Source organism: Stegodyphus dumicola, chromosome 5 (assembly GCF_044657685.1).
Source record: "Stegodyphus dumicola isolate Sdum_Otavi_A_Nest chromosome 5, ASM4465768v1".
NCBI lineage: Eukaryota > Metazoa > Arthropoda > Arachnida > Araneae > Eresidae > Stegodyphus > Stegodyphus dumicola.
This window is the reverse complement of record NC_140772.1, coordinates 84,239,133-84,375,714: the sequence shown is the minus strand read 5'-3', so window position 1 is coordinate 84,375,714 and position 136,582 is coordinate 84,239,133. Positions and strand designations below refer to the sequence as shown.

At 32.4% G+C, this 136,582-nt stretch overlaps 1 protein-coding gene and 1 non-coding gene across 2 annotated transcripts; one reads left to right on the top strand and one right to left on the bottom strand.

Moving 5' to 3' along the window:
* Nucleotides 1-15,223: 15,223 nt before the first annotated feature.
* Nucleotides 15,224-122,368, bottom strand: LOC118196367 (uncharacterized). The gene is made up of 3 exons (XM_035367812.2): nucleotides 121,716-122,368; nucleotides 26,896-27,056; nucleotides 15,224-17,624 (listed from the first exon to the last, which is right to left on the bottom strand). The coding sequence occupies exons 1-3, from the start codon at nucleotides 122,326-122,328 to the stop codon at nucleotides 17,271-17,273; spliced, it is 1,128 nt and encodes a 375-aa protein (XP_035223703.2). The 5' UTR covers nucleotides 122,329-122,368; the 3' UTR covers nucleotides 15,224-17,270.
* TRNAT-GGU (transfer RNA threonine (anticodon GGU)) lies at nucleotides 31,907-31,980 on the top strand. Its single transcript has one exon. It is a non-coding gene; the product is annotated as a tRNA-Thr (tRNA).
* Nucleotides 122,369-136,582: the final 14,214 nt, after the last annotated feature.

The following is a 136,582-nucleotide window of genomic DNA, read 5'->3' as shown; positions in this document are numbered from 1 at the left end:
AAGAAAAGACCTGAAAAATAATGTCTCCGCAAGATTGGCAGAGAGGAAAACTGGAGGCAGAAGAGAAGCTTTCAGCTATTTTTCAAAGGCGAAAAAAATACTTTTCAGAAATAAAGAGAAAAAAAAAATCTTTTTGAGAAAGAAATTTGGCAAAGATGGAATACTCAATCAGCGCAGTATTTAAACTATAAGAAATCAATTGACAACATATCTTTTCTGTAAACGGTAATGACTTGCGAATTCAGTTTTTTGCTTATAAATACTTGCCAATGCTTACTTGTGAATTCAATCATGTATTTTATTTAACTTCAAAAATACGATATAACTGAAAACTTTTTAAAATTGGACTAAATGAAGAAGTTTTACAAAGGGCTATCAAAACCTTATCGTAAAGCGTCAACTGCTATTCTGAAACTCATGCAAAATATGTATATCATTGTGAAATGTATAAAAGTATTTAAAGTCAAATTTATTACAGCGCTAAAGTAGTTACTACTGTGCATAATGAAAGAAAAGACAAACTAGAAATCCAATTACTTCACTGAGAAAATATTTCATGCATTGAATTTGCAAATAGCGTGGATGCTCATTTTCTTCTTTCTCATTTTCACACAATGCTTGCCAGTTGAGACATTGTCTCAGCCATTCGACGATTACTGATCTTGAATTTACAAATATGAAATTATGTAGCTGATATCACTGTAGAAATTTAAATACAATAACACGGCTATGTTGATTGTTGGTACAGACGTAATTAGTCCAATGGTATGTATATGGTTACGAAAAGCCCAGCTGCGGTAAGATAGCTTCCCCGCAAAGCTGAGTTAGGGTTGCCAGAAATTGGCAGGGAAACGCAGGATTGCCAGATTTGGAACGAAATCGCCCATTTGGAAACAGAATTGGTAATATGCCATAGATGGAGCGAGAAGATTCTAGAACGCATTCTTAGCGATCTGCTCGAGAATGTTCTTGAATGCAGGTCAAAAGCTACATACATCCTGCCTGTGCACGGTGTAGGAGAGTATCTTGAGTTCCGTAGTAGCGCCTTGAGTTCAGAGGGTAGCCTGAGAGCGACCGAGCCGAGTCGGGAGCTGTAGTTTAGTGTTTTGCCGTGAAGCTGTCTTCCCCATTGTAGTGTTACAGCCTGATTGTTTCAGCGTGTTTGCCGTAGTTTTTCGAAGATTGTAAAACATTCTTTGGATCTCTCCTATTTAATACTGGCGAATAAATTGTGTTTTGAGTTTTCATCAAGTGTTGTCATCAGACACTCCACATCCACGAACCTGTAGAACAAGTATTTGACTCGCAAGAACAGTATTTAGATTTGCAGAATAATGATAAAAATTTGGCTGCTCTTTTTGTATAATTTTCGCTTTGAAATATTTCGGTGAAAGTCTAGAATAATGCTTCCTAAACCTGAAATGTCATTTTAGTAACGGTAAGTTAAAATTTTAAAGCTATTCCATAGTTACCTTTAATCACATCATACAGACACCAAAATTCTCTTGGAAGGAGTTAAATTTAGAAAATATATTTTATAGGTGTTTAAGCAGGGCTTCAAAGAATACAATTTAATTCTTATTTAATTTGGCTTGTTAAATTTTGTTTCTAAAATGTCATGCCATTAATAATATACTAAGACAGTAAAACTTACTAATATTGAATTAGTTAAGTAAATTTCTCACAAGTGGTACTTGATATCTTGTTAGCTTGCACATTGTGACTGAGATTGATTAATAAATAAAATAGATATCACAATATTTGCAAACATATTCAGATCAGAAAAATAGCAAATCTCTAAAAATGTCTAAGTAATGGAAACCTCTGAAGTTTCATTACGCGACAAATTAAATTTTGATCACGAATCCAAATTTCAGCTAAAATGCTGCCCATCGAAATTTTATTTCAGTTTTAAAGCTGGGTCTAATTAAAATTAATGGGAAAATAACGATTACAAAGCTATAAACAGCAAAACTAAACAAATATTATTTTCTCACTTGTATCAGAACTGCAATTAATCATTTTAGATACTTGTGTTTTCTTTTAGTTAAAAAACTGACAAGTTTCTGTTAATTTATAAGGTAACAAACAGATCAATATCTGCAGTACTAGACAACGTATAATGTTTGTATGAGTACTTTATTTAACATATATATTTAAGAGCTTCTGGGTTGTTGTTTTTTAATCCCAAAAGGGAAATTAGTCTGGAATTGGGATTTTACGTCGAATCATTATAAATGCGTTGTTTTACTTTTCATTCGAGTCTGTTTCCAGTCGCCAAAATGTAAGATATTTATTTTTCAAACTGAATCTGTCTGTTGTGGTTAACAAAATTATTTGAAAGCAATAGATGCAGTTCTTAAGACTGTTCTTTTTTACTTATGAATCGGGTTGGTTTAAATAATAAAAATACATTTAATTCATGTTCTATCTGATTAAAAATATTCAGTATTTTCATAGAATGACGTTATATGTTTTATTTATTAATTATTTTATATTTTGAAAAACTTTAATGAATTTCTGATTAGCAAACTCACCGATTTCAAAGCGAGCAGTTGCAACTCTGCCTGGAATAAAACATTTTAACTTCAAAATTGCGAAACTCGATCGAAACTTCTGAAGCTAAGGTATTTTTAATTATTTTGTAATTTTTTCAGGTGAATGAAATTTTATGAGGCGTAAGTGTGAAAAGAGCGGCATTTAATACATAAAGTTAAAACGAAAACTTTTATAACAAAAAAAAGAAAAAAATCATAAGTTTTCTTATTAAGAAAATTAAACATTGATACGAAAAACCGAGAAAACTGTATGTTAACACTTAACACTGCGTCGGAAATTCTAAACATAAGCTGCTTATAAAATTTGCTGGAGGGGGTTATTCTTGAAATGTATAAGCGTAAAGTGGATTCTAGCATAGCGGAGGGCATGAGACTACACCTATTTAACTGTCCATATGCCGGTAAAGTACTGGTGTCCTCGTCTTTCGTTATTTGTTTAGTTTTATATGGCATAAGTTTGAAGAAAACGGTGCTAATAAATCTAAAAAGAAAAAGAATGAGTTAGCAGGAGTAAGTGCAATTGCAAAGTGATGAACAGTGAGCCCAGCGAGAGAGTAAAAAACCTTAACGAACGCTTTTGAGCGACCGTTCAAAATCTAAAACCTTTCAGTACTTTATTTGGCTTTTCATTTATTTAAATTAATATTACATGGCCGTGTTATTATATTAATTTAAATACAATAACACGGCCACGTTGTTCGACAGTATGGACGTAATTTGTCCAACGGCATGTATAGGCGCAGTAATAGTATTTAGATTTGCATAAGTAATGATAAAAATGTGGCTGCAATTTTTGTATAATTTTCGCTTTGAAATATTTCCATTTATTAGTATTTTCGTTTTTGTAATTTACTTCTCTGTATTTGAAAAAAAAAAAAAAATCTTTAGCTTTCCTTTTTAAAAGTCTTGCTTGGATGCCTTAGCGTTAATCCAGCTGGTAGGCTAATCTCTTAAACAGATGTTAGAGACAAATCGTAATATTCCATTCTGAGAAGCATTTGCTGCAAGAAAGTTTATAAAACTCAGATTTGAAGAGAACAGATATATTAGTATGTTACAGTGTCAAATTTGCACTCGCAAAAGAGAGCAGTTCTGAAAAAATATTGTAAATAATATTGCATAATGTTCGAATAGATAGTAAATAATTCTTAGATATATAATGGCAAAATCGGGATTAGCTTTAAATGAATTAGAAACTTAAATATAAAAGTAAAGAGAAATAAGAGAAAAGTTTTAAGAGGAAAAAAATAGCTTGTTAGTAAATTAAAATTTTTGAATTCGATAGGTTGTGTAAAAACGCATTTCCACGCATGGCAGTTTTCCACGCAAGTGGCATCACATGAGGAAACAGGAAATTTTCTTATTTTTTAACATAACATGTATTACCTGAAAGAAACATGTGCATGTTGGCATATGAACAACAAGTAACCCTTCCGCACCGTCTGCCAAACACAATTAGACAGCCTATCATTATTGACATGAATGATTTTTCTTAAATAATTTCCATTTTCATTTTGATGCTGATTCAGAGCATTTTTCGAGTATTATAATTTTTTTCGTGTTCTTTATAGAGCATTTACGTAAAATGAATTTCATTCTTAATGAAATATCTAAATATGCGAAATCTACACCCACTACCAGTATCGACAAATTTTTATTAATTTACAATGTAGAGATGTATTAAAAGCGATGTAATAAAAGTTTTGTTTACCCCTGTGGAAATCAGCCCTTCAATAACGACGAAAAAAATATCATGATAATTTTTAAAGATGCCAGTATTTTCCTCCCAAATTTCGAAGCGTAGACAAAGTGTGATAGGAAGTTCCAAATATCCTGTTCTACATGGCCGAGTCATTAAAATTAACTTGCGTTTTTCATGTCTCGAAAGCGCCACTTAGGTTGTATATTAGATTTATATAGAAAGCACTCTTCTAACATACGTATTTGAAAAAAAAAAATCGGACTTTTCTGAAATGACAAAGCTATTTTTTTTTTCATTTTTTGATTCTACGCCTTAAATTATGCTTAAATATTAAATTTTGTAAAATTTGGTGGGAGACTTACCGAGAAATTTTAAAATTAGTTTTGGCGCACTTTTTTCAGTTTGCGCCAAGAATAATTCATTTAGAGAAATTCTTAATATATGGTAACCAATTTTACTTTCCCTTTCAGCGGAGTAAAAGGTGCATCGTTCATTTTTTCAAATAATTTTAATAAAGTGCTTCATATTTATTGTTATCGCTTATAAAAGTATGTCAAATTTCAAAACTAGCCAATATATAAATTCATGTTTATCCTCGGAAATTTTGAATAAAAATTGCTAATTATTGCAAGTATGCCTAGAAATACACCTACGTTAAGATGATGACAATAAATTTATAACTTATAATCCAAAGCTTGTTGGCCCACCACCGGCCGAGTGGTAAATTCGCTGAACATTAATAGTTCGGTCCGAGGTTCAAATCCCGCGAACGGGCTGGCGTGGTTTTCGACATGTGTAACGTGTATACGAGCCAGTTTTCCTTAGAAAGTCCTCCACGAAGGCATCCCTCCCCTTAGGCAGATAGCCCTCGTGTGCTTTGCCATAATTAAATACACACACCAAAGTTTGTTTCGAAAATTTTATAAAAATTACTAAAAAATATAAATTTTAAAAACAAATCAGAAAATAGCTGCGACTTTTATTTGGATTGAATTTTTATTTGGATTTTATTTAGAATGGTAAAAGAGTTAATCCAGTAAATTTAATAAATAGAGAGATTAATAAATATACATATTCAATTAAGACTGAGGAGCTAAAATTGTTAGAGCTAATTTTTTTAAAAATCTACTCGTGTGATTTTTACAAAACTTAGCGATTTGCCATAATTTGAGTCGTAGAATGAAAATATGGAAAAAGATAGATATATCTTATCAGAAAAAGTCCGATTTTATGTAAAAATATCTATGTTAGAAAAATGCTATACATAAATATTATATATACCCTAAGTCCCGCTTTCGAAACGTGAAAAATGCAAGTTATATTTGGTCAATCGGCTCAGTAGAACAGAAGATGCAGAACTACCCCCCCTTTTTTGTATGTGTGTTCGTCTGCAAGGTATGCCTTTTATGTATTTGTATTAAGAAACTAATACGCATTCACAGGATTTGAAATTATTATACATTTAAGGTAATACTTTTTTCATAATTATAATTTTCCTGCTTGCGTGGGCGATTTCTTCGATACCATTGATTAGAATTTAAAAAAAAAATGTATGAGCTTTGAATGAATTTTAAATGAGCTACAGTATGTCTCTTGTCTAAAAGTTTTAGAAATAATCTTTGACTGTGTTTAAAAAAATCCATTTTTGAAAGACTGAAAAAAAAAAAGTTATTTTTAAGAAAATATAATATATTTAACATAGGTAATTTTAATTGTATACAATTTTTCTAGTTTGAAAAACAATCAAATAACAATAATGATTTGTTTGTATATAATGATGCGCGCAGTACATATTACGATATTATATGGACGACAAAATCAGTATTTACGGTATTTTATTTAAAATGTTTTAATATTTGTAATATAACATAAAAGTAGCAAATACATTATCAAGGATACCGAAATAAGTACATAAAATTTCAAGCTCATAAATCTGTTAGTTATATAACACGTGTTAGTTGCATAAGTTTAAATTTTAATTAGTCATGTAATTTTAAAATGTTCCATACTTTGAGGATATTTTAACATTTTAAAATTACCTGACTCTTTAAGATATCTATCATTCTTTAAATATTCACACATACATAACATAAAAATTTTATTAAAACTTAAAATTTTGTACGCCGGTAACTTAAGTTTTATAAATAAATACTAACGTACTAATTAATAATCCAAGTCGCTGTTCCAAGTTACCGAAAAATAATCAAAAAGATGTGGTTTGCGCAGGAGTACTACTAACTATTAACCATTCAGTAATGAATCTTTTTTGTAAAGAAGTGAGTGTCCCTGCTTTACGAATTGCTCGCAAGTATTACGTGTGAAAGTGGATCGGAGCTCTACTGCATGTATTGGCTCTAGAATTGCCACAGTTATCCAAGTAGTAAGGTACAATCCAAAGAATCGTAACTGATTTAATGAGCCATTCGTGGTTTTGCCTTAATACGGCATGCACTTAGACATGCATGGCTTATATAATTATACTAGAAACTGACGTACTAATTAACGTTCGAATCGGTGAGTTCTAGGCCTTCACTCTTTAAGACTGCTTGGGGCTTGCTGACAATAAATACGCAATAATACTTTCCAGTGTGTTAACATTCTATTGCGTTTAAATTCAAAGATTTGGCTAGCTTCTTGGATGTCTTTGCTTCTGAGCAATCCTTGTATCATCATTTCTCGATTCTCCAGTTTGTACTGACAATCAATAAAAATAAACCATTTCTGAAAAACTTTATACAGGTATCCAAAATTTCCTTTCGATATCAAGTGCCATTCATTTTGCCTCCTATCAACAGGTATGTATGTACATTTAGCATGATGTTTTCTTATGCTATTATAATTCCACATATGCAATTATTTCACTCCTTATGTAGAGAAGAATTTTAATTCCTGATTTTCATAAGTTAAAACACTTCAAGAGTCAGTCTTTAAATTAAATCTTGGTCTATGGATGAATGGGTTGGCTACATAGAATTTTCACGGTGTCTCTCATGCGAAGCTCAATCACTTAGCTCCTTCAGAAAATCTTTAAAAAGGGCATTCCTCATTCCTAAGCAAATGATGTTAGAGTGTTTTGTGCTAAAAAATAGCCAACCAATACTGACTGATTTTCAATCATAATTGTGTTGAAAGGTTACGTTCATCAGCATTTGTTAATAGCCCATAAACAATATTTTGTCTATAAATAGTATCCTTTACTCAGTTGCAGTTTGAAGTTTTCTTTCCTTCTATGAAACATTTTAAGTTGATATCATTGAATAATAAATTGAAATATAATGCAGAATTCTTTTGTCTAGTCTAATACTAAATTTACTTAGATAAAGTTTAATTAATCTTTATATTCCTTTTAATACATTTTCTTTTACTTAATTTGTAATGTTCATTTTAATTTTATAATCAGATTTCTCTTAATCTCTACTGTGCTCTATCTAACTCTACTGTGTCTGTTCTAACTTCAAAATGTGCAAAATCTTATTCCAGATGGCCATGCATCATCGCATGACGATAACATAGCAGACATGCGTTTTTCAGGCTTTACAAGTTCTAAATGCATATGCGTACAATGATTTGTGAGCCCAAAAAGGAAAGTGGAATATGTTTACTTTAAGAATTCTTAATTTTCAATTATTTAATACATTTTTGCTCAAAAATGGAGAAGGAAACCTGAGCATTTAAAAACTGAAAATGAGTAGAACATTAATGTAACTTATAGCACTTAATAGAAGTTTTAATCTTACGTAGTAAACTAATAGTGTCATAAATAAATTAATCTCTTGTTTTAAAGCTTTACTGATAATGTTTCATGAAAATTATACTCTAAAAAAAAAAATTAAAATCTGAAATATTTCAGATTTTAAATTACGTCCAAAGGGGCGTTTTTTTAACGTTTTGAGTGTTACCTTTATTTATTAAATATCATGTTCTTTGCACTTAAACCATAAAATTCAGTTCAAGAGCAATATCGCAAAATAATGTTAAATTAAGCATATCTTTAGAATTTTCGATATACACAGTCTCGCGAGCTGGAGATAAAAGTATTTTTTTTTTTCTATATAACGTTGCCATTTCTCGCTTTTAAAGCATTGAGTTTGTAAATCAAAAATTCGTTAAAGTTTTACAAAATATAAAATCTATAAATACAAAAATATAAATCAATAAAAACAAATTCCAAATTTGGGATTTCAGATGCCCATATTCGCAGTAGGATTTCGTCATTCAAAATTCGATGGCTCTATGTACCATTGTTTTATCACAATGCGAGAAATAGACAATCATTTATGCAGATTTTTCATTATTTAATTTCTTCAAATATAATGCAGGACTCTAACATTTTGTGGCAACAGTTTGAAAAGTGAACCGACGTTTATGAGTCCGACGCAAAATCGCAAAACGAAAACAATAGTCCTTCAGGGACAAAGCCCCTTTGGACTAAAAATTTAGAAAAAGGAATATTTGTAACTGCATGAGATTACCTCTATACAAATTGCTTAATTAGTTGTCAAATTATTTTCTTTCACGTTTGTTAATCTGATATTATTTTAGTCAAAATGGTTCCGTTTAAGCGCCGTTAAACATTTCCATCTACAGCTTGCAGTCAATTATTTGGATGTCAATTTGTTAAAGTCGGCAACATAATATTTCAGTAGGATATTTGGATTTATTGAATTATACAAAAGTACATTAGGACTATCTGCTTAAAAGAAGAGACGTCTTTATGGAGCAACTTTTCGGTAACTGGTTCATATCTACGTCATACATTAGAAAAATCCTGAGAATCTCATGCAGCCAGCTCGTTCACCGTGTCGAAGTACCAGTGTTCAGCAACTCTACCGCTCGGGCACTGGTGCCAGTTCAGCGAGAGAATATTGACGCAAACTAGTTTTTTTACACCAGTTATTGGAAGATTCAAATTAAAAATTATACCCAGAAAATTTTAACGCAGATTTTTTTTTTTTTTTTTTGAAATAATATATAATGGCAGTGAACCCTCTCAGAAGCACTGATATCTCCTTAAGACGACTAGTGCTTCTGAGAACAGAAATAAATACAGGTTTTAATAATTATGCAAGATGACCACGTCCACGCAAGATTGGAAACGTGAGGTATCTTGAGTGGTCTCTTTAAAGAGGATTCTTTAAACTTTTAGACATTTCTTCTAAGCACTTTAAAATTGTTATTTAATTTTGAGGATATACTGTATTTGAAATATTTTTAGTTATTGACTGAACTTTTATAACATACGTAGAATCATTATTTTAAGATAAACACCTTTATAAATGACCAGGACAGTTTTGAAACTTTGGCATTTAATCTCATCTTTCTAAGATGACCAGCTTCATACAAGAGAAAAATCACTTCAAATCGTAAATGGTCGCCTTAGAGAGGGTTAACTGAACTTAGCTTTCACATTAAATCTATTTATGCCCTTTAGTAAACATTTAATTTTTTGATTATTACAACCGCAGTTTTAATTATTACTGCCGCAGTAAATTATCCAAGTATCGTTGTGCCGTCATAGTGCCTTGAATAAGAACTAGAGGTGACCTGGAATCGTAGGCAGTAGCGCCCCAAACCATCATGCCACGTTGTCGCGCGGTGGGGCGTTCCACAGTTATTGGCGGATTAGATGTGTCTCCACGTCGACGTCACACACGTATTTAGCGACTGTCACTGGATAAACAGAAGCGTGACTCATCCGAGAACACGACGTTTCGCCATTCTGTCATCCACATCACTCCAGTCCGGCACCATTCTAAACGTTGGCGTCTATGCTGTGGGGTCAATGGCAGTCTTTTTAACGGACGCCGTGAGTGCAGGCCACGTTCAACCAATCGACGGGAAATGGTTCCGACCGACACAGGAAACTAAAGCGCCGTTCCCACTGGGGTTTATCTGAGCTAACGGAGTCAGTTCCCTGTGTCGACTAGCTCCGCTGTGCCTGCAGTTCAGATTTTTCAACTTGCTGCTCTATGGGGAAAAACTGGTTTTGGGGATGGGTCGACTACGTTAGTTGTGTTCGTTAGCTCAGATAAACCCCAGTGGGAACGGGCCTTTTAAAGGGTATCTTGCACATGCTGCAGAATCGCGGTACAAGTGACTTGCGGGACCGTCACAGCTTGTCGGCTGATGCGTCGATCCAAGCGTGCTAACGCCACTCTGGCTGCACCTGCACCCCTCCTTCTTCCCACATTTCCTTGTTCCAACCATGTTCGCCATAGCTGATGCACTGTGCTTGCATCCATGTGGGTATCAGCTGCCCTTCTCAGTCCAATCACCATACCCCTCGTAAAATCGTCTATCTGGCTGGAAATGCCTTCGTTGACGGCCGCCTGGCATTCTCTCCTATTACACGTATCCTCCGGGACAAAAAGCAGCTTTCTTCGATAATTCGTCTGGCAGAAATAATAACACGAATATTGTCCATTCTGCACGTTCCGTCCCTTATATCGTACTTCAAGTTCGTCGGAGAGCTGCGCATTTCACATCATTCGCATAATTTAGTGACGTGCGTCTATTCTAAATTTTGCATAAATTCCTGACCACTCCTTCTTGGTGTTGCATTTTCAATGTTGAGCAGCGTATAAATTAAGTCATAATTCGAGTGATGAGAAAGCCACTGTATTCGATCAAGAAGGCGCATCTCATCTATTATATGTACTATAAAAACATCTTAAATTCAAATTTTGTCCCTGAGAATGAAAAGTAAGTTGAATCTGACGAACATGATTTTCCAAAATTAAGTAATTATTTGATTATATAAATTTCGATCTATTTAACAAATTATGCTATGTGCGTTTATTTTCTAAATACTATTTTGGACCATTAAGGCAGGTTTTACAGAAACATGTTTCAATCTGCCAAAATAACTTTAAAAATATAATGTGCAGTCTTTATACACGAAAATTATACAAAATTGCTTTTCGATTTGATGCATTTAAGAAATGAAACTTAATTTTGTATAAATAATGAAATAAGTATATAAATACGAAGAAGTGAAGGAAATACGAAAAAGCTATACAAATAAAATTAAATCGGTTTGACGATTGAAAGTATTGTGCTTTTGACCAATCCCACTTTTTGAAATCTATTTCATTGATTCCCCGTTGCTTCTGATTCTTTGACAAACGCCCTCATAACTGTCTTTCTTTATCTCTGTTCACAATGTTACCTATATATTAATATTTAGCAAAAATGTAAATTTATACAAAATTAAATTTAGAAATGTACACAGCCCCTTAAAGAATAACCGATGATATATCTAACATCCACAGTTTCGAAAACGTTTTTGGAATCAGAAATATATGATTGATTCTTTTACGAGCGTTTAAAATAACAACCGGCAAATCCTCTTTAAAGCGACCACTCAAGATTCTATCGCATTTTAACCTTGCGTGGATCATCTTAGATAAGGAATAAAACGTATGATTACTTCTGTTATCATAAACACTGGTCGTCTTAGGGAGATACCAGTGTTTCTGAGAGAGTTTACCGCGAGAATTAGCTCTGTTTTCGAGATTCCTCTTTTCGCCTTTTTCAAAATTCTTCCTGTTCTCGCGAAATCGGAAAGTACAGTACCCCTCCCACAGCTCCTCAGAAGATGTCCTGATGAGTCATTAAGAAGAGCTGGACAGTTTCTTTGTGAATAAATTAGTCTTCGTGAGGACTTAGAAGAATATTATATTTATCCCTTGTCTTCGTTAGATTGAAGACGTGCCTTAGTTTAGGTTCCTATTGAAAACTTAAGTTTCATTCCATTTGTAATTCTGCTACAATATTAGCTGTTATTTTCACATCTTATATTAATCAATATGAATATTTTAGACATTATTGAAATTAAAAGGAAAAAAACCTTTAGCTCTTTATAAAGGTTATCTGTATCGAATTCAGAATAAAAATAAGGAAAATGTAGTTTATTGGACTTGCATAAATGACAGAATTAAAAGCTACAAAAGCGCAATTAAGACCAAAGAAGTCGTCGGTTTAGAAGAAAGAACGTCGTTTCAGAATGAATATTTACTCTGAAAGATTTTATTATAACTCGCCTGTATGCAGAATTTTGGAAGAATATTGTTTTTACTTCCTTGTACGAAATAAAAAGGAAGTATTGTAATCGCGAAAAGTTTCAGGCAGCATATTTCAACGAATATATCCCATTTTGGTCGCTATGGAATGCAATTTAACGATGTTTTTGCGTGATATCTATACGTAAGGACAGAATAAAAGACTTGTTTCCACCAGAAAAATTATAAAACTGTTTTAAAATTAATTCTGAAGAGAATATTTCGTGGCGTCTGTACGAACGTATGTACGTATCTCGCATAACTCAAAAACGATTAGCCTCAGAACGTTGAAATTTTGTATATAGGACTGCTATAACATGTAGATGTGCACCTCGTATTTGGTTGCAATCACCAAACGTATATAAATATATTTATATATATGCCCACTCTGTTACCCGACTCAGTGATCTCAGTTTCTTTACTCTTATATATTTGTAAATTGTACATTTTTTTGCTTTAAAAATGATTGAATTATATGGTTTTTCTCTTCTGGTTAAGGCTCTTATGCCTTTAGTAAATCTGTATGCAATATTCTTAGAATTATCAACAATTTTAAAGTTGTTTAAGTGCCGCTAAGCATTTTTTTTTTTTATGGCGGCCATTGATTGTTTACATTTGAAACAGCAGACTAGTGGATTTGTTGCCAATCTAGAGAAACTTAGCTTCGCAACAACAAATATAACGCCTTCATTTATTATTGCCAATTAAATCATGCTTAATCCTTTGTAGAATTTTTTCGAGGAAATAAGTGTTTAAGATTTAATTTAATTTAAGTAATTTTTAATATAGATATTTTGAGTTTTTATGTATTTTTGCCTTCTCACGAAGTGAGAACTGAATTAATTGAATGAGAAATACTCAATCGTCTGTGAAAAACTGTTTCTTTTTTGTTTTGTTTGCTTAATTTCTTTTATACATCATTCTAGCTTTATTATAGTATTTGAATAGAACATGTGGCAACGATTAGATAATTCTATTCTTTAAATGATATAAATTTTGTGCATTATGAGTTATAATATGAACGAAATGTAATACTGTTAAGTGAATCTAGCGCCAGAGTGTCGCTATGGTAAACAAATACTAGAGTGAATTTTAAAGAATGCATTTATTCTATTGTGGTTTATGCGCTGTCGGCGAAGTAGATTTAATTCAATCCAATAAGTTTAAATGAAATGCAAGAAAAAATGCGTATAATTTAATATTCCGTACAAGGAAGTCATATGGTGAACACATCAGATTTTTTACTATAGGGATCAATTGGTTCACTGTCAAAATTTATCGCAGAGTTTGAACATCTCTCTGTCTCCTTTTAAATACAGTATTATCTTCATTCATGCAAAGATCTGAGATCGTAAATATTTTTCGATTATTTCTTTTAAAAATTCTTCTTTTTAAATTAAAAAAAAAAAAAATTTGCTTTCCTACTTTTGGGAAGAGGACAAGGTCCCCTCGGCCCCCCACTATGTAACCCCTTTGGGAAGGGGGTAATGAAGATTGATGATTTCGTGGAAACAGGAATGATTTTGACAACCGCGGAAACAGGAAGACATCTACCGCAATTTCCCTGCTGAACTGGCACCAGTGCCAGAGCTTAAGTCGCTGAACACTGGTATTTCGACAGACCCAACGAGCTGGCTACATGAGATTCTCGGGATTTTCCTAATGTATAACGTAGATATGAACCAGTTCTTGAAACGTTACTCCACAAAGGCGTTTCATCCTTTAAGCAGATAGTCCTAATGTGCTTTTGTATAATTCAATATATCCAAATATTCTGCTTTTGTATGAGTCACCGTGGGCAAAGTTCTCGCTGATGAGACGGCTAAATGACAAAAGAGTACTGACTGTTCTTGCCGAGTGAAATAAGTCTCAAGCGACCGGCCATTTGAAACAACAGAAACAACATTGCCTGAGTTGTGTCTTGCGATTCTTTTCAGAATGCTCGCTTCATTAGTGAGTAGGCATTTGTCAAATGCTGAAACTGTATTTCGAGTCCTGTATTATTTGTTATTCTAAATTTCAGTTTTAAGAGCATCTGATTTTGGAAAATTAGAATGCTTCTGTTGTTAAATTGGCCTCCTTGGCTGAGTTTGACATAAAAAATTTCTGTCGCATTTGGACTTTCAACAGAAAGCTTCATGTGACTGTCATTAGTTAAAAACAAAATGAGCCATTCCGAAAATAAAGTGGATTTCTTTTGCGAACTTTTAATTGTAAAATCTCATGACCAGTAGTAACTGTACTTCTGAATATTTTCAGAAGAGGAAATCTCTATTAGATACGAGAAGACACAAACTGATAGACAGATGGAGGTTGGTAGAGGATATTTTCTGAATCTAATTCGCATACGCATTTCAGGCATTTGAATGTTATTTATTTTAAACTTTATTTGCAAGGAGATATTGTAAAGCAATACAAACTAATTTTTTTTCGAAAAAGCCTTCCGACAAAGAAATAAAGCAGACTGGAGGTGTCCGTATATTTTACTCAGTGCAGTGAGTTTACAATGAAATTCATACTGAAGGATTTAAAAACACGTGGAATTACATTTTCTGACGTAGATAAAGATTTATTTCGTTGGCAATCATATTTGTCATCGAGTCACAGGTACATCGGTATATTCCCAAATCAGTGAGGATTGCTACTATCAGTTAATGTAGAATTACAAATTTTACTTTCGAATAATAAAGATTGAAACTTGAAATAAGACTTTTTTGTATTCACCCAGTTGCAAAGTAAATTATAAATTTCTACATTTATGTGCATTTTAAGTAGTTTTAATGTGATGATTATGTGTGGTCTTTGTGAAATGGAATAAGGAATTTCGCTTTTTGATACAAGTGTGAAATCATCAGATGTGAAATCATCAAACATGACAAAATAATAAAAGAAAAGGAGACATATTAAGTACAATTTTTTATATTTAATATTTTTCACACAATGTATACACTATTTACAAGTGAACTTCATGATCGTTTATGAGATATTACTCAAAAACATCTTGCAATGTAATTTATAACTGATATTGCGCGCTTCTCAATATGTAAAATGTACTGCAGCTCTCTTTACACGTATTTATACTTTCAAAAAGATGACTATTTTTTACAGTCTGATCAAATACATATTAAATGTCAACTTCCATTCCTTATTTTGAATCCATATCCAAGAAAGTTTTATTGTTGTCTGAAATTACTATTTCGGATTAAAATAATTATATGTTTTCAGTACATTTTCGGTGATTCCGGCGATTATTTACCCATTTTTAACAATGACACATGCATTTTACCCGTAAATACATTTGGAGTGTTCAACTTACATAGTACATACCAGTACATAGTCAAAACCCAAAGGCTGAAGAGTTTTAAAAAAATTAGCTCTCGAATTCCCCCATTCTGGAAAAAAGGACAGTTTTTTCTTTCATGGTTTACAAACTTCAATTTTTCTCTCAGTGATAAAATTTCTTAATTTAATTCTGTACCTTTCTTATAGCTACTAATCACACATATTTCAAGTCTTAAAACGTAAAGATCTTTGAATGGCAATTATACTCAAAATTATTTTGTAAAATTATTTGGAACATATTTTGCCACTCACCAATGAGATTAGTTTTATCATAAAATCTTTCATTCGAATACTTTAAGAATTAAATGGACTGAAATTTTGGATTATATGAAATCTCAAAACTATTTATAACGAAACTGCAATATTTTTATAGAAAATTTTTAACTTAATTACCTTTCACTGTTCTGCATAACAATTTATGATGTAATTTCAAAAAATATCATGCAGTATGCATTCTTGCTTTCCTTAGGATATTTTAATAGAATTGCATATTAAAGATTCAAGATTTTAAAAAAAAATTGAAACTGTTCTTCAAAACTGAATACTTTTGTCTTGTTATTAAAATTTAAGGAAGTCAACATGATTCATTCCAGTGAAATAAGACTTAATTATTATTACTTTTTCCTTAAACAGAAAGAAATCGGAAAAGTAAATTCCAAGATGAAGTTACGTTAACCTAAACAAGTTTTTGAAAATTAATTTTATAGACATTTATTTTTTCATGTAAAATTTTAATTATAAATATAAGTCTAACATATACGCTTCTTTTGCAATAGACCGTAGTTTAGATTGATAGAAATTAATTACACAACCTTAAAATATGTAAGATTATGTAAATCCTGTATAACAGCATACAACAGAAATATATTTTTATGAAATTAAAACTTCCGTTTTAATTTCAAGTTCCCAAGTTTCATAGAATTATCTGGAATTCAATTTATCTTTCAAAATATATGTAAAAGAAAAGGATAAATATACATATGATGACTAGCGTATAATATACGTATGACTTCTTGATGACCAACTGAATAAATGCGTTCTTTTAGAATTAATGTAATAAAACAAAGAGAATAATATGATGACTAAAACATTTTTGCTTTTTTTTGTCTTCTTTTGCAACCGTAATATTTAATTTAGTTTATTGCTTTCTTCTGGCATTTCATTTCTAAATAACTAGTAGATATACATTTTACATCATTACATTTAAGTTTTTCTAAGTCGAGGTTGTGATACAAGCTCGTTAGAAGGCGTTTTAATAACTTCGAGAATTACTCATATGATACCGCTGTCAGATGAATGTTAGGAAATCATTTTACAAATATTACAGACATTCTAATACAAAACATTTTTGTGAATGAGGATCATAGTAGCATAGTTTCTGATGTTCTTCTGAATAATCCAGAATGACACGTAATTCTCATGAAAATACTAAATCATTTTGGCAGCTTTTTCGATGAGTAACAACTTGCTGCTTTAATTTCACATACTAGAAAACTTTTGTTAATGCTGGAGTCTGTACTCAGACATCAAAAGCCCCCGACAGATGAACTGAATTGCTAGATTGTTTTTTCCCATGTGATTCACCCCATATATTTATCGCGATCAATGCTAGCCGATATACGGCCTATAAATTGTGTCTTTAGGTGAAGGGCAAGGTCCATGAGAACTAGTGTCGCTGCATTCGCCATTGATGTCGATTTGCGCGTGGCAGATTCCTACGGGTAGGTGATCGGAATTCAAAATTCGGTCCGAAGAATCGCAAAATGGCGATGAAGGAACATCGTGCTCTTCTTCTTCGTCGGAAGTGGTCCTCTTTGTGTGTTCCATAACAACAACGCCATCTGGGGGACGGCTAGATGAATTCTTGTTTGTTGTATCAGAATCTGTCCGAGATTTAGATTCTTGCTGTGCTTTTTTGCTTCTTTTCCACTTCATTCTCCTGTTTTGGAACCATATTTTCACCTGCAATATTAAAAACTCATTAATCGCAATTTGGAATGGTTTTCAGAATTCAGATGCATTTTTTTTCATATTTTAAATTAATTATATTTAATAATACTATCCGCCTTTCAAGAATAGATGAATATTTGCTCTGTAATATTCTAAAATTTACCTGTTTGCATAAAACAAGAGAATCATCGTCATCGTCTATGATACACTTTTAATGAAGTTTTATAACAAAAAATCTGCAAAAGAATTATTAAGGAAACACAGAAAATTCATTGTCATAAAATAATAATGTTTTAAGAATGTTCCTCAATGAAAAGTAACAAAAGAAAAATTTTAATATAATAGAAACTGAGCTGAAATATATATCCATCTCCACGTATTATTTTACATACTACTCAAGCTTTTCCACCTTAAAAAGCAGATTCATCTTTCTAACTCCTTTCTCCATCTTTCCTGAACTTGGCTTTTATATTAATTTTTCTCAAAAAGAGTTTTCCCAGTAATCACTAAACAAGTATTCCATTTCAGATATTAAATCTTCTTCGTGGCTAGATATCCTTTTATAAGTTCGTTGCTGAATTTCTACAAGGATATAGTAACAGTAAACTGTAGCTCTAGGTTGCAATGTTCATCTCTTTTATCTATTAACTAAGTGTGGAGGAACCTAGTGAACTACTACTAAGTGAAAAATCGCTTAAGTCCAGAAACAGAAACGAGAACTGAAGAAGGTTAATTACCCTTTATTGCTCAAACTAAAGGTGTACAGACGGTCCCTTTCTCAGGACATACAACAAAGAGCCTCCACTTGGGCTTAAACTCAAAAATATAAGAAATAAGAACTTAAATAATGACTAACTAAAGAGATTTAGCCGAAACTAACACAATTCTAACTAGCTGGCCCCTAATATTAAATTAGGTAGCGAAGCTATCGAGGGCATACGGCGGAGCGTAGTAACAACTTAGAGACATAGCCGAAAAGGCAAGCGTGCGCTATTCAGAAATTCTGATACTCTTGAAGACAGTTCAACTCTCGAAGACAGTTGAACTTCGACTTAAATGCTACTCCTTCTCATTTGCATTTAACACGATTCTAAAAACTCATTCTGATAAGGAATTGTAAGCTGAAATTAGAAGAGACAGAAAAGGTGCATAAACTTAAAAATAACTGTTATAAACTTAGAATAAACGTTACAGGGTAACAAAAACATTCGATATTCTGAATCAATATAAATTTTAGAATAATACAGAAAAAGTAGGAGAGGATGCTAGAAATAAGAAAGATCGTTTAATATGTGCAAGGAAAGCAGTAAGAGATTACCTTTTATCATTAAGAATGTGATTATTTTTTAAAAATAGGAACCGTGAAAAATAGAAACTACATGAACACACGAAAAATTTTCAACATTTATAAATTTTAGTTTTTCATCTAATTTTGCTTGATTCCACCCCTTCATTAAGAATAAGGATCTGAATACAAAGAATTATCTGGTGGATGGTCCCTCTTTTCCGAAGATGGCGTCGATTGGAAAAGAAGAAGAGAAAGGAAAGATGGCGCATAATTAAATGAAGCGGCGCCGTTGGCTCGCTAATTATCATTGCCGAGGCCTTTGTCTGTGCGAAGAAGTGCCTCTGGAGTCTCTGACAATCAATCTCTCTAATTTACTTGTAGTTAGCCTAATCAGAAGTCAGCGAAAGCCGCCGCAATTTTATTCGCCCAAAACGTCCAATTTATTACAATTCCCCTCGTCCGAGAGTTGTTATTGCCTCACCCTGTGGATGATTGCGAAGCTCCTGACTTGCAGCTCTTTTTCTTGGAGAGAGAGGTTGGGGAGAGGGATGTCCTCTCGGGGGAGGAATCGGCCGATTGGAAGAATCGTTTCGGAGACATTGAGACGGTGACCATGGAAAATAGAAAGAAAGCCCTTCCCCTTAATGTAGCTAACTCTTCTCCTTTTTGCGGTATCGTTGGAAATGTTGGAGGAAAAAAAACTTCCACTTTTATCGCCCTTTTTTTCTTGATTTGTTTTTTAAATTACTTTGGGAGCCAAAATTGACGGCGCTTTTTGGGAGCATGGAGAAAATAAATGCGGGATTTTTTGCCATTATCTGCCAACCCCGTTTTTCTCTTTTAGAGACTTGATTTTCGGGTTGAATATTTTGGTTTTGGTTTATTTCTCTCTCTTATTTCCAGCTTTTGTGTTTCTGAACGATTCATGATTCAAGTCATTTTTTTTTCTAAGAATTCGTCAGCGGCTGAACTTGTGTCATTCATTCTCTATACAGGAGACTGAATAAGGGTATTTAAATTTTCAAGTGGTGCACAATTATCTTTGAGATTTTAATCATTAAAAAAGAGGAGTTTTAAAATGCTTGATATTGAACATAAAAGGAATGCTAGTGTTATTAATGTGTTCAGAAATTCAAGGTTTATTTCTGCATAATTTAAATGATTAAATTAAATGGTATGCTACCGTCATATGAAATATTTATGATAATAATGGTATATGTTTAGAAATAGTATGTTATAATTTGTATTTAAATGCTGGTTCGAAGAAATGGGAGTTCAAATTAAATTATGTACTAATAATGCGGCACTTTTAATAAAGAGTTCACATGCTAACTATATTACTTGAGAATAATTAAAGCATAATGCTGTATTTTCACTTGTTCGACTACAAAAATGAGTAGTTTAAATGCATATCATCTATTTAATTTGAAATCTAATTTTGTGCACATGCGTCTCATGTTTTCATCTGTATCTCAGACTTAATTTCATAGAATTTTATTTACTACGTATATTCTTTAAATATAAATACACTGAGTAATATTCTATGAAACTGAGACTAATTAAATAGATTTAATTTCATAGAATATCGTTTAGAATACCGAAATACAAACAATGTAGGAACGAGATTGCTAAGCTGATGTTTTCGATGAGCTTTAAAGGCAAAACCCTAATAAGTTCTAAGCATTATATCTACTGCAGTATAGATGATATAAAGGCTAATAAAATGTTAATTCATTTGATAAAACTATTGGTAACAGAACAACATCGATTAAAATATAGATGTGCTAAGATCCTGGGATTCTGTGAAAACAGGATACTCCTGTTTTTATTGTTTTTCAGTTTTCTCTTCCCATAAGTCTTCCTGAATCAGTAAAATTAACTTAAATTGTTATTCTTATATCATGATGTGCAATAACTTTCTCACGATTTTCTTCCAGTTTGAATAAATTATTTAAATATTGGTATGGTTTCCCTACGATCTACCTGTTTTCCTTTCCTTAAATTTGGCAATCAACATAATATTTGGGAGAGTTCATTTCATAATTGGGAGCCTTGCTTCAACTGAACTGTTGTTAGTTAACAATACTAATGTTAGTTAACAATACTAATGTTGTTAGCTACTATATCTTGTAGTAGCAAAGACTGATTAAAAACGAAGCACAAAACCATCCTTCTTCAGTAAACAGTTTGCACTGGTTATAGGCAGAGAATCAAATGAGAAATTCCCCAACAAATTACAAATAATTAACTCTTTCAAGAGCTTCATATTATTAAGAAAAGTAGGCCAACATAAGTGCCTCCTATTTTCGACTGGCTTTGGTTATTGGTATGGCAACTGATCATGAGTGAGATAGCTCCGACAATTTTCTGAGAAAAAACGCTCTTTGACAACTCTGCAAACCAGATGCAACTCAATATTGACTTTAAGAATATGACTTTGCAAAACGAAAATGTAAATATTCAAAAATGTCAATTTCAGGTAGTTAATTATGAAAATTTCATAAATCAATGTTTTTAATATTGCCCTTTATTTTATTAGTGGTAAAGTACTGGTGAAAGAAGAAGTTTATTCTTGGATTCTCAGATTCCATTTTTACTAAACGAACACTGTTTAAATTTTCTTAGAATGTACTTATTAGAGTTTCTTTTGCCGTAACGAAGCTTCATTCATTTTCTGCTTTTCACAACCAATAAATAAAGAAGGTCAGTAAATAGTAAAACCTATGCATTTGATGACAATGCGAGACAAGTTAGATGTGCCACATTTAGTGAAAGATAATACTTGGACAGTCTTCAACATTTGAACCAGATCAAAAATACTATTAGACATCGTTTTAAAAAATAAACTTCAGATATTTGAAGTCACTGAGAGGGGGAAAGAAGAGAGGTTGGATCATTATCTGAGTAGCAAATTGCCTAAAACTTATTTCATTTTAGATTTCTGATAGTCAAGAGCTTATAAATGATTGTTGCATTCCGTTAGTATTTTCGTGGTGTAAAATTTGTACCTTCAACTAGCGATGGGAAGATCTTTGCTTCGAACCTAAGCCCCCTCCCCGAAGACATAACTAAATCTTTCCTATTCCCTGCTTCTAAGAGGGTAATATCTCTAACTATATTACGTAAGCTACTTTAGAGTGTGTATTCGAGTGTAACACTAGTTACATCATGAGAGCACTCACGAGGGAAGGCAAAATCTTCTTATAAATTAAATAATAAGAACTGTATGAAAAGTTTAAAATATCGGAAGGTATAATAACTGAGAGTAAAACCAAAAGTGGCCAGACTAAAGTTATTTAGGTAAGATTACAGAGAATGTCTTTCACATATTTTATCTTTTGTTAAGGACTAGGGTTACAATATTTGCAATACAAATTATACAAAATGAACTATGAGTGTTGAATAGCATTTAAAAAATTGCTCTGTAAACTAAATTATCATTCTGATTATCATTCTGTAGTATAAACGGTGCTACAGGGTTTTATTTGTATTACTTTAATTAATACAAAATTTAATTTTATTGTAAAAACAGTATATGCACTGCAATACTAGACAGATTATCATTCTGTCGTATAATCGGTGAATTGATAATAAATTATTTTTAACTGTTGAATGAAGTATCTTTCTGAATTAAAATGACATAATATTTAAATTCTTTAAATATTATGTTTTAAATTCTTTTTCTTGTTAGAAAGGTATATTTGCTGCTGAGAAAAACAAATGTCACTTTTATTCCAGTTCGAGTTAACTGTGGTTATGTAAATAAAACTGAGTAAAATTTGATACTTTCGTACAAGATTCCATCATAATTTTACAAATTTACCTTTCAAGTAATTTATTTTTTCATTTGGTGCACAAAAAAATAAATTTCATTCTTACGTTTGCTTTAAAAATATTTATTATATAAAAATGCCGTATTCTCCGACTTTAAATTCACTTTAAATTCAAAAAATAAGTTCGAAATTTACAGATGCGCATTATATGTCGAATATAAAAAGGAAAGATTTAAAAATAAGGAAAAGATGAGCTGAGCACACAGAAATTGGATTTCTACATATATCTAACTTCTGTTTATTAAAAGAAGTGATATACCTTACGAACTTAAAAATTTCCATTATTGCATAAAATGAAAAGTTCGTCATATTCGTCTTCCGCTATATCTTCAGACACATCACAGAATTCTGTTTCATCCTCACTATCACTATTACTCTGATTCATAAATGAATAATCATCTTTGGTTGTATCTAGGCTATAAAACATTTTAAATGACTTCTGAATTATGTCGGGTTTAATTTCATTCCGTCGTTTTATTACCTACTCACGCAATATTTCTAGACTGGCATGAAGCATGAAACCTTCTTTTGTAAATGGTTTTTAACGGTTTGACATGCACATATTCCAATGTCGTCTTAAATTTTCTTTGAATGGTTTATTGATACACAAATCTAAAAGCTGAACTAATGGCGTTAATCCGCTTGGTATACCTACTAAGTTTTATTATATAATTTCAATAATTTCTTCTTATTATCCGTTAGATGGGATCTGAACATGTTCCAAACTAAGCGATTTTATAGACTATTTAAGGCAACAGGACGTTTATGGCAAACATTTCTTATCAACATTTTCACACCGTTTTCGGCCATCCATCCTTTCTTTCCAATATGTGACAGTAAATTTTTTTTGGCCTTCATAGGTCAATAACATACTTCTGGAAATGTTTCAGCTTGTTTTACAAATCTTTCGGAAGCCTTTGCGAAATTTTTGTTTCTTTTCTTGTAGTCACATATTCTACTGTCGTCTTAAATTTTCTTTGAATGATTTATTGATACACGAATATAAAAGCTGAACTAATGGCGTTAATCCACTTGGTATACCTACCATGTTTGTATTATATAATTTCAATAATTTCTTCTTATTAAAAATGTAGAACTAAATTGTTCGGTACCATAAATCGACTACACCAACAAAAGTTGCTTTCAAGTTTATACTTTCACTTGCACTCTTTTTTTCCCACTTTAAGGCAAATACATAAACGCTGTTTCTTATTCCAACTAAACCATTATGTGGTTTTCCAGGAATCAGTCCGCAACGCTTTCTTTTGATATAAACCGTTTCGTTACTACTTTACTAAAAGCATACTTATTCTTTGGCATATTAATTACTGTGATTTTATTTTTCTTCTACTCGTGTATGGAGCTTTCACCAACAATATCCTTGCTGCAGCACGATTTCCATTTTTTTTTTTTTTTTTTCCAAACTGTATAACTTTACGTTTGAAACCTGCAGTGTGTTTGTTTCATTTGACGGGAATCCTGTTTGCTACTGAAGGGGCCATTAGATCAACTAAAGCAATTGCGCTTTACTAGAGCCTTCAACGTTTCCTTCAAAATCACGGCTTTAAATGACCACAGAAAGAGAAAAATAATTCCGCTAATTCATTCGGATTGGAAGTGCATTCTTCACCCAAATTATATCCTTCATTTTTGAAACTCTGGAATAACATTCTTGTGTACAGCCCACCTTCTTTCTTCCAAAGATGTGTCCACCTTCTAAATATGTGTGTGGGTAAAATGCTTGAAAAGTAAAGAATTTTGTATAATTCTTTTCTTCTCAAGCGTTTTCCCCACATACATATTGTTCCCTTTATCGCCTGTCAATTCAGTATACCATTGTTCGAGAGCCTGGGAAAGATCTTCGAATGAATGACTTCAAAAGATAAACGCATCGCACATGCATCTTTCAGGTTTCTTCGTAAAGAAAAGAGTGCGCGATATACGGCAAATATACCTAAAAATAAAAAAGTAGTTTGAAATTATAGGTACCGATGTGCGTTATACACCGGAATTACAGTCATTTAAACAGGTGAAATGTTTATTTGAAAACTCTTTCATCTGTTAAATATTAAATTAAAATGATAGGCTTTTAAAAACTATTGTTTTCAATTTATTTATACTTCATATGCATTTTAATTGTATAGAACGAGACACTATTCTGCTCAAACTTTAGCGACACATAATTAAATGGAACGAGAATATGAAGTAAGAATGCAAAATACTGTGCAAAACCTGTGAAACAGTTTTTCCTGCAGTTATAAAATAAAGGCAGAAAATGCTTTTTATAATAGAATAACTGCTTCAGGTTACTTAAATTTTTTTACTAAAACTCAACAGATTTTTACCTAACGATACGACAGTTTTTAAACAAAAATCACAGCAATGAGTGGGAATTTCCGTAAGATATGAGGTCGATAGCAATGTATTATAAAGAGTAACATTACTCCTGCGTTTAGCATTTACTAAGTTTCCAAAATGGCATTTATTTCAAGATGCAAGCAAGACTTCGTATTACTAAGTTTACTGTCTGAAGAATCAAATAATATAGCAAAAATTATGCTCAAAAACAGTTACTTTTAAACAGGCTAATAAAATAGCTATGGTCGTAATGGTTTCTTCTGGAAGCTGAATTAAAAATCATTATTTAAGTCTTCATCCACCCGCCAAATGAAATTACCAAATACTAGATTTTTTGTTTTTGTTTGCTCTTTTAGAATTATTTTATAGTTAGAGATAGTGACAGTTTTTTCATAAGATTTCTAATATTTCGTCTTCGGCACTCGTATGTCATTTAAATTACTGTAAAATGATTAAGATAGAATTTATAAAAGACTATTGCATTAAAAACATGGTAGAATTACGATCACTTTTGGAATTGTGCTCTTAAAATGCGTTTTAATTTTTCTTTATTTAAAATGAAGCAATTACTATAAGAAATATTGATACAAATCATCTTTTATCTTTCATATTATTTTTAAATCTTGGATTTCCTAAAGCTGTAGCCACTTAGCGGGAGTTACTTGAATTTAAAGTATGTAATGTTCGCGCTCCCAACCTGCACGCAACAATAGTGGTGACTGCTATGAACTGGAAAGTACACAAAGTCTTGAGAAGGGTTTAAATCCCTTTTTATTCAACTTTAGAAATTACAGATGCGTGCTCTTGACGCTCACAAACTACGCCGACCCGGCGGTAAAATAAAAATAAGAAACTAAAAATGAATAATAACAAGTGACTACCTACGAGGCTCTCTAAAACGTAACTAACCTAACCACGTTCTAAGATACCGCTGACAATTCAGCAAACTTCTGAATATTACGTTGAAAGATTTAACTATCTACCGAGGCAAGCACACAGGCCGAAAAGCGTGGTTCTTCAATTTCTACCTAGCCACCTCCACGCTCGTGAAGCAAGAAAGCACACTTTCGAACTCGTTTCCCTTCTATTTAACTCAGATTTCTTCCGCTGACAATTTTGAATACTTTGCGCGTTCTACTAAAATTTACATACTCTGGCATTGGCAATTCCAGGGGAAAGTAAGGCTTGACAGGAAAGATAGTTTAAACTTAAAATAAATGTTAGTTAAAATAAATATAAACCCTACAAGCATTTCACTTGCTTTAAGTATTTTCAATGAATTATGAGTTCTCCTTTTTACTCATTACGTAGTAAATGTAATAAAGTTTGGGTTTTACCAATATATTTACATTTTCTTTATTTTAACTTCAATAAGTGTATTATTATATAAAAATATTATATGTCATTAAAATTAAATCGTTTGCATTTTAATTTTTAGCAATTTTTGATACTTTATTTTGTTAACTCTTAAGTGCGCTTTCGAACGTAAACAAAAGCTAGATAATTTTTAGGTATAGTAGTTTAACTAATTAAAAACACAGTTCTATGTAGGAATAACTGGTATGACACGTGATGACATGCCTTCTATTATTTTCTGCGAAGAGGAAAATCTAGCTGGGATCTCTTTTTCGATCGATTGGTATATTCTACGATGCAAAATGGAGATGCATAAAAAATAAAAGGCATTAAATATGACATTCTAAATATTTGCTTTAATTTAACATTTTAAATATATGAAGGCTTAATTTTAAAGCGAGAGGGAAATGTAGTATTAGAAGAAATATTTATAAACTTTTAAGGCTACCTGGGTTTCAGTGAGCATGAGGTTAGTAGCAACTTCGAACCTTTTGGGCCTGGAAAGGTACTTGTTCATGCGAAATTGGTTCTCCAGTTCCAAAAGTTGCTGGCTGGTAAAAGCGGTCCTAGGGCGACGTGTTTTACCTAATACACTCGGCTGGCCTTGACCTGAAAAAAAAAAAAGAATATCGTAATGGTAAAACTTGGATAATTTCCAAATCCAATTTCAAGGAATCAAAATGTGCAACATAGTTCTGAAATATAAATTTCAAATTTAATTCTTGTTTAGATTTAGTCTAAAATTCAAAACATGATATCTGTAAGTACGTAGTAGACATAATTCGAATTTCTTAATGCTTTTCTCCAAAATATTATATTGAAACTTCACTGAATATATGATCCAGAAAACATTTACTTTTAAATTCGTCCTAAGATATTTCTCTTTAGAATGAATTAATTTGCAAGCTAAAAAAATTAAGAAATAAAGGAGATCTATAAATGCAGGATCTGCTTAAGAAGTCTGAACTCTGAGGCCCTATTCAAAGTAGTTTTTATCAGCCTCTCGTGCTCACATTCTGCGGGAAAGCGATGAGAAGAAAGAGTTTTTAACTAAATTTTCCTTACGATCAATCTCTGCCTTTTTATGGGCTGTTAATTGCACTCCTTTATTACCCTGAATAAATATGCTTCTTTTAAAATGCTTAAGTATATCAAAAGAGAAGAGAAACACGCCAAAGTACAACGTAAAATTAGGCAAAGCAAAATCTTTGTGTTTGGTGCAGATTTTTCCTAAATCAGAAATGTTCTATTCAAAATTCCAAATAGAATAAAAATTCAAAATATTTATAAAGGGCACTAGATTTATGACGTTGTTTTAAAAATAAGAGAAAAATTTGAATTAATTCTAATAACAAAAAATTAATTCTACTAAAAGGAAAGCCATATAATATTCTTAAATTACAAGAACTTGAATAAACAATGAAACTGTTTACTTCTTAACCAACTATGGTTTTAGCTAACAGATTGCTCTGTTAAACAGAATCGACTGCGATAATCCATAACAGGTACAAAAATGTTGCTTCTTGTCAAAATATGAATTTTACTTGCACGATGATACAGTTACACTTAATGACACAAGTGAGTTCGTTTTTGCTCTTTCATCCATGGAAAAATTCATGTTTGAAAACTGTTCTCTTCATTTAAGAAAAAAACTAATTTAAACAGAGCATTTATAATAAAAGGCTTTTTTTCCCAATTATTTTTTAGAATTGTGAGGTATGCAAAACTCATATCTAAACCATCAGTAGTACTTGAAAATTCAGCAAGAAAATTCTTTTCTGGAATGTTTACAAATAAAAGCTTTATTGGAAAAGAATTTATTTTAACATTAAATTCTGGAATACTTAAAATGTTCCGCCTTAAATATAACTTATCTTGTGAAAATTTGCACGTGGTATATTTTTCTCTTGAAGTTACAGTAACACCTTAGGCTTAATCGCAATGTAAATACGGTACAAAATTTAGTTATCGTTTGCAGCCATTTCTTGGTTTCTCTTGTTGCCAAACATACCAGTTAAATATTGAGTTGGAATTCTCTAGAGGTTATAAAGCAATTTGCTTATCGGAAAACCAATATGGCTACCGCTGTTTTCCACTTTTCTGCAGCGAGTAAATAAGTGACGGCTGATGCTATCTCGGACCTGTCAAATGGAGTGACAATTTGAGATTTATGGGGTTCCGTTACTACTCCACAGCAAGTGCTGATATCATTTTCACACCTGCAAAAGACACCTGCGAATTTCAGAAAGAATATCAATTAAGTGGGTATTATGATGCTTAGTAGCCCATTTCTCTTCTTTTGAAGACGATGATTCCGTGTCCGGGATGTATTTGAATCGTTGCTGATAATGCACGAAAAATATTACCTCATGCTATAAAATCGGAATTGTCTTATGTCTTTAAAGAACATCTTTAAATACTTGTCTTACAATTTTTGCTTCATTCCTTGTTATGTTATTTTACACTGCTTCGCATTTCATTCACTAACCTCACAAACTGCGCATTTTTTATCAATTTCTGGGCATAAGATTTTTAATTTCTTTTCTAATTATGTAGCAATACGTAGTGACATATTTGCTAATAAATTTCTAATGAAAAATCTGGTGATAAATTTGCTGAACATTTGAGCAAGTTATGTCCGGGATGTATTTAAATCGTTTATATAATTCACTTTCTTTCAAATAATAGCATAATATAATTCACTTCATATAATTTAACTTTCTTTCAAATTATAGCAATATCCCCCCCCCTTAATACAGTGTTGGTATTGCTCGCTTTAAAATCGTTGAGTTTGTTAATCAAAAATTTGTTAAAGTTTTACAAAATATGAAATCGATAATAAAACAAATTCCAAATTTCAAATTTGGGCTTTCAGATGCCCACATTCGCAGTAGGATTACGTCATGCAAAATTGGATGGCTCTAGGTACCGTTGTTTTATCACAATGCGAGAAACATACATACATTTATGCAGATTCTTCATTATTTAATTTCTTCAAATAAAATGCAGGACTCTAACATTTGATGTCAACAATTTGAAAAGTGAAACGGACATTTATAGTGATTCGACGCAAAATCGCAAAACGAAAACAATAGTCCTTCAGGAACAAAGCCCTTTTGGATAAAAAAACACCAGTGGGACAGTTCTGTATCTCTCGTTCTACTGGACCAACTGACGAAATTCGAATTGCTTTTTTCATGTCTCGAAAGCTCGGCTTAGGATATGTATTAGATTTATATATAGCATTTTTCTAATATAGGCATTTTGACACAAAATCTAAGTTTTTCTGAAATGATATGCAATTTTTTGATTCTATGACTCAAATTATGCCAAACTGACGAGTTTTGTAAGAATCGCACGAGTAGTTTTTAAAAAAGTAGCTATCAAAATTTTAGCTGCACAATGTTAATTGAATTTGATATATATTTATTAATATCTCTTTTTTATTATTAAGCTGACTTGATTCCTTCTACCAGAATTCGAAATTTAGGCTTAATCCAAATACAATTCGCCCATTTTTTATGATTAATTTTTTTAATTCGTAATTTTCAATATTTTTTATAAATTTTTTCGAAAAACATTTTGTATTATAACCTCTAAAATGTTTAACATCTTCTTAAAGTAAATTTATTTCTAGGCACACCTGCAAGAAATTAGTTTTTTATTCAAAATTTTCTAAGATATACATGAACTTACATATTGGAGCGTTTTAAAATTTGGCATATTTTTCTGAGCGATAAAAGTGTCAAATGATAATACGCGCTTTGTTAAAATATTTGAAAGTACGCAAAATATGATTTCTTCCCGCTCATCTACAGTGAAAAAAAAATAAAAAGAAAATAGGTTGCTATAAATTAAGAAGTTCGCCAAGTAAATTATTCTTGGCAAAAACTGAAAAAAATACGCAAAGATAAATGTTTGAATTTCTCCGTAAATTTGGCACTAGATTTTACAAAATTTAATATTAAGGCGTAATTTGAGTCGTAGAATCGAAATATGGAAAAATATTGTCATGCCATTTAAAAAAAGTCCGATTTTGTGCCAAAATACCTATGTTAGAATGATGCTATATATAAATTTAATGTATATCCTAAGTCGCGCTTTCGAGATATGAAACACTTAATTTGAATTTCATCAATTGACCCAGTAGAACGGGAGATGCAAAACTGTCACATTTTTTTGGAGGGGCACAATGTACCATAACTTGAAATATTTCTTACTAATTTCTATAAATACCAGCAATAAAACATTTACATTAGTATTGTAAATTGTATATAATTAAAAATAGCAAAAAAAAAAAAAAAATTCTGAAAGCTTTCAGATTTTACATTATGCCCCAAAGAAGTTTTTTTTTTTTTTTTTTTTTTTTTTTTTTTAACGTTTTGTGTGTTACCTTATTAAATGTCATGTTTTTCGCACTTAAACCATAAAATTCAATTCAACAGCAATATCACAAGATAATTTTAAAGGAGCGCATCTCTAGAATTTTCGATACACAGTCTCGCACGCTGACGGTAAAAATATTTTTTTGTCGTACAGTGTTGCCCTCATTCGCTTTGAAATCGTTGAGTTTCTTAATCAAAAACTTGCAAATGCTTTACTAACTATGAAAGAGATAATAAAGCAAATTCCAAATTTTGAGTTTCAGATTCGGGTGGAGAGGTACGTTATTCAAAATTTGATGGCTCAGGGCTATAATATTTGGTGGCAACAATTTGAAAAGTTAAAGACTGTTTATAGTGAAAAACCACATAATTCCAAAACGAAATTAATAGCCCTTCTGGGCTAACGCCCTTTGGGCTGATAATGTTTATTGTCATTTACACTACTAATGGTTACTAACGGTATCTGATCTACAATATAACTGTTTTCTTATGAATGTAAAAAGGTAGTAATTATATAATTAATTTATGCACTTGGTATATTCATTAGCTTATTGCACCCTTAAAATATTGCTTACCTTTCGTCGCATAAATATTGAGATTAAACCATATTTTCATAACAATTAAATTACTTTTTAGTTAGGATTTAGCTAATAGGTCCATAAGACATTAAGAAAAATTTCATATTTGCAAGTGATTACTTTTTAACTACTATGTGTAGCATTTTAAAGTCAAAAACCTTATTCATGTAATAAAAAATATACTGGAAAGTAAAATTCACCATTATTTGCTTCAAATATTTGACATTTTATGTCATGCAAAGATCTTGGATTTCTTTTGAATTTTTCTTTAAATATTATAGAATTTGAAATATGCATGATTTTATGTATTGCCATTTGCCTTCATAGGAAGTTTGCAAGAAGATGTATAAATAACATTCTGAAGGTTTGTAGGACCTTCATTTGAAGGTATTGTTGGCTTGTATTCAGGCATGAAGTGATAAGGCAAAATGTTGACAGTTATTTTGATTGATGGTTGGTGTCAGGTTATAAGATATTTTTTCCGCCTTCCTAGCGTGCCTTCGTGGTGTAGTGGTTCTGCACGCTGGACTGGTATTCCAGAGGTCCGTGGTTCGATTCCCGGCGAAGGCGGTTGCTCATTTTTCATCTTGCCTGCTTCAAAAAAAAAAAAAAAAAAAAAAAAAAAAAAATACTTAATGTCTCTACAAGGTATGAAGCGATAAAGCTACATATTTATTTCTCCAGTTAATTTGGTTGATGGTTGGTGATTTTATTTGGGTATTTTATTAATACTTTGCAAATGCTTCAGTATTTTAGAGCCGTACAGTTCTTCTAATTTCTAACTAGATGTGTTAATCTGTACACCACAAGAATACCTTAGCGTCCGACCATTTCAATATCAAGGGAGTTTGTACAATTAAAGCTATGGTTCTCAAAGGTTATGCAGCGGCACACAAATTTCCCGAGAAGATTCATAGCTGCAGTGAAAAAGAAGCATAAAAAAAAGCATAAAGCAGTGTAGAAAAAAAACATCTTAATAGAAAATTCAGAAGAAATACAAAATACTGTGTCACGAAAGCAATTAATTTTCAATTAATTTTAATACAACCGGCTACGAGCTGAAAGGTTTTTAGTTTTTGGACGATTCTTGTATCTAATGGGTTTGCATTAGTCACTTACGATACTAGATCGTTCATTGAACAGAAATTAGAACTTAAAATGAATACGTGGACTTCGATTCAAGAACCATGTCATATCCGATTGCGATTTTGAATTGATTATTTGTTGGATTAATAGTTAAATCTAATTATTTGATTTTCAGAAACCACGATTAATTTCTCACTAAGGTATAATTTGAGCAGAGTATAATTTTTAGTTGCTTAAAAAGGATACAAAGCAAGAGAAGTTTATATGACACAAACTAAGAATCTGGCAAAATGCTTCAGAAAACAGTATTTATTGAGCTGATCAAATAACAAATGCATTGTTTTATTTCTCAAAACCAATGGGCGATAAAGTATAGGTGAAAAGAAATGTGCAATTTGAGAAAAAAAATTTTGCCAAAAATTTGTCTCTATTTTGTTCATAATGAGCTTCGTTTGCTTCATTTCATGTTTAAGAGGATTAAATCCTTAAAATTTCGTAATTTATAGAGTTAAAAAGTTAGGTTAAGTTATTTTATTATAGCAAAATACTTGAAGACTTTTTGCATTGCAAGAAAACTTACACGAGTTTTAAAAGAAACTGACATGTTTGAAGACAATTTAAAGAAACTCACATGTGTCTAATTTGGGAGAGTCTCTCTGTTGAATGCGTATTTCCAGCCTGAAAGACGTTTCTTCGCCGACTTCTCAGGCCATTCGAAAATTTAAAAAAGTAGTCCCTACAAAAAATAGCAAAGCACTTAATCGCTGTCATTTAGAAACAGGAGTAATTGCAAGGAAGAACTGCGGGAAATAAGATAACATTTGAGAAAAAAATATTGCAATGCATTATTTTCTAACTTTCGCGTTTGTCTTTTGAGCTGTCCCGAAGGACTCTGACTGATCCAAACATAACAAGGTCCATATAATTCGCACAGTTTGAATTATTTACTATTTTATTTGCTTCTGTGACGATTGGGGCAAGATGGACAACTTGAAATAAATTAAATTATTACGCACATAAATTAATTAAAAAGTTAAATTACTAATTGATAACGATGCTTGTCATTCGACGATTTCTGGTACGAACTACAAATATATTTCTCAAATTGAAACCATTATTTGTTGCAGTTGAATCGCACCTAAGGGGTCAAAGAGCCTCAAGCGGTTCGCGAGCCACAGTTAAGGGGCCTGATATATATTAACACAGTATACTTGCATCACTGACATGAATTTGCAGCCATTATAAACCAGTTATTTCAAAACATTTACATAGACCTAAATTTCAGAATCAATAAACAACTATTACAGTTTCGAACTATTCTAGAAAACAGAGACATAAAGACATAATAATTGCTTCTAAGCCAACAGACGTAGTATATGACATTAAAAATAACTTACGGACAGTTCTACATCTCACGTTCTACTGGGCCGATTGACGAAATTTAAATTGCTTTTTTCATATCTTGAAAGCGCGACGTAGGATATGTATTAGATTTATATATAGCGTTGTTCTAATATAGGTATTTTAACACAAAATCGGATCGGAAATAATGAGCTTCTTTTAGTTGAGCTTTCCACTTTTTCCTATCTCTTTCTGTTCTGAAAACTGATAGTTCAACTGACATATTCTTACTATGAATCTCTTTTTTTTAGAAATCTATATCTTCCATTCCGATATAATTTTTAAGACACTATTGAACTTGCACAAGGGTTAAATAATACCTGCCTCCTCGGCCCCATTAAAAAAGTGCCAAATTTACATGACAACTTCTCAAATTTAAAACTGCAAAATTTTCTTTTCTTCTGCTCTTAATTCTACTATAATTGTTAATGCTCACATTATGCAGAAATTTCTCAAACTTTCTAATAAATCCTAGGCATATAAAAATTTTTGCTACTTTTAGAAATGCACTCAACTTTTAAGTTTTACAAGCTTAACAGAAACTTATTTTTGAATACAATTTTGGCGATAGAGCAATTAATTCATGAAATAGTGCCTGAACAGTTGTAGAGTCATTAGGTTATTTTGAAGCAGGACTATATGAAAAATGAGCGATGCCCTTCCCGGGTCTCGAACCTGGACCTCTCGAATACTCGCCGAGTGTGCTACCGTTACACCAGGAAGGTATGCAGAAAGGAAGGAGAAAATACCTTATACAATATGGATTGATATTTAGACGAAAAATCTTTCTTTTTCGGTATTTTTTAGAAATACAAATCGATTCAAGAATTCATTTCGGGTACTGCGAAAAAAAAAAAAAAAAAAAAAAAAAAACTACTCATTCTGTGCTGACGCTCGAATTCTTGAAAGGTGTGATTATTTTTAAATGTGTCATTTTTGTTGTTTAATGTATTTTAATATAATTATTTATTCTTCATTATTTCATTTTCTTAATTTTTTTCAGCTTTTGATTGATTGTACAAGTACAGGTTACGAGTTGAAAAATTGCCGATATCTGTGCATTCTCGTAGGTATAAATTGGGTATCGCCGAGCTATGGTAACTATTTAGCTTTCGCCCCAATTTTGAGGGAGCCTGTCCTAATCTCTCCCACTCCTCTTTTCTACCACTCTTTTCACCCTATGAAGAGAACTTTCGACTTACCGTGTATTTTGATGCCTTCACATAGACACTACAAAAGTAAAAACATCCATGGATTCGAACCTGGGCCCACAGGTATGGCAGTTAACGTCACTCTGCCGGTTGGGCGGCGGTTGGATGTACAGAAGGATTCTAAATATATAAAAATAGCCAAGCACAAGAGACAAAAATAAGCAGTTTTCATAATAAATGGAATGCGCAAATGTCGCTTTGAGGAAGCAGAGGGCGATGTTGAGATTGGTAGGTGAAAGTTGGTACGGTATCTTTAAACATTTATTTTGCCTTCCGTCTCTAGCAGTATGCCTCTCTATTCGAAAGCGGAGCTCGCCGATATGTATTTTGTTTATGGGGCTGCAGATAAAAAAGCAATTGTTCAATGGATCTGTAGCAAGCGATTCCCGAGTAAACCGTTGCTGAATCACCAAATACTCGAGCTTATTTGTGAAAACAATTCGAGAATTAGCTTCAGAAAGTACCTAGAATCTATTTACAGTCCTCATTATATCGGACGAAGTGCACTTCTTCTTTAACCATCGCAATCAAAAGTGATATTGGATCCGATGAAGATCTAGTGGCCAGATTGTCAGTTGTTCTGGAGATGGCCTTGAAATGCCTGGGAATTTTGCTACCGTACGCCAAGGGTGGCCGCCGCTGTGAATCTTGTAATATTGTTAGCTTTTTACATAATCTGGAATTGTGTTTGTGAATTGTAACAAAGTTGCATGTATAAAATATGTGGTGATATTTTGTATGTATTAATGTAACTAAATCTGCAAACATAGTAAGTGCTACCTATTAACAATGTAAGTAACAGCAATTATTTACATGTAGGTAGGATATGTTTACGCAATTAATATATCAATGTATTTTGATATGTATGTATCTGTAGGTAACACCAATGTATACTAGGGCACTTAGTCACATCGAATAATAGCATAAAGCGTCCTGCATAAAAATCGTGGTGTCTAAAATGCCACGTCACTGCAGTTCAAGTACCACGAAACGTCTTAATATTGACACTAAGCGAGCTGCAGTCACAGTGCATGTAACAGGTCCAGCTGTCGACTACGCTTCAAAGAAAAATGGTTCAATTACGAAACCAGCTATCATACCACACCAAACGGTGACATTAGAAGAATGTAATGGAACTAAGTAGATAATATGAGCAATTTGTACGAAAACGATTTCCGGAGTGCGCACACTTTTGCAAGTGATTTGCTATCTCTAATTTGCGGTTTTCACGGACGGATTTCTTCGTTACACGGATGGCGCATTCGACTTTTATCGCCTTTAAACGGTAGTTTTCTTTAGGTCAATGTTTCTTAACGGTATACAACATGTTAAACCCGTGTAACTAAAAGTTAAGTTAGATTCCGACCCTTGTTTTGAATAACAATATTGCATTCCCTCCCTGGTGGTGAGTTTTTGAACTTCTTATTTTTCGCAGAGAATAAATTCTCATGACTTTCTTTATACGATTACCAAGTTTGATAACATTTGGTCCAGTAGTTTTCCTTTTATGACCATTTCAAAGGGGAACTTTAAGGACCCTGTGTATAAGGTCTGGTGGACTCGTGCATAGGATGACTTTATGTATGATGAGGTAAAACATTTATTCGTATTTTATTAACCCATTTCGCGTCCATCCCTAAGCAAGACAGTGCGTTTACGTACCTTTTTCTGCAAGATGTTTGTAACCACTCGCAATAATCATAATTTTTCAAACTCTTATATCTCGTAATGACTCTTTGATAATCTTAGGCAGAGATCATCATTTCTTTCCTCTATGACTGCACAATATAAAATTTTGGGTCGTGACGCAGATGGAATTCCTCAATGGACTGGCTGAAATTTAATCTCTGATCAAATTTCATTAAACTATTTTTATCAGATTATAAGAAAGAAAGGGCATTAACCTTTATTATCAAATGTTCGTTTTAATAAAGTCGCGTCAAGCGATAAAGAACCTAAAGGATTCAAGCATTTTTTCACATAGCTTTTCTCAAAATACGGAATACTAATGTTAGTGATATCGCTGCAGTTTGACATATTTTTTCTCATGTTGCTCAACGACCGTCTTTCTTTCAGCTGCATACTTAGTCTTCCTGGTCTTAGATCACCTTGCATGTCCTGACACATTCTTCATTAAAAGGGGAGCGCAATATTTTCTCAGTAGCTCAATAGAAGGCTGTAGTACAGTTTATTGCCTTACTGCTATAAACTTCTCGCGGTGCACTATAAAATTCTACTGCTGTTTTGCTGCATAAATTTTCAATTTCGAATTACGGTGTTTGATTTTCTACATCGTTACCCAGATTATAACTTCAAAATTCCGTCCTATAGAGACCTCAGTTGAACACTAGCTTTTTTTCCCACACCTTTAGCTGTAAGTTGCAAATGTATACAACTGGTCCCGTCATAAAAGGTTATCAGGAATTAATGTATAATTTTTATACGGTATGTTGAAGTACACTAAATATGTCTCCAAAATTGATTGGAAAATTTATGGTGGGCCTTCAGATCTGAAACGCAGTTACTCCAAAGCCAGACTTATACAGAAAGATATGCCATAGCGTGTAAAAAATTACGTAAGAGGGAAAAATTGGAAATCTAGAAAAATATTCATTATGCACAAATAACAGAGTTGTTCATTCTTCAACTAATGCCTAACATTAATGACATTTAATTATGCTTTACAATCTTCTTCCTATATAGCCTACACTCTAAAATTTTATGGGATCATTAGTGACAGTTCTTCCGTAACTTTTGAAGTTAAGTGAGGGATTTGAGAATTATGTTAGTAACATCAGCATCTAGTCTACAACAAGAGCATGTACAATATTTTATATTAAATTTCTCACAATATATTGGAAAATACCCATTATTAGTAAAATCTCGATTAATATATCTATCTCAAATGCACCTTCTGTAAGAAATTTTGACAAGAATATTAGTGTTATTACTCCTTTGCATAGCTGATCATCCTGCCTATTCTACTTTCAGTTACACCTAGCTCATAAGCTTCGTTTTATTGTTCTTATTGAAGTTTTCATGATGAAACTGATACTGGGGGGAAGGGATGATTTAATTCTTATTGCATCCCAAAGGTTTCGGTGCTACTACTTTGTGTAATTTCCTTTTACGAGCCTTCCTTTATTGGCATTACGATGATGTATCTCAAATTTTACAAAGAAATAATACAGTTATGTATTATTTTTAATTTGCATTGGAAAAATCTAAAGTCGAATCCTGGATTTCTTCGAATCGGGATCCGAATCTTGAAAGATTTACGAATTTTGCGCATAACATATCTCTAGAGTCTTTCAAATAAAAATCAGAAGGAAATAAAAAAGACACTTTTACTTAATATCAAAAGTTTTTAAATAATTTTAGTGTTAAATCTCTATTTAATGGGTAAAAATATAAGAATGCATTTTTTAAAAATGCAGTTATGTTTATTAAAAAGATGAGGATGAAATTTGGTAAAGGAAATGTATGATTAAACTATTGAATCTTGAGACTCATTTTCAACATATCTTCTCAGCAGATTAGCTCACATTTCAAAATTTAGCGACCAAAGCCTGAACATTAATTCAACAGGAGCGTGGGTCGTGTCAAAGCATTGTTATGCCAAGCAAAAAGTTCTTAGAAACAGCCAGAAGCTGTTTGTTATATACGTTTAGCATTATTGAGACCATGTCACAGTTAGTTTCGGGAAATTTTGAGAAAGCGCAGTGCATCGATTACTTTATCAGGACTGTTATTCCTTCTAATTGCCTTTGGGAACATGTAGTAATCCTGAATGGGAGCAGGGAGCTTACTCAAACTATGCTCGTGTGTGTGCAGGACAAACAACACCACTAAGAAGGGTTAACTGTCCCATTTATTTCTCACAGCGTACAGGCGTTTCCGCACTTCGGGATACAGAAACCAGCACTTATGGTCTAAAGAGTAGAAAATAAGAAATAAACTAACTTAACTAAATAAGAACTAAGCTTAACTAAATAAGAACCAGCACTTATGGTCTAAAGAGTAGAAAATAAGAAATAAACTAACTTAACTAAATAAGAACTAAGCTTAATGCTTTACATAGACTATTAGCGGGAAGATTGGCCTTTTGACACTACGTGTGTAGTGAGCGGAATGCAAAAAACTGCAGTACATCTTCAAATAGCAGCAAGGGCACACTTATTTGTTTGGGGTTTGTTTGGTGCTTTTTACAAGGGTAAAACTGACATAAAACATAAAAGTCAGTTTTAAGTATTTGAGGAAAATGAGAAGTCACTAACTCTCATTTTAAATATTCAACCAAAATTATTCTTTTACCATTGCACGTTACACCATCATCTAATTAATTTTAAAGATAAACAACCTAAATATATGATTTCTTTCAAAGAATCACTAAAAAATAAAGCTTTCTTAATTAAAAAAATTATTTCATATTTTGCCCGCGAGGTGGATGGATTCTTATATTATTTGAGTTTTGCATGTCTAGATTTAAAGTAAAAAAGATGGGTTATAAATGATTAATTAATATAACCTTATGGAATTAGAATTAAATAACAATAAAAACCTGTCCTTCAATTATACGCCTCGAAACCAGATCTTTCCTTCTATCAGCTTGTTTTTACTAAGTGAGATGTATGGATTCTTATTGGATATACACTGCTTAATAAATGCGATTCAAATGAAATATTTTATATTTAGGCCAAGATCTGGTGGAGTATGTCTTTTACGTTTAGCTTCACATTTCTGTCTACACTGGAACGGCATAAAAGAGTAACTATTCAAGAGGTATTTTCTCTCCAACAGCCCGTTAACTCTTATGTGACTGGGCACTCCTGAGCTCCGAAGGAGAAAAACAGAAATTATTGGCCCAAGCACAAGCTGCTGTCAGCAGCTGAATTATTCAGATCCAGCAACTGATTTAGACGGTTTCTAATTAAAGACTTCGAGTAAATTCTTCCCGTAATGGTCTATCAAAGACCAAGCGAATAAGACCACTGAATTCTGCTTCGCTGTTTTTGTTTTTTTTTTCTCCATGAAGCTATCTCTTTCTTCGCAAATAGCCCTTTCGCACCTTGCCTTGATTAAGTCAAACAATCAATCTTACAGTAGTATTTGACTGATTTTTGACAATGACTTAAGATTTAGCCAAAATTTGATCTTGTGCTCTTTTACCAAATTTAATTTTCAAACTTGCTCTGGATTCTTATTACACAGCTAACAAAAGAGAAAATTAATGGTGAATTTGTAACCCTTGTCATTGGTCAGTTTTTCCTCCGCTCTTTGATTTGATTTTGTCCTATTCCATCTGCTTTTGAAATGCTCCGTCACTGAGGTCCTTTCTTTTATCACTTATGCAAAATAGTTGAGAAGCGTTACCTTATGAGTATTACAATAACTGCTTCTCTGTAAAATGTGATTAGAATAGATCCCACTTAGCTATGCTATATCCTGAGTAATATGATACTGAATACTCTGCTAGTTCGATTTTACAGTTTTGGTGCATCAAAATAGGACTGGATTAGATTATTTTCATTGAGGCTAAGCACTTGAGGGGTATCTTACTAAAATATAGGCTATTTTTCTAAAGAGTTTCTGTTTAGAAAACCTGACTCATATTCATATTATGCATCGGAAAACAAAAGCAACCAACCGCTCTTTGGACTGTAAACCGGGATTGAAGTATCAATGTTCATTGGTCTTATCCACTTGGACACTTGTAAGCCTCATGAATGTGGCGACTCAATGTTACGATGATTAACTATACTTTCAGTATGATAGGAGATTTAAGTAGGGCTCCTTCCCAGTTTCCAATCGTTCTACCATAGTCAATTTTGTACAATTAGAGTAACCAGAGAAATTCTTGAGGTACCCTGTCACTACGTTGCTAGGAGTAGTTCTTTTTCTTGTGATGCCTTAGTTCATCAACAACGGGAATGATTTTAAATAAATAATATTTGAGCTTTTCAACTATTTTCTGTGTTGCTTTATTTTGAAACTGTTATGTACTTAACCGCAAACTGCCAAATGTGTGTAACAATGTAGAATGTATGAGGGCTTGCTGCCTACAGCGAAGGAGGCCTCTGTGAAGGATTTTCTAAGAAAAACTGGATCGTTATACTTACACACGGAGAATGAAAATATTCATGTAACCAATCCATTTGTAGGATTTCGAACTCTAATCGAACTATCCAATTTTAGTCATCTGAACGATTTGGCTAGTGGTCGGCCTCCAAATAAATAGTATAATACTTTGAAAGTTAGCCGTTATACGAAAGGTTGTAATACTGAACAAGTTGTAAAATTAGTGGTTTTACTTCTTTAGCTATATTTAATTCGTCAGAATTTTTTTAATTTATTCAATATTCTGTCAATTTTACATCGTACAGCTAATTGTAATGAGATCTTGTATTATTAATAATCAATTAAGTTTCAAAATGAATATTATATGTATGTAGGAGTATTTATGTAAATTTATTTTATTGCAAATTATATAACATGAAAATACGAGGTTTAAAAGTTATACTGGAAAAATTAAAATAAGTAAATAATACGCAAAGAAAATATTAAAGATTATGAGCATCGTGGCAGTTAAATAATGAGTCTATATACAGTGGTGGCCAAAATTGTGGACACTTTTGGAAATTTTTGTATTTTTGAACTTTGTATGCTTATAGAAAACGTTACGTTTCACAAAATGCAAACTTGTATATATAATTTTAAAGAGAATTTATTACTGAATTCAATACAAAACACAAAATTCAATTATTTGCAATACAAAAAAGTTAAACGATAATAGTTGTCGATATACATTAGACAGAGATGATTGCAGTGAGTTATCAGTACTTAGTAGGTTACCCTTTATTTTTGATTACAGCTTCACATCGACGTTTCATTAAGCTGACAAGAGTTTTAAGCTCTTCTTTCGTTATTACGTGATGCCAGGAAACAATTATAGCCTCAATTAGTTCCCTTTTATTTGATGGGCGCCTCATTCGCACAAGAGTTTTCAAATGGTGCCACAAATTTTCGATAGGATTGAGGTCAGGACTGTTTCCTGGCCATGACAACAATTTAATGCTCTTTGTACGAAAACCACTCTTTCGATATTTTGGCCATGTGGCAAGGAGCAGAATCCTGCTGAAAAATAAACGAAGCAGTGTTGGGAATGAGATCTCTGATGGAAGGCAGAAGTTTTGGTTCTAGAATAGTGTCAATGTATTTTCTGGCATTCAGAGTCCCATCGATGACATGAAGGCGACCAATACCATCTGCTGACATGCATGACCAAATCATAACACTAACTGGGTTCTTCACAGTTGCTTGAATGCAATCAGGATGTAGCTCTTCTCCTATTCTACGTCTTACATATTTTCGCCCATCACTACCGAATAACGATATCTTAGTTTCATCACTCCATATAACTTGTGACCACTGAACATCTGTCCAATTAATGTGCTCCTTTGCCCACTGTAGTCTTTTTTCTTTCGTTGCTGAAAATTAAGTTAAGGCTTTTTTCGTGGAATTCTACCTCTCAGTCCAACATCTGTTAATCTTCTCCTGATTGTTCTTGAACTGACAGAAACACCAGCATTATTCAGATCACTTCTGATGGCCGTTGATGACATTTTCTATCTTGGAGGCATACTCTTTCTATTCTTCGGTCATCAATAGATGTGGTGCACCTTTATCGGCCTTTTCCTTCTTTGTTTTTTATTGAATTTCTCCTGATATCGTAAACAAAACTTTCGGACTCCAGATGTAGTCACTGAACCACCCAGCTGTCTTGCAATTTCAGCATAGGAAAGACCACTTTCTCGTAACTCAATAATTTGACATGTCTTTCTAGGTGTCCAATCTTCTCTTTTATTTGATGTCATTGCTTCTTGACTAAATATTAAAAATTTTTACAAAAATTACTACTTGTAATTGCAGTGTATAAGAAACAGGTCCTCCTTCTACAGAGCAAAGCAAACTAATGAATTGTTTCAAGTGTAAAAATGATGTCAGCTTCTACTGGCAGTTACTAACATTTGATTGGTTCTCAGAACAAGAACAGTGATTGGCCAGGAAAGCTAGACATTACAAACCAATTCATAACTGTGTTTTTTATTTATATTAAAGTACATATAACTTTTTTGTATTGCAAATAATTGAATTTTGTGTTTTGTATTGAATTCAGTAATAAATTCCCTTTAAAATGATATATACAAGTTTGCATTTTGCAAAACGTAACATTTTCTATAAGCATACAAAGTTAAAAACATAAAAATTTCCAAAAGTGTCTGCAATTTTGGCCACCACTGTACTTAATAAAAAAAGTACTACTACTCAAAATATGATTATCCTGCATTACGGCAAACTACGGATCTGTCAAATAACAATAGGAAAAACTCGTAGATTGCTGATCAAGTGCTAACGACGGATCTCCAATTGCAATGTAGCATAATATTAAGTAGGAGAGGAAGCTAAGTAGAATAAAATAGGCACTTTTGAGAAAGGTGTTAGTACAAGATATTTCCAGCGGGAAGTGCGATGCAACTTTCCACATTTCGTATCATTCTTTGCACAACATTATCCAATAGCTAATGAGGCAATCGATCCGACTCTTATGTCAGTGTTCGGATGAGGGTGTTCTTCAAGCGGCTTTCTCAGAGTATACCAAACATTTTCGGCGGGCCTTAGATTTCGAACTTCCTTTCTTAGACATTTTCCGTATGATTAAATGACAGACTAACCCTACTATCATTTGAGAATAGTACGGAAGCCCCGTCCTGTTCAATCCAATTACGAGGCTCGCGACACCATTGTAAACAGGCGGTACGTTATTTCCTGAACATAAGACACACACAACAGGTCTGCAGATGTATAGTGCTCCTCCTCTCAAATGCAGCTAGCTCAATGGAATCTGATTACAAAGTGCCACTAACTTCCTTTTCCGAGTTATCGAGATGGAAGGAATAATTGCATGCAGGCCAAGACTTAGTAGCACTCAACATTCAAACTTTAATGAGAATTTTCTTCAACATTACAGGGAAAAAATATAAAGATAACAGTCTACTTTACGAAAATAAAATTCACGTTCAAAGCTAATCCTACAAGAAACCACCATTCCTACTTTCTATCAAGCTAGTCATAAAATCTTTAACTTCCCGATTTGGACATAGACTTTTTATCATCATTACTTACTCTAGCATGAATAATCAACGGCTACTATTTCCAAAGGTTCCATCTATATGCAGAGCTTAAATTGCGCCAGAGCCCACCGGAGCCCTAAATAAAAGGGCTCCGGAACTTTTTTCATGTAAATGAACCACAATTTTAGCACATAAATTTTATTTTAATAGTAAGCATTGGAAACAAATTAACACTGGACCCGGCATTTTGGCTTAGAGTATTCCTCGGGAGCACTTGGTCGGCTGGACTGTTACCCGGATGAATAGGGTGCTGGGTCTGTGCGTCTGGTGGGAGTCTTACGTATGGCCTTATTCAGGCCTTGCTCTGGATATTGGAGGACGTGGCGCTAAACCAATTAACCATAACGGTAAAGGGATGGTGCCCACGTTCCCCGTTCCTAATCCTAATCCTAATAGTAAGCATGCCTTAAAAATTAATTCTAACTTCTTAATGCAGGCCCGTCTTTCCCTTGCACTCAAGCCTTGCACAGAGGTTGAGACTTTTAAAGAAAGAAAATCCTGCCTCCCATCGTATGCCAAAAGCTCCAGGTTGGTTTGGTTTATTAGATTACGGCAAAGCACTCGAGGGCTATCTGCCTAAAGGGAGGGATGCCTTCGTGGATAACTTTTTAAGACAAACTGGCTCGTATACACGCTACACATGGGGAAAACCACGAAAACACTCATGCAGCCAGCCCGTTCGCGGGATTCGAACCTCGGACCAAACTACCAGTGTTCAGCGACTTTACCGCTCGCCCGCTGGTATGCCTAAAAAAAAGCTCCAGGATATGCAATGAATTTATGAAAGCAGGTAAATTTTTTATTCCTTCAAAGACTAAAAGTGATACACTGGTTGTGCACGTTCCACGCTAGAGGCTTCCTACAGCAGAACGCCTGTAAACTTTCTGAATGATGTAACCAAACGGGTGGGGGGCACTGCTGCCACTTGTACAGTGAAGTCTTATGTTTATTCTCACGCCGTATTCAGGAAAATTTATTCAGGTAAAGTATTCAGGGAAAATTTCTGCTTGACGGCTAGAATTATATCGACAAGGCATCGCGATCAGAAAGTCTTGAACTCTTTTCTCTTTATTTTCAAAGCTACACTTTTCCGTTCAATTTCTTTCCATATCTTCATACTGTTTCTAGAATTTTCACTATACTCCTTAATGGAGCTTTAATTGTTTTATCTTTTTCCCTTGGTGTGCTGCAAAAGAAGAGTGGTACCTGTCATCCTTTGAAATAGTATATTATACGTATAATCAGGGCGGAGATCAGACGGAGAACGGCTGAGCTGCTTCTTAGCATCTAATTGGAATTGTAATTCCAGCCGATGACCCTAATAAGACATGGTCCGAAACATTTTTTTCTATATAACTATTTAAAATTAATATAATTATTTATTGGATTATCTCTTTACATTTTTTTTTTCTAATTTAAATTTAATTACTTAATTATTTTAACTTTTAGCTATTTTATTTATTATTTTTTTTTTCTTTCCTTCCTCACAGTCTTCCATAAGGCTCCGGCACTTCGATTTTAGAAATTGAGCCCTGTCTATATGAATTATGAACCACCACGCTTATGACCAGACTCGACTGCCGTTCTTCAGGTAGATTCAGGAAGGATCCGACATAAGAAAACTGCAGGCTACAGACCGACTGATCGATTACCGTTTCCAGTTAACTGTTTAAAAATCTAAGTTCTTCTCAAAATCTGCATAACCCTCTGGAGGGAATGAGCTCGTGTCTAAGTTCGAAGTGATGGAACAGTATGCAAATTATCACCAAGTGATGTCGGAAAGATGTACCGAAACTTTCAAGAGCATCACCTTAATCTTTTCCTTGAAACTTCCACTCTTTACAATAAGCGCCCTCAAGCGTCAAATTCTTAAAAATCTTTTATCAACGCTATTATGCGATGAACAGGCGAGGAAATGAAAATCTGCATGCGCTGCACTTCTTCTTACCTCTTCTAGCACGTGTTCTAATTTTCCACATTTTGCTTCCTTTCATTTTGTAATTTTTAAAAGTAGAAATGTTGTCCGTCCTTAGAAATTATTTAGTTTCAAGAGTGGATGTTGTAAGGAATTTTCTTCTTCCTTACCAAGTACTTTCATGATGTAATTGAAAGTACGTCCGGCTAGCAACCAAGAGGCTCAGAATCCGAATGCCCGTGAAGGAACTACACATTTTCATGCATCCTACTCCGAAACTTTATGACTGATTCTGTAAGTGGTGTCCCAATCAAAATATGGTGGACGATAATTCGTCTCCACCTGGATTTAGCGACTGGGCCTTCTCCTCAGTTTCATCCTTTAAGTGGAGTGTGTATATCCTTTAAGTGGACTATGGATGAGAATGTAAAGAATTTTTTCCCGCCTTACGTGCCTTTGTGGTGTAATTGAAACTACGACCGGGTAGCATCGAGAAAGCCGAAGTTCGAATCACGGCGAAGGCATTGCTCATTTTTTATGCTCCAAAATAAATCTAATGACTTTACTCTGTTACACTGTTTTCGAATTATTCAATATCAGGTACTTTCATTTGCAAGACTGTTATAGTTTTGGAACAAAAAGTAATCACAACATCACAAATCTGGAGAACAGGGCTATGGTTAATACGCAAAATTGCTTTCGGGGCAGAAACGGTTGTACGCATACTAACTAGTGTGAAAGTGCCTTGTCTTGTATACAAAGCGCTTCGAATAGTCATTTGAACGAATAATACAAAATATTGTATTAGAACTGGTGTGTTTAATTCCCAGCTTTCAAAAACTTCTGCTAGGCCAGATATTAAATGGCATTTCAAAGTCCAATGTAGTTTCGACCATGTAGCCATTTATAAAAAGTAATGTAAAATGCATTTTTATTTTCTCAACCGTCATACTGGATAATTCATACTAAATTTAACTATGCTAGAATTTAAATTTAATTTATATTTTAAATAATTGGCATTATTAAACATAGACCCATCACTTTGGCTGTATTGAGAGCTGATTCAAACTACCTCTTTCTTCGCAATTCCTCAGAATTCTAAAATTACCTCAATTAACATTTCTCTTAATTTCTGCAATTATTTACAGTTTAATCAAATAATCCTGCTAAAGCTTTACAGATAAATACCTTTCCAAGTTTAGTTTTTTAATTAAAGATGATAATTTAAATTTAATTTGCAGCTCTGAATACTAGCAGACAGATAAATAAAGATGAAGCGCCCGCGGCTGGGAATAAATTAATTTAAATAGTCAAGTTTTCCAGTTATCTGGAATTTCTCCTCACTTAAAATTAATAATCCGAAAATTAACTCAAGTATCTTGTCTCCCTTTAAGTTTCTCTTCACGGTTACAGTTACCGGCTCCCTATTCTCGACACCATTTTTGGCCTCCGAGTTCTCCCAACACGCATTTCAGAGCGTCAATCAAACGAATAGCCCCGCCTCTTCTCTCCATCTCCCAGCCAACCAGCGCAGCTATCGATCCAGGTATAGCGTCGTAAATAGCGGCTAAAGTGTTACCCAGGGGACGGGTACGAGTTGCCCTGCTAATTAAAGGAGAACATACGCCATTTGCATAATCTACTCAATTTGCAGAGAAACTCGCAGATTTTCCGTTTCATAAGTTCCAGTTCTGATTGCCTCATCTCCATATAACCACGGCGTACCTTATTTATACTGTACCAGCAGCCGTTGTACTTTTAAGTTATCGGGAGAGCCACTGAAATTACCCATCTGTGCACTGACTACGCGTTCGCCCTGCCAACTGCCAGGGGATTTAGTAAGTTACTAGAAGTATTAAATATCGCACTCACTGAAGAAATTTGTTGCTGTTTCTTGTGGCGATGATGAAAGTTTTTTTTTTTTTTCTTTTTTTCTTTTTTTTCTTTTTTACTGTTGAGTAATGCATTTTTTCCCCCGAAAGCTGCTATAATTTTTTGAGGGGAAGAAGAGGAAAGGACTTCCAAAGTATTCGCGTTCCGTTTGGTGAAAAAGATTGTTGTTTCTGAAAGATTTAGCGACTGGAAAGTATTCTGTTTATGAGACTTACATTTGTTGTTTACTTAATTTTAGACCTGACGCTATCCGTCATTTGTTAATAAAAACAAATCACGAGATGTTGTAGGAGCAAATAATCTCACAATTCGGTATATTTTTTTAATTAAATAGTAAATTTCGACGTTTCCGTAATCAAATCCACCATCTCTAAGTCAAGACTTTTTAGAGAGGAAGATACGTTGACATTTATTATAAATATGGACCAACAAACTCAGTTTCTCTATTTTCAAGCCTACAGATATCTCTCGTAAAGACGATTTTTAAGCAGAAGGATATGTCGCCATTAGTTAAAATCAATCTCTGAGATTATGAACTTGACTTTTCTAGTTTGGGGATCCACTGCAGAAGATAATATCAAAAGTTTATTACAGTCACCTGCGTTCTCTCATTATTTCATTCAGAAAGACTGATTGAACTATGAAAACGAATCAAACCTTTAGCTATTTCCAATCGTATCGAAAAGAATTCGATTCATAATTTTTATTTTTCCTTCCCAGTTTTTATTCCTTTTAATAGGTGAAAGATTTTTTTCATGTGTTTTGATTTCAGTTTGTTCATATCCCGCCAAAGTCTTAAACTCAAAGACCAAATTAAAATAGAAGCCAAAGCTATTATCTATCCCCACGACATAAAATATTTCATTTAAATCCTAAAATATAACAGAACATTTCTTATTTGTATAAACCCCCTTTTAAAATAATACGCCCCCTTTTAAAGGGCGACTGGGGATTAGGGGATCCAGTCACCTGATCCTGGTGGTGAAGAATCATCATCCACCTCCTTTTAGTTCGGGGGCCACTGTAGAGATATTAGATTATTTTAAAAGCAGAAGACATGAAAAATGAGCAATGCCTTCGCCTGGACTCGAACCTGGACCTCTCGATTATGCTCGGAGTATGCTTCCAATCACACCACAAGGGCATGCAGAAAGAAGAGAGAAATGAGTTTTCATGCTCCCTCTTTTAAAGGGCGACTGAAGATTAGGGGAACTCAGTCGCCAAATTTTGGTGGTGAAGAATCATCATCCACCACCTTTTAGTTCGGACACTACTGCAGAGTCATTAGGACTTTTTTTTATACTGAAGACGTGAAAAATGTCCAATGCCCTCGCTTAGACTCGAACATCTCGAATATGCGTCGAGTGTGCTACCGTTACACCACGAAGGCATGCAGAAAGAAGGATAAAATACCTTATAGGTTTTTATTTTATTCCTTTTAAATAATAATGTATATTAAGAAACTTCTACCATTTATCTTCTTGCAAACTATGCTGAAGATTGGCATTAAGGTTTAATTACCGGTAGTACATAAGCTTAGAGCCATAAAGTTTCAGGTGCAAAAAAAGTCACTATAAATATATTTTTTTGTCATAAACAGAAGAAAAATATGCTCTGAGGTTCTTGAAAATATTTTGTATATAAAGCCCTAAAAAAGCCTTAATCTGTATAGAACATAAAAATTCTAAATTTAAAAATTACTATAATCTTTCCTCTGTAATTATTCCAAATTTAGACAAATACTAAATAACAACTCAGCATTCTTATGTCACTTATTATTTTTAAGTCATAATTTAGTTTTATTAATAGTTTATTAATAGTTAGTTTAATTTTGTTTTATGCCTAAATTAAAAATTAACAAGTGCGTTTGGTAATCATAGCAAAAATAAGATAATGCATGAAATATGAAATGCTGAAAATGGCTTATATTATTTTTAATATACAAATTGTCGTCTAAATATTTGTGCTAAAGTTACTCATTGCATTTGCGTGGCTAGCTGTTACATCGAACTTATCCACTTTGTTTTTGTATAACCATTTCGAGACGCGAAAAGATTCTTAAACCCCGCATAATCTCAAATTGGGTGTGAACGCGTAGCAGCATTGGGAGAAACGCATTTGAAGACGAACGACAGTTCACACTATTGCGTTAGGTCTGCTCTTACGGAAATTCAGTGATAAATTGCATTTACTGCCACCAGGTGTCCCTGTATTTAACTTATGGGATTCGTATTCTTGACATACTTAAAAATAGACTTTTCTCTTTTTTTTTTTTTTTTTTTTTTTTAAATTTCTGTTTATAAATTTTGAAAGTAAAGCATATTAGACATTTTTAGATTAACAAGTTATAATGCACATAATGAATTCCTGTGATTCCGTAGAAGCTTAAGTTATTAAAAAAATTCTCTGAGTTCCTGAAATATTATTATATATAAAATATTTAAATATTTATGAAATAATATGTGATTAAAACTAAAGAAGAAGTTGCAGATTTGCAGATTTTGCACTAGCCAGTGAAAAGCCCAGCGTCGGCACTTCATAGATGGGCATACAATACACATCTGCAAACTGAGATTAGTATACACGGTCCAATGACGAACTTAATACCAACTTTATTATTCAACATCAGGCCCGAATGCGGCTGTTTAACCAGTTTAATTCTCTTTATAAAATGTGTATAATAATTTCAAAACCTTTTTTAAATGCGATCCTTCTGCTAAATTTACGTTTCAATGATTTACTGTTTGGCAGTGGTATTCCAAAAACTGGTAGCTACCAGGGCAACCGAAAAGAAACATACATTGTAAGACTTTATGGTAAAGACGTATATAAACTTTACCAAATTTAGCTGCCATATCTAGTTGTGGCTCTCAGAATACATAACTGCGGCTCCTCAAATATTTGAAGCCTATATATATAATAAAATAATAATAACCCGACATAAAATTTTACAATTCCTTTTTCAATATAATAATAATTTTAAAGCTATTTTTGCCACCCAGCCGACATAGTGGTTGGCAAGGCCGATTGCCGTTACGAAGGTCTCGGGTTCGAAACCCAGAGAAGGCATGAATGTTTGTAAATGTATAGTGTATGTGCGACATGCGGCACTCCAAATATGCGACGACTCGAAAGTCCTTTCGAGAGGTTGGTTGTAGGGTAAGAGGGGTGGGAGTGCTCGAACCCGTTCCCCCGGGTACAAATTTTTCTTCGTCAAAATTGGGGGTGGAACTGAGCAAAGTCGCACTGTCACCTTTGTGGTGCTGTAAGCTCTTGCCAACGGCAGCCTCAATCTTGCACTCCTTGCCACGACGAATTCCGTGGGCTTGTGCTTATGTTACTGTCAGACACGTGAGATAAGTCACAACAACAATAAATCTATTTTCAAGTATGATATTTCTTACACCACCCTGAATTTGCAGTGCAGCAGTTAGCGATGATTGCATAGAAACTAAAGAATTTTAGAATTAAAGTTTTTCAGTCGATCTTTAGAACTTGCCAGATGATAACTAGTAGCAACGATTACTACCATTTCAACTTTTTTTCATGAAGAATCACCTACTTACGCTAAGACGTCTACATAAAATTCTTTGTTTGACTTTGTGTAGGAAGTTCTTACTGTAATGCCTCCGACTACTGAATAATAAGAGCTAAGCAAAAATTTTGATAATACTTTTATGATGATATAGAGATGAAACAACAGAAATCTGCACGAAGAAGAAAAAATTTGCTTAAAAACCACAGAAATTTGCTTCAGAAGTCTCGAGTAAAGTCCATGTTTTAGATCTCCTTTGATTGGAAGAGTAAGAGATGTGATAAAATTCATTAAAGAAGTAATAAGTTTAAATAAGTTTATGTTCATGCGGATGAAAACTTCTTATATGTACTTAAGTTATTTAAATATACACGAATGGCTATCTGCCTGAAGGGAGGGATGCCATATCGCGAAAAGCGTTTTGAGGTTGGTTTAGTTGATTATGGCAAAGCACATAAGGGCTATCTGCCTAAGGGGAGGGATGCCTTCGTAGAGGACTTTTTAAGATGAACTGGCTGGTGGAAAACAACGAAAACACCCATGCAGCCAGCTCGTTCATCTGGAATCGATCCCTGGTCGGAACTACCAGTGTTCAACGATTTTATCACTCGGACGCTGGTGGGCCGAAAATGTTTTAAGAGAAATTCTGTTTTGTAATTTTGAGAATTGTAACTTTTTAAGAGAAATTATATTGTGTATTCACAGTACACATAGTGAAAACGACGAAAACCTACCACTTAGCCAGCCCGCTCAATTTGGTTCGAAACCGGGTCGAATTACCCCATTCTGGGATCCTACTCGCTCATCATTACGGAGGTCTAGAAGTGCTTCAAGTTATTTTTTGTGCAAAAAATACGCATCAGTCACGATCTAACATCAGATTGATATAGATCGTGTTTTTTAATCTTGAAGAAATTTTGCAAGGCGAATTCATATATAAGAGAGGTTCGATGAATTTTATAAGAACTTATTAGAACACCTAAAAAATATTGTGTTTAAAAACTGTCTAAAAAATGAGCAAATCATTACATTCTTTATCATGATCATACTCTGTGTCATATATTACCTTTGGAGAGGCAATTTCCATTCAATAAAAGGAGTGTCCACGTCTCTTTTATTTACCGGATCTAGCCCCATGTGACGTATGACTCTACCTTAAAATTAAATATATCATAACGGATTAGCGTTTTGAATCGATTCAGGACGTCGAGGTAGCCATGACTAATTCAGCTGAAGACTGTAGCGAAGGGCTTCGGGAACTTCTTCAAGTGAACGATGGAGTAATTGTGCTCGAAGCGAGGAAAGGTATCTGACCAGAATTTTAATGGTAATATGTCTTTCACTGCAGAAAATATTTTTTATTCAACCATCCACAGTATTTTTTATCACACAGTGCAGCTCTGTGGTTTCTCTCGAAATGATAAAATAATAAATGAACTTTCTATTTTAAGTTATTGATAACTAAATCTTTCTGGAACTGGATCAGTTTCTAAAATTATCTCATTTTTCCTGTCAACAAATGTGGAATTTTTTAACTTCAAACTAAACTGGAATCCTGCCATTTTCTAAAATCACTTAATTGTTGGAAAATCGAAACAGTAAGGCAATATTTTATTTTTCAAATCATATATTTTTCAGTAATTACGGCTTTTTTATTCAGGTATCTGAATTTTTATCATAATAAAAAAACTGTATTCATTCATTAAGGATATCATGATATATTAAACTTTAAATTTTAAAAGAAGGATGGCTGGCCGACTTGAGCTTTCGGTTGCGTTGCTCAACAGTAGAAGAAAAACTGAGAAAAACCATTGTGAGACCAATTATACACTAAATTAGTGTACGATGAAAGAAATACTGGAGAAGGCAGAGAAAGAACTAAAGATGCTTATGCGGCAATGCTTGACTACAGTGGATTGACTAGCGAAATACCATGCGTAAGCCGACAGCTTTGAAAGAAACAATTAAAAATTAAAATGAAGAAACAGAAAAAAAAGTAAATATGTGTACTGCAAGTATACGGTAGATGAAGAATTAATAATACTAATTAATTGTAACAATAATACTCATAACAACAATATTAATGATACGATCAACTGGCCTTTTAGTCGACTTGCAACTTGTAGACTAGCGATATAACAACCTGCTGTGTTATAAATACTCATAATAATACCTGACTGATCTTCCTAAAACCAATGCAATGTTTTCTTACTGTAATGTAAGTTGGAAAGATAGAGCGGGATGATACTGCATCTAAGTTCTAGATCTTAAGTCGAGTAAAAAAGGAAGGATGACAATCTACAAATCGTTAATCATTAAAAAACATAGTGTTTCATTTTTTAAAAGCTTTTCTGTGTAGTAAATTGAAGCATTTAATCAAAGGGTCCACCAGCGGCATAGCCGTAAAGTCGCTGAACATGGCAGTTCGATCCGAGTTTCAAATCTTGCGAACGGGCTGACTGCATGGGTATTTTCATGACTTTCCTCGTGTGTAACGCATATAGGAGCCAGTTACCCTTAGAAAGTCCTCCACGAAGGCATCCCTCCCTTTAGGCAGATAGCCCTCGTGTGCTTTGCCATAATTAATTAATGAATTATTAATGATTTCTAGAAACCAAGACGATTTTCAAAATCTAAAATAATATAAATCCGTCTCAAAATCTAAAATATATGCAAAGTAACCGTCAGACAGTTTAAAAAGAGCATCTTATCATGGTTTTGAGATAAATAAGTACCACATAGTCAGAGTCGATCATCATTTACTTTGAATTTGTGTACTAGTGAATTTCTGGACGATATAGAACATTATAAGAATCAAACATGCAATGGCGTAGCCAAATATTAGTTATGATTCTTCTTTTTACGAAATTTCTCTCAAACATAAAAATTAAAATATTAAAACCTAAAAATAAGTGAGATGAAGCCAGCATAGAAAAGGCCCCATAAGTTCTTCCCACATATTTCGTTTAACGGGATTGGAAAGGATTATTTTATCATTCAAACGGTGATCAGTTCTGGAAAGTTAGCATCCTATTACAAGAGACATTTATGCAATTAAATTAAATGCGGGAGTGCTGCCGAAGGCCCATTACTACAGGTGACCTATTTCCAAACAAAAGAATTCCCATCCAATTTACTTTTAAAGATTTCAAGTAAAATCTTTTTTAAAGGCAATAAATGTATTTCCAGGTAAAGACAAATAATAAAAGATGAAATAATAAATAAATAATGAAATACCTTAGATTATGAATCTACAATTAATTGTATAAATCTGCAATTTTGCAAATAGATGGTGTCTTTACTGTCTTTATTGTATCTATATAACATATGTGTTAATAAAAGATTAGTTAAGTTTTCTCTATTTGTATAGCACATGTATTCACAAGACCCAACTGATTTCCAGGAGCTACAATTGATGAGGCTGACTAGTCTTCCTAACAGGAGGTGTATGAATATGGAAATCATCTTTAGTCTAATGGCGATACTTTACTCATGGTACAATCACTTTATATGTAAGTTGAGGAGTCTTGTTATCTTTGGTAGGATAAAAGAAAACTCTAAGACCTATGTGAATTTTCCCTATGTCTTGTAAAGCAAGAGTGATTAAGAAAGGATGTAAAAGACCCTTTTATTTCACTTAAAAGTCAACAGATGGCACTGCTCCTGCTTACAGAACAGCCAGCTTTTATGGCTTAAAACAAAAATAACGGATTCGACTTAATTAAATAAATATAATTTTAGCCGAAAGGCTACACAGAGACACAACGCTCAAGTTGGCTCTGACCTAAGTCAGCATGGCAAGTCTAATGGCAAAAATAGCGCAGCGCTACCGAATACTACTCTCAAGAGAATCAGTTAGAAGACGTGGCCTTCAGCAGCCGAACACGTTCTGATTCTAACCACTAAAACCTTCCTTTAGATACTATCTCCTTTCTACCTCATTTGAATACATGCTAACAAGAAATTTAACTTTTGGTCGGAAAATGAGAAACGAGAAATACAGTAGAGCACATTAACATAAAATAACTGATTAGTAAAACAAAACGAATCCTAATAAAGTTTATCAGCATTTTTTTAATTACTTCAAAAACTGTCACTTTCTATAGTTCATTTTTAACTAAATGGATTGCTAGAAATAAATTTGATTGATTGTTTGACCTATCTCATTCATCAGTTCCTTACAGTGTTTAGTCAGTACATTATACTCTTTACCATGGTTCATTATTAAAGCTGTCTGGAATTTGTCGATTAGATTTCAACCAATTTACTTTACTAATAGAGAAGGTAAATTGGATTGATGTCACTTCTAGTATGGAGTTCGTTTCAAATTTTGATGAACATTTTAATGGCATTCGTAATCTGAAATGGAGCAGGTAAAGTTCTGATGAATAGAGATGTCATGCGTTAGATAATTATATGCTTGTTATATTTAAAAAAAAAAAAGGAACTCTGCATGCTAATAATAATATAACTATTCAACTTAGCTTTATTTTATGTTTTATTAAATTTTCTTTTAAACAGTAATTTGTAATACATTCCATATTATGTAAAGTGAATGTGATATTAGTTAACACAAACTTATTATTTCTCAACAATGGTAATAATAATAAAAATTTGAAAGATTTCAGATTTTAATAGTCGTTCAAAAGGTTTTGCTGAGGTTTCCAATGCTCTCGCTGAGCTCGTAGTCCACCAGTCTGCTGTTGCACTCACTCACATTTTTTTTCCTTTTTGCTTTATTATTAAGCATCGTTTATAAGCTTATAAGCACTTACGTCATGTAGAATTACTTACTCTATATAAAATTCAACAGTAAAAGCATAAAAGTTTTAAGAGCAGCATAGCAGCGTATGTTTAGAATTTCCGATGCAATGTTAAGTGTTGGCATTACATTTTTACATTTTTTTAGTCTTTTCTCAGTTCATAGCATAGTATTCAGTTTTTTTTTTTTTTAGTAAAATAGCTTACAATTTTTTTATTAAAGTTTTGTGTGGTAACTTTATTTATTAAACATCACTAAGTCACATGAAATTCAATTCAACAGCAAAATCACAAAATATTTGAAACCGGCATATTTTTAGAATTTCCTACAGTCTCGCGCGCTAGAGATAAAAATGTTTTATTCCGTATGGCAGTGCTAAATTCATTAAAGTTTTACGAAATATGGAATAAACAAATAATATATACCGTCATTTAATGAAAATATTGACTATTTTTAATTAGATAGTTCATGAATTAAATACATTTTTATTAAACAGCATCTATGCTTTCAGACAGCTTAGTTTATTAATCCACAACAGACAGATTCAATTTGAAACATAAATATCTTACATTCTGCCAAATGGCAATGAAACTCGAATGAAACGTGAAACGACGCTGTTATAGTTTTGACGCATAATCCTATTTGAGACTGATAGCCCCTTTTGTTACTCTACTGTTTTATAAATGTGATCTTCCTAATGATATTTGTTGTAACACATTCCAAGAAAATTTTATCCGCCCTCCCAGTCTCTTGTTACTAGTATCTCAGTATCTCTCAAGTAGATACAGCACCTCTCAAAAGGAACGTAAAAGCGTATATATCACACTTAAATGATAAAAGCCTTTTCAAATATTTTTGTCTTCAAATTTTGTATTTATTTCCGAGCTGAGACAAGTTTTATAAATTAGGAAATAAAACTTCCATAAATATCTCATTAAATTAATTAAAATTAAAGCTAGAAACTGAGAATTAATCTGCTGAAAAATGAAAGGTATATTATGAATTACTTTAACATATAAAGAAGAAAAACGGGGCATTAGTATTTTACGCAAAGTGAACTTTAGGAAATGTGCGTAAAAGAAGCTTATTCCTAACAAAATGAAATACAGTAAGACCCCGCTTAACGCGGGGGATACGTTCCATCGAAGTAGAGCGTAATGCGAAACAGCGCTAAGCGAGGCTATCTTAACATGTAAATAATGGGCTTAGGGGAAGACGGATAAAAAATGGTTAGGCATTAAATTTAATAACGTTTTTTTTTAATAAAAATAAAATCAAACATTTATTTCTTACAAAAATAAAAACAATATAAACGCATATACTTTTAAAAACAAATAAAATTTTCAGTCAGATCATTCAGTCTATTCTGGATTTCCAATTTTCTGCCTTTTTGTCAAGAAGGCATTATGATAGATTGGCTTAATGGCATATTGCGTTCAATTTCGTCGTCAATCCATATAGACAGTCGTTTTCCCATTTCCTCTATAATGTTATTTCTAGAACAGGTAATTCTAGTTGCAGAGCTTGACGTAGTTGCAGTTGCCGATGACAGTATTTTTTCTTTATTCTTAAGAATTGTCCTTATTGTTGAAGTTGCCAAAATCAATGCAGCACTAATTTGAGATTGACGTTCACCAGAATCTAACCTTCTAATCACTTGCATTTGAGTTTCCAGTGAAATGCTTTTTCTGGTTGCTTTCTTTTCTTGTTTTTTATTATCACCCATGATAAAAACTAAAGATCATAATATTTGTCACTGTATTAATCGTTATAGTATTATACAAATTTAAACTTACAATAATGTCAACAAATATTTCAAATGATTAAAAATGCGTCCACCAAGCAAGAAACACAACTACACTGTTTCGGATATGTTATTTGGAAACCTAGCGCTGCGCACAATTTCGGAGAATCCCCGGGTTGAAATAAAAGAGCGCTAAACCGAAACAGCGCTAAACGAAACAGCGTTAAGCGGGGTCTTACTGTACTTTACGGAAATAAATAACCTGCCTCATATTTTTCAGCCGCCGGCTTAAGCTGAGGATAAATTAACTGACTTATATTAGGAAATTTTTCTTGTGATTAAAGAACTGAATTTATTTTTTTTACCTTATAAAGTATTTCTCTCGCCTTCTTAGCATGCCTTCATGGTGTAGTGGTCAACACGCTCGTCGCATATTCGAGAGGTCCGTGGTTCGAGACTCGGCGAAGGCATTGTTCATTCCTTCAATTTCATAATTTAAAAAATTCTACGATGTCTCTACAGTGGCGCCCGAACTAAAGGGTGGTGAATGATGATTCTTCACCACCAGGATTTAGCGATTGGGTCCCCTAATCCCCAGTCGCTCTTTAAAAAGGGGAGTAGATAAGGTATTTCTCATGCCTTCGTAGTGTAGTGGTCAGCACACCCGATGCTTATTCGAGAGGTCCGTGGTTCGAGTCCCGGCGAGAGCATTGCTTATTTTTCCTCTGTCTTCCTTCGAAACAACCTAATGTCTCTACATCCCGAACTAGAATTGATTGAATTACTACGTTCTCTAACAACACAAATGCTGGCCATGATTAGCTACGGCCCATCATGCAGAAAAAAATACATTATTCTCGGTAAATATGTATATTTATCTTTTTATATCTTTATCTATATTTGTATATCTCCTGAATTTCATGTGGCTTAAGTAGAATAAAGCGATGCTTAAAAATGAAGCAAAAAATATTTTTAAGAAATTGTATTATCAGGAGTGATTCCAAGAACAGATTGGTAATCTACGATTCTCAACGAGACCTTAATAAACCTTAAGAAATCCTCCGGGCAGCGTTAAATTTTGAATCCTTTCAGATTTGTTTTCCCTGCTTAAAGTGATATATTGAATTATTACATGAGACATTATCATCAAGTGTTCACAGTTTTTCAGCTTTTGCAACATCCAAATATAGTTGATCGGTATTGTATGTTCGACATGCTCTCGACGTGAAATCTCCTGTTATGTGAAACATCTTGCCGAGCAGTGTTGTGCCTTTCAACTCTTCTGACAATGTGTTATTCTCCTTAAAATTGTTTGAATACATCAAATAATGGACAAATTGAAAACAATATTATTTTATTATAAAAATGTAAATAAAATTTAGCTTTATTATCTTTAATAAATGCGTGTTATTTATTTATTTATTAATCCATAAATTTAGATTGCATTTTATAAATTACGAAGATTTCTAAAAAAATATATTCAAAAAATGTTTAAATAAAAAAAATTACTATAGGCTTTCTCTTTTAGTTTCAGGATCCGCTGGTGTTTAATACGTAGGATTACTAACGGAAGAGTGGAGATGTTATAGGACAAATAAAACAAAAACAAAAAATATTTTACACACAAGTATATTTTTTTTTCATTTATTATATTTTTGTATTCAAAATACCTTATGTAAAACTGTTCAATGATATGAGAAATAAGATACATAATTAACGATATCTACAGATATATTCCTAGTAAATGTTAAGTTTATAAATGAATTGCCAAGTGTACTTGTATAGTTACTTGGCACCGCATTGAGATTAAAATGATGCTTCATAAAATCAAAAGCCTTTTCGTTTCGTTTGACGTCTGCATTGAAATCTCCCATCGAAATAACAAGGATGTTTGTATCTACAATAAATTCTTCATCAATCAATAAAGTAGTTTCAGAATATTTTTTCGAAGCACTAAACAAAAACATCTTCAAATCTCTTGAATTTACGGTTAGAGGAACATATAAGGATGTCAGAACAAACTGTGACCGTCCATTAACCATTACACCAATCATACAAATATCACCTGCTTCTGAATCCTGCATTCTTTTACAATGCTTAAATTCTATCGGTATACCGTCTGCTACACTTGGCAAATATTTATAAATCGCAGCACCAGCAGTTTGACAAAATAAAATAGAGCAAACACCACCCGAACACACTGATTATCTACGCGCGACTGTCTACTAGATGACCTAGCACTCACACGCGGTCGCACATGCGCACGGAGCTTTGAATTCGCCAAAATTTCACTATTTTTGACGCATTACTATACGTATTCATTTATGACGCGTTACTATACCTTTATCCAATTTTAAAAAATGTGTGTTTGCTAATGTGCTCTTTCATCTATCTAACGATGTATTTATATTGACTGTAACATTTGTAGTTTTAAAAGTATAAGCATTCGAACACACCTTAAATGGCGTCTTAATTTTTGCTTTCCGGTGAAATCAAAGATATAGATTATAAAATAGTAAACTTAAATGTTTAAAATAGGAAAGCCAAATTTTAGTAAAGGGAAAAAAAGGCTGCGTTACTGTTTTATCATAAGTTACTATCGCCTGTAAAACCATGTATTTATTTAATAAAAAAAAAGCTTAATTATCCAATATGCAGCTGAGAATTTTTTCATTAGAACGCCTGCACACAAGGCTTGAAACAAATATTCCCTTCAAGTGGCAGTGTTTGCTTTTTCTTAGGATGCCAAATTCGCTAACTAAAAACAATAAATACCTTTAAGAGGTTTGTTTCCTTCGAGGAGTTTAATATATATATGAAACGAAATATAGAAATTCTTGTTTATATTTCACTAAGCTTTCTCCTTTTTTGAATATTTTATGCGTTCTGGACCACTACAGTAGATAAAACAGGCAATATTTTCCCCCAGAAAAGACTTTAAAATTAAAATTCTCTTCTAAATTAATTATTAGGAAAAAAAAAGATTTTTCTATTTTTCAAAAATAAGTGAAATTATTATATAATGCTCTTCCTTTATTAAATAATGTCAGTTTTGAAAAATTAAGGAATTACGAATGGAGTTGCAGCTTCAAATTGGATATGAACCTACTTATCTTTGTTTTAGAAAATGAATTTGAGCCTGAATACTATTTGTTTAGCACTTTTAAGTAACATTTCAACACTTTCTTAAACAAGCTAAAAAAGCTTCTTAGCACTAAAATATGTATTCGGAAACATCTTTTATTTTTTTGTTTTGTTTTGTTTTAATTGTAAAGATTGTCATAAGTAATTATCAGAAATATCCATGTTAATATTTTACAAATTAGAGTTTATTTCCGCAGCAGAACACAGAATCCTTTGTAATTCAATTCCAATTCTATTATGTAAATAATTTCCCTAATAAAAGATGAATTTTATTCGAACGTTCTTATACTACTCGGAAAGTTGTGAAATGAAGTGCGTTTTATAAATTTGCATAATTACTTGTAAGTGTTGGAGTTTTTATCGCAATAAATCTAATTACACGGAAGAATTGAAACAAAGAAAATTAATCGGCGAAATTCCAGCTGAAGAAAACGAGTTTTAATTATATCTAAATTAAGACCATCGGATGATTGAAAAAGTTTTAAAAAATTTGTCTTTCTTGAAAAAGAATGAAAATCATTTGCAATAGAACTGAATTCTTAATTAGAATTAAAATAAAATTAATAAAATATCCTAAATTTTGATTTCTTTCTACGCAACAATAGGTAGTACAAATTTTCAAAAGTGATATATTAATCGAAAAATCGAAAAGCTGTATTTTTCTCTTTAATTAGTTTTGGTATGTTTTTTTTTATTATTCTACCAACTGTTAATACTATTTTTATATAGGTGGCAAAGAAATACTAGTTTTTTATTTATTTATTTTTATTTTTTACGTTTGATATTTATTTACATATTTTCAAATCTTGGAATAACTTATCTTGTATTCTATTTTACTCCAGAATATTATGCCAAAATATTCTATAGAATACATTTATACCTTAAAGTGGAAGCGCGTGACCATATCTCTTAAACTGCATGGAGTGTTTCAACACAGCTAGTGTCAGTCTATATTTATCTGACCTGTAACCTAATTTTAAATGCTTTTTGAAAAAGCAATTTATATTCCTTGGAACAGAAAACATGACACAATCAGTTAAGCCCTCGCCGGAATTAGAACCAGGGAACTTCCCACAGCTATCAGCATGTAAAAAAATTACATCCCGAAAACACGTAGTAGGGAAGGCAAAAATGCCTTACATTTTTCTCCACTTAAGAGGCTGCTGGTGAAAGGGTAAAGAGACCCAGTTGGCCAATTGCAGACGGTGACGAATTTTAATCATGCATCACTGTAGAGTCTAAGAACTTTTGAAACCATTTGCCGGCATTCAAAAGACTGACCTTCCTTCTGCTAGCCAGACGTGCTATCAGTTACACCATAAAAGCACGCAGTGCGAAAGGCGAAAATTCCTTTTACTTTCTAAAACTAGGAATTTATTTGATAGCTTAGAATCTGTTAATTATCAGTTTATCTATTATAAAGTATTGCCAGTGTGTTAAGGTAGTAAGTGTCTAATTTTTCTATGTTTAGGAATTACTTAAAAAATTGTAAATATGAAATTAGCCTAATTAAAAAATCCTACATTTGTATCATTTTTAAAGGTTATGACCATGTTTATAATGTTGATATTCATTGCCTATTTAAACGTGGGTGTAAAATGGGTTTCAAATAGGTGTTCAATCAATTGCTACTGCGTACCCAATAGTTAACTTTGTTCTGATAACCGTTGCATCTTCTTAACAAGGGACTGAAAAACAGAAGGAGTGTTTCTTATGAGGGGATCTGCGGGTAGCGAATACAGATCGGTGTTGAATCCACATGTTGTAGATGACGTTGCAGAATATTGTAAGTACTGCACTGGCTCGGATTAGAGCAATTTTGGAAGCACCTCCATTTGTTTCATAGTATCAAAATGTCCTTGCTGTGCAGCACATTATCAATGGCAACTTGCTTTATAATCTTGGGACGTATCATTTCCGTTGGAAATAGTGAAAACGTGTAGGAGGCACATGGTACCCACAATAGCCACACGTTGGTCTTACAGAGATATCGAATGACCCGTTCCAGTGAAACCAGCTGGTAATGAACACTGTACCAGTTGAATATTCTTTAATAACCTCCATCATATATAACATCCTTCAACATCTTGTTGGATTTACACATAAAATTAAGATTCATCAGACTAACATGCCTTTCTTCCATCTTCAGATTCCAATAAAAAAATTTCCGAGCTTACATGTAGCATTTTTTGGATGAATCCTTGATGAATGATTTATATTCGATAGTATGTCTATGTCAGAAATCCGTGCATGTAAATACACATCATATTAACCTCATTATAGACTCTTTTTTTTTTTTTTTTTTTTTTTTTTTTGTTGTTGTTTTTGTTTTTTGTTTACTGCAGCTTCACAAATTATCGACCATTGATGCTATGAATGTTTTTATGAGCAATTTCACTTAACAGGTTCTCGTAAAACTGGTCATAAGAATTTACCCTGCAGTCCACAGAATATTAGACACAATATTACTCCTCTTGTATCCAGTTATCCTGCAAATAACTGGATAGTTCTTGTCCTATTAAAATCAAACATGCTGGAATCTTGGGCGATTGAGACATAAACATTTCAGGGAAACCATGCTTTTCAAAGAATATCTCTTTTAAGAGTGAAGACTCTCATTACAGATATTGTGTACTTCGGATACAATAGTGTCAACTACGTGAAACTGAATTCCTAGAATTTGGATCTGCAACGTTTATGAGCAGCTAAATGATCCAAAATTCAATAATAGCTAATTGTTACATTGGCCTTTGCTTTAGTTTTAGCGGCGCAACGTTGCGCTATGTTTAGTACAGGAACATAAAAATGCAAAACAGCCAAAGCTTGGTTTAGTCAATTTTCTAAAATTTACTAAGCTGCTTTTATAGCTCTAGGACAGAACAGATACCACTTCCCTATCAGCGTCGTTAGCTCTGTTATACATACAGAACACCCGCTGTATGCAACAAAATATTTAAAGTAGATTAAACTTGAGCATAAAAAAACTTAGAAAAACTTAAACGTATTAAAATGCATTTTAGCAACATATGTAATTTCTCTTCATCAGTAGTAAAATGATTATTTTTTAACAAATGAGAAAGTAAAATAATTATTTACGATTAATTTCAAATTAAAAGAAATTCAATGCATTTAAAGGTAGCATGTTTCTTTAAAACAAATACCAAATTTATTTTGTGTATAATATATGAAAACAAAATTTTGAAAGTTTCTTAGCAAAACAGAAGCTCTGAGATTGAAAGAACGAAAGGGGACGTGACAAAAACGAAATTTGTGCATCATTCTATCTAAATCTTTGTTTTTAGTTATTTTCAACATAGAATGTGGCTATGTAGAAAGTCTTTGAATCAAGAAAAAAAATTTTCTTACGTGAATCTCTTAACTTATAAGCGATTTTTGCTTCCGAAGAAGAGGATCTCCATCCTGGAGATATTTAAAGCTTTTTCAACGCTATAATTTATTTGGAAATAAATGTTTTGTTTTGATATATTAGAGTCAAATTACCATAACACCTGTTCTATGTATTATTTAATTAGCAACGCATTTCATATTTTTACTGATAAAGAATTACATTTTGCAGATGTAAAATATTCAATACTTTATACACGTAATAATGCAATACTTTGTACACACTATTGGCGAAGAAACCTACTTTGTTACTGAAAAATTATTGTTTACCATAATAAATTTAATTCTTGTCATCGTTATAAGTGTATAACAGATTATGTTATCCATATTACATTATGTACCAACGAACCGTTATAGAATATACGCAGCTCTTCAGAGCTAAAGAAAGATTTAAAAATGAGGATATCTAGGAAAACAACAAAGCAGAAATTGTTTCCTTTATGAATAGATGGAAAACTTTGCTTTGGGATCTGACTCTCTCGTAGTTAAGATGCCTCCCGAAAATGTAAATACTCTACAAATTCTAAATACAACGCGGTGATTACAGCAAGTAAAGCATCGAATTTGGGATATTCAATTTATTCAAGTTATGTTGTTGTTGTAGTTTAAATTGCACTATGAAAAAGAATTGCATTCCTCTGTTTGATGACTTACAACCCACAGGTTACAGAACGTCCATTGGATGATCTGTGACAGTTAACGGTTAATAATGTCCTTCGGTTTTTTTTCCCCTATTCTTCTTAAAGTTGGACATTGCTTCACACCGTTGTCTATGAGTTGTGACTGTAAATTCTGTAAATTCGTAAGTTACTTGTGACCTTGGTAATCACCTTTGATTTAATATTATTTTAATGATCTCTTTAGCTAAAGTAGTTTTAAGCATATTTAGTTAATAAATCCAGCTATCGTGTACCACATACGGAATATATGACACCAGAAATACATTCTTTTAATAAAAATGATGCTTCAAATGCTGTTAAAAGTTATCGGTTGGCTACACTATAAGTGACATATATTTAAAACACCTTTTTAGTAAGTATAGCATTCTTTAGAAGCTTGTTAGAAAGTTGAGTAATTCTATTTAGAGTAACGTCAATTAACTTTTCAGTAAAATCCCCGAAATAAACATGAATATGTACTTACATTACAATTAATTCACTGTTACGGAGAAAGGTAAATTGTTACGTTTAATCACCCGATTGAATTATTAGTTACTGTGCAGCAAGCTAGAAATTTCTGCATAAGGAGAGGTCTACTTTCATGAAGGACTTTTAAGAATAATAGATGCGTATATAGGATGCCACTCACAGAGAAAGGAAAGAAATCTCATGCAACCAGCTTATCCAATCTCTAAGAAAAGAAGCTGAATCAAAATACTTTTTCTAGAAATAGGAAAAGATTTTTCGCATTTTAAGTATTTTGCTACTGGTTGACTACTTTATGCCACCATGCACTAAAACTCTTAAATAAATAAATCCATATAAAATAAATAAAACATCTCTAAGCAAGTGTTCTGTGGAAAAAAGTAAATTTTTCTACTATGTAGTATAAATTTATCTCGCAAACAAACAAAGTTATAACCCTAGTCACCTTCCCAATTCTCCTATACGTTTTGTTTTATTTTGCTAACATTTTCTTGAAAGCTGCTCTCGTATAGCCCTGGACGTACCTATCCTACCCACAGAACTAAGATTATTACAGTTTGAGCACCACTGCTCTAGAGTTAATGCTCTCAATTTCTTCAGAACATTGTCTGTAGAGCAAGTGATGCTTCCAATTGCTCATGTTTCTCTCTTCGTCCTTTTTCATCTTCTTAATTACTAGAAAAAAAACGAATTTAAAATTTCTCCAACATAATGTGCATACTTCTGCATATGTATGACAGATTTGTTTTAAAATGCTAAACTTTTTGTGGTTCCTGTGGCTAATTAATAAAAACTCCGTTTATTAGTGAAATTTCTGAGATTTGTTAATGCTAATCAATCTGATTAGTCTGAATGTTTACTTTTCTCTGTTAAGCACTGTTTTAAAAAGCGCATTTCATGTACAAATGCAAATATTTGTGCTCTTGAGTATAACCGAATAATTTATAGAACCTTCTTTCTCACATTTTTACCATTTGTTAGCAATTCTGAAGAGACAGAAAGAAAAAACGTTTGTGTAAACTCAAATCCCAGAATGATTTGCTGAAAATGGATAAGTTAAAAAATGTATCGATTTGAAATATTCTACTGTTCGTTTTTAAATTACTTCAGGACTTTAGAGAAAAGTGGGGAGTAAACGAAATATGTGTCAGATATTTCGAAATTTTGTTAAGGTGACTTTTATGTTTATTTATTGCGACAGAATTGCTTCACTGTACCACACTTAACGTAAAAATAAGAATGAATTGAAATAAATAAGAAGGGAAAAAAGAACACTTGGTTCTCTGAATCGCGTTTCCAATCAAGAAAGTAGTGTTGACTAACTCCCTACCATCCAGCTGGGCCATGCCACTAATGGGATTTCACATTCAAGTAAACTCTTTATGGGGACTCCCTCGGGGCTCCAGGTGGTTCACACCAGCCCACATCTTCAGAAGACCGTCAGAAAAAATAAAGGAAGAAAAAGGTTATTCTTTCCTATGGGTGTAAACTAATCTTCTCAACAAGGATCTGGCCGTTGAGAAAAAACATTGCCCTCCCGGAACGACATACTCTCAGCACTGTTATCGCCACATTTATATCGACTCTCCTAGTTGTTATGGTGGTGCGTAGAGATGAAATAAAACTCGGCCTCACAAGCAAACCCTTCACCTCTCTATACCAATCAAATTGTAGCCACTGAAAGGAATTCGACGAATGGGCGTTCATTGTGTGAGGACGGATAATAAAAGCCTTTGTTAGGGCGGAGAACTGTCCAAGAAAAACAGAATCCTTCGTTGGCAAGCTCATAAAAGGGCATGTGGTGTTTTTTGGGGACCACTTAGAGAAAGCTCCCTCTCTTATTAGCGGAACCGACGAGGAATTTATCGTTCAGGGGCCTGTATTAGATTAAATGGAATGCACCCCCTCCCTGATTGCCTGCCCACTCGTCCCAATTCATTGGTGGCTGCCTATCCTCTAGAACTGTTATTCTGCGCTCCAGGTTTTCCTTTTGAAAACCTGCGGTTGATCTGTTTTTATGGTGGTTTTCTTTTTTACTTCTTCCTATCTCAGGCAGCTAATCGCATTAACGGGTGAGGAAAGAAAGCGCATTTCGGTTGCCAATGAGGACTTGCCTGAGATACACTCTCCAAAGATTGGAGAGATGTGCTAAGTAGGTGGAGGTATTTTTCGAAAAGACATTGTTTAAGTGATGCTGTTTAGTTTTCTTTTGTCAGAAAATGCTGTGTTTTCCGACTTATTGTCTATAAACTCTGATTCCTTTAATCCTAATGAAGTTTCAGCTAATCTGAATGCTTCTTGGAACTCACATGCGAATTTTTACTGCTTAATAAATTATTCAGGAGACCACTTCCTTTTCATATTTTTTAAAAATATTTTAGCACCGCAATCAGTCATAATTTCCATTTACTGTGAAAAACGTAATTCTGTATAAATGAAGTAGTTTCAAACATTCCAAGTTTACAAAAAAAAAAAAAAAAAAAAATTCCTTTACATACACAATTTCTGAACTGTTCCCATTTCCAAGCTTTTGACAATAATGTTAAATTCAGTTTCCTTTCGTTGCATCCATGGAGGTAGGAAAGGGAGGAGGGGCCATTCCGCGCTGGAAGTGAAGCACTGCTTTAAGCTTGGGTCACCAGACGGGGTGTTCTTTGTTTACATTCAGAAGCTCGCTTGACAAGATTCTGATAGTATTTCGACACACGACAGTTCCATAGAAATCGAAAAAGGGACACTCTCGCATGAAAGAAACATTCATAGTGTAATGGATAATAGCAATTTGTATAGTTTACTGACATTTACGCAAAAATCACATCTTGGTTATTTTTCGATAACTAACAACAGCGATTTTGATTATGAATTTGTTTTATAAAATTCTAAGCTGTTGCACAACAAAAATATAGATTTTAAGAAAATTGCTAAAAGAGATCTGCCAAAATTTATTTTCTAGAAGATTTGAAAAGTTTGAAACTTGATGGCTAAATGTAAATATAAAATTATGTATGCTAAAATATTTGTAATTATGCACATAGGTCAGATTAAGTTTTTATTAAATAGAGTAACGCATGCAAGGGCGATCTGCCTAAAGAGAGAGATGCCATCGTGGAGGAATTTTGAAGAAAAACTGACCTTTGAGTGGGTATTAAAAATACTACTTATAATTTTCATTCAAATTATATTCATATATATTTTTTATGTAAAACTTTCGGGTGTATGCTAAATTAGTGTAAATTACTTTACACGAAAAATATAGTGAATGCACAGAAATTAAAGATTTGCACATGCCGGAAATGATAAATAGGAAATATGTATAGGTATTTATGCATGTGCTTGCAAAAAGCATGTATCTGCCTTTGACAAAATGCTTAAATATTCATTAAATTATTTATAAATGTATTTGAAATGAAGAATTTATTCACTTATAAACAACTGTGAAAGTACTGTGAAGAAATCTAATGATTAAATGTATCTAATTTATAATGATTATAAATGTTATCTAAATATATAATAACCTTAATATTGAATTGTAAACATAAATTGAAATCCTGTTGACAAATACGTTATAAAACTATTTAAGCAAGAATTGTTCGTATTGGAAAGCAATCTGTTAAAAGGTATTGTAAAGCAAATGCTATGAGATGCGCACTTAAGAACGTAATAAAGAGTTTTGGAATATGTATTGTTGAAATGAAGGGTAAAAAAAAATCTGATAAGTATAATTAAAAGAATTATTCCCTTTACATTTTATAATAACTCAGTTACAAGTTTTAAATAATACTTAAAAAAAAAAAAAAAAAAAACTTATTTTATTCCCTTTCAGAAATGTTCAGAGAAAGTCAAATACTATTTAATACCTGTTTAATTATTAGGAATTAGCGAAATACTTATTTCAACTATTTCGCTAATTTCTAATAATTCTCTAATTTAAAATGAACCGAATAGAGCATTAATTATAAATTGACTTACATTTTTCGATTTAAAAGAAGCCAAAAAATCATGTCATATTTAAGAAAGTATTTTAGGAAGAAGCTCTATAAATAGAAAAGAAATAATGCATAATTTTAATATTAATAATACAATAAACTTTGATCTTAATTTTTGTACCTTAACCGAATAAAATCGAATTACCTTAATTTTTTTTTCTAATGTAATTAACTAAAACTTGTGAAAATATTTCATTCAAATTAAACCATTCTGAGAAAACTGTCCTGTGAAAAGTATAGCATTTAATTCCGTTCAGAATGAAATGTTGTTTAAAAATATGTTGTTTTCACATACTTAGGACTCTGAAGTATTGTATAAAAAGAAAATATATATATTTATATGTATATTTGAGACGTAATTACAAAATATTTACACCCGAACGCGTCAAATCCCATAGAACTCAATGGTAAATGACCCAATGTTTTGGTCACCACGTAGGGATCGCCGGTGCTTCAGAGCAGGGTACGGAGAAACTTGTTTAGGGCGACTCCATCTTACTTCCTACCTCCATGGTTGCATCATTACTGAATGTAAATTCCTCCCCCCCCTGAATCAGTAATAATGCTCTTTCCAATTTTTAGTTGTATATGATATGGTGTCACAAATTTATCCTTTTTTTACGATGGACTATATACGATCATAATAACATCAAATTTCTTTGGACATAAATCTTTGTATATCAATATATTGAACAAGACAGAATATCATTCAAATTTGTTTTTCAGTAAACTTGAAAAATAAATTAAATTGAATGGTTCTCAAAAGGCACTCACGATTCTTCTTAACCTTTTCCTCGAGCTCTACTTTAAAAAAAAGTTTAAGCTTGTTCATGATTTTCGAAAACAGAAGCTAATCAGTAATTCTGGAAGATTTGTATTTTATTTTAGTTAACATGATACTGAGAAAAGTCTGATATTTTATCTATCATATAGCCTAAAATCTCTCAGTTTGAGTTAATAACAGATGTGTTAAAATATTTTCCTCCCCACTTTAAGTTTATATTTGTAAGTAGTCAGATGTTTGGTTTCTGTGTAAACTTTTTTTTTTTTTTTTTTTTTTTTTTTTTGTTATACTATTTCATTTTTATAAAGTGCATTTGTGCACAACTTTACTTTTCTTGACAGTTGCTTTAATATTTTATTATTAATTACTGTTGTTACGAAATTTGTATTTAGATAACTAATTTTAGTAGAATTATAATTAAAATTGTATTTTCCCCGTGCAATGCAGCGCGAGACAAAATTTAAAAGAAAGCTATGCCGGAAAGTTAAGAATACTGGGGCACGTGCATTTAACATTGGGTAAATTGTTATCTCGGTAAAGGCCAGTTTACATCTGTCAGAGCCGCTCGTAGCGAGTCGCTCGACCGTGCGTTTCGAACCGAGTGAACGGACTTGTACTCTGATAGATTGTTTACACCAATCAGAGTGGACTGACAACTCGCCTCCGTTTGTTTACAAAATGGATACCGACATGGCGGCTGCAGGAAAGAATATGCATTGAACATACATAGATGTTCTTTGGCTGCAGTGCTTGAAGTCTGGGAAGCAGTTTCAAACGAATTAATTTCTGCTCTTGCGAGGGGAAAAAAAAAGAAGAAGAAAAGGAAATGGGTACGTGACTGGGTAGCTTCCGCGATGAATTATTAGGAGTATCAAATGAACTATTAAATGAATTTCGGACGAGAATGTCCAAAGTTACAAAAACGTTATTGCATATCAGATAGAAGAATTTAAACGAAACTCAGTTTGAGAGAAGTTATTTAGTCAACTGTGGTTACTGAAATTCAAATTAACGAAGTTTTTCTACTATATACAACTGTTTATTTACATCTAATTAATCATTTACAGAATGATGTAAAAGTAATAATGTGTTTTATTATTTATTAATAGAGAGAATATATTTATTCATCCAGAATCCACAGAATCAATAGCTCTCTGTGCATGTAATTAATTATGCAGAGTTCTGACTGGAACTGTGTTATTTCTAGAGAGGAATGCAAAATTAACACATAAAATATTTATTCAAAGCAACGGCAGAAGTAAAATGTATAATATCTACCTAATTATTCAGAAAATCTTAAATAAATAATTAGCAAAAACCTTAGGAGCATTACATATATTACCACAGGTAAAAGAATATGTATATTATGACATAGTTCCAACAGGAAGATATTTATCTCAAATTCTTACTTTTGGAACCTACTTAAATTGTGTTTCTGGACAACACACAAAGTGATATCAACAAAATTAATAATGGCTAAATATAGTGATTATATTTTACTTTTAAAATGCTAAAACGGATAGTTTAAGAAGATTAGAATTCATCTAGCATAATTTGTATAAGCCTTAATACACCTTCAGTACACTCACACATCCATGCTGAACATGTTTCACATCCAAGCTGAATTGTAACGAATTATAGCCCAGAATGCTTTTATACAAAGCAAGAAATTTAAATATCCACAATAAAACAGATCTATTTATTTTTTTTTTCATAATTCCATTTTTATTTTTATAGTTTATAATATCATATATTTATTGCATCATCATGTAGGATGCTTGTAGAAAAACGAATATAAGCTCACATAATTATAGAAGTATGCAACATCTTAATGAAGCAGTGAAGTGTTCCCTAAAACACTTCATAAGATGCGTATGCATTAAAAAGTGCCATGGTTTGGATATCGCTTTACATCTCGGCATTATAGAGCTCACTGTTATGACGTCCCTGCGAACGCTGCTCGGATTAAATGCCCGGATAGATTTTCAACAGGTTCAAAGTAGAAACGGAAGCGCTGACTCATCCCCCCTACGTTTCTACTCCGTCGAAGTGAGCGTTTACACTGTCAAGGTAATCGTAACGAACGACTGGTTCCGAGCCGCTCTGACAGGTGTAAACTGACCTTAATTTATATTGAAACTGAATAAATGTAATTGACCACTATGTTAGCTGTAACCGTAATTCCATCCTCTCATTGATTTCCAGAAATCTCGAGAAGCAAAAAGTACTAGAAATGTCTCGTGGCCGGTTGAACACTGTTTAAGGCCGAAGAGAGAGCATCTGAGTTCACATAAACTGTTGCGGCACTCTTCTTAGATATTGAGAAGGCATGGATGGCATCATGTCCTTCTTATCAAACGTATTTCTTATCAATTTCCTCCAGAATTAATTATTTTAAGAGCCAACTATTTGGATAATAGAACTTTCCAGGTCAAAAATAAAAATACATTCTCCAACAACAAAATTATTCAAACAAGTGTACCCCAAGGAAGTATAATTTCGCCAGTTCTTTTCAACTTATATATTAATGACATGCCACCCATCTCATACTCGCTTTTAGCTTGTTACGCGGATGGCGCAGCTACTTTGCGCAATTCTGTTAATCCTCATCGTACGAAAAAAAGGTTCAAAACGCAGCTGATACTCTATCAAAATGGTTTCAAGCTTGGAAAATAAAAGTTAGTACCACTAAATCATCAGTCATCTACTTTAAATATAATAAAACAGAAACTGAAAAGTACTTAGGAGTTTTGTTGGATGATAAGCTAACCTTCAAACCTCACCTCAACTACATCAGGAATAAAACACAAAAAGCATTTATGGCCATTTACGCTTTATTACAACAAAATTTTAAACTTAATCTAAGTATTATATCTACAGGCTATCAGACTTATTGTTTTATATGCAGCACCTGTATGAGCTGCTACGGCCAGGTCAAATAGGCTAATACCCCAAAGACTGCAAAATAAGCTCCTACATATCATCACAAACTCTCCGTGGTTTGTACGAAACACGGTGATCCATTAATAACATCAAAATTCTACCACTCGATAGCGAAATTCTCAAACTCTCACATAATTTCTTTCGACAATGTGATAACCATAATTCTGATGCCCGTGAAAAATATTGGAAATTATGACATTTTAGTTAGTAAACGTTTTAAAAGTTAACTTTCATTGTGGTTACGATACACCACTATGAAAAGTGGTGATCGAGTGTCTTGTACATAACGTATATATGTGCCCTCCTTACTTCATTATTTTCAATTATTTTCTTCTTATTTATTATTATTCCAAGGCAAAGCAAGATTTTGGACTTTCCTTCCCATCAAAGCGGTTATAGACTTTGATTTTGCATCATTTATTCGTGTGTTAAAACGTTACTTTCTGGTTGGTTGAGGACGACCAATCGCTTTACAGCATCTGCCTGCGCTACAAAAATTACTCCCACAGCATTACGATATCCAGACCTCACCGAGATACAATAGAAGACGCACGCTACTGCCATAGCACTTACTCGGTGAGGTCTGGATATCGTAATGCTGTGGGAGTAATACAAAAATTACTCCCACAGCATTACGATATCCAGACCTCGCCGAGATACAATAGAAGACGCACGCTACTGCCATAGCACTTCAAAGATTATGCTAAACGCCTATGCTAATGCATATAATTGCTTAAAGAACCAAAGCTTTTCACTTTGAGATGCAGCACCAAAGTGATGCAATTTCAGTAATTCCATCCAGTAATTTCCATTTATGGATGTTTTAATTTTTTACTGTTTAAGGTTCCCAAAGGGATACGATAATATAAAGCGGCAAAAGTCAAATCGATCATGCACAGTTAAAGAAGCGATGACCAAGGAGCAATCTGAGTTCAGTTGCTTAGTTACTGTTGTTATGAGTTGTTATTTCCACGTGAACTGAGAAATTCATATTAGCTTTCTCTTTAGATGCGCTTTGCATTGCGTCGTATTTAACATTTTTAGTAGTTTGAAGTATAACTACTTATTATATTACGTGACATTGTGAAAATTTGTACAAATATCTCTGAGGAAAATTCCAGAATTCTGATATTATATATAACTTTTATAAGAATAAAATCTTATTAACCTTATTATCGGACTTGTGCATTCAATCTATACACGCAACACTTTTTGGTGTCAGAAGTGGACTTGAATGCCAATGACAAGAGCGATGTAAGAACAATTAAGGCAGTTGGTGACAGCCTTTGCTGCGTTTAAAGAAGAAATGAAGGCAGGCTAAAAAGAGATGAATGTTGATTTTTTAAAGTGGATATGAAAGCCGTTCAAGAAAAGATAGAAGCTGGTTAAGAAATGTTAAAAAGGAGATGAAAGTCGTTCAAGAAAGATTTCAGTACGTCAAGAAGAAATGAAAAGGGAAATTACCTGCATAATATAAAACAAATATGAGACTATAGAAGGCAGATTAGACGCGCTTGAAAATTAAGTTGGACAAATTGAAGAAAAGTTTCGTCTGTCAACGAACAAATAGAAGAGAGAGTTTAGGCTGTGGAACAACAAATCGATTACAGAGTTTCTTTTGTAAAAGAACAAATCGAAGAAAGAGTGTCTGCAGTCGTCAATGAAGTTCACACTTTAAAGAAATTCGTAGCGACGGCAGGGAGCAATTCTGATGCTATTAAATTTTTACCCATGCCTGCTGATCCCTCTCTGAAGTTATCCACATATGATGGGAAGACCTCTTGGCAACTAAATAAGGTACAATAGATGAAGAGAAGAGATGTAGATGGAAGAGAATAGATGGGATTCCCAAACTAAGGCCTGTCTTCGCCACTTCTCCGAGCGCAGACGCTGCGCATATTCCTCAAACTCTTCCAGAAAACCAAAGACTAGACTTTGAAGTTCTATCCGGCACGTCAGAGCTGCGCTTTGGTGAGAAATGTTTAAAAGATTACAGCAGGCTTCAATTAAAATCCCATCAACAGAATCCCACGGAAACACTCCAGGAGCTCACCACGAATGTTGAATGGCTGTCTTATATCACCTTTTTCGAGTGCCCGACGGAAACAAGGGAAATCCTCTCCCTGCAGTAATTCATCGACGGCATCCAGGATTCTGAAATACATAAAGCTCTACGCAATGGCGGATGTCAAGGATTTGAAAAGCGCTCTACTGTACGCCCTGAAATTCGAGGCAGGCCAGCAAGCAACTCATAGGGATCGTCACCCAATCAGAACTGCTCATGTCCAGAGCCAGTGGATCAAGTGATAGCTCGTTTAGATGATTTATCCAGACAGGTTAATGCTTTGATACGGAATAGGAGTGCGAACAAACTCAAGTGTTGGAAGTGTGGTACTGAAGGGTATATACGGAGGAATTGCAGAACACCTCACATAAACAGAAAATTAGACCTTTCCGTGGCAAGGACGCAAGAAACACATTAGTGGCCCTCTCGCGGGGCGAAGATTGCCAGATAATGAAAAGCCCCAATTTAAAGAGCTTCATATTTCTGCAATGAGTGACGGCAGTAATGGCCTTTTCATCATGGGACATATCAATGGAGTATCTTGCAATATGGTGATCGGTACAGGATCGAATGTTACCTCGAGACTGCGCCTGGTGATAAAATCGACATAGATAGGAAGTTCAAAATAAAATTTGGAAGTGCCGTCTACTATCACACGGCATATGTAGATATTACAGATCTTTACAGAATCCTTACAGATCCTATACTCGGATTGGACTTTCTGAGAAAATACAATTTCTCTTTTGACTTTAAAAATAATGAATTGCATTCACCCTCTGAGGACATAACCATCCATCATCAGAAGGGATCCCCTCCTGGTAACGCCTATTCCTTATCTGAAAGACCCTTGCTCAGAAAGCTGCTGATATCGTACCAGGGTCGAAGAGAAACATGAGCTGATTAATCTAGTCTTAAGATAAATTAAAACATCATCATCGACTGATCGACACACTTGGAGTGATGAAGACAGGAAAGACCAGTTGGAAAACGGATTAAACCCAAAATTAATTTTCAAATAGAAAATCTACCTGGCAGGACATTTCGATCTACTATAGTCCTATGACAATCCAATATTGGGCTCTTTGAGACTCACTCAGTATTCGAAATGGCGTCTTGTATCGTAAATTCGAATGGGATGATGGAAAGACATTTCGATGGCAGCTGATACTTCCAAGATCAATTATCCCGGACGTCCTTAAAGAACTACATAGCAGCGCCCTACAGGATGCCTCTTCGGAATAATGAAGACCTTGCAAAGAGTTCGAGAGTGCGTCTACTGGAGTAACGCAAAGGATGACGCTCAAAAGTGCTGCCGATCTTACGACGGCTGTGCGGGTCCGAAAGGACCGAAGAAATCCAGCCGAGGGAAGCTATAACATTACAGTGTAGCAGCGCCTTTTCAAGGTATCGCTTTTGACATCCTAGGACCTCTGCCACGAACTGCTGATGGCAACAAATACATCATCCTTGTCATTGATTACTTCACCAAGTGGTCTGAAGCCTATCCTATTCCTGATCAAGAGGCTCTTACAGTAGCAGAGGTAATGACGCAACACTGGATTTCCAGGTTCGGAGTGTTTCCTTAATTACATTCCGATCAAGGAAGAAATCTTGCATCGGCTGTAATTAAAGAACTCCGCAAGCTACTTGCATTGACAAAACCCAGACGACAGCTTTACATCCTCAGTCAGACGGCATGATTAAGAGGTTTAATCGAACCATCTTTAATAACCTCTCTTTGGTGGTTTCCAGAAACCAACATTACTTGGAGAAGAAGTTACCTCTATTTTTACTGGCTTATCAGAGTGCTGTCCACGAGACTACCGGCTATTTCTCATCTCTGCTCTTCGGTCGTGACCTTCTTCTGCCTTGTAATCTCTTGTTTGGTCGCCCTCCAGATGCGCCTCCATTGCCTGAGGAGTATATCCAAGATCTTCAGGCACAATTTGAAGTGATGCACAGCTTTTCAAGAGAGCGAATCAACTTAGCGACGGAGAAGATGAAGTCCCTATAGGACACAAGAGCTACAGAACATCGATTTAGCGAAGGAGACAAGGGTGTGGTTGTGGAGTCCGTTTCGACGGAAAAGACTCTATCCTAAATTAGAGTCACCTTGGAATTGTCCTTACACAGTCCTAAAGAGGCTGAACGACGTCGTTGTTCGGATCCGTACGTCTCCGAATCCTAAGTCCAACGTCATTCATTACGGCAGGCTAGCTCCTTCCTACGGCCATAGTACGTAGTGTATATAATGTAAATAGCATAAAACCATGGTCCTTTTCCATTCTAAATTTGTAAATTTCTGCACTCATTTATTGATTTAGTATTTGATTTGTTTATATTACTTATCGCAATTATTGTTTATGTTGTTTCTTATTGTATTGTGATGTTTATTATTGTATTGATGCCTTAGTTGTAAGTACAGCTTTCTGTCCAGGGATTGTGCTTCCCGGGATACGCAATCCTTGGGAAGTGGGCAATGTTACGAATTTTGTATTTCGATAATTAATTTTAGCAGAATTATAATTAAAATTGTTGTATTTCCCGTGCAATGCAGCACGAGATTAATTTTAAGAGAAATGCTGGAAATGTAAGAACACAGGGGCACGTGAATTGGAGTAAATGGATATCTCGGTAATTTCTTTTTAACTTGAATAAATGTAACTGACCACGATGTTAGTTATAACCGTAATTCTATCCTGTTATTTCTTTCCAGTAATTCGGAGAAACAGAAAGTGCTAGAAATATCTCGCGACCAGTTGAAAGATGCAAAAGACCGGATCGAGAGTGTCTGAGTTAATTTCTTAGTTCTCGTTGTTGCGAGTTGTTGTTTCCGCAGGAATTGAGAAATTGAGAATGAGTTGAAACTATTATTGTTTCAATTATTGTTCGAACCCGCCAGTAGCGAGTTCTAGCCGTTTATAGGCGTTGGCCACTATTCAGGTTGGAAGTGGTGGTCTTTTTTTTATGGAAGCACTTAGGTGAGCTACCGTTGCCTCCTATGAAAGGACGGACAAATTACATCCATGCCTTCTTTGGGATTCGAACCCGGGCGCTTCAGTAGGGCAGTCAGAGTTACTAACTATTTTCTTGCCTGGGCGGCAAGTCTCTTATTTCTCAAAATATGATAGTAGTAATATTCTTACGCATGAAAGATAGCACAATACATAAGTATTTAGTATTCTGGTAGGAACTTGTGTATTGCGCATGGCTGAAATTAATTAGCTGTCTAACTATATTTATTAACTAAATTGTCTTAACTTCAATAACATAGACAAAAAAGATAAAATTTAATTTAAAGATTTATTGAAATCTGCGTCTTGTACTACAAACAAAACTTAACAAATACTAACCACAGCTACTTGCATGGTTTCAGTAATTTCAAATATTTAAATATGACTGGCTTTCATCGATTAACTAATTCGGCTCAAGTAAACGTGGATGTTAGCCCACTGAACTAGCAGATGCAAAAATCACTTATTAAATATGTAGGTCGCCTATAGATGGGCGTTTAATGCTAAACAGGTTTAGTAGTGTGTAGTGAGAGCTCTCGATCTAAACTACCAATTTGCTCCTTATTTAAAGTCAATCTAATTTATATTCTGGTGACGGCTGACGAACGAAACAGGAAATACAGAAAAGAATTCACATAAAAATAAGGTATTAGCTTAAATAAACTTTACACATGTATCCAATTCCCTTTGTTTATTTTTAGTTTTAGGTCATTTCTACAAGAGAGGAAATGACTAACGCATCTAAGTTAAAACTGAGACTAATTTTGATGGAAGGCTGGTATCTCATTTTCATCTTCATGGTACATTTTTACAACATTTTGTACATCTATCTGAAAAAATGCATATAATGTTAAAAGGAAAATAAGCAGTTTAGAATGCGAAAGAGTTGGTACATTTTCATACTCTCCCCTTTCTCAGCGTTATTACACCATTTCGATGCAGTAAGTGCTTTGATGTGTAAATAAATCAATAAAAAATTGCATTAGTTATTCAAGCAAACCCATTTTACGAACTCCCACGAATGTCTTTGTATTCTGATATCTCACTATCGGAACGAACTTGTTGACAGAGAGGTTTTCGATTTTCCGTGTTACCATTTCCTTTCTTTAACCTCTCATTCATTTCCGGTGGAGATAGATTACTTTCTCGTTGAAGGGGGAAGGAAACAACACGTTTTTCGAGGGCCTGTTGCAACGCGATATTCCATATTTGTGCAGAAGTTGTATGGGAAGATAATTGTGCCAAAAGAAGTGCCAGATAAAGCGTGTGGGCATTGATTCTGACAGCTATTATAGATTAGGAATTCGAAAGTGGGTGTCAAGACATCTGTGGCATCAGCAATGTAAACGAATCTGGTGATACTGAGCTTGGCTTTTCCTTTGAAATATTCTTCTGATATATACATTTTTTTGTCCCGGAGTTCAACAGACACTCTAAGGTGAAGCTCTGAAACTCGTGAGAGGAAAGTAGAGAACTAGCGTGTGGACAATAAAATCAGTAAATGAATTGCAAATAACAACAGCATTTTCGATAATTGTAAAATTATGTAGTATCTTGTATACCTGAAAGAAATATTTTGAAATATTATTTTAAATCTAGTTAGACTAACACTGAGAACTGAAATTTTTTAAAAATATTTCTCTTATTTGGAATCGAAAAGGAACGAAAATTGTTCGATCTTTTTCACCTCTTTGACTAGTGCAACATTGCTTATTTTGTTACTCAGTATCACTAAATAGATATAAAATATTTAGTAATTGATTCTTTAACTAAACTAGATACATCGCAAACGTACATTTCTTTCTGGAACAAGCTCATAATTTCAGTTAATGGTAGAATTTTAATTCCATCTCTTTATACAAGAATGTGATATGATATAAACATCGCGATTTATATTTCTGTGTACAATTAATTCACATAATTGGGAAAAAAATGTAGCAGAGAAAGAAAATACACAGACTATGACATAAATGAAAAGAATTAAAGACTATCATTTTGCATCATTACGGCTAAAAATCAAGTAAGTTTAGATTAATTAATTAAGGCGGAAAACTTAAGGGCTACTTGTCTATGAGGAGGGATGCCTTCGTAGCGGAATTTTTAAAGGAAGCTGACTCATATCTGCATTCCGCATGGAGAACACCACGAAAGCTTCCATGCAGCCAGGCTGTTCTCTGAGATTCGAACTCTGGTCGAGCTACTAGTATTTAATTACGTTACGCTCGGCCGCTAGTGGACCTTAGAGGAAATCGAACAAAAGCGATAAATAAGCTTACAATTTAGTTTGTAAGTAGTCCCTTTATGGGATTACCCTGCAAGGGGTCTTACATCACTTTATTTATTCTTAGAACTCTTCTATTTGCATACTATTTAACAGATGCTTGAAAACGTTTTATGCGGATTCAATATTTGTGATGAGCGCTATCAGAGCAGATGTTTTATATCAATGTAGTACATTATATATCGAAACCTTAAGCTCAGTGGCATTTTTGCATGTATAGAGTATGTATATGAATGAAGATAAATGCAGTAAACTATCTATTTCCCGGCACCTAACATAAGATAATAATAACAAGGTTTGGAAATAGCAGTTCAAAGCATTGGTAGGAAGTTTTTTGAAGTTCAAATTGCACGTAAGTATTAGGCATAGGTAACAGATGAAACACTGGACGTAGGCATTAGGTATAGATGAAAAGTCAGTGTGACTTCTCAACTGTAAAGGTTGAACTGAAATGTGCCACGACATCATGATAACTGCAATCACATGGCATTAATTACCGCATCGCAGTTAGAAATGTAATGCATCACCTTGAACTGTAATGCGGTAATCGTAGTGTCGTGAAACATAAATTTTTACACTGGATTAGGGCTAGCTTGCTTTCTATCAATGATTTCTGAGTGCAATACGACTACAGTTAATGTTTTATTTGTGCTCAAAGGAGTTAAGTTTGCAACAAGCAACAGACAGATATCCTCATTCTGCAAGAGATTCTCGACACTCTGGTTAGATGACGCCAGGCATTATCATCTATAAAAGTAATTGCTGGCCAATAGCCAAATGCATCAAGCGAAAGTAACATCTTTACAATACTGATCATCCCTCAAGGTACCTATGTACAGCACCTACATCTCAGTACACCCATTAAATATGTTGCCCTCTATAAGCTATTACTTCAAAACCAATATAATGATACTTGAGAAAACTATCTCTGCGCTGTTCACTTGTAAACGAATGAAGAAATTTGAAAAAGTAATTTCAGCTTTGTTGGAATAAATCCAACTGTATCAAAACGCTAGTGCTATAGAGATAAATGCATAGACATTCTAGTAGTTCAGATGGAGGTCAATTTTAATGTAGAGCATGTATTATTATGTTATTATAGTAAAAATCACTAAATCTAATGACTAGATATTCATCAGAGGAAGAGAGTCCTTTTTTGGAGGGAGGAAATTTCCTTCCAAATTTATAATAGTTTGATTCCTCAGAAAAATTTTCATTGTATAGATTCCTTTATTAATATTTTATTGAGGCTTTTTTTAATTTGAAGGAAATTGTTTATGCAAACTTACATAATACGTAGTATTTTGTGATATTTAATGACAATCAATAAATTAATTAATATTACACCAAAGAGGCATTTTCTTCATTTACACATACCTGCACGTTTCAAGAGCATTTGAGTTAACGCCCCATTAGGCTAAAAATTATAAAAACAGCATATCTTTAGAATTTTCGATAGAATAATTTCCGATAGAATCTCGCGCGCAGGAGATAAAAATATTTTATTCCGTACAGTGTGTTGCCATTGCTCACTTTGAAATCATTCCGTTTCTTAATAAAAAATTTGTTTAAGTTTAAAAAATATGAAACACACAATAAATTAAATTCGAAATTTAAGATTCGTGGTTCCAGGTGCCCATTTGCTGGTGGAGGACTATGTTATACAGAATCTGATGAGTATCGTTATTTTTTCACAATGCGAGAAACATACATACATTCATGCAGCTTCTTCATTATTTAATTTTTACAGGGCTCTAATATTTGGTAACAACAATTAAGTGATGCTACCGTTTATAGTGATTAGACTCAAAATGCCGTTTCGAGACTAATATCCATTCTAGGCTAACGCCCTTTGGGCTAATAAGTGTGTCTGGAGTTTCTGAAGTTAAACTGAAATTTTTCTCATCTTATGGGGAAAGGAAGGAATATACACAAGCAGTAGTGGCAATTCTCAGATTTTTCATACTTTCACTGGGGTCCACCAGTGTAGTCTCTGAGTCATACTACTGATTTTCATACAAGTGCTAAAGTCTTTTCGAATTAGTGTATCATATCCTCTACAATGACCTGCAGTGCATGTATTATCTGATCATAGGTTTTCTGAATAGACGTGGTCAATAGTGGTATATTAATAATAGTTGTCTTTAACGAACGTCCAACGAAAGAAATCGTATGGTGTACGGTATAAAGAACGAGGTGACCAAGGGAGAAGATCATTGTCTCCATCTGAACACTTCCGATCCAGGGCTGCAATATACCAACACAGTAGATTACAGGACGGAGTGTAAGAGCAGACTAGCAGATTGCGAGCTCGGCGAGAGCGTAAAAAATCTGAACAAGCCTTTGTGGATGATCATTAAAATCTGAACACTTTCAGATTTTTTTCTTTTTTCTTTTTGATGTGCAATCCGTATATTGCCCAACAAGCACTACTGTTTACCTTCTCAGGTCGCTTTGAGACAACGCAATGTTTTTTTTTTCCCGTACTTGACCATGATATTCGTTGAGGTACCACAAGGTGCGCTCTAATAATCATAAGTTTTTGTCATTTTATTTATTATAATTTTTAATTAACACCTTATTATTATAATTAACATTTTAATTACTATTAATTAATATTTTATTTATTATAATTTTTATCTTTTCTAATCGTACATTGTAACAAATGAAATAGCACTTTCCTTGCCTTCACTGGCAAAATATTTAACAGTTAGATTAACGTCTTCCCTTATCGCTAATGTATGTTCTTGCTGTCATATTGTTACAAGTTCACTTTACCTAGATACATATTTCATTACTTTTTAATGACGTTTCACATTCTGTAATGATAACAACGATAAAATTTAGCTTACTCATTCATTCAAAAAGCATAACAATAGTTATATATACAGTCTGCCTGATATTTCTTGATTTCGTCTGCTATGAAAGAAACTTTTCGACTGCTATGAATAATTCTTCGTGCTACCAGTTTACATTCGGACTCCTACTTTGTCCTACTTTCTAGGCAGTATAATACTTTAAAGTAAAATATTTTATCAATGTTAGCTACCAGATATATTAGATAAGAAATTGTTGGGAGCTGAAAGCCAGATATTTGGCGGAATTAATTATTTAGATTAATATTAATTTATTATATTAACCGGTTATATCTTTCTTGTCATAAAATATAGTAACCGTATTTCTGATACATTACGAGCCAAACTACATCATTCATGTGAAAGGAGGTTAACAAATAAATCAATAATGCAAATTTTGTGACTTTAGCTAGAATGTTAAGAACTAAAGCGTATAATACAAAATAATGTGTAGTCTTTCAGTCTTCTTATTTAAAAAGTTTCTTTTAATATGTTTTTTAAGTAGAACTTGTTCAATATTTCGAGTAGAAGCCTCAAAGGAAAAAAAACAGTTACGTAAAAATGTCTTTATCCAAGACATTGAGCAATTAGAATAGAAAAACAATTCACTAATCAATTATCCCCACTCCGGTTGTTGTTCTTTTATTGCAGCAAATGTTGCCGCTCTGTCTTAAAAAAGTATGCTGCAGTGAAATTAATTGACTGATCGCCATGAATAAATTTAAAACTATTCTTATGTTCAAAGTTTAAATCTCCAACCAAAAACTCGCCACTTCTTTTTCTTGAAGGGGAAAAAAAAAAAAAAAAAAAAAAATGAAAGGAACATAAAACTATTGGAAGAAATCCGATTTTGAAAAGAATAATATTTAAGGGATAAAAAAAAAGGTTAAAAGAAAGGAAGCGGGAGTTGGCAACAAGAATTTAAGCGTCCGGATCGAAACTGATCGCCTATGCAGGTCAATGGGGGAACAGCCAACAAGCAGACAGGTTACATTTGTGTTCAAACCTTAGTTTTGATTTGGTCTCTGCGTCTGATCGATAGGTTTTTCTGTCGTCACTCTTCATCGCGGTTGCTCATTTCGATTTTTTTTAAAAAATGGAATAAAAAATTAGAGAAAAGGAAAGATGTAGGTGGAGTTAAAGCGAAACAAAGACCTTCTGCCAAGAAATTCGTCTTGTTTTCGATTATAAAAAAGTAAGTGGTTGTTATTATTTCTAATGGTTCTGAAATTTTCTACGAGTGATGAATAGAAATGAGGCTGAAGAATATGTTTTTAAATTCTTCTGTGCGCATACTGTAATAATGCACGTGTTTTTTTAAATGATTTTCAAAAAAAAAAAAAAAAAAAAAAAGAAAAGAAAAGAAAAGAAAAGAAAAGAAAAACGAAAAAAAGGAAAAAAAATTTTCCTTCTTTTTCCTAATTTTTCAATATTTATTAGAGTCATAAATTTAAGACATACTTTGTGGAAATAGAGGAGTTTTGCATTTGTTTTCTAAAAAAATATGTATATGTGTATGTACAAATTCAAATTACTAGAGAATTAAAAGCGTAACAAAAGCCATTTAAATATCGGAAGCATCCTATCATTTTCTTGAAACATGTTGCTAAAAACATAAAAAAATGCAAGTGATAAACTAAATGCATTACTACTATATATGTATATATGTGTGGCTAGATAACATCATTTTACATAAACTTTTTAACATTCAATAAATGTTGTTCCATACCCTAAGTATCATGCACAGAATAGTTTTTTAGCACCGTATAAATTGTAAAATTTTTAATGTTGCTCCAATTAAACTCTATCGTCTGCATTAAAATAAAAGCGAATGCTTTTCATGGAATTTTCTAGATAAATATCCGTCGCAAGGCTCTCTCTATAAAACCGTTTTCCTAGCATTAGAGATGCTATTAATCTCGATCCTCACTTTTTTTGTCCGTATTAATTTTTAGATAAAAGGATGTTTTCACCAAATGTTATCGCCATGCAATACATTTAAAGAAATAATATAGTGAATATAAAAAAGTATGCAAAAATAAAAGGATTTTGTCATCAAATGTTATCACCATGTATTATTTTTAAATAAATAATGTAAGGAATATAAAAAAGCATGGCAAGACTGAACACTGTGTCGATAATTCTAAAAATATGCTATTTTTAAATATTTAGTAATTTTTTGTTGAATTTTTATGGCATAAGTGCGCAGAAAGTGATGCTTAGAAAATAAAATTGAAAAGATAAAAGTCAATAATAAAAAGACCAAAAATATTGTGTAAGTCATCTTACTAAGAAAACTGCACATTAATATGATGAACAGAGAAAAGGCATTTAATTGCAGCACTCCGGGAAGCATATCTCACAAGTGCACATCTGTGGAGCCACCAAGGGAGTGGCTTCTAGGATGGACCAATGGACATCCAGTAATATTTCTGTCATGTCACCTTTCGCGCACTTTAAAGATTTAAGCCACTCAACTTTGAATATATTTTACCACTCAATTTTCTGTACAAAATAATTAAAGCATCGTCGATTTCTCAGTTTGCATTGTGAAGTTAGATCAAATATAAGCAATTGTGAAGATATCATTATCTGGTTGAAATAATTTGAAATAAATACACACACATTTTGGATACTCCGCAAAAATATTCATGTGAAATATTACTTAATAAAAATATTTACGCCAATTACCTATGTAAATAGAAGTCAGCACTTTTTATTGCAGTCTATATGAAAATGATGTTCTATAATAATATCGAATGCAGAATATTATTGAAAGTGAACTTTACTAATTTGCATTCGTATACATTTAGTGTGTTAAATTTCACATTTACTAACCGCTCACTCTTAAATGTACTGTCTACACAAGAAATACTCATCAAACAGAATGAATTTATCTTATTCACAAAGAATATTTTCAATTTATTCACATATAACTTTTAATCTTAACAATGGATATAATCAGATCATACACGATATGAATTCTGAATCTTACACTTTCAAAATAAAAAGAACGCAAGCACTGAAAGAAGGAAACACTAGATTCATTGCAAAGCTTTCAGTCCCTTTCATCTTAATAAAAATAAAACTATACACTTGAATTTTCTTAATCCACAGGTGTTATTAAATGCATAATTTTCGAGGCTAATTGTAGCTTGAGTCATTTTGTCGATGTAAAGAACGATAATATGGGGTGAACATCAATCCAAATATCAATGCGTGATAAAAATCGCGAAAGTAAAATGTCGGCGGTTAATTAAACTCATTAAACAAAAGCACTATGAGATTTTCTACTTTCACGCCATACATTTATAACTGAGAAACAAATGCAAATTAAAACGTAAACAGCATACGTTCATATGCACAAAGATTTAGCATCATAAGAGCAATTGGAGCTCATTGGTCCATTTTCGAAACCCCTCCCTCGGTGGCTACCCTGATGTGCACTTGTGAAATATGCCTCCGGAAATTCTAAAAAACGCTTTTTTAAAAAACTTTGTGATTTTGCTATTGCAGTTTATGCGAAGATATTGGTGTTTAGTAATAAAGTTAAAATGGAAAAAAAAAAAAAAAAAAAAATTAGCGGGAGTTATATCAGCGGCTCAAAAGTAGATTGGTAAAGTGATAGCTCAGAGACACTTTAACAAATCCTCTGGTGCGATGTTAAAATCTGAATCTTTTCAGATTACTTATTTAAATTTTATGTAAGAGGTAATATACGTTTTTAATATTTAGATATTCTTCTGTTGATACCATTTTTACGCACAAAAAACAAAAGCAGAAACAAACGCCGGAGCGTTCAAAATGTAAATTCTTTTTTAAATGAGTTTTAATTTTATTCAAAATTAAGATTAATTTTTGATCTTGCTGAATTAGATATTAATTTTATTTAAGAAGAGAACAAAGGTACTTGAATAATTTTCCATATTTTGTTAAAAAAATTCTTAAATTTTCTCAACACACTCATAACTACACATTTATTCGTCTTGAAATTTGTTGAGTTCTGAATACCTCTGTTGCGAACCATAATGTACTACTTACTACGTTTTGGAAGATAAACCAACAGCTACAAATCTTGCGCCAGGTGGAATGATATCTGCATACAGAATTCTACCACTAGTGGCATAAGAAAACAATTTTCTAATCCTATAATAAGTGCAAATGTTTAACTCTGCTTTCTTGTGTACACTTGTCTGCTTTCAAATTAAAATCTAATAGTTGTAATGAAATTACGCCAATGACGTACAAAATGCAAGCTTCTATATCCATTTCTTTTTTAATTTTGTCTGAAAGGCAATGTAACTTTGAATGATACTTAAAAACAGTTTTTATTATTCTTATCATCTGAATTCGCATCTTGGCAAAAGAGAAATCTTTATCCCTTCACTTACGGGAAACATTTGTTGCACTACGATATTAAGTATCCGATAGTATCCGATGATAAAAGATGCACTTATTTTATAGTGGAATAATATCATAAGCTCTTCATATTTAGAATTCTTATTCTATCACCGCTCATCCCGTTGCGAACAGCTCATCTTAAGCTATGATGTTGTGCTCTGTATCTTGAATTTCTAAGTATGACTTATTTAATATGCTAAATATGTCTTTTATTGCTTAAAACTGGCTGAAGTATTATACTGAATTATGAATAAAGAAAGCTTGCATTTTTTGTTAGTAGCATTCAAAACTGAAACGCAGAAACAACCACTAAAATTTTTAAAATAAAAATGTTCATTTAAGTTTTAATCTTATTCAATAATAAAGTTTTATCCAGGCGTTGGAAACAGTATATATTGTTTTTATCTAACTAGAGGAGATAAATGTTTATAAGATTTTTAAATTTATTTTAATGATTTCAACATTTTAATGGCAAAACCCTTTATGAGGTGTTAAACTGTTATACTGAGCTTTTCGGTTTCAAATGGCTTTTTTCAGATTTAATGTTTAGGCAATAATTGTGGAAAAAATCTCTCTTTCAGATATTCCGCGCCCCAGAAAAAGTAAAAATGTTAATTCAAAAATTACAAACAAGATTATTCGTGATTCGCAATAAAATTTTGAAATTAAAATTGAGAAAAGAAAAGGAAGGAAATAAATTAGTCCGAAGAAAGCAAATTGTATTAAAAAACTTCTGCTGAAAATAACCCTATATATTGACTTAGGTCATGATAAAAACATTCCACGAGTTAAGCCTTACTCACTGTTAGATTGCGAAATTCATAACTGCATATTTTACTGAACGTTGATACGTTCGACTTTGATATCAATTTCATCATAATTCAGTTTAAAAAAATAGTGTAAGATATTGTCCTTTTGTTGCTTACTAATTTAATAAACTTTTTGCAATGTCTGCTATAAAAAATGAATCTTTGCTTACTGTACAACAAAAATTCATTCAACAAAAAATTTACCATCACATTTCGCAATTTATATGTTTACGGATACCTGGTTTGCAATAATTTAATTTATTTAATCAACCAAATCGCCTGGTCGTTTGCTATATGGTATGAAGAAACTCATGCTTAATAATAAAGAATTAAGATTATTGCACTCCTGTCTTCCAAGCATGCTGAAAGGAGAGAGAAAATACCTTATAAGCTCCTCTTTTCTTATTGCTATTGTTATTATTCCAGATTTGATTTGAGGAAAATACAAGCAATAATAATTGAGAAACTTTTTAGATGGTTTAGTGCTGTTGCGTCATTTCCAGATTGAAATATTGCTGTTCGTCCACTGCCTTTCCCCACTGATTCTCTTTTCCCCATATCGTTCGCTTCTCCAGAGGTCATTTTACAACAGAGCGAACGCATGTTTTCGTCAATTAAAAGGGTTTAGAGGAGATAATATTACTACTTTGACCTGACTTAGAGTTTGTTTTCTAATATTTATTAAATATTTCATGTAGACAAGTTACTCTGAGTAGAATAATGAATTTAAGGCATGTTCAAAAGATGTGTATCTGGATCTAGTTACGCTTTTGTGATACAGTGTTCAATTTTTTTTAATTGCACGTATTTCTAAAGCAACAGAATCATGGTTTTATTGCTTTAGAAGAAAATAAAAATGTAACAAATCTATTGTTAAGGTTAATATATGGGCTTTATTAAAAGTAGAGTGAGCTTTCTTTAAACGTGACCATTTACGGTTTTAGAGGATTTTAGAGATCTGTGGATGTGATAAGCTTAGAAAGGTGGTGTTCACTGCCAATATTAGTAGATGTAAAATGACAGTTCTGTATCTGAGAGGCTGAAGTCGTGGCCAGAGGCAATGTCAATGACATCACAACAAAGGACAATGGATGTTACGAAGGGAGGAGAGTCGTTTCAGGCCGTTTTTTGAGTCGTACGTCTCCTGTGGCTTCGGGGAATTTAATTTTTAAAAACTGGCAACAATTCAGGAGGATTTTTGTATTGGAAGAAATGCTCATGGCGTCATCTATTGAGGAAAAAAAGAAAGTTATATGTTTTGGAAATTTTTTTAAGTCATTTAAATTATTCTGTGTACAAAAAACAATGCATGTGATGAGAGGAAAAAGATAAAAGCAACTTACCTTTAAGACTATCTTTCATCCCATAAAAAAGAAAATTATATAGATAAAAAGGGATTGTTGCCGGGTTTATAGCGTCCGTTGATGGTGGGAATAATCCCCCCCCAAAAAAAATTAATTGATGATTTTAGTATGAGTATTTAATTATTAGGTGGTGATAACCAGTTTATTATGTGCAGACATAATATGTGTAATAAGCAAATGCAGTATGACAGACCATATTCTAATGCCCAAAAGAGGATTATATTGATTATAGTAAAACATGGCTCATTAAAATATACTTAGGACTTCCCAATGTACATTTCATCCCCTTGGAGCTTAGCAATGTCCCAGGCTCTCTAAGGATCACATGGCTGGCAGTTGAAAACCACTTTCTGTTGGAAGTTAAATTGTAAAAAAAAGATTGATCATGAAAAATGTTTTTAGGCATTTTAAAATGTCGTTCAGTGGCTGAGATTATAAATTATAATATTCTTAAATTTTTTATAGCTGAATATTCAACAGAAATAAAGAACTCTCCAAATGAATTTAAAAAATTCATCGACGGAGCGAACTTTCATGAACTTACATTTATGAACTTTCATGAAACTTTCATGAAATTTGAAACTTTCATGAACTTACATTTTAGGTGCATAAGTGATAATTATCTGAACTATAATTTCCAAGTGGAAATATTCACGTCAGGGTATCTTGGTTAAATCTATGTAGTTTTTTTTTAAATTTCTGTCAGGACTAAAACAACCCTATAGATGAGATATTATTTCAAAAGTATGTGTTCTTTACCTTATTAGTATTTTACATAAGCAGAGAATTGACAATAAATACTTACGCAATTAGTTACAGTTTTGATCTTCCTAATTAGAGAATGAATTTTTATAAACCCTTATAATCTGTCTACTTTCACAAGGAAGAATTTTTATGCAATACTAAAGAGTACTAATTCTTATTTAAGTTACATGTAAAAATGAGAAATAAAGTAAAGGTCTGCCCACCTATCAACTCTGCTCACAAGGCCACATATTCAGGGAAGAAAAACTTATCAGTTAGATAAAAAATTATCCTTTTCTAACATTTTTCGTGTTTGTAAATTAACTGGAAGCTTTAAAACATTTACTTGAATGTTTAAGGACGAACATCTGCTTAGAATGTTCGGAAAATTGCTTGAGTATTTGTATTAATTGTTAAAGATATATTTTAAAGTTAAAAACAACACTCGATTCTAGTGTTAGTTTTCCTTCTTCCTTTTAGATTGTTATTGGTTATAGGCAAATGGAATTAAGTTTGGCATTGTCATTTACTTTACGCAATAAAATTGTCTCTGTATCGACTGAATCAGTTACTCATAATGCTAACATATACACATAGCTGTTTACTGCGGTATAAAAATTATGGAATGAAAATGTAATATGCTAAAAGCAGGTAGGTAATCTGTACAACATTATTACAAACCAAAAGGAATTCTTAGATTATTGTCTGATTAATTTTAGAGAAAAAAAGAAAAAGTGCTGAAAATTCAGCAGATTTTCTGTAAATATATATACAGTGAAACCTCGTTACAACAATATTTTAGGGACCAAATAAATATATTGTTGTAGAGAGGCATATTGTTATATCGAGGGCCCACATATTTTGAGCATTTAATAAGAGATTTTTTATTATTATTATTAGTTTAAGGTGCATAACATACTACTTTTAAGTCTATATTTAGAAGAAATTAATTTGTAAAATACTAATAATAGTGGTTTAAATACTAAAAAGATAAATAAATAAGATAAATTCAGAAAATAAGCACAGAAATATTCACATACCTGAAAACACTTTTTATTGAAAATAATCCAATATTTTTGTTTGTTTATTGATTTTTTTAACTGTTAAGTTCACCAATACTGTATGCATTGAGCCTAGTGCACGAAAATGTTCTTCATTTGTCGACGGAAGGCTTGAAAAAAATGTCCGTAGAGAATTCACAGATTGAAGAGCTTCCTGGGATGACAATAAGGACTGCGATAGACCTGTATTATCATCATCATCAATATCATCATCATCTTCATCATTGTTTCCTATCTCATCAGTAATTTCAGAGAGAATATCTTCATCAGTAACTCCTGCGAAAACCATAAGATCATCATCTGCTGTTAAATAGTCTTCTATACTAATTCCAAACTTTTTACCGCTTGTTTCCTCAAGTTGGGATACGGATTTTTTGATGTGCAAAACACATTCTTGATCATCTGAGAGATCATTGTCTATGGAATTTTCATCATTATCAGATTTCTTATCTTCCATAACACAAAGACCGGCCTTTTCCCAGCAATTCCGAATGGTTTTTTCTGTTACTTCCCACCAACTTCCAGCAATATTGTCACACGCTTCCTTGACATTTACAGCTTTGAAAGGGTCTTCTACTTTATTTTCAAAGTTTACAAGTATGGAGTCCACCAACCGTTTTCTGTAATATCCTTTGAAGCACTTAATTATGCCCATATCAAGAGGCTGTAAAATTGAAGTGCAATTGGCAGGGAAAAAAAGCGATTTCGATGTTTTGTAGCTTTGGAAATGACGTGTGAGCACCGCAGTTATCTATCAACAAAACGATTTTTTTCTTTCTCTTCTTCATTTCATTGTCTAACTTCTGTAACCATTCGGAAAAACATTTAGACGTCATCCAAGCCTTCTTATTTGCTTTATACTCCACGGGAAGACTTTTCACGTTCTTAAAGCACCTTGGCTTCAATGATTTACCAATGACGAGACGTTGTATTCTATGCGTTCCTGTGCTATTTGTACACAGAAGAACAGTCAGTCTCTGCTTTGATTTCTTCCCTCCATAACACTTTTCACCCTTGAATGCCAATGTTCGATCGGGTAGGAGTTGGAAAAACAGCCCAGCTTCATCTGCATTATAAATGTCTTCTGGAGCATACTTTTCTAAGATTTCTTTCATCTTGTTTTGCCGCCATTCATTTGCGTCGTTTATCAGGGCTGACTTTTTCTCTCCGTGAACTTCTTGGAAAGTTATTCCATGACGATCTCGAAAACGCATTAACCAACCATTGCTAGCTTTGAAAGTTTCGTTCCCTAGCATTGCTGCAAATTTCCGTGCTTTTGCACATAATAAAGGTCCATTTATTGGGACATTTGTTGCTCTCATCTCTTGAAACCATTTTAAAACAGCAGCATCAATGTTTTCATTTGTCGCAACTTTCAGTCGTTTTCGCTCTGGGTTAATTTCATTTGAAGTTACAGCATCTTCGATTTGCTTTCTCTTCTTTAGGAACGTTGCAACTGTAGATTGCGATAATCCATGTTTTTAGCCGCATCAATGTGCTTCATTCCCTCATCAATATCATTGATAACGTTCAGTTTATCTCGAAAAGATAGTTGCTTTCGCCTTGCCATCTTAGGGAACAATATCGCTTGAAAGAAAGAAAAGTTTAAACCAAATGTTTCGCGTAGAACTCAAAATTGTTAAAGACTATAAAACAACCTTTGAACTCACTTTTCAGTACGTCACTTAACAACACCCCGCCTCCATCTCCCCTTGTTCCTCTAACAAAGGGCACTTGTTCTGTGACAAGGTGACCAGACAGGTCTAGATGTCCTTAAATCTTATCAGAATTCCAAAGCTTACTGGGAAATGAGACTAGGCATACATTTACACTTCACCCCCTCACCCACTCCAATTCCCAAAAGGGTGGTCTTCATCTGTTTTGAAATCTGAACAATAACTATTTATTCAGGGATAAGTTGAATATCCACAATGAGTCTTAATAGACGGAAAAAATAACAAAAGAAAACGAAAAAAAAAAAAAAAAGCATTTGAAAATCAAAATATTATTATAAAGGGAGAAAATAATACTGAAATTTAGATTGAAAAAATCGTTTTACAGAGGTTTATTGTTCTAGAGAATATAGCAATATTGAGGGGAGATTAACATTAGTTTACATGCAAAATCACCGGGACCACAAAACATTATTGTAGTAGAGGGAGTTATTGTTGTATCGGGTATCGTTGTAGCGAGAGTTTACTGTATATATACTGTTAAATTTGTATAAACGCTTTCCCCCTCCCTTCCTTCTAGTAACTTTTACTGAAATACTAATAAACACATCTTGGACCATACAAGTTTTTTTTTTTTTTTTTTTCTGTATGAAACTTCTAGAAGAACATTAAATTCCAGAGTAATTAAAAATATTAAATGGAAATCATCGTAGTTCATTAACGACTCTGGTCAGTAATGCAAGTAGACTTAACTTCAATAACAGTCTATTTCGTTTCCTTTTTTTACTTCCTTGTACGATGCAAAGGAAGTATTGTTATCACGAAAAATTCCGGGTACAATGAAAATATCCATTTTCACCGCTATCAAAGGCAATTTAACGATGTTTTTGCGTGACATCTGTACGTAAAGATAGAACAAAGGACTCTTTTCCCCCAAACGAATTATAAAACTGATTTAAAATGGATTCAGAAGAGATTTTTTTCGTGGCGTTTGTACGTAGGTACGTATGTATGTATCTCGCATAACTCAAAAACGGATAGCCTCAGAATGTTGAAATTTTGTATGCAGGATTGCTATAACATGTAGATTCCCTTTTTGGTTGCAATGGACCGCAATGGACAATATATATATATATATATATATATATATATATATATTTATAGTACTCAAATGCATAAAAATGAAAGTGTCGGGGACGATTACTCGAGTTTTACGGGATTTCTCTACAGTAATTGATTTTTACTCTAAATTATATATTTATATATATATATATATATATCCACTCTTGGCTCAGTGAGCTCAGATTCTTTATTCTTATATTCTTGTAAATTGTGCATTTTTTGCTTTAAAAATTATTGAAGTATGTTGTTCTTACCTTCCGGTTAAGGCCTTTATTTAACTTGCATGTTATAGATGTAGAATTATCTACAATTTAAAAGTTATTTAAATGCGGATAAGCCTAATTTTTTTACCATAGCAGCTATATTTGTTTACATTTGAAACTTAGCAGAATAGTGGATTTATTGCCAATCTAGAGAAACTAAGCTTCGCAACAACAAAGTAACGTCTTCTTTTACTATTGAAAATTAAATTATGTTTAATCTATTCTGGAATTATTATTTAAGTTATTAAATTATCTAATATATTGACTCAGCATAGCGTTGCACAACAAATTAAGTCACTTTCTACCTCTTCAGTGTCCTTTTGCCGAGTGAGACCAAAAGTAAACTTTCAGTTTCGTGCACCAAAAAATCTGACTTCTTGCCCGTTGACCGAATTACTTGTTTTTGAGTAGAAATTTTAATTTTAATTGTAAAACATTTTTTTTAATTGTTTTAACTCTATTTAGTATTTTATGTTTTTCTATATCTTTCAATTTTTAATAAAGATATTTTGATTTCTTATATATTTTTGCCTTCTTGCGAAGTGAGAACTGAATTAATTGAATGAGAAATATATCTCTAATAAAATTCGAGGAAATAAGTTGAAGCAAATGCAGGAAAAAATGCGTATAATTTTACTATTGAAAATTAAATTATGCTTAATGCATTCTGGAATTATCATTACTTTTTTTTTTTTTTTTTTTTCAAAATTTTTCAAAACTTTCTGAAGAAATCAAATTTCAGATTCTGCTAATTTGTCTCCTTAAAGAACCTCGAAAATAGTAAAATTGCAGTTAAAAGCAACTCTGACAGAAAATGAAACAATTTTTTCCCCCTCTGTTAATTTGATTTGGTTACTTTTCTATTTTTACTTACTGTTCTTGAGGAAAACAATATTTCAAGCCATTGAAACTGTTCCTCCTCATTTAGCAATTTTTCTGATTTATTTTCATATTCAACACCATTTTATTTGTTTAGTGATTTTATTCTGAGCAAAGACCTTAGGTTGTTAATTTACTTGGGTAATTTCTAAGAAATATATTTTTGGAGAGAAAAAATAGTACCTTCTTGATTTCAAACACTCAGTATCTTCAAACAAGTTTCAAAATTTAAAATTATAATGGAAATTATATTTGCAATAGTCATAGCAAATATAGATTCTAAATCAGGTTTTGGAAATGTATGTTATACATATATATAATATATATGTATGTAATATATATATATGTAAGTTATATATATGTTAATTCAGAAGTCAAACAACAAAAATAAGCGTTATATTTTCAAAATTTTCACAGGACTAGTTTCAATGGTTTTACCGAACTATTATTATTTATTATTTTTTCTCTCCAAAAATATATTGCTTAGAAATTACCCAAGTAAATTAGTAACCTAAGGTCTTTGCTCAGAATAAAATCACTAAACAAATAAAATGGTGTTGAATATGAAAATAAATCAGAAAAATTGCTAAATGGGGAGGGACAGATTCAACAGCTTGAAATATCGTTTTCCTCAAGAACAGGAAGTAAAAATAGAAAAGTAACGAAATCAATTTGCTCACAAGTCAGTTTGCTGTGTATGAAATGGTGTCCGCTGAAAATACCGCGCGGCAAAAATATCGCATACGAAAACGTCGGCGGAGAAAACAACGCAAAGCGAAAATGTCGTGGTACAAAACATCGTGAGAGAAAAGAAAGCAAAGAGAAAATATGCAGTTCTAAAACATCGTGTTACAAAATATCGTGGTCAAATATAAAGCGGTTCAAAAACTTCGCAGTTTAAAAACATCGTCTTCGAAAATATCGTGGTAAAAAAGTAAAGTACCTACAAATCATCGCAAGACGATAATATAGCACATATGCGTTTTTCAGGTTTTAAAAGTTTAAGTGCATTTTCGCATAATGATTTGGAAGCGCGAGAAGGAAAGAGGGATATTTTTACTTCTATATTTCATATTTTACAGTGAACTAATAAATTTTTGCTGAAAATATAAGAAAGAAACTTCAGCATTTAAAAATTGAAAATGAGTAGAAAATTATTGCAACTTGTGTCACTTAATAGAATTCTTAAATTTACGCAGTTAACTAGCAAAGATTATTAATAAATGAATCTTTTTTTATAAAGTTTTACTGATAATTTTTCATGAAAAATACAGTCTAGAAATGTTTAGAAAAAGGAAGACAAAACTCCAAGAGGTTACATCTCTACAAATTGCTTAGCTAATTATCAAATTATTTTCTTTCACGCTTGTTAATCTTTTTTGTTTTAGTAAAACATTATACCTTGTTTTGTTTCCTTTTATTCTTGAAGTGTCGCTAACATTTTCACCCTCTTTCCATCTTGCACTCCTAAATCATTATGCGAAAATACACTTAAAACTTACAAAACCTGAAAAACGCATATGTGCGATGTTCCAATGATCGTCATCCGATGATTTGTAGGTACGTTATTTTTTACCACGATATTTTCAAAGACGACGTTTTTAAACTACGAAGTTTTTAAACCGCTTTATTTTCGACCACGATATTTTGTAACACGATGTTTTAAGAACCTGCGGTATTTTCTCTTTACTTTCTTTTCTTCACCTTGCGTTGTTTTCTTCGCAACGTTTCGTCCGTGATGTTTTCAGCTGTAACCGTATGAAAGATAACTATGTATCTTCTGCAATAAGTAAGTATGTTAATTCTTGCAGCATCTGGAGCAACAGAACTAACCTGCTTATTATTCTGCCTTTCGAAATGCATAAAACTTAGTTTTTGTAGATTTTAATATGAAACCAAGATGGAAGCTTGCCAGTCACTAAACTTTTCATTATTTTTTAATTACCTGTTGTAATAAAAATTCTGATATCAGGCTAATTGTCTAGTTCCCATTGGAATAGTATAAAAATAAGAATTATCAGAATTCTACATGATTGATGAGTTTTCTGTTAATCTCAAAATTTTGTTGAATAGCATAATATGCATGTGTGTTATGTATGAGTAAATTAACAGTATTTATGTCTCTTTCTCTTTGTATATATATACAACCAATAAACAATTAAGTAATTTGTGTCTTTATCGGTCCAATCTCTACAGTCCGACGTAAGCAATGCCTACAATTTCAATGTATATAGCATCAAAAAATGAAAAAATATTATTTTTAGCAGACCAAGTCGATAAAAAATAGTTTGTAAGTACAAGCAATATAACATACGGAAAAACAAAAACATATGTAAATCTTGAAAACGCAGAGGCCGGGTTAAACACTTTAAAAATAGTAGCATTAAAATATCAAATAATAATAATAATTTTTAGTTTAAGCGAGTTGAGTTCAAAGAACATGTAAAAACGAAGTAATCCAAAATATGAAAAAAATAAAATAAAATTGATTTATAAAATATATTGATTTGAAAAATATAAAATAAATATGAAAATAAAAACATCAATAGAAGTTAGCTCATAAAATCTGTAACGCTAGAGCAATAAAAGTTTTGAAATGTAAACATATTAGAGCAAGCAGAACTTTTAAAATGAAAAAATATCTTCGATCTGTTTAATAGCAAAGCTTAAAATTTGCTAATTTAGATGAACTAAAAATTTAAAACTACAATTTTAAATGATTAATATGATTGAAAATAATTAGGAAAAAAACCCTCAATTGCAATATTAAATAAAAATATAATAAAATATTCTAGAAAAAATGAAAAAATTGTAAAAGGAAAAAACACCGTATTACCTGAATTACTTTAAAAACAATTAACCTGAAAGGAGTCCAGAAGCAACCACCATAGAATAAAGTTCGAGTGAAGCATCAGCTCGCTTCAGTTTAAAGAAATGAGTTAGTTCAAAGAAGTTAGTTCAAAGAAATGAATAAATTGTATTGCTTAACAGCAAAAAATTAAATTTTCTTAAATTTGCGATCGAGAAAGATGTAGTACATAGTGAAAAATATTTTTGGAAAAGTTGAAAAATTAGGAAAAATAAATAAATAAATTCGAAGAAGTTAAATAATTGTGATGAAGTTAGGATAGTATCTACTAAACTGTGAACTAAATTGCGTGCAATTTTAAAGAGTGCAAAAGAGGAGTTAAGCAAAAATGTAACCTGAAAGATAAAAACGAAGAAAATAGTCAACTGTTACCGAAAATAGAACTCCTTCAAGCGGGCTTTCTTGAAAGTTGGAAACTGAAGTAGAACCATTTTCTTAGTGAAAGAGATAGATAATTATTTGACAAGCTAATCCAAATTAGAACTAATGTAAGAATTTTGAGAAGAATATCTGATTCAACTTTATTAGAAGCATCCAAACTATGTCGCCATAGTGGTTTAGGTATACACTTTCTGAAAAACAGCAATTTGGTGGTGAAAATAATTGTTAGATTGACAACTGTAGTTTACCTATCAGTTTTTTGATGGAAATTAAGTGTAATTTTGATATCTTTTATTATTTTAATTAATAAACTATACTCTTTCGTAAAATCATTGCTGTCATTGCAAATATTTTTTATTCTTTTTGTTTGATGAATAATAGTGTTAGCAATAATTTTTCTGGAGATATTAGGTATAATATCGATCCATTTTTTAATTATTTACTCCATTAGCTATAAATCTGAATTTGGATTTCTGTGAAAATTTTGAACTGCATACAAGCTGGAGAATTTATTATAGTGTGGTTTACTGATAATTTTAAGATTTTTATGAAATGCTTTGAATCTATTAATGAATTTGTTGACTTTTAGAGATCTGTTAAAAGATTTTAGAGATATGAATCTTAAGTTTGTAGCTAATACCTTCTGGATCGAATTTTTTACAAATAATACTAAAATTATTTTTAGCTTTGTCAGTAGTGGTAATAAGAAATTGAGTTTTAAGCTCTTCAATACTGTTCTCAAGTTCCTTATAGTTAAAATTGATACTTATTAAGTTTATTAATATTATTTTAATGCTATTTTAAACATGATGTTTCCCTTCTTAAAAAAGCTGAGTGGACAGCCGTATTTATAGCTTGTGGTAATAATAAATTGGTCAAAGCTGTGTTTAATCTTTTTAAAACAAATATTCTTACTAAAGACTGTAGCTAACTCTGAATTTTGTGCCTGAATTCCTGAATTCCTTAAATGGCTGGTTATTAATAATATTGATATCTCCGGTAATAATATTTTAGTGATACTGGTCAATGTATTTCTCAAAGCTCGATTTGAGGCAGGAGAATGTGGGTTAATAACACGTTCATTGTTGTGGTTGGTAATGATAATATTTAATTTTTTGTCGTATTTGAAGCAGATTTTGATGTTAGCGTCACTAATTAAGAAGTATTTCTGTTTTTTGAGTATTTTTTTAATTTATTAAAGTTAGTGGAGCCCATCAGTGGCCGAGCAGTAAAGTCGCTGAACACTGGTAGTTCGGCCCGAGGTTCGAATCCCGCGAACGGGCTGGCCGCATGGGTGTTTTCGTGGTTTTCCCCATATGCAAAGTGTATACGAGCCAGTTTCCCTTAGAAAGTCCTCCACGAAGACATCCCTCCCCTTAGGCAGATAGCCCTCGAGGCTTCGCCGTAATTAAATAATCTAACCTAACCTATTAAAGTTAGTGTGTTTTACTGTACATCAGTTTTACGTATATTTTGAATTTTACCATATACTAAGTTTCTTCATTCTTTCCTTTTTGTTGGGAATAATTCTCAAGATTTCAAATTTAATATTTACTAAAATTATGGTATTTAAAATACTCCAGTTCTGCTGTGTAGTATGCATTTTCTTTATTAATTTTATTTGAGCTTAACTTTTTAATTAAGGATCGCTGGTTTTTGATTCTGAGATTAAGAAAAAAAAAAAAAAAATATTTCTCCATATTTCAAGTTACAGGTATTACAAGAGATGGTATAATCGCTGGTCGAGGTTTTTCAAAGGGACTGCACAAAATTTGCATGTAACCTGGGTGCTGTAGCACTGCTAATATAAGTCAATTAGTTGGAATTTTTTCAATTGACAAGTTAATATTGTTACTAAATGTCCAGGTGCGGTAAGATAGCTTCCCCACAAAGCAAGTTCATAAAATGGCAAGGGAATACAGGGTTGCCACATTTAGTGAGATATCGCCCATTTGGTGACATTGGGCGGCAAAATTGGCGATATGCCATGGACGGATGGAGAACTTTCTGGAACGAATTCTTACCGGTTTAGCTCAGAATGTTCTCGAACACAAGCCAAAAGCTATATAAACCCTGCTGGTACGCGGGGAGCTAGTTACATCAGTCCGTGCCGAGTTGATCGAGTTGACAGTCGATCAGCGAGTGCCGAGTGGGCCGTCGAGTGCACCGAAAGAGTCTCCTAGTGTATCGCGATTAGTGCATCGTCGAGAAAGTATGTTAAGCTCCGGAAACGACTGAAACGAAGAGTCGGGAGCTGCAGTTTAGTGTTTCGTCGAGTGTATCGCGAGTTGTAGCATGGAGAGTCTCGAGAGTACGTGAAGTTCGAGAACTACCAAGCAAAGTCGGGAGCTGCACTCTGGTGCTTTGCAGTGAAGCTGTCTCCACCGTGATACCCTGATAACCTGGAGGCTGTGTCGCTGATTGCTCCAGCGTTTTTATTGTAGTTCTTCGACAACTGTAAACGTGATTTTGGAGCTGTCCTGATTAATATTGGCTAAATAAAGTGTGTTTCAATACCAAGTGCTATCGTCGTTATTCACTCCAAATCCGCACGAACCTTGTACGTAACGTAAAGAAAGCGAAGAAAATTCGTAACAATAACTTTGATATGAGCCATGAATAAAAACATTATTAAAATTGGCTGGCCTGAATATTGTGTATAGTAGAGAGCACTACAAGTGGCTAATCAATAGCTAATTTTAGATAAAAATTAGAAAATACGTATTAATACCAGAGAAAAAATTACAATTCAGACTTGTAACAAACCTATTTAAGTGTAATTGAACTATTTTATTCACGCCATGAACTCAAGAACTGTAACCGAACTATTTTATTTAAACGCCATCTCGTGGCGATATGAAAAAACGTCAGTCGACCTCCAGCCGCCATGATGATAGCTTATTATGTTATGTTATTCTCAATGTTTGATGTTCCATTTGGTATATGTTTCATTTTTTATGTATATTTCTTTTGTTTGTAACCGTTCCTGTGTGCTCTGTTAATAAATCCTTTTAAAGCTAGCCGGCATTAGTGTCTATTGAGGAACGGCTACATCACATTGGCGCCCAACTAAATTTGAATCCAAAATGGCGCAACAAAATGTTTAGAATTTCTGTTTGGCTTTAACAAGCTCTTACTCCCGAACTTAACTTTTAGTTGCTGGAGATCGGCTCAGTTTCTTTTCAGGTGTGGACTACTGGTCAAATATTCTGGAAACCAATTCTGGAATTAAAATTCTCATACCGTGCTGCTAGCACATCGAATCATCAACTGAACAATTTCAACGGAAAAGATAAGTTTCGTTTACATTATCGTTTAATCTGAGTTTAAATTTCTTTTAAACTGATTATTTATTATAAGCTGCTTCTTAAAGCAAATGTAAATTCTTTACTGAAATCTCATTTATTGATACTACATAAGAGTATTAAACGAAAGCAAACGGCTTTCTGTTAACCAAACGTTATTTCTTGAATTGTAATTTGTTATTTTAAAATGTTAATGCGCATATTAAATTAATTTGTAGATAATATTGTTTCACTGAATACATGTTTTGATGTTAAAGTTTGAATATATTCATGGACATTGTTCATTAGAATTTATTAGTTTCGCTTCTGCATACAGCAGCAGATGTTCCCCCCCCCCGCGGAAATGTTTAGACTAGCGATGATTTATGATGTGTTTACGTCAAATCTTGTATTATTTTTATTTCCTTTGAGTGCTGTTGTTCCTTATTAAATGTTTTATTCTACATAAAATAAAATATTGTACTTGTTGATTTATCTTTCGACGAACATTTTGAGAAAATGATTATAGTGTAATACTTTAAGAAAATATAATTGTTTTCAATTTAATGAATGCATGTCTTAAAAAATATTTCTTGAAGCGAAAGAAAATAATTATGAATAAAATCGAATGACTATTTAAATAAAGTAAAAGAGTTACTAAATGTGTGTTGCTTAATCAGCTTAATATTTTGTTAAGATTTAAGATTTCGAAGAATTCAGCTTAAATATAAAAGCTTATGGTAAGACATTTATCTATGTTTTTGTATGTTTTGCTAAGTAGTAAACAATTTTTGAGCAATTTATTATATGTTATTTTCTTGATACAAGTTGAATTTATGAGGGCATTTTATGACATTTTTACGACTTCGAAATAATAAACTTTGTGAGTATTATTGTTTACATTTATAAATACTGTTTAATAGTGGTATATAAATGTACGAGTAACATTGTTTACATTCATACATGCTGTTTATTAGAGGTATATACATTTTACTTAAAGGTATAATTATTAATTCTAAAATACTGTTTTGTGAATAAAATCGAAATAACAACAAATTCAACTGCATTTTTCCCTCCCCCTTGACCTCTCATATAATTATGGCTTACCTTGCCAAAGCACGAAAAGAGGATTTAAAAACTCTCGCTGCAGAACTGGGTTTCACTGTAAACGACACTATGCGAGTAATAGATCTTAAAGATCTTATTGTCAATTCTGACACTTATGATGAGGCTTTTACCAGGAATCTTCTGGAAACTTTAATCGAAACTAGACAACAAAAACAACGTGAAAGCAACGATCTGGAGACACGTCAAAGAAAAGAACAAGAACTTTTATTAGAATTGGAACGTTTAAAATTAAACCTGGCAGCTGCTAGCTCAAACCTTAACTATGCCGCCTTTGCTTCAAATGCAGCTATTGGAACAAATATTCAACACCTAATCCCTAAATTTACAGGAAGTTCTGACATTGCAACCTACCTGCAAATTTTTGAAAGACAATGTGAGAAAGTTAATATAAAACAAATAGATTACATCACTCATCTCCTACCTCTTCTGCCTATAGACATTTCGCAAATTATTTTAAGAGAACCAAAAGACAAATTAGAAGATTATTCTTACATCAAGAAGATTCTGCTACAAAGATTCAAATTAAATGCTGAATCATTTCGCATTAAACTTACTACACACCAAAAACACCCTGGGTCTTTATGGAAAGATTTTACTTACGAATTAAACAATTATCTCGAAGAGTGGCTCCATAGTCTCGATGTTACAGACTTTGAATCACTCAAAGACTTGGTCCTGACTGATCAGCTTAAAAGAAGAGTCAGTAGTGACGTTAAGGAGCATTTTATTGATACTTGGGGAAAAATAAAGAGTTCATCTGAATTAGTACAGAAATTGGATGATTATGAAGCTGTACGTGTTAAAAATACGAACTATAAAACTGAACTTCCTGGCAGGCGGAACTATTCTTACAAACCGACTAATCCATCCAAACACAAAGTAGAAAATCGAACAAGTGACATACAGGGAACTCATAAAACCTTTTCAAATCGTGTTCAGCAACAAACAGAGGAAAAGCGACCTCCTTTAACATGCTATGGGTGCGGAAAAACTGGTTTTATCAAGTCTAAATGTCCAGACTGTAACCCCCCAAAGACTTCAACTTCATCATATTTTGGCACTATCCAAATCCGATCCTGTTTATCTTCCACTCGGACTGCTGTATTTCCAATTAGTATTGGTGGTGTTTCCGGTACAGCTTTCGTTGACACTGGTGCTAGTCACTCAATTGCAAGTGAATCCCTCTATCATATTCTGAAAAAACAAAATGCAGTATTTGAAAAGACAACACTACAGGTGTCTTTCGCTGATGGTTTGGTATCTGAAAAAGAGGTACTTCGCACCGAACAAATCATTCTTCTCGAAGGCAGAGAGTTCAAAACTCCGCTCCTTGTGTTGCCTGATGCCAAAAATAACTCGACTCTGTTAGGAATTGACTTTCTTCAAAAAGCTAAAATTGTTTTAAATCTTGCTGAAAATAGGTGGAACTTTTCTGATGAACCTCGAAGAAAATATAGCTTCGTGAAACCTCATCAATCCCAAGTACTGGAAGAAACCCCAGTTGTTGCAAACAACTGCCAACTACGAGAAAATGAAGGACAACAATTAACTACAGCCCAACGGCTTGCAACTGATGCATTGCTTAACAAATATCACACTGTCTTCAAAGTAGGGGGAGAAACCACTAATCAAAAGCCATCTGGCTTACTTCAAATTCCAGTCTGTGCTCAACGTTTTGAGACCTTGTCAATTGATCTTTTCGGTCCCCTTCCTGAAACACCGTCTGGTGAAAAATGGATTTTTATTGTGCAGGACTGTACTACGAAGTGGACAGAACTATTTTCTTTAAAGGAAGCCACGGCCAGAGAATGTGCCACTATTCTTTTGCAGGAAGTCGCCCTTCGATTTGGGTTACCCAGGAAAATAATAAGTGATAATGGTACCCAGTTTACTAGTGCTGTTATGCAACAACTATGCTATATCTTGAACATTGATCAAAGTCTTACTCCTGTCTATCACCCACAATCTAACCCAGTTGAAAGGAAGAATAGAGATCTGAAACCACGTTTAGCAATACTTGTTGGTAACGACCACCAGTCATGGAAGGATAAACTGCCATTAATAAGGTTTGCTTTGAATACAGCCAAATGTGATTCAACTGGACATTCTGCTTCTTTTCTTCAATTTGCACGAGAGTTATGAACCTTAGATGATGTAAAGCATGATATAAAAGCCGTAATTGAGAACGATAATTTTGTTTCCGAAATTACTCCATATTTGAAACGTTTTGCAAGAAATGTACAACAGGTACGAGAAAGAGTCGAAATGCATCAAGATAAGCAGAAACGATATGCTGACAAAAAACGAAGAGAAACACCGAAATTCGTTCCTGGAGATAAAGTTTGGGTCACCCTCCACCCAATCAGCAAAGGTCCACTGAAGAAAACTGCTAAATTCATGCCCAAGAGAGATGGTCCTTATGTGATAGTGACTACAAGATCTCCAACCACTTATGATATTGCCGATCCTCATGAACCAGAAAAAATTCTCGGCAAGTATCATGTTTCAGCCTTGAAACCATATCAAGATCGAAATAAGCAAAACTCAGCTCGTGTAATTCCAGTGGTTCCCTTAAAGAAAAGAGGACGCCCGAAACGTGTAATACCATCCGAATCTGCACCTGTTGCACAAGGTGCTGGTGATGTAAAATCTACTCCTCGTCAAACTGGAGCCCGTCCATCTGATTCTCCGCCCGCTGCACAAAGTAGACAAATGTCAGTTCCTGACTTCTTGCCGAGACGTCTACGAAGTCAGAGGGGGAGGATGTAACAGACCTATTTAAGTGTAATTGAACTATTTTATTCACGCCATGAACTCAAGAACTGTAACCGAACTATTTTATTTAAACGCCATCTCGTGGCGATATGAAAAAACGTCAGTCGACCTCCAGCCGCCATGATGATAGCTTATTATGTTATGTTATTCTCAATGTTTGATGTTCCATTTGGTATATGTTTCATTTTTTATGTATATTTCTTTTGTTTGTAACCGTTCCTGTGTGCTCTGTTAATAAATCCTTTTAAAGCTAGCCGGCATTAGTGTCTATTGAGGAACGGCTACATCACAGACTCAGTTACTAAACAGATAGAATATATTTTTCCTTTCTAAACATTTGTTGCTGTAATGTAATATATATTAGGAACTAACTACTGTTTTTATATTTCATTTTTATTTGTTTATTTCCTGGATCAGGGTTTCATGAATTTTTCGCACATATTGGATTATTTCTGTTTTACATGTTTTTTGGACTCGGTTTGCTTGAAGTGAATATTATTAGTATTATTTGATTTTAATGTTAATTATTACTTAATAATGTTTGACCTGGCTTGTGAGGCTTTAACTTTTAGATATGTTTATGTTTTTGCATATTTTGGATTACTTGTATTTGCAGGTTTTGTTTTTGTGACTCGGTCTGCTCAAAATAATACTTTTATGTTTTGTAATTTGTTTTTGTTGTTTTTTATGCTATAATTTTGCAACTGTTTACACTGTTTACTTTTACCTGTAGGGGTTGCACTGCTAAAGACATAGATTACTTTGTTTTTCTGAGATTACTTCAAGTTTTAAACATAATTTATGTCTTTAATCTGATTTATTTGCTTCTTTATTTGCGCCAGCCCCCTTATGACGATGCAGCGAAAGCTGTACATTTCTATTTCATTTTTAGTTTTTGCCTTGTTCCCGTGCCTTTTTCTTGCAGTGTGCCATTACGCTATTATTTGGCTTTTACATACGTTTATTCAGAATTGAATATGGAATGAAATTTAAACGCATTATTTTAAAATTTATTTTGTATTATATATAAATATATACACATGCTCTCACACACATACATACATATATAGAGAGAGAAAGAGAGTATATGTGTGTATATATACAGATATATATATATACGCGCATAAACATAAATATTGCTATTTTATTTAAACGTGTGAAAGATAAATTATACGTAATATTCACAACAGAGATAATACAAAATAGTCAGTTGAAAAAGTGGAAAATTCTCATCTTATAAATTCTCTAAAACTCGAAGTATCATACGTGAAAAATGACTGTACGATAATGTGGAACTCAATTTGGCTCTATGTTAATGAGTAAAAATATAAGTATTTTTTATTTCATAAGCCTGTCTAGTAAATGAGAATAAATTATAATGCCCTGTAAAGGGGGATTAATTCAAGCGGGACCGATTAAATGCGGAAACCGCCCATGTACTTTGAGATAATTTTTATCAACTGATAACTTTGTGAAATATATCTGCGATGAAATTTACTTTTTTCGATGTTAATGTAAATGCATAATGGCGGAGCCCTTATGCACACGTCATTTGAGGTCAGGTACAATTATGTTAGGCAGGGAAAGCTAGCAACTTCATGGACAAAGTTGCAAAAGCTCCGGCACACTAAACATCTGGTCCCTTCAGGGGCCTCCAACAGGTAATTTATTTATAAGTTAAAAAAGTTATCCACAAGTTTACAAAAATGTTACAATAAAGCTACAAGAAGTTTTCAAAGTTTCAAAAGTTGAGAGAAGGTTACAAAGCTTATGAGAAGTTTACAAACTTGCAGTAAGTTTATAAAATGGTTACAAGAAGTTTGTCTCGGAGGCACTGTTTGCAAATTATGAGAGTAGATGTTTATGGGTGACATAAGCCGATGTAGATATCATCAACAGGCTTAAACCGATGATTGTTATAAGTGTCTGTTATATATATTTCGATGTGCCAGTAATCGTGGCTGGTTAAAGCTTTATCTTATTGCTGATAAAACATACAGCTTAACTGGCGCAATCTACGCTCCGGTTCTTGAATAAAAATATATTTGTCTATTTTCATATCTTTAAACAATGTATTCTAAAAAAATAAAAGGAAACATATTATCAGAGCAATAAGCGCGAAAATATGGTGCTGATTAAAATCTGAATATTCATTAATTCCCGTTTACTCCTAAAGGTTTCAGTTTACTAATTTTATTATTATTATTAGCTGAAGCGTTATGTAAGCATCTCCAACAGTAGTGTTATATAAGACGCATATCAGAAGAATTACTTTTCATATAGAGCAGTTTAGAGAGGTTTACTATAAACACGTTATTATTGTAAGAGCAGAAAAAAGAAAAAGCTAAATTAAATAGGAGGTTTAAAGGACTGTTACTAAATTAAAATTAGATTTTTTTTTGGGGGGGGTATATATTTTTGTACAAATATTCGGCAAAAATGTTAATTACACACCTGTCTTCTTACTTTTGCTTCATTTAACGTCTGCTTTCCTGACGAAAAAGGTAGCTTTCTTTTTATTATTATTATTATTATTATTATTATTATTATTATTATTATTATTATTATTATTATTATTATTATTATTATTTGACCGTATTTGATTTAAGTCTTTTAACATCCTCACTTTCTTCATTACTGAAACATCTCATCAGAAGTTTATTATTCTTATCGAGAACTTTTTTTTTCATGGCTACAGCAATTAATATATTTCCTTTTGTTTCGCTTCTAATTAAGAGGAATACTTTATTAATCGTAAATAGACTTAGCTTTCTTAACTTTTTTTTAATCATTTCTTTCTTATTATTCATGATGTAACCCCTCATAAATCAACGAAACTTACTGTACATTTCATATTGTTACTGTAACTGTTAGACTATTTTCTATATAAATTAATTATTTCTACATCTAAAATCTGTAATTAAAGGTATAATTTTTCATGTCAGATAGCAAATATATCAGAATTCTAAAATGTATTTGCGTCGCTAACAGGTCAAAAAGAGCCATAAATTACGGGAATGTAATATTGTCCCAAAGTCTTAAAAGAATTGAGTAAATTGGAGTGGCTTGAATATACGGCACTTACAACTTGCATATACAACAATGATAAATTATTATATATGTAATTAAAAGAAATTAAATCTCGGTGCATCTCTAAGCTTCACAAAATCGTCACTTGTGTTTTTACTTGCTTATATGTGTTAGGACTTGTATAATATGCTCACTTTTCTTTTAAATTATGCGTTTTTACGCAATTTTAATTCCGAAGTTACGTAATGACGAAGCATTATTTCTGCACAGATATTTTTGACGAATTATCACTGAGTACTAAAAGTTAAAACACATTTCAGCAAAAATTACTTTATCTCCATTTAGTAAAATATTTTTGAACTGGAATCCCAGAGTTAGCCATAAAAATGTCAAGATTAGTTTTGTAACTAATAGTAAAAAGTGCGTAGTTAATTCCATCTTTATTCCTTTATTTTTTATTATAGACCTTATAACTGGGTCAAGTGAAAATAATATATCAAGGGTTCCTGATTTATAAAAAAAATTTTATTTTTCCTTTTTATTTCCTTGTAAAGGAAATGTTGTAATCAGAAAAAATTTTGGTTATCAGATTACAAATAAAATATCCGTTTTGACCGTTCACGAATCCATTATGACTATTGCTTTGCTTGAAATTTATACGTACGGACCAGGGCATTTTCCCCCAAAACAGATTACAAAATGGGTTCAAAAAGGGATTTTTTGGGACGTCTGTACGTAGGTGCACATGTATCTCGTATTATTATAAAATAATTAGCCGTAGAACGTTGAATTGTTTAATATGGGACTGTACTTCATTTTTAATAAGATAATAATTATTGCATTTCAAATAATAGTATTGTTTTCATTTATGGTAGCAACTTTAATATGTTACAGTACGGTTATTTATCTAAGTGTGATTTTAGAATATTTTAACAACTTTATTTTAATTAGAAATTTTAATAATTTTATTACATTGTTCGTCAACAGTACCACTGGTGCTTATCAGAAAATTGTTTTCACTTTGTCGCGAGGATATAACGTGTTTCTGAATAATAGATGGAGGTATATTCATGTTTGCTAGATACGTGGCTTGTCAATAAAAACTTCATTTTTTAATACGACACACGGGGGATTGCTAACAGAGAAAACCTGGAAAACGATTATAATACGAAAATAATTCTTACAGAGAAAGAGTTGAATGAAAATGTGAACAAAATAATTTTCTCTTAAGATATTTCTGGGGTGTTTTCTGCTTTTAGTTTGTAGATTTACTTTACTGTCAAAAAAAGTATTACTACTTTAGGGAAGTATTTATTTGCAACTTTAGGGAAGTATTTATTGAGTAAAAGTTCCAATGAAATAAATGAATAGCTATGTCTTGAATTATTAAATATTTTCATTAAATAAATCCACAAATCCCTACATTAATTTAAGATGACATAATATCAGAGTAATCTTTTCCTATCATTTCCTCTTGCCATTTTGAAAATTTCATTTTATCTTCTGTATTTTTAATGCGAGGTGAATCAATTCTTGAATTAATAGGCTTTCTTAAATACTTAGCTCAAAACTGCTTCAGATATCAAGCTGAAATCTTCATACCAAAATCAGACAGCAGTTTCTTTTTAAGGCTATAAATTTTATACCTTTTTTTTTTTTTTTTTTTTTTTTTCAAAATTTTTACTTTTTGTAAACATTAATGTAACAGGTAATTCTTCTAAGTGTTAGATTGTAATTTGGAGTTTTAAGATTTTTATATTTTTACTTTATATTTTATTTAATTTTTCGTTTATTTATTTATTTATTTAGCTTCTCAAATTCTCCTACTTACCACACGTGATACCAACAGCATATATTTAAGTAATTGGCATATAATTCACAAGCATTAAAGTGATCTCTCATTTCAAGATAGGAAAAATCTTCACTTTTTTCTGCTTATAGACGTATTTTATCATTTTTCAGTTTAAAAAAATTAGTTTTTGTGAAATGTTTATTTTTCATCCTGATAACTAATCATTTTAATTTCAATTTAAATCCGACAGTGTGTTCATATCCTTACCTAGTCTTCGATTAATATTAATTTTTAGTTAACATTTAAACAAAGTATCATTTTAATTTAAACTTGAGAGGAGTCCATTGAAAGAAAAAACCTTTTAAGTAAGTTTTACATTGCAGGTGAATAAAATGATGAAAATAGACAGTAGTTTAATTGCACTGTAAAGTAAATATATGTAGCCTTTCAAAATCTCATTGGTAATGGGTTAGAAATGACTCTAAAACTCTTGGTGTACTTATATTGTTTATCCAACCATTTCTGCAGTTTTTTTAATATATTTATTAAAAAGTATTAAAAGGAAGCAAGAAGAAGACGATAAAGTTTTTAAATATGTGATGAAACGATTTCAGATTGCATCCTGTAAGAATTGTTTAACACATACGTTAGGAAGTATAGTAAAGTCTTTATTCTGTAATCTTTGTTAAAAGTAAAAAAATAGTAAATTTTGATCAAAAAATTACATTCAATTAGTTCGAGATTTAATTTCGAAAACAGAATAGTATGAAAGTTTCTAGTGGATAAATTTTCGCAGAACACAGCAGTCCTGCAAAATGTTTTACAATAGCTGTTACATGATACTAAGCAAATTCCAACAGCAACAATGTTAATTACACAGGTAACTATTACTGAACGTGTACCTCTTAAAGATGAATATTTCGAGAAGTTTCGATAGAACACAATGTTTAGATAATGACAAAATAAATACTATTTACATTGCATACTATTTACATTGCAAAAGAACTAAACTGAAATTATAATCAGATCTCGTTCTTTTGCTCTTAAATAATAATTTTAAAATATATACCTGCTGAATGTTTTTAATTATAAGAATGATCTTTTATAATTACTTACTGTATTGCAGCGCATTAAAGTCTACAGTATAACAGAAATGTTAAAATTTTCAACCTTAAAATAAAAAAATATCCCGTAAACCCAGTTGCATCTGCGGTAATATACCTTTATTTAATGCATCCAATTTCATTAAACATTTTCCGTATAACTGATCGTAATGAGTAATTTGAACATGGAGAAATAGGAAATCGTTTTTTGAAAATGACATATAATGTAACTTAGGCATGCAAAATCTCCCTCGCCCACTCAGATCAATTACTCATCGAAATGTGGTTCATCATTTGTGTAATAAATTTGTTTCGCACGGATGATTAAATTCAATATTCCCACTGTACAATCGTATAGCTTTAAGAAGCATAAATTCAGAAATCTTAATTGTATACATACAGTATGGTAGCATTATATTTCATGCCATAATACCAAAAAAAAAAAGTAACCGTATTTACCTTTCATAAGTTCATAAGTTAAATACCGTATTACCTAGTATTCGTATTTACCTTTCATAAGTTAAAAGAATTTAATTTGATTTTATACCCTTACGATCTGTATTTTAACTTCGACGGAAATTTTTCTTTCTTTTTCCACTTTTTTTCTACAAGGCAAGGAAAGTAACGATTTTAGCAAATGAAATAATAAGCGGGAATTTGGTAATCTTATACTTTAAGCAATGGGACACCTTCTTAAATATTGCAGTTATATTTATTTATTTTATAAGTCATTGAATTATTATTCATAATGAAATATTAATAGTATTAAGGACAGATTGCACAACAATATATCTTGTCTGCTTGACATACATAATCCATTAAATAGGCAAAATTATTGTTTTGTTTAAGCTATATAAAAGCATACAAAAAGATAGTATATAAACTATATAAAAAGCGTAAAAATGGCTACATAAAAGTAAACACAAAGAAAAGGATAAACGTAAATAAATTACAATATTACGAAATATATTCGACGTAAATTGATTTACTTGACTAACTATTTTTAAATTGACCAAGGTGTCAAATAATAAGAACATTGATTTATTTCAAATATCTAATACGTTTTTCCTGGTTCTTGAGCTAAATTTGTAAAGAAATATATTCAAGAATGGAAAGAAATACGAAACAGTTTATGCCTTTGAAAATTATTTTTAACAATATAGTTGTTTCCCTTTCTTTCAAATAATTTAAACAGATCGAAAGCATGGTCACAGTCGTCTCAACTGATGCACATGTCAAGTTAAAAAGTAACTGCTTTATGAAATACAGCGATTTGTAAGAAATGCGAAGATCTGAAAATCAAGAACTGTCCTTAAAACAAGAAAATTACGTCTTTAAAAATTAATAAAAATTTACATTTTTTTTTTTTTTTTTACAGATGTGCTTTTTATGCTGTAAAAATTACGCGAATCCACTGTTATTCTCCATACAGGCAGAATTCTGATTTAGGCCAGGTGCAAGAAGTTCATAGATTTCATCCTAATTGTTTCTGGAAGAGAAATTTACCACTCATTGTGCATAATTTTTTTGTGCACGGATTGAAATGCTTTTTAAAACCTAGGATTTATAATATGCGTAAGACATGCGACTTTCCAATTGTTTTCTTCAGTTTTCATTTACAACTAATCTTACTTTCGCTTTGGCAAATCACCATGAAACTTTGGCTTACAGAAGAGAACTCTATACTTTAGAAGCTTGTTATTTGTATTCAGAGAGCTAAAGAGTTTAGACAGTTAAAGAAATCAGCGAATGAAAACATTTCATTCCCAGAACCTAGTCACTAAAGCTATCAGAATTCATTGAGTATAAGTATCAGTAAGAATTGGGAACATTTTTAAATTTAGAAAAAGAAATTCTCAGCTGCATGAATCAAGTTCCTGTTCCTCCAATGTTATAATACTACATTGTAAACACTATATAACACAAATAGGAGGGAAAATGATTTTGTGTTTATAGTGACTTGTTTTTGAAAGCTGATATTCAGAAATATTTGTGCTTAACATATTCACCAAATTATTGTTAATCATGTTTTTTAGAATATATATATTCATTATTTAGTACTGTTTCCCAAAGTAACAAAATAATTTATAATAATGCTTATTATAAATTTATTCATTCCTGCGATCTTATATTAAAGTGTACATAAATATAGTTTTATAAAATAAAAACACAGAATAAAAATATGCAAAAAGAATCATACAATTCTTATTTCTTAGCTTCTCTCTCTACCTCCAAAATTTTACAAAGATAATACAGTCAAAAGTCGTTAATCCGGACTCGTCGGGACTTCGGCGATTCCGGATTATCGATTTTTCCGGATTATAGATCATCAGTTTAAATTTCGTAAGATGACATGCAGAAATTCTAAAATTAAAAATATGAAACCGTAATTTATGAAATAAAGAACAATTATGATCTAAAGAGTATCAAAATTTACAAAAAAAAAAAAAAAAAAAAAAAGCTTAATATTTATTTACTTTATTAAACATTTCTTTCAATGTAAGTTGTTTAAGTTGCTTCGTTTTATGTGATAATACTTTCTCTTTAATTCTATTAACAGACATAATTTCTTGTTCAGTTACAAAGTTCCGCTGTTCAAGTCCCGTTAATTGCTGTGCCGAGAATACCGACTAACTTGTCAATCGAAATTTTTTCGTTTTCACTAACCTCTCTGTCACATTCTTCATGTCTTTATCCATTTTTTGCAGCAATTCCACTTTTTGTTTGATGGACATCAGAACATACTTTCGTTTTGTAGATCCTTTGGGAGCTCCAGTATCGGAAATTCTATTTGACATAATCGAAAATTCAAGTTTACTTTTATAAAATTGCTTTTACAGTCTGCAAAAAGTATTAAGCCGGAAATAATTCGAAGATTAAGGAACAACGCAATCATCAACATTAACTGAAACAGATAATTTTAGCTTATACCGTCCGTTATACATAAAACGTGTACGCGAAAACGTATTCTGCACTTGCGCACACACATGCGCAGTCGTAAAGGTCTTACGCACACGCGTAAACGCCTATGCGCATGTGTCAACTCGGCGCATGCGCAAAAAGTTTTTAGCTTTGAGGTCCGGATTATAGATCATTCCGGATTTTGGGTGTCCGAATTAACGACTTTTGACTGTATTTACTTTGGGAAGGAAAATTAAAATTTTATTTTCCTCTCATTATTTCATTGCATTTCTTAAAATGGGAAATTTTGATATAACTATAAAAATAATTAATTAATCCTCAAATTAAGAAGGGGGAAAAACATTAAGCACATTGAGAAAAACTTAACTCCATATATACACTTCGTATTTAGTTTTGTGCGAAATACTTGCATTGTGATTTTTTTCCCTCTATCACAGCCTGCATAATTTTCCAAAGTTTTCTAATCTATATTTTGTACCGGAAAACATTTTTTAGATGAATTAAATTTGATACATCCCATTTAACAAATCAAAATGACATTATATTTTTAATCGCTAACATATAAATAAATTTTATGCATTTTTCTTTTTTTTTCTTTACAGAAACGTTGATTTTATTTTAACAGTTAGCAGTATTTCTCTATTTTACTGGCATAATAAATCTAATACTTAGATTTAATTAATTTTATTCATTCATTTTATTGTTATTTAAGTTTTATATATATATATAATTGTTGTATGATCTTAAATTCATGTAGTGCGAAAACAAGTTACTACTACTTGCAGTTAATAATAATTTATTTCCTAGACAATCTATATATATTTTAAGACTGCCTATTTCTACACTGTTATTTTACTAAATTTGTTTAAGCAAACGAAAATTGAACGAGAAGTTAAGAGAGATTATATCAAAAAATACCGATCTCAAAAAAAAGTTGAGGAAAACTAATTGAAAGGTTTATGAAAATGTAGCAGGAAAAAGAAATCTTCTGAACAAGAGACTAAGAAATTAATAGGAATGAGTCTGAAAAACTCCAAATTATCGTCTACATAATTAAAATGAATGTGGAAAGATCATAGGGTATTAGCCAACACCAGTGCTGCAAGAAATCAGCTCCTGAAACTTCGATTAATAAATAGCTTGTAGATGATGTTATTAATCTAAGCTGATAGTTCTATGATCAAAACACGATTTTGAGCCCAAACTTATGCTGCATGGACTTCTCAGGATTCAAGCAAAGTATTTATTCAAACTTTAACTATTTTCCAAACTCAAACTAATTTTACACATTTTTTAATCTTTTAAAGCCTCTTAACTGAAAAAGATTTATTTCATTATTCCTGAAATTTTTTGCCAAGAGTCTGTTTCCTTCGATGAGAATTCAGTCCAAACATTTTATGAGAGGGTTCAATACATTTGTACAAGGAGAAATAAACATAGAAAGATGCATTTTAGCTAATGCTCCTCCCGTCTTTAATAATTTGGAGCTGTATATCTATTTATGATATCAGATACATCGACATAATTAAAGGTATAAATTCATAAAAATACAAGCTAAACCATGTTACGGAAAGAGATGATTTTCAACATCTGTTTCTATACCTATTATTACATGGTGTACTTCAGAGGGGGAAATTTTTCAACAAGACAATGCCCTTTGCCACACATCCAGATCTTGAAAAATTATTTTACTTAAGGGCTTTAAATGCTATTTCGACCTGATATAAAACCCACTAAAGGAATATGAAACATTTTCAGACATAAAATTCGTGAAAAAAAATAAAATTTTAATAAAGATTTGGATAAGCTAATTCAAAGAGCTCAGAGAGCATGAGATTACGACAAAGATTTTCAGTAATCACTGCAAATTCTTTATAGAAAGAATGCCTAAAAGAATCCAGGAATTATTAAAAGCCAAGAGGACATCATATTAAATGCCGAAATGTATTAATATTGCTAAAAAATTTACTCATTATAAGTCTTCTGCTTAAAAATATCATTTAGTTTGTTATGCAGTTAAGTATAAAAAACAAATCACTCTTAATCATAAGCAATACATGCTTTAACAAACAGTTTTTCAGCAGTCCATAATAATTTGCACAAGATTATAGAATAAAAATAAGAAAGATAAACCCTCAAAGTGTACTCATAATATATACCAGAAAGATTTTTGATTTCGAAGCTTTCCTCCAAAAGTACCATTCAGCTGAGTTTTATTGAGCAGCTCTTTGCTAAATATACACTAGTGACTGATTCCGGGTAGTTAGGGACAGAATTTCGCACTTTTAATGATATTCTGGTACTCAAATGATGCAACATAAGTAATTTATGTCAATAATCTTCAAATTTTGCTGCAACCAATCATTTTTGCAAATATTTTTCGACTAAATATTGTTTAGAAGATAATTACCGTTTTCTAAGGAATAAAATTTGAAATGAGTTTCTGTAACTAATCGTATAACGATCAAATATTTTGTAATGATTCATAAATTATATGAAGGACAAAATCAATAATCTTCTACCGTGGTAGTATACATTAATTATATTTTATAAAATTTCAATGTTATAAAATAATGGCTTTTGACTATCTATCATCGATATATTTAATATACTCGCTTTTTTACCTGAGTTTGCATCAGCATCAACGTCTTACAGGTACTTTTTATCGATCATCAAAATTCATTTTATTACTTGACGAATTATTAAGAACAGATTTTATCCTTGTACCTGAAATACCTTTATTTATCAGTTTACTTACTAGCTTTGATTTTGGATTTTTAATGCAAAGAGAGCAAGCTCTTAAAATTGGACTTTGCTGAGTTTTTAAATAAAGATTTGGCGGCATGTCAACATAAATACTTATTTATTTATTTAAATAAGAAATTTTAAGCTTTGCATACTAATACACTGTAGTATATAGAATAATCGAATATAGAAAAGACTTATATTAGAAAGGCAGAAACCATCTTATATTTAATAAAATAATTATTATGAGAGAAATCTACCTCGAAAAGGGGATATTATATTGTATATTAATTATTTTAACTACACTTATAATGTTCGCCATATGAAGGCCTTAATTATTTGTTTACGCAATCAAATTTTTGATGAAATTAGCGCAAAAATTTTGAAATTAAAACGTAGTTATTTTAATAACACATACACTCAGAAACATTTTCTTGCGTAGTAGAAATGTAAACATATGAAAACTGACATATTTCAATTTTGTTTCTATTTTATTTTTGGTATTAGCGGATTTAGTGATGTTGTTTTTCCTTTGTATCATTGCTCATTTTTATCATTGCATCTGACTTTTGACTTCTTCAGTCTGTGTCCCTCCCATAGCCCCGTTCACACTGACAAAATAATTGGACAACTTAAATTTTGTTACACTTAGTAATTTTATATGCTTCCTCCACTGGATAAGAATTTCAGCGAAAGGGCTCGCTGCAAGGGCGTTTTCTCGGTTTTCCCTATATGCAACATGTATACAAGGACAGTTCCCTTTAGAAAGTCCTCCACGAAAGCATTCCTCCCCTCAAGCAGATAGCTCCCAAGTGCTTTGTCATAACTAAATAAACGAAACCAAATCATCCAGTATATAAACTTCTTAATACCGCTAACGAGTTTTATTTTCATTCCTGTAGTGAATTTTGGATACCTATGTGGATATTTTGAGACTTCTCCCGTCGTAGCGTAAATATGAAATAATTTCCACGGAAACTTCTATGCTGAGAACCGTCGTATAACTAATTATTTACTTATTTATTTTTAGTTTAATGGTAGTTTATATATACGCTTACTCTAATATTTTTGAAAATTTACTTTAAATTATTTAAAGAAGGGAAAACTTCTTTGACAAAATTAGATGAATGAAAGCTTGCATGCATTTAAATTTTCAGTCGGTTGAAATAGAAATTTCTAAAACAACATAAAAAAAAAAAAAAAAAAAAAAACTTGCATTTAAGGAATTTTAAATTATGATTTCTTCTATGAAATATTTCAAATACGTCGTTTTATTTCTGAGCGATTTTTCCTTTTAGAAATTTTCATAAGTTAACCGTAAACAAATCAATGTTAAAAATTTTTAAATTTGAGTTTAATGAACATCAATAGCTCTTCAGTAATTTTATACATAGTACTATGCAATCCGTTCAAAGCTTTAGAAGAAAAACTAGTACAAAACTAGTACAAACAAACTAGTCTTAATTTTGTTAGAAAATTAAAATTGAAGAGGTATTACAATATTTAGGTTTCTCTGATTTAATTTGGGAATGCACCTACCTATGTTAAATTTAATGCTCGTGCATTTAGTTTTGTTTTGAGCCTATACACACATTCCACAGATCTTTTAGTCTCATGTCTGATTATTGAAATTACTTCCTTAAGCATTTTTTATTAAACTGTCGAATTTTTATTTAAAATAATCCAATATTGTTTTTTCTTTGATGACGTTAAAATTGCTATAGCATAAAAAAAATATAAAATCTATTTTTTTAAAAATCCTAATGATAAGTAATAATTTAAATGAAATGTTGATGATTAATTTTCACTATTATAAATACACTATATAACAGAATAACATAAAATTTGTGGCAATATTTAAGAAATGTACAGAACAAAGGAATTGAATTCCTAAAAGGAGAAGTTGCATGTAATTTAAAGAAAATTTAAAATGAAATTTATGTGTAAAGCCTGATAGTGTTCTTTAGCCTACCTCCCCAAATAAAATGCTGAAGAGAACATTTAATAGTTAATCTCGAATATACGAATTTATTATCATCATTAGAGTGAATTTTTGTTCAATAAAATAAAGGAAATCTATTAAAATTACTAACCATAAACCCCATACCATATTACAACTGAGTTTTAAATTTTCTTTTTAAATTTCTTTGTTATTTCTTCCTTTTTCAGGTGTTGTTTTATTCGATATTTAAGAAAACAGCTGCATGCTAATTAAACCATTAAATCACAACTTAATCAGTTTCTTGAATTCATCTTTCACAATTCACAAAATAATTGTAGATTTTTGAAACTATTACTTGACTCAAACTTATAAGTTTTGATTATAGCTTAACTTTGTTTGATTATTTACTTGATTACATTTCAGGTAAAATAAAATTCGTATGCAAATTGCAGTTTTATAGAAATGATAATGAATCAAAGATTTATGAATAGCATTTTAGGCAAAAAAGAATGTTAAATATCTAAATGTTTCTTTAAACAGTTTCTCAACTCTTATTAATGCCTTAAGGCATATACATGTATAAATTGTATTTTAGTATTTATTCTGAATTATATTCTTTTTCTATGTGTCTTAAGAAATTGAGAAAAGAAATTCTTCTGCGTGCAGTTATCTAAACCACATATTTATATGTTTATTATTATATTTATACATTTTATTTACATATTTATATATTTATTAGACATTTTGTATGTTCTCCTTGCTAGTCATTAACTTCTCAGATCACAATAAGTAGTTTTATGATTTTGCTAGGCAAGACTTTGTTTTATGATTTTGCTAGGGTTGCTTATGCAGTTAAATTGAAAAATACGTCTAAGGGCAAGGTTTGCTTTCGGGGAGGATTTTCGAAAGAAAACTAGCTGGTATTCAAGTAACACATTAAAATAATGAGTAAATCATGCAAGTCTTACTTCAGCTATTGCTTAAAAATTAAAGATAATAGGGGGGAAGATCTTCACCATATAGAACCTTGTATATCATTGTTTGCCAATCTTGTATAGCACTGCTTATCAGTCTGAGCTATGTCATAGAAGCTGAAAAGAATGTATTAAAGTAATTTTAGAAAAGCGCCAACTTTAATATCATCTTCAGCTACGAAATTTTAAAAGATGATTCTATTATTAGATTATATGTTCCATGCTTTTATTAAATGAAACCTTTTCGCTCAAGTTCTGTTTGCATTTTATCCTCATTTGCTATTCCCTAAACTACGAAATTCAACACGTGGATTAAGTATGTCAGAAGTTAGTATAATAATACTGCATTGGCTAGTATATAAAGACAGAATTCATGGTATTTTGAATGAAATAAAAAAAAACTGGCATATAAGTCGAATTCCGGTATTAAATACCGGATCTTGAAGTAAACTAAATAATACGAGAAATATATTTCCTTATGACATTAAATTTAATGCACGAATAACAGATTGCTGTAATACATTTTTAAATTTAAAATAACATAAGTAGAACGTCCAGAAGAGTATTTTAAAGACTAAAATTGTTTTCTCTTATTAGGATCACCGCAGTATGAAACATAATAGATACAGAGGTACTTTTTGTGTTCCATTCAAAGTGCAAGATAGGATGAAAAGTACAACTTACCGGTGGCGTCCCCTGCACGAGGGTAGAACATGCCAGTCCTGGCTAGCCATTCAAAATGTCCAGATTTGAGTCCGGCAGCGGCAGCCGCCTGTTCGGCCAGAGGCTGGTGGAAGGCGCTAGTCATAACAGGGAAGGCGGCCGCGGCAGCCGGTGGATGTATCTGTGCATGGTGAGGATGATGGTACTGGTACAATGGGTGCGGCGAAAAAACGGGTAATGCTGCCAGTGGTAGCCCGGCAAGGCCAACGGGTGCGGGCCGTGGTGAGGCCACCGGGCACCTGTCGCAAGAGTCCCCCGCCGGCGAACTCCGCGCCAGGAGGGCCTCGATGCAGAAGGACTTATTCGACTCAGCGGTCTTGGCGCCGGCCATGGGCGGCATCAATCCGCGATCAGGTCCGGCGCGACGAAAGGGCAGAGGAGAGAGCCACACATCGCGATTGCAGTTTAATCTCTTTTTCCGCGGCGGCTCGGGTGTAGGAAAGGGGATTGCGGTGATTGAGCCCGCCCCTTTCTCCCGTGGCCCCGCCCCGCCCAACGGCCGTATCTCTGCGTCTGTTAATGTGTCAGGAAACAGCGGCCCGAATGGCATCGAAGCGCCCGCCGCTCGATCCATTATGTGTTGACAGAGCCCGAAATTGCCATCATTCGATATCTTCGCCGCCATTCTCTTATTCCGCTTTCTTCTCTTCGTTCTCTCTCTCCCTCTCTTGCCTTTTATGTGGCTAGAAAAAGAAAAGCCTTGGAACAGCTCCGATTAACTCTCGCCGATGTTCTCATTAGGGCCCTTTAACTCAATACTTAGCGGTTCATTACGGGACATTTCGCTCTCGCCTTCAGGCTTCTCAAAAAATTATGATCTGGCTGCTATTTTAGTTTTATCTGATTCGATTTCGAGATGGAGGTTTCTCGCAATCGCCAGAAAAACTTTTCACAATGCCGCTGTTAAAGTTATCCTTTTCACATTATCAGCAAGCCAAGAAAATAAAAGGATAAGGATCGAAATCGTTCCTAATCAATGGACTGTGTTTTTCTATACCTCCAAGCTTATTAGTTTTTATTTCATTTTTTTATCTATTTACATCGAAGAAAGGTACGCTTTTATTTGCATATTCCTTCTTGGATTTCAAGGTTGTCAGTTGTTTATTTTCATAGAAAATATTGGGATATAAGATCATTCATGTCGATTACAAAGGTATGCACGTTGCATGTGAGATTGTTTAGAATATGATATTTGTCAGAAAATAAATTTCATTCAGAGATTTATTTAATCTCTCAAGAAAAATCTGATGTAATAAAAATGTATATTCCACCTTCTTTCCCCGAAACGAAAGGTATTTTCCCCTCTTGCCATTCTTCAAAAAAAAAAAAAAAAAAAAAAAAAAAAAATGCTCAGTTTTGAATAACATTATTTCCTGGTTAATATGAAGAATGCAAAATTTGATTTATCTTGTTAGTATTGTTATAGTTGTAGCATTTAATTTTTATCTGTGTCTTTTCTCCTGTTTCCAAAATTATATGAAATCTATAGCGCGTCTACAAATTATCTTAACTGAACATCAATAAAGTCTGAAAATTTTCTTTTCAACTGAGCATTATTCTCATCGTTCAGTATTTGTTAGTCTTTATATTATATTTCAACTCATTATTAATCAATTAAAACATTATATGCTTGAAGCATAGGAGATTTTCTCATACAGAATGTAGATAATTTTTTTAAAAAAATTGAATTATAATTAAAGATTAGGTAAATATGTATGCAGTTAACTAAAACTCTATTGTATAAAAATGTAAGGTGAATATGCATGTACTATCGAAGTTGCATACATCTTTTAGGATAATAAGCTCAGGAAGGAAAAGATTTAAGTAAAACAGAAAATTTAGCATGCTGAAAACAGCATAGTATAATGCGAAAATGTGCACAACATGAAGCAGTATGTAGTTTAATCCTGTTACATTTATTTCAAGTTTTGAAAAGCTTACTTACTTTTTTCAATAATAAAAATACTCTTCATCACTACTGTTGTTATATGTTATTGTACAATTTATATGCATTTACAATGCATTCAAAAAAAATTTTCATAATTTATAACGTTATCTTAACCACAGATTTACATTCTGTATCTTTCGCCTTTCCGGCAAATGATTTAAATATTGATTTCTGGTGTTTCAGTTTTCTGTGTTCATGAAAAATATCAGAATGTTGATTTTTTGTGCACTGATAATTTGCGACAGGTCAAAGAAACTTTTGAATGTTTCAGATTTTCTTTCTTGCCTTGCACTTGATGACATAACGCTATCCATTACAATAAGTACAAGAGTGTACTGCCTTGCCAAAAAGAAAGAAAAAAAAAAAAAAAAATGAGCTTATGCCTCTCCCTGCTCCCCCCCCCCCAAAAAAAAAAAAACAAAGGATTCGAGATATTCAAGAGCCCATCGAATGCTTATAATCAAGAAAACTCATGCTGTTTTATTTAGAAGCAGAAATTCAAAAATAAAATTGAGATGCGTTTTAAAAATTTCGAAATAAACTGCGTGTAAAAGAAGAAAATCCAAAAGAGGAAGGATAACTCTGTCCATTTTAAAAGGCTGAAAATCTCTTTCAGCTGTAAAAGGCATTCAGCATTTTTTGTACTTGAATACTCTACCTCCTCTGTTTCGCATATATGAAAATCCAATTTCCCATGCAATTCTCAACGTTCTCGTCCATTATGAAAATCTCATTAAAAAAATTATTCAATAAAAATCATGATTTTGTTTTATTAAAAACTGTGATAGGAGTATCACTTAGATTTTCATTAGATATAATGCCCAATCCTCGAAAGCTCTTTAATCAAATGAAATTTTCTTGTTTACTGTATTAGATATCATCAGTGTCATTAATATTATTTCAATGCGTTAATCTAAACACGGAGCTTAAGCGGAAAGTATCACACATATTTTATAATCGCGTTAACTCCGATCACACTTCCACGTTTAGCTTTGACTGAAACGACTGGAAATGTCAAAATGAGCGGAAAGGCGAAATGACAACTCTTATTTACCCTCAAGAGAGTCTTACATGGAATGATTTTCAAAAAAGCTTCATCTGGAAAAGCCAGAAATGGGACAAAACTGCAATTTTGTTGAGTTTAGACTGCAAAAGAAGTTGGGACAAAGGGAGCTTTTTTATTTTCATTTTAATTCATTCCTGTGGAAATGGAGTATTAGTTCTCAGTAGCTATTACTTTTTGTTACTTTACTAGATATTAAAGCTAGTCACTGAAGGGGAATACTTGCAGGATTGTGATTTTATTTTACTTAAAGATGAGAATGTAAAACGTTAATAATAAAATGGGGGGGGGAGAAAGAAAGAAAGAAAAATCTGATTTTAACAGTCACCCAAAAGGGTTTGTTAAGGTCTTCTAAGCTCTCTCTGAGCTCGCAGTATGCTGTTGCACTCACTCCTGCTAACCCATTTATTTTTGTATTTTTAGCTTTATTATTAAGCATCATTTTCTTCGAGTTTACGCCATATACAGTTTAACGGCAAAATTTTAAAAACAACATGTGTTTAGAATTTCTGATGAAGTTTTAAGCGTTGGCATGCATTATTCCCCCCCCCCCCTCAGTTCATCATATCAGTGTTCAGTATTTTAGTAAGACGGTTTGGAATTTTTTTTATTATTGTTATTAACGTTTCGTATGTTAAATTTATTAATTAAATACCATATTGTTCGCATATACACTACATAAAATTCAATTGAATAGCAAAATTACGAAATATTAAAAAAAAAAGAATATCTTTAGAATTTCCGATATACAGTCTCACGCGCTCGAGTTAACAGTGCTTTAATCCGTAAGGTGTTGCCACATCTCACTTTCAAATCGTTGATGTTAAAAATCATTAAGTTTTATAAAATAGGGAATATAAAATTCGAAATTCAAAATTCGGACTTCTAGGTGCCCATGTTCGAGTGGAGGACTACGTTATTCAAAATTTGATGGCCCAAGATACCGTCGTTTTTTCACAGTGCGAGAAACATGTATGCATTCTTGCAGCTTCTTTATAATTTAATTTCTTTAAAGCCATACAAAGCGATAATATTTCGTGGCAACAATCTGAAAAGTGATTCAAGCATTTAAAGTGATACGCTGCCAAATCTCGTTTCGAGGCTAATAGCCCATTTGGGCTAAAGCCCTTTTGGGCTAATAAAGGAAAAAAAGAAGTTTTGCAAGCTTTTCCTTAAGAAAACTGAATGATACGATGATCCGTGAAAAGACTGAGAAAAGTGCATATATATATATATATCAACATTTAACACTGCATTGGGAATTCCAAACGCATGCTGTTATGCGGTTTTTAAAAACTTTTTTGATTTTGCTGTTGAATTGTATATAGCGTAAGTGATTGTATATGGCGTAAGGGATCATGAAACAATGCTTAATAATAAATCTAAAAATTAAAAAAAAAAAAAAAATGGGGGGGATAGCGGGAGCGAAAGCGTAAAAAAAAAACTTAAAACCTCTTTTGCGCGACCGTTAAAATCCGAAACCTTGCCGGTTCTTCTAATTTTCGAAACCCTTCTTCTAGTTTCTTCAGATAATATGTCAAAAGAAAAAATTCATCCTAGCGAAGAGCAAACGTTTTCTGCTGCAAAGTGAAGGAATATATTACAGAAATACATCTTTTCAAGCAAAAATGTGAGCTTTTTTTTATTTAAAAAATGTATGAATTTCATAGTTATTTTTGTTATTTTTTAAGTCATTTTTCATGTATCGTATTTACCTTTACAGATCTTTCATCTGTATTTTTACCATAAAATTAAAAATTATGCAGAATTTAAAAAAAAAAAAAAAAAAAGGGATTTGAATCCCGAAGGACTATTAGTTTCGTTTTGGCATTTTGCGTCGGACTCATAAATGTCGGTTCACTTTTCAAACTGTTGCCACAAAATGTTAGAGTTCTGCATTATATTTGAAGAAATTAAATAATGAAAAATCTGCATAAATGTATGTATATTTCTCGTATTGTGATTAAACAACGGTACATAGAGTCATCGAATTTTGAATAACGTAATCCTCCAACGAATATGAGCATGTGAAAGACCAAACTTTAAATTTGAAATTTGTTTTATGATCGATTTCCTATTTTTTAAAACTTTGACGAATTTTTGATTAACAAACTCAAGGATTTCAAAGCGAGCAATGGCAACGTTGTGCAGAAAAAACATTTTTATCTCCAGCGCGTGAGTCTCTGTATCGGAAATTCTAAAGATATGCTCGTTTTAAAACTATTTTGCGATATTGCTGTTGCACTGGATCTTATGGTTTAAGTGCGAGGAACATGATATTTAATAAAGAAAGGTAACACACAAAATGTTAAAAAACGCCCCTTTGGACGTAGTTTAAAATCTGAAACATTTGAGATTTTTTTTTTTTTTATACGTTTTCTGTGTTACCTTTATTTATTAAATATCACGTATCACGTTCTTCGCACTTAAACCATAAAATTGAGTTTAAGAGCAATGTCGCAAAATAATTTTAAATTCATCATATCTTTAGAATATCCGATACACAGTTCCGTGCGCTTGGAGATAAAAAGTGTTTTTTTTTTTTTTTTTTTTCCCCCGTAGAGTGTTGTCATTGCTCGCTTTCAAATCCTTGAGTTTGTTAATCAAAAATTTGTTAAAGTTTTACAAAATATGAAATCAATCATGAAACAAATTCCAAATTTCAAATTTGGTCTTCCACATGCCCATATTCGTAGGAGGATTACGTCATTCAAAATTCGATGGCTTTATGTACCGGTGTTTTATCACAATGCGAGAAATATACAAACATTTAAGCAGATTTTTCATTATTTAATTTCTTCAAACATAATGCAAACTCTAACATTTGGTGGCAACAGTTTGAAAAGTGAAGCGGACATTTATAGTGATTCAACGCAAAATCGCAAAACGAAAACAATAGTCCTTCAGGGACAAAGCCCATTTGGACTAAAAAAAGAAAATCTGAAAGGTTTCAGATTTTAAATTTCGTCCAAAGGGGTGTTTTTTTAACGTTTTGTGTGTTACCTTTATTTATTAAATATCATATTCTTTGCACTTAAACCATAAAATTCAGTTTAACAGTAATGTCGCAAAATAATTTTTAAATGAGCATATCTTTAGAATTTCCGATACACAGTTCCGCGCGCTGGAGATAAAAACGTTTTTTTTTTTTTTTTTTTTTTTTTCCCACCCGTAGAGTGTTGCCATTGTTCGCTTTGAAATCCTTGAGTTTGTTAATCAAAAATTCGTTAACGTTTTACAAAATATGAAATCGATGATAAAACAAATTCAAAATTTTAAATCTGGGCTTCCAGATGACCATATTCGCAGGAGGATTACGTTATTCAAAATGTGATGGCTTTAGGAATCGTTGTTTTATCACAATGCGAGAAATATTTACGCAAATGCTTCATTATTTAAATTCTTTAAATACAATGCAGGTCGATAATATTTGGTGGCAACAATTTGAAAAGTGAAACAATGCTTGTAGTGAATCAATGCAAAATGCCAAAACGAAATTAATAGTTCTTCTGGACAAATTGCTCCCTTGGACTAAAAAAAAAGTTAGGAAATCGGCTCGTACTCCAGTTACGCATGAGAAAATCCACGAAAAACATTCATGCAGTGTACGTTCGTACGGGTTCGAACTCAAGTCGAACTATCAGTATTCAGTATTCTTAATCACTCGGTAAATGGTGGGGCAGAAAAAAGTAGAACATTTAAACATGTTGGGAAAGATACAATAGTGCTTGCCTTGCTAAAGTCATATGCTGTCTTCTTTCAAGTGGAACATATTTGTCAAAAGTACATGTCTTGTGTACCTCGTAGGCATAACTTTCTTTACAAAAAATATTTTATTTAATGAATTGTATTTTTAAAAATTCAAGAGATATATCGTTTTGAGATACAGAAATGTTAGATAACTTTAATATTATGTACGCAAATCAAATAGGTTTGGGGAATGAAAAGTAATAAGCAGTGTTAAAAATGTTTATAAGAGAGGAAACTGATTAAGTATTTAAACGAACTTAATAGTAAAACAAACTTCAAATACCTAGACCTTAAGAAAGAAAGAAAATGTACTATAGTAGTGATATAAATTATTAACGAGTGATAAAACTTCGTTTTCCCCAAAAATTTTAATTTCAAAAATTAAGTAAATGTTTATTGCTTGAATTTATGCAACTACTATTCTTTGTAATATATGCAGAAAATTATAATATTTTTTGCTTAAAATTAAAACTAAAGTTAAATTTGAAAATTTAGAAAAAAATGTTGTTATCTATAAATACGAATCACTCTAATTTTCATTCATAGTTTCATGACATGCTACAGTCCCTGAAAAACGAAGCGTGTTATAAACATGCTGTTACAAAGTAATAGATTTTCTTGAAAAAAATTATTAAAAGCTTCTTTTTTTTTTTTTTTTTTTTTTTTTTCAATTTTGTCACCGTTGTAAAAAGCTGATCTAAGTACTTTTTGCTATGATGGCTTTATAAAAAAAAAAGAACAGTCGTAAGAATGAACTAATTTTTTTACGGCTAAAAAATTATGAATCCTACAGAAAAATACAAAACTTTGATTTATGAACTATAAAACGTGTATTTAAATCATTATTAAAAAAAGAGGGGGGGAACCTTTCTTTTACATAAAAAATTGAGTGAAAATTTTCAAAATTTCATATACTAAGTATTTATATACAAAGCGATATTATAAAAATTAACAGGTAACGAACAATTAAATATATCTGAACAGTGAACTTGAATAAGCTGTCATTTATTTATTTATTACCCCAAAAGAACTACTAGTATCGAAACCCAATTTGGCCTCGTGTCGCGACAGAGGGTTTTTATGCTCTCAGTTTACCTCTCAGTTTACCACGTTGCCCTTGGGCTGACTCCTAACGCAACATTTTTTGGATTTTTAGCTTAATTAATTAACTTAGTTTTCTTCGCACTTACACAAGATGAAATTCAAGAATAAAATCGAAACTTTTTTAAAAGCAGTATATTTTTAGAATTCCGGACACCGTGTTAAAGTGTTGCAATTAAAATTTTCAGTCTTTCTCATTCCGTCTTAAATGCTCAGTTTTCTTAATAAGACGACATCAAGACCTTTTTTATGGTGTTTTTATTATTAACATTTTATCTTTTTGCCTTTATTTATTAAATATCCCTTTCTCCGAACTTACACCTGATAAAATTCAACAGCAAAATCACAAAATATTTAAAAACAGCATATCTTTAGAATTAAAGTATCAAATGTTGCCACATTTTTTTTATATTCGAATATAAGATTGCAAGATAACATTTGATGGCAACATCTTTTTTTATTTGTGCTGCCATACTTTTTTATATTCGTAACCTTATTTCTTTAAAAACAATGCAGGGCGATGACATTCGGTAGCAACAATTTGAAAAGTTATACGGACAAAAAAAGTTTCCATAGAAATTCAAAGAAAAGAAACTCAAACGATTCTGCACCAGGTCTGGAAGGTATAGCGTTAGAAACATAGAAGCATATTTTAAAATATTTTAATTTATATAAATTACACTGATAATCAAAATTAGAATATGAATATTTCCTTCATAATCAATAAGAATATGTAGTTAGAAAAATGAAATAAGTAATAATATTTTAAGAAATGCATTTATTGCTTTTTAATCACCCATTTCATACTAACCACAGGTTAATTAAATCCGAAAGGTAAATTTAAAATATTACTTTTCTTTTTTTTTTAAATTCCTTCCCTGTCGTTCGGCAAAGCATAATTTTAATATATCACCTGTGGACAAAAGGCGTGAGTATAAATAAGTAGTGTGTTTCGTGTGATAACAACGTTTGCCAAGAAATAGCGAGTGATGTCCATGGATCTGCTCATGATAGTTTAACGTAATGAAATATAAAGGACCAAAACTTTGAAGAGACTCCACTATCAACTTTTCTATTGCCAATATGAAGTTAAAGATAAAAGGATATTTTCTAAGGCATATAAATATATAAAGTTTCATCAAATGACTCAAAATTCGATCTCCTAGAAACAAACAAGAGAACCAAATTATTATGATATAGAGAAAATCGGTTTCTGGCAGAAATGAATCATCTTAAAGAAATGCTTTTATTTTAAACGTATGGATCCAATAAAAATTTAGTGTTACTATTCCAAATACAGTAGACTTAATTCGCAACGTGCTATCAAAATAAAATTATGTATTTTACGATAACAAAACAATTGATTTTATCTGTGTAATAAAAGACCGAGCTATAAAACTCCCCAAACACAAATTTTCAGCCTGGAATACACTGATTCGCTCCACTATCAATCTCCTTTGGTAGTAAAAGAAGAGCAGAATTCGAATGCGAAATACTTCTAAAGAAAGAAAAAAAAACGACATGCGTAAACGGGATAAATCTACTGAACGATGCCGTTTGATTTTCCCAAAAAAGCAAGAGGAAAAAGCAACCGCCCTTTAAGATACAAAAACCTCATAAATCTTCAGCGTTTCATCTCTTTCGGCAGTTACTGCAATCTGGGCGGTCATCCGTAATGGCTAAAAGACGACATTCCATCCGCCATGACACTTCCTTTCTTTCTCTCTGTAGGCGGAGCTACGGAGACACGCCTCTTGTTTCTCGTGGACCAATCGGGTGTTCAGTCTGCTGCCAATCTCGGCGTCGAAATACAGCGGTTTTTGAAAATCGTTTTGACCCAAGTTGAGATGAGGTCTCAAATGCAAGTAAAGCGCCGTGTCTTAAACGTATTTTAGCAGAGAAACTGAGATGATTCTGGTCACATCCGAGTTTATTTCTTAGATAGACAGAAGGTTTTTAAACGATTTGGGAAGCGTTGCACTTTAAGATCTTTTATCATGAGCTCGTCAAATGTCATGATGTCATTAGAATCGACAGTTTTCAACCATACAATAATTAATAATTAATTTTTGATAAGCTTAGTTATCGATTTAATATTTGAAGGTTTTAAGGGAATTTCTTATCTATAAAAGTGTGAAAATTGTTGGGGGAAGAAGGAGGAGGGAGATCGTTGTGATATAAGAATTAACCTGAAAAATTCTTGGATCGACAAGCAAAAATTTATAACACAGAACTTTTCATCTGCATTCTGAGAAATGTAATTTTTTCTCATTCGAAATAAATTTTTTAATAAGCTTTTTGTTTACATGTCCTCGATTTGATGTTCTGGCAAAGGAGAAAATTTTGTCACTTGAGAAAAAAAATTACTTCACACCTCGTGTGTAAGCGACCTGTGAAATAAATACTCAGCTATATCTTGAACAATTAAGACTTTTCTTTATTAGATAAATGGGCGAGTCTCTATGTGATGTCAGTTCGCGTTCAAACCATATCCTAGCGATTTTTTTAGGTCATTTGTTTTTGTCTTTTTGAATGGCTCATTTTAAACATAAGATTTCATATTTTAGATCTTTTATCTCTGGGGGACCAGTTCTTAAAGTAATAACTACTTAACTTGAATGTGTATCAGGTATTAAACTGAAATTCACATGCCAACATTGGATTGCAGTTTCTTTTAATCTCATGGTATTTACATTTTTAATATAGTATTAAGTTTTTGAAACTTTAATGCTAAACTCTCTGTGGTACGAAGTTTTCAGATTGCAGGCATATTTCTTTATAGCATTATTTAATGCTATAATAATCACAGAAAAGCTGTCGCAACAATATTAATAAGAGGAAGCCAATTAATTACCTTAATTAACTGCATTATTAATTATTTACCTTAACTAACTGCAGTCATTGTCCTAATTTTGAAATTTTTTAGTAAATTACGAAATATAGGGTAAAAATGATTACCGGATAATAATTTTTTAATTTTTGCTATTGCTGTATTATTCTCGATCCTCTTGCAAGATTGCTCATTAGCAAATTAACCTAAAATAGGTATACTATGAGGCATATTAATGCCTTAATTTAAACACATAAACGAAACAATCTTCAGTTAAATTCAAACGACTTTTAAAATGCCTATCAAACTAATGAGACAGTAAATATTTAAAGTACAGCAATTAATGGAAACAAGTTTTCTTACAAGTTGTCAGTTTTACTATCAGCGAAAATGAATTTTAGAATGACAAGAAATAATCGAAATACATTAATAACTATTAGTACAAATAATAATAAATAATGTAAGTTAAAAATAGTAAGCCCCTGATTCTCTAACGAATCCAATAATGCTTTAGACTAAAATGACCAGTTTGTGTTTTCTCCAACATTCAGCACTTGTTTTAATCCCCAATGATTTTTTTCAAATAATTTATCAGATGCGTTTGTTTGATGTTAATTCTTCGATACTTGTGTTTGTTTTGATGTTAAATCTTCCAGCGCACAGAGAGCGCTAAAATTTTTTGATTGCATAATAATCTCTCTGACACTATTTCGGTTACTCTCATTTTCGAGGACATTACTTATAAACACATCAGCTGAGTGCTTTAGTATCATACATATTTTTTATTCTTCGCCCTTTGTTTTTCTTCGGCATTTTTTTCTTTGCACTTTTATGAATCATATTAACCAAGAAGCTGATGTCACTACTAACGCTGGAAATAATACTAAAGTAAACAATAATTAAAGCACGCAACTCATGTCTTAAAATTCATTCATCTCATAATATCTTAAAACTAACATTAAAACAATCCTCAGGATACAAGTCATAAAATTAGATCATAATAATAAGGTTTATAACATCCTATTGACTGCATTACTGGACTCTTAAAATTCACAGTTCAAAATGCATGAAAATAACATCTTATTTGTTTTCCCAAATAAGAATGTTAAAACTTAGTATTCCATTTTAAATTGCTTTAATTTGCATTACAAATCGTTGCCATCCACAGCTTCAAAACAAAGAATAATTAAATTAAAAATTTTGTTATGTTCCAATATTTTGAAATATTGAACTAGTGTAACAGAGGGCATGAGTCATTTTTAAAACGGAGCATCTCCTCTAAGTCACGTGATGCGAGATTCGCCAAACTATGAGACTTATTTTGGTTAATAAACATGTTGTCAGGTGATCGTTCACGATCGTTACTTTAAAAATTCTGACAACAAAACATTAAAAATAATATCTTGCATATAATATTGAATATCTATCCTATTTACAGTTAATCTGAATTCCAATCGGAGCAAGATTTCTCTCCATTCCCTTCCTTTGGCCATCCCATGATTCAAAGAACAAACGAACGAGTAGAAATAGGGGTGGACAAAGTCCCTAATTGTATTGACAGTAGTCCACGTGCCTCTGATGGCACTGGAATAGTCCTTCGAACCTGCCGCGTGCCATCGACATTAGGCTCACGTGCTGAGATGTGAAAGGTAAAACCGCCGATTGCAGGCCGGTCCATTTCTTGGGTCAATAGCGAACTGCGCTGTTGACTAAAGGGAACGTGCTCACCTTCACGTGCACTTAATTATGTATTCGGTGCTTTTATGTGATCAAGTAATGAGCAACGTTCCACGGTAGACCCATCCAACAAAACAAAAATTAAAAAAAAAAAATAATAATAATAATAATAAAGAGAGAGAAAGAAAACTAAAACCTTAGAAATTTAGAACGAAATTTTTTGCATTTAACACATCTCCAAGAACAAGACAACCATGAAATAATATTTTTATGCAATCAGTAAATAAATTTAAGAAATCATTGCATTTGGTTTCATTTGTCTACAAAAATTGTTGCTTACTATTATTTACCTATGACACAGAAGACCGACAATATTTAAAGCGACATTTTTACTCATTTTTCACTGTTTCGAACATCTGTATTTTTCTCACCTGAAGTTAGAAAAAAATTATTGAACCTCATTTTTCAGAAAGGTGATATATGTCCTGATTTTGAATAGAGATATTGTCAATTCAGATGGCATAAGATATTTAACTTAGCTTTCAAATTATCGTTTTAATAAATTAGAAATTATTCCGCTGAGCCGCGGTTGCGGTGCAATGATTTTATAAATATTTTTTACTAATTTATTTAATGAACCATTTTTAATTCCATATAGTATGTTTTACGACTAGAAGATTTCGCTTTGACTCCTATGTGTGTTATCAACATGTTATCGTTACTCCGTCGACTTGCGGTAGTAAGAACATCAATGTAACAATTCACAAGTAAGCACTAGGTAGCTCTTCCATTAGTCTAATGTAACATTCCCTTCAATTTAATGACCCATTGACTGATTATGAAGTTGTGGTCTCTAAGCATGTGAATGGCAAATGGTCTAGTTATATTATCTTCCGGAATGATTTGGTAACTAAGAACTTCTGAAAAATTTGCATCTTTACAGCCAAGACCAGTTTTGAAGAAACACGTATAAGTTTAGTAATGTGGTCCACTATAGGTTCGATTTTCAAGTCGTTATGGTTCAGTTTGGTTTGTTTCTGATCAGGAAATGAGCTTTTACAATTCTTCCCAGAATCTTATTCTCCACTACCTGAAGTTTGTGGAAGTCTGCTTTTGAGGCTGACGCTCAGGCTGCAGATGCGTAACATAGAATTGGCCTTATAATGCATAGGTATTCCTTCTCTTTTTCTTGAGAGACAATTGAGTATAATTTCCAAAGAGTACAGAAATTTGGTTGGCGATACCACAGTGTTTTTTTTTTTTTTTTTTTTCCTATGACGTGCGTAATATGACAGTCCATGTGAACCCTTTGGTTAATGATAACCCCTAGACAGCTTACAGTATAACCACATCAATCTAACTTTTACTAAAGATTAAATACATTTGCACTTCTTTTCAGCACTACGCAGAGGCAAATAAAATGCAAATTTCCTAACAATAGTAATATGGATGTAGAAGTAAAATTAGAATTTAAACTTGCAGCTGAAATTCGATAGAGACAAAAAAATAGGATAGTTTCTGCATGAAACATCATTAAGTATCTCTGTTTGCAAGTTTGCTCTATTTGTAATTTTTTCACAAACTAGGAAGATAAATTAGAATCAGTATATTTTGAATGCTTTGGTATACTGTAGCTGTTTTATTCAATAAATGCTTTAAGTAAGCAAACAAAAAATGAACAGCAATATTTTTTTTTTTTTTTTTTTGTTTTTTTTGTTTTTTAGATAATTTATCAGAAGCTAATAGTGAAAATTTACGGAAACATTTTTACAGTTTCACAGATCTATTAGAAAATTATAACAAGCGCACATGTACGATGTCTAAAACGATGTATGGTTAAAGAGATATTTGTAATAAGGATAAATTCAAAACTCCTGATCTATATAACATTCCTCATTAATTTTACCTAAATAATTTAATATTTTTTATTCAATAATAAACATACAGAAAAACAGTTTTGCTTTCATATATTATTAAAATTATAAGTTTTGTTTAAAATACAGTGAACTCTCTCTAACACGATCACCCATTCCAAAGGATTTTGGTCTTCTGTAGGGGCTGGTGGACTTAGAAAGGGGATATTAAATACTAGTATTTGTTTATGTTCTCCGAACAATCAGTCGCTTTTAGAAATGGTCACCAAGAAAGGGTTTCATTATACTTTCGATTTTAACTCTTGAGGCTGCAAACGAGGGAAGATCTGTAAAGATCAGCTGCAATCAAAAGTTACGGACGCCTTTCAAATCACTCAAATGAACTAAAAGTTTTCCAGATGAATGAAACAAGTATTTATTCAGTTAAAATGCAGCCTTAAATTAGCACTGCTAACATAAAAAACATCAAAATAAGTTGAGAACACCGCATTTTAAACATTACGTGAAAACGAAAGCATATTTTACTTGAAAACAATAATGATTGTTGCCATTCAGCAAAAAGGAAAGTAATAACAAAAACATAAA

Excerpts from the sequence above, each read along its gene's own strand:
- LOC118196367 (XM_035367812.2), bottom strand. The coding sequence starts at position 122,328 with ATGGATCGAGCGGCGGGCGCTTCGATGCCATTCGGGCCGCTGTTTCCT. Across the intron at positions 27,057-121,715 it reads TCGTGCAGGGGACGCCACCG|GTCAAGGCCAGCCGAGTGTA; the intron begins GTAAGTTGTACT and ends TTTTTTTTTCAG. Across the intron at positions 17,625-26,895 it reads TCATGCTCACTGAAACCCAG|GTGAAAATATGGTTCCAAAA; the intron begins GTAGCCTTAAAA and ends TTAATATTGCAG.